Source organism: Pongo abelii, chromosome 1 (assembly GCF_028885655.2).
Source record: "Pongo abelii isolate AG06213 chromosome 1, NHGRI_mPonAbe1-v2.0_pri, whole genome shotgun sequence".
In the NCBI taxonomy this organism is placed as follows: Eukaryota; Metazoa; Chordata; class Mammalia; order Primates; family Hominidae; genus Pongo; species Pongo abelii.
This window is the reverse complement of record NC_071985.2, coordinates 138446935-138591113: the sequence shown is the minus strand read 5'-3', so window position 1 is coordinate 138591113 and position 144179 is coordinate 138446935. Positions and strand designations below refer to the sequence as shown.

Sequence of the window (144179 nt, the reverse complement as noted above, 5' to 3'; positions counted from 1 at the left end):
TGTGCTGACAAGGAATGTTCAGGGGACATGAGGATTCAAAGTTCTCAGCCCCCCCTCTTTTGCTCGAATGTCTCCACCATGTGTCTTAGGTTCCTACTCCTTTCCTATCGATGTTGTAACTTAGTACAAGAGTCCTAAAGTGTTGTGCATTTAATTGACACTGCAGCCCAGCCAAAATAGTTCAGTTGGGAGAGTGTTAGACTGAAGATCAAAAGGACCCTTCAACTCTGCAGCATCTCCAATCAGGCTCTGTGTTTAATTTTCAATCATGTCTATCTTGTATCTATAAAACCTAAGAGACTCTTTTAAAAATGCAATAGACACTTTCTGATTTCCCACCAATGCCCTGTGTCTGGCATTCAGTGCCTTACATTTGTCCTTTTCTCTAGATATGCTCTCCAGAGTTATGAGACATCCCAGGCCATGCAATCTTTATGCTTACTATTACCTTAGCCACTAAATGCCTTGGGTATCCTCCTGAACCTTGCTTTTCTTCTGCATTCCATTCCATAGTCTCATTAATGCTTGTCTCAATATTCCCCCTAGCAAGAGGGTTATCCACATGTTCTGTTTCCTAGAGCCATCCTACTCCTTTTTTAATTGCCTTATCAGTCAGGAGCCTGGCAGGAAAGAGAACCATGAAAGGGGGCAATTAATGAAGGTGCCGTTCACAGACATGTGACAAGATATAGGAAAACCAGAAGAGATGGTGGAGTTCCACAGGGCTAGCAACAGCAGGAGGCCATTATCATTTCTAAACTGGAAAGGTCAGGAGAGTGAGAGATGACTGAAACTGGTGAGAGCTGTAGTAGTAGAAGAGGACTTCCCAGCAGGAACCATGGCATTTGGCATAGGAATGCATAAATTATCACCAATTGAGGAGACAATCAGGGGAATAAGTCCATCGGCCTTTTTCTGCCCTCCAATTTTCCAGTCTCTTACCAGTGCTTCCCATTGGCCGAATTCAACTTTAGACTTGGTTAATGCTATTGATAAAGGTCATGATCTTGGGGCACAGTGCAGAGTGCCAAAGAGATGGCAAATGGATCTGAAAGAGCAAGTAAAAATAGTTGGTGCAAAAGCAATTGCTGTTTTTGCCATTAAAATTAATCCTGCAGGTGTGTGTGGATACCTGTAGTGGTTCCATTTCCATTTCCTCTATGAGACTACAGTGTGAGTGAGTGTGTGTGTGTGTGTGCGCGTGTGTGTGAGAGAGAGAGACAAAGAGATACACGGAGAGACAGACAGAGAGAGAGACACACACACACACACACACACACACAGAGACAGACAGAGAGAAACACTTTCATGTTTTTGTCTCCATGGCTATTTCCTTGTTTCCTCCAATCTTTAAACCTGGAAACCAGTCCTAGCAGCATTGAAAATGGATCTCAGGTTTTTGAAGCAAATGCTAAACTCTTTCACATTATTTCTGCCTATCCTTTCCTTCTTGGTTGTTGTGTCTGCTCAGCTTTAGACTCTGTACTGTGGTTAAGAACTCAAACAATAGATTCCAATAGAACTCCAGATTCCAATCCTGTTTCCTCAATTACTAGCTGGGTGAGCTTGGGCAAGTTCCTCAATGTCTCTTAGCTTCAGTTTCCCCAGTTATTAAAGGGGATAATAATAGTATCTATCTCATAGAGCTATTGTGAGAATAAAGTGAGATACACCACTATAAACAGAAGCTGTAATTGTTATTCATTTTTCCCCTTTCACCTCTTGGACCTGACAACAAAATCTCACTTACTGAACTTTAACATTCATCATTCACTAGGACTCAGACTGCAGTTACTCTCAGGAGCTTCCAGCAAACATTTCATCCCACCTCGTCTTCTAGGACCCCCCTGCAGGGGTCACCATCAAATCAGTGCCCGCCCAGGGATATAGGAAGCTCCTCTTCATCTCGTTTCCTCTTGTCTGCCTCTCATTCCACAAACTGTTCCTAATATGAATAGAAGTGTGTGTGTGCGCGCGTGCGTGTGTGTGTTTATAGAACAATTTTACGTAAATTCTTCTTAATTTTATAGTTACATAAATATAGCATTAAACATTTCTATCTCTGAAAAATACCTGAAATCATATTGAGTTTCTTTGTACTAATGTTAATTCTTTCCTGTGGGCCCATGGGCCCGGATGGGAATGAAATGGTTCCCTGGCCTGGAACCGCATGATCTCCGGAGGTTCATTTAAAGATATGAAAAGCAAGCTAAATGGCAAAGTAATTAGTTCTAGTCTCATGTGATTTGCAGGCTATTTTCCCAGGCTTTGCTGATAGGCCTGTGATGTTGTATTTCAAGAAAAAAAGTGTGTATTCACGTATATTTCTTTATATTTAAATTTTTTTAAGATTTGTCTATTTCTGCACCTTTGATTTCAGGATGCAAAAATAAAGCTCTTGATTAGACACTTTTTTTTATTGTGGCACTGAAGACATTCTATCATAATCTTTTTATAAATTTCTTATTTTGAAACAATTTTAACTATTAATATATAGACAAGTTGCAGATAGTACAGAGAATCCTTGTATACCTTTCATCCAGCTTCCCCTAATGTTACCATTGTATCTAAGTATGGCACATTTATCAAACCCAAGAAATCAACACTCGTACAGCACTACTAACTAACCACAGACTTCATTTCAATTTCCCCAGCTTTTCCACTTATGCTCTTTTTCTGCTCCTGGATCAAGTGGGATCCCACATTGCACTCAGCCACTGTGACTCCTCAGCCTCCTCCAATCTGTGACGGTTTCTCAGTCTTTCCTTGTTGTTCATGAACTTGACACTTTTGAAGAGTACTGGTCAAGTATTTTGTAGAATATCCCTCGATTTGAGTCTATCTGATGTTTCTTCATAATTAGACGGGAGTTATGGACTTTTTGGGAGAATGCCATGGAGATGAAGTGTTGGTCTCATTGCATCATGTCGAGGACACATGATATCAACACGTGCTCATCAATTTCTTCCTGGTGTTTTTAACCTGGATCACTTGGCTAAGGTGGTACGTGCCAGGTTTCTCTACTATAAAATTACTATTTTTTTCTTTCCATATTCTATTAATTAGAAACAAGTTACTAACTTCAATTAACACTCAAGGGCTAGGTAAATAAATTACACTGCTTGGAGGGAGGAATATCAAAGAATTTTTGGACAGATGTTAAAATCACCACAGCATTTAATATATGTTTCGGGGAAAATACTTTGAGGCTATGCTACCATTCTGTTTCTCTTTAAAATTTCACCCAGTAATTTTAGCATTCATCCCTGAGTCTTAACCACAATAATTATTACTGAGATGTTCAAATTTTTTTATTATTATTGCTCTCATTCCATCTACATTTATTCTTTGGAATGCTGGAATTTTTCTGTGAGAGTTTTTTCTTCGCCCCATTTATTTATTCAATCATAATTTTTATCAGTATAGACTAATGACTTTTTATTTTATTCTTTGGGTTATAATCCAATACTATCATTATTAATTTTGTTTCAGAATTGTTCCAGGTATGGCAAATGAAAGCTCTTTTTATTTCTATATCATCTATCAATCAATCAACATGAGTTCCTACTGCTATCTTTGACCCTATTCTAGCACCAGAGGGTTCATTCTAGCCATCCTTCTCCTGCTGATTTGTAACTTCTTTTTTCTGACAGTGGGAAACATGACTTCCGTTATCTACAATTTATTTACTTGTGTTCAACTCTAGTACACCTATAAAATAATATCAGAACCACTAACCTGTCAGAATTGCTAACGTCTATTCTTGTCTGAAACATAAGTAGAATACACTGATTTTATTCAGTTCTTTTTGACTGTAGTCTAACAGTTTTCAGTAAAAACACTGTTTTCCAAAATTACTTAGGTCAGCTCCACCCCCACCCGGTTTGGTATACAGTTGCATTTGTTTGTCATAGTCTGCATTCCATCTTGGGATTCCTGGTAGCCTGATATATTTTTTAAAACTTAGGTATAGGCCGGGCGCAGTGGCTCATGCCTGTAATCTCATCACTTTGGGAGGCCAAGGCGGGTAAATCATGAGGTCAGGAGTTCAAGCCCAGCCTGGCCAATATGGCAAAACCCTGTCTCTACTAAAAATGCAAAACAATTAGCTGGACATAGTGGCGGGCACCTGTTATTCTAGCTACTCTGGAGGCTGAGGCAGGAGAATCGCTTGAACCCAGGAGGCAGAGGTTGCAGTGAGCCGAGATCACGCCATTGCACTCCGGCCCAGCGACAGACAGACAGACTGAGACTCCGTCTCAAAAAAAAAAGCAAAAAAACACCTGGATATAGTAAATTTCACTCTTTAGTAGTATGTAGTTGTACTCTCAAAAAGAAAAACTTGGATATAGTACATTTCACTCTTCGGTAGTATGTAGTTGTACTCATATGTAGTAGCATGCAGTTCAGTGGGTTTTACAAAATGCAGAAAGTCATGTACTCACCACCATGGTATCATGCAGAACAGGTCTATCACCCTAAAACTCCCTTCTACAGCCCCTTGGAGTGAATTCCTTCACCCTGCCCAACACCTTACAATAACATTTTCAAGCCAGAAAAGAGATTAGCAGTCAACTTGTTCAAAAGTGTTATATTTTATAACTTTTTAGAATTTTTTAAATGTATAAAAGTAATGCACACACATTTTTGTTTAACAGTAGAGAACTGTGTAATCTGAAAAACAACTCTCCCTCAGTGGTGTTCGCATGTGTGAGTATGTAAGGGCGTTGTCTACTATATCCATTGGTAAGTCCTTGCCCGGCCCAGTCTTCAACCTCTAAATCTGGAAATCTCTCAGTAGCCAATGATTCCAATACCCGTTCCCAGAGGTAACCAGTATTGACCCTTTTATTTCACACATGAAAAAGTTGAGAGCCAAAGATTAAAATTACACAGTCATTTATGAGAAAGCTTGAGGTGGAACCCAGACTCATGACTCCAAGTCCATTGTTCTTTCTACTTCCTGGTGTTTTTGTTCAAGAGCATGTGCTCAGATCAATCTGCAACCCAAATATGGCTGGGTGTGGCATGGATAACTTGTAACAAACAAAACAAAACAAAAAACAAACACACATCACTTCTGACCTCAGATGCTGCAGTGCTGCAGTTAGAGGGGAAAGGCATTTGTGTATTTGGGGGAGGACTCCATCCAGTTAATATTTACTTTCTACGTTATGACATGGAGAGCTGTGAAATAAAACCTTCCCACTCTGGCTGCAGCAGCAATTTAGTAGGGGATTTGTAGAGAGGCTTGCAAACAGAAGTTCATAGCATCTGGAGGCTGAGGTGGTTGGATCACTTGAGCCCAGGAGTGGGAGGCTCCTGTGCCACTACACTCCAGCTTTGGCTACAGAGCAAGACCCTGTCTCAAAGATTTTCTTATGGAAGTTCTTGTTTTGCAAAGATTTGATCAGTTGTAAATAGAAGCACAACATCCTAGAACAATAAAAAAGTCATTGAGGCTGGGTGGCTCATGCCTGTAACCCCAGCACTTTGAGAGGACAAGGCAGGCAGATCACCTGAGGTTAGGAGTTCGAGACGAGCCTGGCCAAAATAGTGGAAACTCCATCTCTACTAAAAATACAAAAATGAGTCCAGCTTGGTGGCAGCTGCAACCTCAGCTACTCAGGAGGCTGAGGCAGGAGAATTGCTTGAACACAGGAGCGGAGGTTGCAGTGAGCCGAGATCGCGCCACTGCACTCCAACCTGGGCAACAGAGTGAGACTCTGTCTCAAAAAAAAAAAAAAAAAAAAAAGAAAGAAAGAAAAAGAAAAGTCATTGATAAAATATGTGTCTTTGAAATTGAACGTTGAGGAACTGAAGAAAATGAGAACCTCTGGAATTCATGTATTAGCTGTGATGACAGGAAGCACCCTCCTCTCTAGACCAGTGTGGCACTCTGAGGCAAAAGAGAGCAGGAGAACAGCAGTGCCAGCCTGACATAAGAGGTGGAGCTGCCATAGGATCGGGGGATGACACTATCCTTGTGCCTTCCGGCTGAAGGATTCACCAGCACCTAGAGAAAGAGGAGCTGCAGCTCACTGTCAAACTATAGTATGATAATAGCTGAGAATCCTTGAAATATGGCACTGTTATTTAAACTTACATTATTAGCACTGTGCGGTTTCATGTTGCTGAGCTGCTGTGGTTTGAATGTCCCTTCCAAAACTCATGTTGAAACTTAATTCCTAGTGTGGTAGTATTGAGAAGTAGAGCCTTTAAAGGTGATTGGATCGATCATGAGGGCACTGCTCTCTTGAATGACTAATCTGTTAATGGATTCATGGATTAATGTGTTAATCAGGGGAGGGGAACTGGTGGCTTTATAAGAAGAGGAAGAGAGACCTGAGCTAGCACGTGAGTATGCTCAGTCACCTTGCTATGTGGTACCTTGTGCTATCTTGGGACTCTTCAGATTCCCCACCAGCAAGGAAGCTCTCACCAGAGGTCTTCCTTTAACCTTAGAATTCCCAGCCTCCAGAATGTAAGAAATAAATTATGTTTCTTATAAATTACCCAATTTCAGGTATTCTGTTATAAGCAGCAGAAAACGGATTAAGGACATGAACTAATCATTTTATTGCTTGAGTAAAATGAATTCTTTCATATACTGTTTAAGAGAGATATCCAAGCCTGGTCGAACCTGCTAGCATGTATAGTCGTAGGCCTGGTGCCCAGCGTGGGCAGACCAGGACAACATTCCCAATATGGAATGGTGCCCAAACATGCCCCAATTCTACAGGAATGTGCCACTGTTTATAGGTATGAAACAAAATCTCCAACCAGCAAAATCTAGAAATCTTTCCAAGTATAACAACATAGGCATCTTTCTGAATTACATACTGGTTAGTTGTGTTTTGAAATTAACTGTAAATCCCACAGGGCATTCTTAACTATTCTGAAGATTGCTTGAGAGACATTTGAGATAAATTATTTTCCTTCCATTTTTCAGATACCTTAGGTCTTCTTAAGATAAGTTATTTTTTCTTTCATATTTTTAGATACTTCAGGTCCTTCTCAGGACATGAGGTTACAAGTAAATGGCCTTAACACTGGAACAAATTCCAGGGATGTTTAAGTAGATGCAACTCTATCAATCTGAATTTATCTTTAAGATCTTTCTTTTTAAAAAATGATTAGTTAGCTTGTTTGCTCATTCATTCATTCATTCATTCATTTCGTTGGGGTTATGATTTACATGCTATAAAAGGCACAGGTCTTAAGTATTCAGTTTGATGAGTTTTGACATTTGTAAATACCCATAAAACCACCACCCCAGAGAAAATACAGAACATTTTTGTCACCCAAGGAAGTTCCTTCATGCCATCTTCCAGTGGATTTTACCCCACTCCCACATGGACCCATTTTCTTTTATCATACATTGATTCTGCCTGTTCTTGCACTTTGTATTCATTGAATCAAGTAGTGTGTGTCTGCTTATCTGTCTCCTTTCACTCAGTTTTTGTGAGATTCATCCATGTTGCTGTACTTTTCAGCAGTTCTTCCTTTTTATTGAAGAGTAATGTTTCATTGTCTGGATATACCACAACCTATTTACCCATTCTTTTGTTGATGGACACTGAGTGTGTTTACAGTTTTAGGAGGTTATGAATAAGGCTGTTATGAGTGTTCTTTAATATGTCTTTAAATTTTCTATTTTCTAAAAAAATCTTTTTGTTTTGAAATAATTTCTAATTTATCAAAAGTTACAAAGCTTAAAATGGCACAAACACTCATGTGCCCTTTATTCAGATTTGCCAATTATGAATATTTAATCTTTGCTTTATCATTTATGTGTGTGCTCTTTTTATGTATGTGTGTGTTTTTCCTCAGGGCCATTTGAAGGCTCTTTACTCCTAGGAAGTTGAGTGTATATCCTTAGAATATGAATGTTCTCTAACATAATCACAGTATAGTTAGCAATTTCAGCAAATGTAACATTGATATAATACTCTAACCTACCAATAGTATTCCAGTTTTGTTGGTTATTGACCCAATAATGTCCTCAACAATGTCCTTTACTCCCTTCATGCTCTAATCTAAAACCCCGTTTAGGGTCAGCTATTACTTTTAATTGTCACTTCTTTAGCCTCCTTTAATCTGGAACATTTCCATATCCTTTCTTTGCCTTTTATGACATCGATTGTTATTATGAATATAGTACTTCCTCCCTTTTTAAACAGAATGATCCTCGTCTTAGGTTGTTCTGATGTTTCCTTGTGATGAGATTCATATTATGCATTCTAGGCTGGAATCTTGCATAGGAGATGTTGAGAGGCGTGAGATATCCATCTTTCCTACATTGGTGATGTTAATTTGGACTGACCAGTCAAGATTTTGTCCAATTTATTCATTGTAAAATGACCATGTTTTCTCCATTGTAACTAATAAGCAGTTATCTGTCAGCAGATCATTTAAGATTATGAAAATATCCTGTTCCTCATCAAAGTTTACTCCTAGCTTTAGCCCATTGATGAGTCTTGCCTGATTCAATTTCCACTATGATTGTCACAAAATAATAATTTTCCAGCTTGCACTCCTCCCTTACCAGTTGGCCTTCGCATTTACCTGTAATCAAGAGACCTCTTTTCTCCACTATTATTTATTTGTCTGTTTATTGTAGATATGAACTCATTAATTTCTATTTCTTCAATGGCTTATAATTTATTACTGGACTTATTTTGGTGTACAAATTATCTCAGGTTTGGTCAGGAGGAGCCTTTTCAAGATGACTCCTGTGTTCCTGTGACTTGCCCTCATGATTTTTTAATCATCTTTTTAATTTTCTGATACAACTAAATATTCATCTTATACCTACCCTGCTCCGTCCCTGGAATTAGCCATTTCTTTGAGGAGCCCTGGTTCCTTTTAGTGGTAAATGGTGTTAAAAGACCAAGATCTAGGTATGAGGTATGATCATTGCTACCAGACTTTGTTTCTTGGTCTTTTCAGTGGACAGAACAAAGAAATACGTAAATGTATATACACTAGTATACAAATGTACACCTGCAAGTACATATACATGCATACTTATCACATACACACACATACACATATCATGTACATATTTTACAAATTATACAATCACATCTGAGGTTTCCAGTTGCAATCCATCCCCCTCAGAATTCTTTTTGGTTTTCTCCTACTCCATACTTTTTTTGTCCCTTCTTCGTCAGTGATAACTCTAGGTCCCAACAACATCAATACATTTGCTCATTTGATCAATCCAAAATAAAATTCTAAAACAGTTTAAGAATTACTTTGCTCATAATACTAGAATAAACAAGTCTACTATAATGAGTTCAGGATTCATGTGTAATTCTTCCTTATCCACAACCCTGCACAAGACTGAGGATGTATAGTCAAATATTATGTTCATAAGCTACATGGATTCCTTCCTTCTTTCCTCTCTTCCATCTTTGGCTCTCTTCTTTTTTCTCTCCAGTGTGGTTATGGTATTAATTTGAAATAAAATCAGTTTCATTAGTTGTGGTTTGCTTTCAGTTTTTCATTTTTTTCTTCTTATTCTTATTCATTAAATTTCATTTCTGAATATGTAGAATGTAATCATGCTTCCAAGAGTCAAGCTTATGCAAAAAGATAGTCTCAGAGAAGTGTTACTCTTTTACATCCCTTCCATTCTATTTCCACAACCCCTTGTAGGTCACAAATTTCATTGTTGTCTGATTTTTCATCTAGTATTACTTTTCGCAAAGTTAAAGAAACATATGTATATATCTTTATTTTCCCTTCTTTCATACGCTAAAGTTAGCATCCTTCATAAGCTCTTTTGCTTTTTTAAAAAACTTAATTATACCTCCTGGAAATTATTTCATTTCAGTTCCTAGAAATCTTCCCTATTATGAGGCGGAGGTTGCAATGAGCTGATATTGCGCCACTGCACTGCAGCCTGGGCAACAGAGCGAGACCTGTCTCGAAAAAAAAAAAAATGAAAAAAAACTAAACAGAAAAGAAATCTTCCCTATTATTTTTTGTGTAGCTGCATAGAACTCATTGTGTGTATATACCAAAGATTAATTAGTGTCCTATACTTGAACAGTTGGTTTGTGTTCAATATTATGCTATTTCAAAATAATCTTGTGCATATTGCATTTTTGTATTTTTGGGTGTGTATCTACATCCTAGTATATGTAAATTCCAAAAGGTAACACTCTAGGGTAAATGCCTGTATAGTTTTATATTTGAATATGTGTTGCCAAATTCCCCTCAATTGCTTTTCATTCCTACCAGCAATGCATGAGGGTATTTATTTTCTCCATACCTTGCCACGCAGTAACATTATCAAGCTTTTTTTTGTTTTTTTTTGGGACGGAGTTTCGCATTTGTCACCCAGGCTGGAGTGCAATGGCCCCATCTTGGGGCTCATCACAACCTCCGCCTCCCAGGTTCAAGCAATTCTCCTGCCTCAGCCTCCCAAGTAGCTGGGATTACAGGCATGCACGCCGGGCTAATCTTGTATTTTTAGTACAGACAGGGTTTCTCTATATTGGTCAGGCTGGTCTTGAACTCCCCACCTCAGGTGATCCACCTGCCTCGGCCTCCCAAAGTACTGGGATAACAGGCATGAGACACCGTGCCCAGCCATTATCAAGCTTTTGAATTTTTTTTGCTAATATTGTGGGTAAGGAACTGACTTTAGTATAGTTTATCTTGCATTTCTTTATTAGGAGCGACGTTGAACATCTTCCAACGTGTTTAAAGACCAGCTTTTGTACCTCTTTTTGTAAATTGTCTGTTCTTGTTATTTGCCTATTTTTCTGTAGGGTTTTTGGTCTTTTTCCTTAAGTTTTATAAGTTCTTTATCAGTTAGGGATACTGATTTTTTATTTGCAATGTAGGCTGCAAATGTTTTCTTCTAGTTTGTTATTTGCCTTTTGACTTTGCTTATGGTTTTTGGCATGCCAAAGTTTAGAAATTTTTAATGATTATATTTATCAATTTTTTCTTTTAGTGCATTTGAATTTTTAGTAATAGAAAACCTTTTCTGATATCTAGATTACAGAGGTATTTACCCATGTTTTCTTGTTGTACTTGTGTAATTTTATTTTCCACATTTATATCTCTGATCCATGTGGAGTTTATTCCTGTGTATGGTCTGAGGAAGGAATTTAACTTTTTTTCGAATGGTTATCCAGCGATCTCAACACGATTTATTAAAAAAAAATTATATTTGCCTGAGTGAGAAGGGATATTACCTTTATCATATACTAAATTTTTATATGCACTTGTCTCCATTTCTGGACTTTCCATTCTGTCGATCTGTCTATTCATGTACTAGTACCACACTGTTTTAATGGTAGAGTCTTTATAGTATTTTGTTTTGTTTTGTTTTTTACAGTCCAGTGGGTTGTTGTTGTTGTTTTACACTTACTATGTCATGAATTCATAGGGAATAGGTTCCAGCAGCTCAGGTTCCTTTCCAGTTTTTCTCACAAAGTGTGCTTCTCTGGGTGGAACAGGCTGGCGCTTCAGTTGAATCCAGATACCTTTCTCTTTGGCTTCCTTCTTTTTCTGATCATTTTCCTTCTTGCGTTTCAGGAAGCTATCTCAGCTCTTAGAGTATGTAATGATGTAGTGTGCTCAGTATACACACTGATTCTCTTGATAAGAATCTTGTCCTTAAATTTTTGGTTTACAGCAATGTCAACAACATCCTGAGAACGTCGTAGACTTCCAGTTATGGCATGGTAACACTTGTGCCGTGTTCCTTTTCGAACAAGTGCCCCTTTCCTTGATGTTTATGACATCACTTTTCTGATAGATTTGCATGTATGTGGCCAAAGGAGCAATGCCATGTTTCCTAAAAAGCCTGGAGAACATGTATTGGGTGCCTCTCCTCTTTCCCTTTGTGTTCATCATCTTGGTGAATGACTGGAAGATGGTGGTTACAGCCAAAAGGCTATAGTATGTTTCACTATCTAGTGGGGCTATAACCTGCTTTTTCAGTTGCTCTTTGATGTTTATTTTCCCCTATAAACTTTAGGATGAACTTGTCTACCTTCATAAAAACAACAACAACAACAACAAAAAACCTCATAGGATTTTTTTTTTTTCTTAAAATTGCATTAAGCTTATAAATTAGCTTAGGGAGAACTGACATACTGATGATATTGAAACATCCTTTTGTTTTAGTTTTTGTTTTTGAGACGAAGTTTCACTCTTGTTGCCCAGGCTGGAGTGCAATAGCCCGATCTCGGCTCACCGCAACCTCCACCTCCCGGGTTCAAGGGATTCTCCGCCTCAGCCTCCCGATTAGCTGGAATTACAAGCATGCACCACCATGCCCGGCTAATTTTGTATTTTTAGTAGAGACGGGGTTTCTCCATATTGGTCAGGCTGGTCTCAAACTCCTGACCTCAGGTGATCCGCCCGCCTCGACCTCCCAAAGTGCTGGAATTACCAAGCACAAGGGGTGTCTTTCTATTTGCTCAAGTCTACTTCTCTGTGTTTCGGGAATGTTTTGTAATTTTCTTCATATAGATTTTGAACTTTTCTTGTAAGTTTATTCCTAAATATTTTATCTTTTTTGTTTCTATTATAAATGGGGCTTTCTCAACCATTATATCTTATAACTGGTTGTGATTTGTGTATGTGAATATTATCCAGCTCATCAGGAACATCAGGCTAGACTAAAAACTGAGGAACTCTGGATCCCGAGTTTGTTCTTGGTAGTTATTTTATAATCAGTTCATTCCTGCTCCTAAAGTGATGGTCAGCAAACTATAGCCTGTGGACCAAATCTGGCCTACCTTCTGTTTTTGTATGGCCTGCAAGCTAAGAATGGCTTTTACATTTTTAAATAGTCAATAAAGAAACAACAACAAACAAAAAATAATATTTCTTGACATGTGAAAACTACAGGGAATTCGAATTTCAGAGTCCATAAATAAAGTGTTATTGGAACACAGCAATGCCGATTCATTTATATTATTGTCTCTGGCTGTTTTCCTGATACAATGGCAGAGCCAAATAGTGGTGGCTGAGGTTCTCTGGCCCACGAAGCCTGAAATATTTATTACTTGGCCCTTTGCAGAAAAAACTTACAGATCTTTTCCTGAAGGAACTCATTCTCTAAGAGATGCAGAAGTTAAGTAAATAAACCAGTACAATACAGAGCTGTCATTTCTATTACACAGGAGCAAAGAAGATTTTATTTTGACTTGAGGGTAGAGAAAGATGGAGAAAACATAACCGAAAGCGTTGACTGAGCCAAGTCTTGAAAGACAGTATACACCAGGATCAGGTAGGAGATTAGGTTATTAGAATCAGAATGCAAGGCTGCTGCAATGGCTCATGCCTGTCATTCCAGCACTTTGGGAGGCCAAGGTGGGGGGATCACTTGAGGTCAGGAGTTCAAGACCAGCTTGACCAACATGGTGAAACCCCATCTCTACTAAAAAAAATCCAAAAAAAAAAAAAAAAAATTAGCTGGACGTAGTGGCGGGTGCCTGTAATCCCAGCTACTGGGGAGGCTGAGGCAGGAGAATTGCTTGAACTCGGGAGGCAGAGGTTGCAGTGAGCCGAGATTGCGCCACTGCACTCCAGCCTGGGCGACAGAGCAAGACTCCATCTCACAAAACAAACAAACAAAAAAATCAGAATGCAAAGAATGGGCAGAGGCTGCCACACGGAGACGATAAATCATCCATATGGCTGGATGAGCAGAAGAGCTAGGCTAGGACCACACTAAGAAAATCGTACTCCCATGCTAAGAAGTTTGGATTTTATTCTTAATGTGATGGAGAGTAGCTGAAGAATTTTAGATGAGAGACTGACATGATCATAATTGTGTATTATAAAAAGAGCTTTGATTGCAATGAAACACAAGGATGGAGGAACTTAAGTCTGGAGTCAGGCAGAGAACACAAGGCTTCCTCCTATGTTAAACTGCAATAAGACCCTGATAAAGTCGGCTACCACATTCATGTTGTTATACACTCCTATGCGCTTTCTTTTCCTTATACTAATCTACCCTTATCAATCTGTTCCTTTTTATAACTTTTAAGGCATTTTTGCCTATGGTCCTTTTTACACTGAATCGTATATCATCTGGGGGGTGGCAGGAGGGGAGGAAGTGGGGAAGGTTAATGGGTATAAAAAAATAGAAAGAATGAATAAGATCTAGTATTTGCTAGCACAACAGCGTGATTATAGTAAAAAATAATTTAATTGTACATCTGAAAATAACTAAAAGAGTACAATTGGATTGTTTGTAACACAAAGGATAAATGCTTGTGACGATGAATACCACATTTACCCTGAAGTGATTATTATTCATTACATGCTTGTACCAAAATATCTCATGTAACCCATAAATATATACACCTACTATATACCCACAAAAGTTAAAAATTAAAATAAAAATTCATCTTTTTTTTTTAACTGTTTTGTATTTCGGTCTTTTCTCCCTAATAAGATTAATCACTGATAGATCATTGATACATTTTATAACATAGGCAATTGAGACAATATAGTATGAATTAATTTAGACCCACATTGTATTATAACCCAATTTACATTTTTCTGATCCTGAAATTTATAATTACCATATGCAGTTATATCAGTGAAACTTTACTTATTACAACTTTAAAAAATTATACAAACAGAAATAATAAAGACTCCATTGGCTTTTCATAGCTTTTTATTTTAGAACTTTCTGGCATCATTGTGGTGTTTCTGACACATCAGATTTTAGCAATTTTCCACTCTGGTGGGTAGCACATAGTGGTACAGAATCCAGAATCAGATAGTGGCCAGTTGTCACATGAGGACAGTGGGGAGCAGCATCTCAGCCTGGGCATGGTATTATGCAAAGTTCTATTTCTGAGAAGGAGACTTGATAAGGCTCAGCAAAGTATCCAATCACAGCTGGGTTCAAGGCAACACTTTGGTCCTAAGATGGGAACGGTGCTACTGGAATTAATAACCAGTCAAACTAAGCTTTATCAAGCCCTAGGAGCTGTGTCTGGTTGATTGGATATACAGATGGACTCCATATACAGATGGATGGCTGGGCACTGAGTTGCTGAATAGGGCAAGACAGTATAGTGGCTACAATTTGCTTTGTAACTGCATAATTTTACAAATGAATGGAACTGAGCATGCAAGTGTGGCACACAGTGGACAAGAGAACCAAAATTAATATAAATATAAAAGTAAATGCATGTCATCAGAAACTTGCCTCCTTGCAATTCCCTAGCCTGGAGTTTTCACTCTGTTATAGATTCCCATAGTACTTTGATTGTATATCCAGTACAACTTTTATTACAGTGGCTCTTGTGGTTATTATTATTATGGTATGTAGATTATTCATTTCAAGTGGGTAGCACTGTTTTATTTACTTTTGAATTCCTTTTAGGTGGGCTCTCAATCCACAAGTAGCAGGATAATTTCTTGAAATAGCAGTTTTATATTTTCTGTCTAAAATTCTCCCCTTCTCTTTTCCCATTCAGAGAGAAAGTCCTGTGCTTCTTTTTGCCTTCACTGGGGTTGGTAGATAGCTTCCTGACTTTTGATCATCAAAGCTTAGACTGAAACTGAGGTTCAAGGAAACTAAAAAGATCCTGACAGAGGCTGGAGGAGAGAGGGGTTCTTTAGCTGAATGGTGCACAGGTCAGCTGAATGCCTAGGTCTGAAGATCTCAGCCTCACCCCAAAACTTCATACCCCTTTCATGTCATAGAAGGAACCGTGAAGGCTGGGGCAATGACAGTTCAGTCACAGCTAGTGCAGACAGATGATTAATAAATGGAATGGACTCCATAATGCCCTAGAGATGTATGAGACCCCAGAACTTTGACGTAATTCTTAAAGTGGAAAAGCCTGAGAAGATTGGGCTTTTAAATATGTTTTGTTTCATATTTAAATTTCATTTTCAAATGTAATTGGTTCAACAAATGATGCTGGGACAGTTGGATATCCACATGCCAAAGAGTGACATTGGGCACTCACCTCACACAATATGCAAAAATTGATACAAAAGGGATCAAAGACTTAAATGAAAGAGGTAAAACTACAAAACTCTAAGAAGAAAACCTAGGGGATACATCTTCATGATCCTGGATTTGGCAATAGATTCCCAGGTATGACACCAAAAGCATAAGAAACAAAATAAAAAAATAGATAAATTGGACTCTATCAAAATGTAAAACTTTTTTGTATTAAAGGACACTATTATGACAGCAAAAAGACAAACTACGGAATGGGAAAAAATACTTGCAAATTATATATATGGTAAGGGTTTAGTATCCAGAATATACAAAGAATTTTTACAACTCAACAACAAAGAAACAATCAACTCTATAAAAGGGCAAAAGAATTGAATAGACATTTCTCCAAAGATATACAAATGGCCAACAAGCACGTGAAAAAATGCTCAAAATCATTAGTCATTAGGGAAGTGAAAATCAAAACCACAGTGAGATACCACTTCACTTTACACCCATTAGGATGCCTATAATAATAGTAATAAACGAAACATAACAAGTGTTGGCAAGGATGTGGAGGTATTAGAACCTTTATTCATTGCTGGTGGAAGGTAAATTGGTTCAGCTGCTGTGGAAAAGTTTGGCAGTTCCTCAAAAAGTTAAACATAAAATTTTTAAAAGTTTAAACTAAAAAGTTAAACACAGAATTACCATATGACCTAGCAATTCTACTCCTAGTTATATACCCCTCCCAATACATGTACATTCATGTTCATTGTAGAATTATTCAAATAACCAAAAGGTAGAAACAACCCAAATGTGCATCAGCTGATGAATAGGTATAAAATGTGATGTTTCCATACAATGAAATTATTCATCCACACAAAGGAATGAAGTATAGTACTAATAAATGCTACAACATAGATTAACCTTGAAAACTTTATGCTAAGTGAAAGAAGCCAGACATAAAAGGGCACATATCGTATGATTCTACTTATATGAAATGTCCAGAATAGGCAAATTCATAGAGATGAAAGCTGATTGATGGTTGCCAGGGACTACGGGGAGAGGAAGAAGGGGAATGACTGCTTAATGGGTACAGAGTTTTCTTGTTCATGATGAAAGTGTTTTAAAACTAGGTAGAAGTGGGAGTTGCCCCACATTGTAAATGTACTGAATACTGCCAAACTGTTCACTTTAAAATAGCTCATTTTATGTCATGTGAACGTCACCTCATTAAAAAAATTTTTTTGATGTAATAGGTAATATATTCACATGGTTAAAAACTTAAAAGGTACAAATTTATTCAGTGAAGTTTTCCCACCCCTTACCCCTACTAAGTTACCCTTCTTGCAGTCAAGTAATATTATCAATGTCATGAGTATTTTTCCAAAGATATTTTGTGCATCTATAAGCAAATAAGTATATATTACTTTCCCCCACTAGCTCTGTTTACAAATGGTGATAAACTTTGCATATTCTTTCGCAACTGGCTTTTTTCTGCTTAATATTATATTTGAAAAATCATATCAGTTCATATAAAATTGCTTCATTCTTTTAATGAGTGTATAATATTCCATTATATTTGTTTATCCAGACCTCCACTGATGGACATTTAGAAAAGTTCCCAATTCTTTGCTCTTACAAAGATGCATTATACCTATGATATTTTACTTATGTGAGAATACATCTGCAGAGTCAATTCCCTGAAGTGGAATTTTGGGTCAAAAGGTACACGCATTTATAACTATTTTAAAGCTATTGCCCAGTTGTTCTTCTGGAGTTCATATTTATTTACCTGCCTCTCAGAACTAGTAATCAAAAATTACAGTGTTACCACACTTTGGGGTCTTTGCCAATCTGGCAGATAAAAATTGATTTTTAGTGTAGTTTTATTTTGTATCTCTATGATAACAGTAATCCTTTCATATGTTGAAGAGCCATTTTAATTTTTTTATTGTGTGAGCTATATCATATTATTTGCTCATTTTTTAAATTTAGCTTTTGGCCTTTTTCCTACTAATTTTAAGGTACTTTTAGAAAAAATTAAGCACTTACCTGTAAAAATAAGTGCAGTTTTCCCTTACAGTTTTCTTTCTACCCTGTTTATAGGTTGTTTTTAATCACACAAAAAAATGTTTAAGTTGTGAAATTTATTTATTCATTTTTTCTATGGCTTCTGGATTTTAATACCTAGAAAGGTCTTCCCCATGCCAAGATTATAAGATAAATATATCATAAAAAATTCTTCCATCTTTTCTTCTAATATTTTTATGGTATCTTTTTTTTCCCCTTTAAAAAATTCATTCTTTGAGCAATTTTGAATTTATCCTTTTTATTTTATTTGGAGTATGAGGTATGTATTCAATTTTTTTTTCAGATTATGTAGGATTAAAGAAAAATAAGATTTGGCCCTTTCCCTCATGATAGCTACTGCAATTTAAATAAATAAACACTACGGGAGCTCTGGCAGAAGCCTGAACAGGATGCAATGCGGACACAGTTGGGAGGAAAAGGGAGCACATTCCTCTTTGGGACCCTGATCTAGTAAGACAGGACTATCTGAGTCTATCAGTCAAAAAGGAAGAGGTTGAGATCTCAATCTCTTTCCTCCCAGGAGGCTCTCCTATGCAAACTTCCCCAATGCCAGTTTGGGCTAACTAGGGCTATTTGAAGAAACAGCCTTGTCAGGGTGTCCTTTCCTTGGTGCAGTTGGGTACCTATTCTCCTTCCATTTCTAATTGGTAAGAGGGGCTTTTCAAGTGACTCTTTTCTAAGCAAAGATGATTTGTTCTCAGTGACTTGAGGTATTTACCTTTCCAGAGAAATGATTGGCAGTTCTCTAAAAAAAATTTAAGATCTGCCTCCCCAGACACCATGGTACACATTAATAGAATTATATATGAAACAGTAGTAGTACAAAGAAGATAATAATTAACTTGGCAATGGGGTGAAGGGGTTAGGGGGGACTGGTCACAGAGGACTGTTCAGAGTAGGAGACCATGAATGCTTCCTTTTAAAGGATAAACTGAGTTGAATGTGAGGATGTTAGGGTAGGAAGGGATTCAGGTAGAAGGAATAGGATATTCAAGGGAAGACTACAGAAGTGAATAGCAGGCATCTATCTCCTGGGGTAGGGGTAGAATATATCTGTAGGAGGGGAGGAGTGCCAAGATAGGAGTTAGAGAGGTAGGCAGAGCTTATATTATCACTGGGTTTGTGTGAGATGCTAAGGCTACTGCAGTTTATCTTGGTGATGAGAAACTAGTAAGGAATTTGTTTGCATCTCATTACCTTTCCTCATGAGCATGTACCACTTCTGTGTCTCCGACCTTGGGTAAATAGTATCACCCTCTTAGACACGCAGCCAGGCAATATCAGAATCAATGTAAAAATTTTCTTCCTATGAATTAATTATTTCACCTATTCCCAGTTTATGTGAATCCACAAAATCCTTTTCTTCCTATTTGATCTGTGCTGCCCTGACTCACGTGGTCACTACCTTTTACCTAGACTATTTCATGTGTGCAAACTGGTCCCTCTGCTTGATGGTTCCTCCTTTAGCTCACTCTACACACTGCCACTAGCATGATCTTTCTTAAATAAATCCTGAGGTCACTACTCTCTCCCCAAACCTGCAATACACCTTTCTACATGCAGAATAAAAATCCTGCCTGGTTGGCTTGGTGTTTCAGACCCTCCACAAATTGACTTCAGTTAAACATTGCAAACTTTTCTCTCATTTCACATGCCTCCCTCAGCCTCCATCCACATCAGACTTAATCACCTTCCTCAATCTGCTTTGGTCTCTGCATCTTTGCTCCTGTTGTATCTTCTTCGGAATCCTCTTTTTTCCATCTGTTTTTCAAGGTTTAGTTCAAATCACAGTGGCCACATAATAAATTACCCCCAAATTTAGTGACTTAATACAATAACATTACCTTCCACAGTTTCTGCGAGTCAGGAATTTAGCAGCATCTTGGCTGAGCTGTCTGGTTTGAGATTACTCACGAGGTTGCAGTCACCTGAAGGCTTGACTGAGGATGGAGGATCTGCTTACAAGATGGCCCACTCCCATGGCTGGCAAGCTGGTCCGGCTCCTGGTGGGAGGCCTCAGTTCCTCTCCAGGGCACTTTGAGTGCTCTCTGTGGCAGCTGGCTTCCCCAAGAGCAAGCAATCCAAGACACCAAGGCAGAAGCCACAGTGCCTTTTATAATCTGGCCTTTGAAGTCACATAGCATCACCTTCATTATACTCTTTTGGTCACAAAACTCAGCTCTGATGTGAGGGAAATTCCACGAGGGCATAAATATTAGGACACCATGACCACCAGGGACAATCTTGGAGGCTGGCTAACACAACATTTCTTCCAGAGGCTTTCTAGATTCACTAACTTCCTATGCCCTGCCTACCTGTTCTCAATAGCTCAAATTCTTTAAAAATCAGAAGTCTTGGAGATCTCCCCCATAAAATCACATTTTCTGTTTTTCTTAATTATTTAATATTATGAAGTGTGAACTAGCAAAATTGCATTGTTAATTATCAAAGGACATAGTGCTGAGGAACTTTGTTCTCTAAAATCCTAGACTGTTAGAAAGTTTGTTGTTCTGAGATTCTGTCAGTGAGAACAGAACATCCCTTTCTTGCCTGGCAGATTTGAACTCTTTGAGTCACTTTGAGTTACAGAAGCAGTCTCCATTTCCAGTGCAGAAGTTCAGATAAGGGATTTTTAGACACAATACTCTACATTAATCTTAAATGTATGTTTCTAAGAACCAGAATCTTGAATCTGCTTCTCAGCCCAGGTTTGATATTACATACAGATCTGATTTGCTTTAGGCCTATCAAGTACCGCTTTATTTAGATTTTACCTAAACTCCTCTCTTTCTCTAAATACTATAATGACTCCTTATTTCTTCCTTTTTTTTTTGGAGACATGGCCACAATTCCTCTGCTGTATAGTGTCTTTTGCTGTAGCAAATTAATAAACTTAATGGGTTACAGATTTGATCCTGGTGATTTTTGTCAGATGGGCTTTATCAATAGCTAAAATTATTTGAGCTCGAATAACTAGTGTAATTTTTTAGAATCTCCCATGCTTCTTGAACAAGGGTAACTTTTAGAATGTTTTGTCAATGGATCATTTCTATCTTTCCTCTGAATGTTTTCAAATCTATTTTCTAGACTGTTTTTGACTAATCTTGTTTGTACTTCCTTCACTGTTACAAACTCTAAGATGATACCGTTACTTTCTTACAAGGTTCCCAACTCTTTTCTAGCACTTCGCAATTTATTACTGAATTAGTAATTTCCTCTTTTGTCCTCCTGAGTGACTCCTGTGGTCCTTTAGAATTTAGCTACAGAATCATCTTTGTCAAGCCTTGAGCCTTAATTGAAAGCTTTAGACAAAACTAAATATTTTCGTGTTTGTGTTCTCATAGCACCTTGTTCATATCTCTAATATAGTACTTACCACATTTATACTTGATTTTTTTTTACATGCTTTTCTTCTCTAACAGCCTCTGGAGAATATGATCTCCACGATGTGTTCATCCTTGTGTTATCTGTGCCAGGCATACCTAATTACGTAAATTATGTGAGGTCGTTGGGGCTCACAACACAATACTCCAAAATGAAGGTCTCAGTAGCAAAAGTTCTTCTCTGCCCTACTCTGGCCCTCCTGTCTCTCAGTCCCGTATTTCCGAGGCTAGCCATAGATATTAGGATTCCTATTCCTCAAGGCAAGATGTAGAAACCAGAACCTCTATCCCCTAAAGCCAGCCATAAAAGCCTAAACATAGTTTGCTAGTTTTCCCTCCACCTTTTTCTGTAAAATCTGGCCATAAAGAAATTATCTGACCTGCCTTGTTTGACTGTAGGCCGTAAGAGCTCCATTCCATTCCTGCCCTATACCCAGAAGGAAGGAATGGTGCTCAGAAGGCCAAGAGGAATCTAGACGGGCCTTGCTGGGTGTCCCCACTCAGTCTATTAGCATTGGATTATACCATTTTTGTCCAATCACATTTCTACATAGCTGTCCATACTTTGTTGAACCTAAACACAAAAATGGACAATTTTCCACGTATCTTTGGGTCTCCATTCTGAACGCTCCCATGTATACACATTAAATTTGTATGCCTTTTCTCCTATTAATTTTTTCTTCTATTAATCTGCCTCATGTCAGCGGTTTTCAGTTAACTTTCAGAGGGCCAAGACCCTTGGCCCCTCCAGGTAATGAAAATGTCCACATGACAAATAGTGAATTAGTAGGAGCTCCAGTTTTGCATAATTTAGAATTCACTGTTGAGCACCTCTATACGCATGCCATTATTGTACCTCGTCTTTGTGATCCTCATAACCTGTATTAGGCAACGGCTCATTTATATTGAGAAAACACCTAGGGCACAGCACCACTACTTTGTAGGCTACTTTAATATGTATGTGCATTATGCGAGGTTTTATGAGCTTATTTTCTGACACACTTGCTTTTCTCCAGTTTCCTCAGCTGAAAACAGCGATTCACTGTTACTGTATACATGCTAGGCTCAATGCTGGGGATAACAATTCCTGCAACATAGGGTCAGACAGGAGAAGAATGTTGTAATCTGCAAAGCCCTTCTGATTCTGGGAGTGAGGCCAGCATTAATACAACGCACGATTGTTACTTCTGAATGTCCCTTTGCAAAGAACAGTGTTTCTCAAACTTTTTTCTGACCAGATCTGCATAAATACATTTTACATCGCCGCTGGCGATACATACGTGCAAAACACTGAAATCGAAATTTCTCCAAACATCTCCTTTACTACGTGATGTGCTGTGAAACTTTTCTATTTCGTTCTATTCTCAATTTTATTAAAAACGGAGGGTGATAATCCCGATCTACCAAACCAATTTCACAATGCGCTAGAGATTATAACCCGCGGTTTGGAAAATACTGGCTTGGAAAAAGCTCTTTGATCTGTGTCATTCTCCTCACATCTCCCTACACCTCTGCGGAGTTCCGATTGTTTGGTTTCGTCCTAATAATCACTGTGCTGTGTTTTCCCTACACGCTCTGTGACGGGGCCGCCCGCCTCCTTCCTGGGCTCCTTTAAGAGGGTGGTAACGGTACATCACCGCGGGAGTGGAGAGGCAGGGCCCACTAGGTCCTCGCTGCAGGCCAGGCCCGCTCATCCAGTTATTGTGAAAGCCGGGGTGTGCGCGCGAAGGGTGGGAGGGTAGGGGTGAGGCAGGGGCAGCACTGACGCCTCGCAGGTCTGAGTAGCAACAGCTCCTCGGCGCCGCGTTTCCGGAGACCCTGAGGGAGTCCGCGCGTGCGCAGAGCGCGTCCCGGGAATTATTCCGCCCACGGAGGCTGCCGAGCGCGCTCCCGCCGAGCCAAAGTACAAAGTGGGCTCCAGAGCGCGGGCGGCGCGGCGGCGCGCGCCAGGGGGCGGTCCTGCGCGGCCGGCCCCGCCTTCTGCTCGCCTCCCAGTCTCCCCCGCGCTTCGTGCAGTAAGGTAGCTGCGGCCGCCGCGTCCCCTCGCCGGCTGGCTGGTACCGGCAGTGCCATGGCGGCCTTCAGCAAGTACTTGACGGCGCGAAATTCCTCGCTGGCTGGTGCCGCGTTCCTGCTGCTCTGCCTGCTCCACAAGCGGCGCCGCGCCCTCGGCCTGCAGGGGTAAGAAGGCCCGTAGCCGTGCAGCATTCCCGGGCCGGAGCGGGCGCTCCCCGCGCGCTCTCTCTCCCCACCCGGCCGACAGGTCTCTTTGCCCGACGGGGTCAGGCGGAGAGAGGGCCGACCGCGACTGCCGTGGGGCTTCAGTGTCAGGGTGTCCGCGAGTCCCCGCCGCGACGGCGTCGGTCCCAGCTGGCCTGTCCGGCGACCTCGCTCCTCCCCGGGAGCGCGAATTCTTCTTCTGCGCCCGCGGGCGAACCGGCGCCCAGCCAGCCCCCAGGCAGCGGCCTCCAGTTGGGGGTGGGAGGGGGACGCGGTGTGTCCCCCACCCCCTTCCCCACATCACCCCCTTCTGTGTCAACTTTCTGGGTGTGTTCTGGTTTTGCCATCTCATCTCCAGACAGACCGTGAAGGATTTGTTTTGGGGACGTGGATGTGTGATTGAGGATGGGGGTTGGATTCGCCAGGCTGGAGGCTGGTGTCTAAGTCACTTGGACGAGGTTTGGCTCGATTCCCGACTAACTGCTGTTGAAAGTCGCGAGGGTGGCTTCTCTGAAACTATTCCCGGTCCACTTGGCAGGATTGCCGTCTAAAGTGGTGAGCCCTTGGAGTCGGTGAACCCTTTGGTCGGTGAACGCCCTGGCATTTCATCCGGAAAGGCTGGGTCGGTTCTGTCGGACTTAGAGGGGAATATTTTCCTTCCTGGGCTCTGTAGGTGAAAGGTGAGAGTGTGCTTTAGGTGAGGATCAAGCTCCTTTTTAATGACACGCCACTGCTTCCACCGCGGGAGAATTTCAGTGCTTAGATTTAACTTTGGGAGGTTATCAGTTCAGAAAAAGGAAAAAAGAGAGAGCTGAATTACGGTTGCGACATACAGGTATGTATGTCACATACATGCAATTTTTATTTGCTGGACGAGTGAAAGAGAAAAGGCTGTTTCCCAAGCATTCTTGCCAGTCATTGAATATTTCGTATTAAATCTTGACATACTACTTTCATGAATTTTATTTCATTCATTCCTCTGAGCAGGTACTGTTGCCTCCCGTGTTTGATTTGCCTACAATATCTAGTAGTAAAATTTGGACTAAAACACAAATAGACTTCTAGTTTATAGTACCCATTCCATTAAGTTCTTTCTAGCCCCCTTCTGTTTTTATCTTACTGGAGTCTGAAGTGATGATCTTTCTTTTCCTTCCTAAATCCATTTAACAGAGTTGAAAATGATTTGCAGCATAGTCTGGGCAATACAGCATTTACTTATTTTTCTTCTATTCAGTTGCTTTTAAAAGGATTAATTTGGGAAAATATAGAGCAAGTTTTTCTGTTGGTTTGTATGAACTCCCAGTTGCAAATAGAAGTTACCTGTTACCTGGGAACATGCCAGTAGAAGGAAGATGTTAGGTCCTTTAACTTGAATTCTGTTTTTGCAAAGAAGTGTTTCAGGGCATAGAACAGGTGTTTTAATATGGAGGAGGGGACTCGAGGACAGCCCTACCAGTTCTGGATTACTTTTATGATTTTTTTTTTTTTAAAAACTTCTTTACTGAAGTATCACATATTTATATGTATATGTGATATAGTATCACATACATGCCACATACATATAGTACACATAGAGCTTGAAGAATTTTTACAAGTAGAACACACCCGTGTAATCAGCACCCAGATCAAGAAACAGAACATTATCAGCACCCTAGAAATTCTCCTCATGCCCCCATCCAGTCACAGTCCACCTAACTACTAAACCAGTTTATAAGACCATAGATTATTGGTAAAGGAAATTTTAAACAGAATCTAATGGGAAATAGTAGCGACAGAAGTAAAATAATATAATAGAATTTGTCTTATTAAATAATTTTAGCTGCTCGTTTGCTATTGTAAAATGCCTAAAAAAATTTTTTTTTGAGAGACGTTGTGAGCTTTTGTGGGGATTAAATTCTTTAGCAGGAGATGTACTGAACAAAAGATTATTATTAGTCTTTTGCATTGGGATGAGTGGGGAAAATCTCTATTTTACCCAGTATTTTGTTGGAGGAGATTGCAGATTCTGAGCAGATAATCGTGAAGTTTAAATTGTTGAGATGAAATGATTGAACTATTTTGAAACCATTAAAAATGGTATTGAGTGTATTTTTGTAGATATTGTACTTCCAGAAGCTTACAAATATCTTTTAGTCACCACCTTTGGTATCACAGTTTGAAGATTAGAAGATTCTAACTTTATATTTGACTGGCCTTTTGAATATCTTTGGTAAGAGAACTAATTAATTTTAATATCTGGTACTTAATTAAGGAAACTGGCTACTTGGCCTTCTTTTGTCTATGTTGTTAATAGTAGGTTGGTTTTAGAATATATATTCCCTTAGAATTGGATAGGTAATAGAGCTAGTAAAATCACTTTAAAAGTTACAGTGTAACATTATTCCAAACATTAGGAGAATGAGTAATTAAATGTTCTGGGTTATTTTTAATTTTTGTTAATGTAATATTTTTCACTCAGTTAAATCTCATATATATGTGTGTGTGTTTCTGACCTTTTATTGTGGAAAATTTCACACATATAAAAAGTAAATAGAATAATACAAGGATTGCCCAATACACTTTACCCAAGGAGTACCAACGACATTCTGTATTCTTGTTTCATCTATATCAACCTGCCTGTCACCCCTTATTTTTATAGGTTTTTTAGGTAAAATTTATATACATTGAAATGTACAAATCTTAGTTATACATTTTTTAAACAAATGGATACACTATGTAACACATCCCTATGACAAATTAGAACATTTCTATCTCACGAGAAAGTTCCTTTGTATTCATTCCTGATCAGCTTGTATTCACTCCTGATTCCAGCACTGCTAAGCTAACTTTTTCACCTTAGTTTGCCTAATCTTACATTTTATTTTATTATTTATGGGGAAAAGCAGAATCTTTTTACTCATGGATAAAGAGGGCTATTTAAAGGAAGTGTCTATTTCAGAATGTTATATTACTGTGCTGGGAGCTATAAGATTGTGTGTGTGTGTGTGTGTGTGTGTGTGTGTGTGTGTATTACAAAAATATATGACTTGTTTTCTCAGGGAGCTTACCTTCTTTTTAGGGAGAAGAAACTTAAACACTGATAGCAGAATGAAATGTACAGATAGACATGTCTTAGAAGTTCTGAGAAAGACAAGATTAATGTGTTTGGGAAGGGTTGGGGAAGGTTTCATGAAGGATGTGTGTTAAGCCTAGAAAGGGGGTAGGAGTGGATAACTGGAATAAAGTGACTGTTACAGCATCCTTTATCAGATTTTTGTTGCATTTATGATAGGAAGAAACTTTGTGGTGCCCTTTCAATCCATCTTCCACTGCCATCAGAGCTCTTTTTAAGAAGCTCAGATATGATTATAATATTCCTTCACTAAAATCATTAATCTACTCTAAAATACGAACTTTCTGTATTTATGGTGTGGTCCTTGCCTACTTTTCCCACTCATCTAGCCATAAGTGCTGGGATTACAGGCATGAGCCACCTTGCCCAGCTGATACTTCTTTTTCTTCAAGACTCAGTCAGCACTTCGTCTTAGGTGTTTTCTGTCTTTTTCTGATTTCCAAACTGATGTAAGTGTCCTCTGCTTTTAGGATACTGTAGGCCAGGGGTCCCCAACCCCCGGGCTGTGGACTGGTACAGTTTGGTGGCCTGTTAGGACCCAGCCACACAGCCTGTGCAAGCGAGCATTACCACCTGAGCTCCGCCTCCTGTCAGATCAGCAGGGGCATTAGATTCTCATAGGAGCGTGAACCTATTGTGAACTGCACATGTGAGGGATCTAGGTTGCACACTTCTTATGAGAATCTAATGCCTGATGATCTGAGGTGAAACAGTTTCATCCTGAAACCATCCCCCACCTCAACCCCAATTTGTGGAAAAATTGTGTTCCGCAAAACTGGTCCCTGGTGCCAGAAAGGTTGGAGACTACTGCTCTAGGCATCCCCTACTCTAGCACTTACCATTCTGTATTGTACTAGTTTGTTTTCTTGGCTTTTGCCTACATCAGATCCTGAGTTTCTTGAGGGCATGAACTGAGTCATCTTTAATTCCCTAGTTTGGCTATGTCATGGGTTAGACAGTGTTTATAGAGAGGATAAATGACATAGGATAGTTGAACTTTTAAGGGTAATTGACAGGCAGTTGGAGATGCCTAGTACAAACATGAATAGAAACATTCTTTTCGCAGAAGTAATAGTTGTGTACCTGAGCATATATAACCTGACCTGGGTAGTGGCAAATCAGTGGGCCAATTTTAGAAGGCAGGGAATGGTACCAGTCTATATAGCCATAGTATTTTATTATCTTTAAAAAACAGAACAGAACAAAGCAGTTTCTTTCGCTTCTTATCAATGCTTGTCAAACAAAGTTCGGATTTCTCATCTTGGATTTCAGAGCCTCCCTCAATGTGGTCTCACTTTACCTGGCTAATCTTATATGCCATTGCCTGCCAATGAGTACTCTGTTCCAAATAGGACGGTTTCTACACTGTTCTTTGAACTGGCCACACTCATTTTTGGCTTTGGAGCTTTATTCATGCTGTTACTCACACCTGGAATATCTTTCTATGATATCCCTGTTCTCCAACTCTTGTCATCCTTGAAGGGTTAGGTCAGGGTCACCCCATCCATGAAGTGTTATTTAACTACTCCAGATGATCCAAATAATGATCACCTCTTTTAAAATTTCTGAAGCATGCATTTAAATACCTTTATTGTTTTATCTATTCATTGCGTGACTGGGTATAATCTAGCTAGGTATACCAAAGTCCACCTGCTTATGGGGTGATTTTCCTGCTTTTAAAAGCCCCCATCTATAAATGGTGGGAACACAGTTTCCTCTCCTAAATATTTCTGAGGAATTTCAGGGAGCTTGTGTTTCTTTTAGTGACACCTTACTTCGCTTCCTTTGGAGCACTTTCTGCTCTATTTTAGAAGGTACTTACATCTTGTCTCTTGAGCCTGTCTCTTTGGTGTCTGCCTTGATTTCTCTAAAGAATCAATCACAAAGCAGGTATTTATAGTAGGGCTTTATTGAAATTTGGGAGGAGTGGTAGGGATTATATCCCAGCGTAGTGAACAGCTTAAAATGTTTTTATTTAGAAGTTTCTTGGGCATTCCCGCCGCTGGAAATTTCTTGACTTTTCTTTTTGTCCTGAGTCTCAGCTCTGTTGCCTGCTGCTGGGCCTTTCTTTACCCATTGGGTGTCCTTCTATCTCCAGCTTCTTACTCCCTGCACTACCTTACTGCTAACCCCTCTATGACTTTCCTGCAAACTTCAAAATTCAGCTTTCCTTCCTTAAATCTGCCCCATTCAAATCAAGCTCTAGAAGGGGCTGGCTTCACTTTTCTCAGTTTCACAGGTGCACTGGGTGTTTTGCAAAGTACAAGCATGAATCGTGTGAGGGGCTAGAGCGGCTTGAGACCCTTACAGTTACCCGTGAGTAGATGTTATATGGCCCTGTTTGGATCCTCAAAATAAAAAAGATGCTTAAGCAACCTTGGATGGAAAAAAAAGCATTGAAGAATTTGCCAGCCGAAGTAGCTGTGTACTGAACCCAACTGAGGCAGATCAGGCCTAGAGCAGTGTTCTGAGAACTGTGTAGCTATCTGTGGTCTGCTAGGGGGAACTGAGTACAGGTTGTTTAATTAATTGTATGTCCCAGTTACTGGCACATTCACATCCTTGGGTAGGCATTCTATTTCAAGGCTTTTGCTCTTGCTGTTTCCCCTGCCTGAAGTGCTCTTTCCTCAGATACTCACATTGCTTACTCTCCCCACTCTTTCAGTCTTTTTTCAGACACCCTTTTAGTGAGACCTTCTATTGCCATTTGATTTATTTTTATTTATTTATTTATTTATTTATTTATTTATTTATTTTGAGACGGGGTCTCACTCTCTCACCCATGCTGGAGTGTAATGGCACCGTCTTGGCTCATTGCAACCTTTGCCTCCCAGGCTCAAACAGTCCTCCTACCTAAGCCTCCCAAGTAGCTAGGACTACAGCCACACACCACCGCACCTGGCTAATATTTTTTGTAGAGACAAGGTCACATTATGTTGCCCAGGCTGGTCTCGAACTCCTGGGCTCAAGCGATTCTCCCACCTCAGCCTCCCAAAGTGCTGGGATTACAGGCAAGAGCCACTGTGCCTGGCCCCTGCCACTCAAATTAAAATAGCATCCTGTCTACCTTCCTGACTTTACTTTTCTCCTTAGCACTTATCACTATAAAATATGCTATATATTTTACATATTTATCTTGTCTGTTGTATATGTTTGCAGTATATACATACTGCTAGCATTTAAGTTCCACAAAGGCAAGAATTTTTGTCTATTTTATTCACAGTTATAGCCCCAGTGGCTAGAACTGTGGCTGGAATATATAGTAGACGCTCATATTTGTTTGACTCTACAACAACAAATGGGGGCTGTGGTTACTATTGTTTTAAATAACACATTCTTTTTGCTACAAATGTAAATGTTGTCTTTAGTATATTTATGAGCTCTTTAGGAGCTGGACCACTTATACCCCCTATATGTACAGGTAAAGCAAGTCTCAGAAACTTAAAAAAATGCTATCATTATCATCACCTGCTTTTGACGGTTAATAGAGTGTAAACATTAAAGACAATTTAAGAAAATTAAAAATCATCCATAATGTTATAACCATAATACAAATATTGTTTTATTTTTGTTTCCTTTTATTCTGTATTTATGTGTATTTTTACATAGTTATAACGTACATGTTTTGCTATTTTCATTTAAAGCATACCTCTTTCCTATATTTCCCTATACATGACCTTCATAACTATACTTTTAAAGAAATACATAAATATTCCTCTGTGTGGCAATATCTTAGTTCATTTTACTGTTAGCTATTGAGCATCTAGACTGTCTCTGGAATTTTTATGGATTATACTGGTGTATTTTTGCAAGTGAACATTTTCATCTCTGCTGAATAACTTCCTTGGAATAAATTGCCAGAAATAAGATTAATGAATGGAGGCTTATGAATTTCCTTAGTATTTGTGGAAACTGTGGGCATTCTTAAACTACACAGGTTGATGTATTACTTTTCATGAGTTGTGCCATTTTGCAGTACTATGAATGAATGCTAACTTAATTACCTACTCATCATTAGGGGATATTTAATTTTTTTTCTACTTTACAGATGCAAAATAGTCTTGAAAGATTGTTTTAATTTGCACGTATTTTATAATTTGCAAAAATGAACTTTTTTTGTGCAGCAACTTGATCTTTATTATGGAAGCAGTTTGGCATAGTGTTAAAGAATAGTCTTTAGAGTCAGATATAGGTTCAATTTTTCCTTTGGCCATTTGTCAGATCTGTGACCTTGGTCAATTTACTTAACCTCTCTGAACCTCAGTAGAACAGGGATAGTAGTATTTACTCACTCACTCAGCAGTTAAGTGAGGATTAATGGAGAAAACGTTTTAACCCAGTGCTCAGTAAATAAAAGGTAGCTCTCATTCCTATGCTTGCTAAAAGAAAACTAAAAGGACAACAAAACATACCATTGTTAGCTTCTTAAAAACTCCTGAGCCTTCCTGATTTCCTCAGATACACCCATGAAAATCTCCCGAAAGAAGCCATTTTCAATTGATAGAATAATTTACTTTCAGAGTTGGAAAGTATCTTTAGTTTTATGTGACATGGTTTTAGGTTTCTGTATTTTTTCAGTTGCTGCTTCCTGAATATGACAGTCTTTATTTCTCCACCTTTTAAAGAGGCAGTGCTAAATGGAATTCGGCATTCAAAGTGTCTTCTCACTGGCACACTAGAAGAGAACTGTGACCTGCCTTGTCCTAAGCTTTCATTAAAGATCCTAAGATGTTAAGCTTTCATTAAAATAGCATGAAGTTACATTCATTTTTATGACTCTCAAATATTTTTCACTTGTATTTAGCTTACACAATGGTTTTCCCTTCTTTCCCCCTCCTCACCTTGATGTGTTTGATTTTTTTTTTTTTTGAGATGGAGTCCTGCTGTGTCACCCAGGCTGGAGTGCAGTGGTGCAATTTTGGCTTACCGCAACCTCCGACTCCCGGGTTCAAGTGATTATCTTGCCTCACCCTCCCGAGTAGCTGGGATTACAGGCACCCGCCACCACACCCAGCTAATTTTTTTGTATTTTTAGTAGAAATGGGGTTTTGCCATGTTGGCCAGGCTGGTCTTGAACTCCTGACCTCAGGTGATCTGCCCACCTCGGCCTCCCAAAGTGCTGGGATTACAGGTGAGAGCTACCGCGCCCAGCCTGATTTTTTTTTTTCGACCTGGGTGCAGGTCTTTATACTTGTTTTTGGTTGGGCACATTACTTCTTCCCTCTGAAACTTTTTGATCTGCACAGTTAATTACTATTCCTTCTGTATGTTTTCCTAACAAACTTAAAAAAAAACTTAAAAAACTGATTGGACAGGACTGAGTATAGAACAGTATGTTTACACCACTATAATCTTTCTATTAATTGACACCCTTTGGTTATGGTATTGGCTCTCATTTTTAGCTTACATCTTTTCAAACATTTCCTTCTGGTAGTAGACCTGGCATTCTGACAATATCCATAACCTGATGCATACTGGGCCAGAGTCCTCTTTTGGGATGTTTCTGCTGGAGCTGGTGTGGGGAAGGGTCTTTCTTTCCTGTCATAGAGATGTGAAGATAGACCCTAGAACTGTATGTAGCCTTGGTCTCTTACATGGAAAGGGCAGAAACCCTAATTTTGTTGATCATCAAATGCTTTGTAGCATAGTGAACAAAATTTACAAAAATTTCGTGATCCCTTTCAAAGAAAAGAATGACCTTAGTCTGACATAGTTTTTTGGTGAATTCATATTTTCTCCTAAAAGTTACCACTTCCTTCTAAGTACCCATGCCATACTGCCCATTTAGATAAGTAAGTTGTAATTTTTTTCCCAGTATCAACATCACACTCATCCATGACCTGATGAATATCACCTTCTAATCTGTTTCAGTGTAATATGAACTTGAATTATGAAGGAGAAAGATAGGATCTTCCTACATTTTCTTTGGAATTATATCTGCTAAATTAAGTAAAATTTTATGGGAAATGGTATTTCACTATGTTGACCAGGCTAGTCTCGAATTTCTGGTCTCCAAGCGATCGCCCACCTTGCTCTCCCAAAAGTATCAGGGTTACAGACATGAGCCACTGTGCTCAACCCTATTAGTTCTTTTGGAAAGATTTTTATGTAACTGTTGTTTAAAATGGCATTTATATTATTTCTACATAAAATTAGGCATCAGGCCCTTGCTTAAAAACATGGCTTTCATCATAACATTCTTTTTAAGAGTAAGTCACTTTTGTTTTAGGCATCTCTGTCAAGAATATAGCCTTCTATAAACTTAAGGATAAAATTCTTTGGATAACTGCTATTTATGTAATACAGTGGAACTATTATAAATATTAAGATGGTTTGAAGCCTTCTTAGGTAAAATAGGAGTATGCTAAAAGGTGTTTTGTTTGTTTATTTTTTGTGGGTTTTTTTTGCCACAAGATTGAGAAATGGAAAAGTGTTTTTTTAAACACATCTTTCTTATCAGTTTGCTAGATTAGCAGGCCCGAGTGAATGCAGTTAAGTTAATAAAGTATAAAATTGAAAATAAAGCTCATCAAAGCATAATCAGCCAGTTTGATATCTGTAAATAGATGTAGCCATCTCACCACTATAATGGTACTATAATAATTGACATAAAAGTGGATTATATGATTTACTCTGTGCTTAAATTATTTTGACTTTAATATTTTATTAATACATTTATTGGCATTAAAAGCACTGTGTAGAATGAGGCAACTGCTCTAGGTAAATAATAATTTAGTCAGCATGTTATGTTTATAATGTATCATTGCATGTCACTATTTTAAAAATATTTATACAGCTTCTTAAATGTATGAAGTAAGCAATGTGAGACATAGTACGATATGGTTTGGCTGTGTTGTAGGAGGGACTGGTGGGAGGTAATTGAATCATGGGGGCAGGTCTTTCCCATGCTGTTCTCGTTATAGTGAATGGTTTTATAAAGAGGAGTTCTCCTGTACAAGCTCTTTTTTCCTGCCGCCATCCACATAAGATGTGACTTGCTCCTCTTTGCCTTCCACCAGCATTGTGAGGCCTCCTCAGCCATGTGGAACTGTGAGTCCAATTGAACCTCTTTTTTTGTAAATTGCCCAGTCTCAGGTATGTCTTTATCAGCAGCATGAAAATGGACTAATACAGAAAATTCGTACAAGTAGAGTGGGGCATTGCTGAAAAGATACCTGAAAATGTGGAAGTGACTTTGAAACTGGGTAACAGGCAGAGGTTGGAACAATTTGGATGGCTCAGAAGAAGATAGGAAAATGTGGGAAATTTGGAACTCCCTGAGACTTGCTGAGTGGCTTTGACAAAAATGCTGATAGTGATATGAGCAATAAGGTCCAGTCTGAGGTAGTCCCAGATGGAGATGAGGAACTTGTTGAGAACTGGAGCAAAGGTGACTCTTGTTATGTTTTAGCAAACAGACTGTCAGCATTTTGACCCTGCCTTAGAGATTTGTGGAACTTTGAACTTGAGAGAGATGATTTAGGGTGTTTGGCGGAAGAAATGTCTAAGCAGCAAAGCATTCAAGAGGTGGCTTGGGTGCTGTTAAAGGCATTCAGTTTTATAAGGGAAGCAGAGCATGTAAGTTCAGAAAATTTGCAGCCTGACATTACCATAGAAAAGAAAAACCCATTTTCTGAGGGGAAATGCAAGCCAGCTGCAGAAATTTGCATCAGTAACAAGGAGCCGAAAGTTAATCATCAAGACAATGGGGAAAATGTCTCCAGGGCATGTCAGAGACCTTTGTGGCAGCCCCTCCCATCACAGACCTGGAGGTTTAGGAGGAAAAATTGGTTTCATGGGTCAGTCCCAGGGTCCCTTTACTGTGTGCAGTCTAGGGACTTGGTGCCCTGCTTCCCAGCTGCTCCAGCTGTGACTAAAAGGGGCCAAGGTATATCTCAGGCTGTGACTTCAGAGGGTGTAAGCCCCAAGCCTTGGCAGCTTCTGTGTGGTGTTGAGCCTGCGAGTGCACAGAAGTCAGGAATTGGGGTTTGGGAACCTCTGCCTAGATTTCAGAGGATGTATGGAAGTGCCTGGATGCCCAAGCAGAAGTTTGCTACAGGGGTGGGGCCCGCATGGAGAACCTTTGCTAGGGCAGTGTGGAAGGGAAATGTGAGGTTGGAGCCCCCACGCAGAATCCCTGCTGGGGCACCACCTAGTGGAGCCATGAGAAGAGGGCCACTGTCCTTCAGACCCCAGAAGGGTAGATCCACCGGCAGCTTGCACTGTGCGCCTGGAAAAACTGCAAACATTCAATGCCAGCCCGTGAAAGCAGCCAGGAGGGAGGCTGTACCCTGCAAAGCCACAGGGGCAGAGCTGCCCAAGACCATGGGAACCCACCTCTTGCATCAGTGTGACCTGTATGTGAGACATGGAGTCAGAGGAGATAATTTTAGAGCTTTAAGATTTGATGGCCCTGCCAGATTCTGAACTTGTGTGGGGCCTGTAGCCCCTTTGTTTTGACCAATTTCTCCCATTTGGAATGGCTGTATTTACCCAGTGCCTGTACCCTCATTGTATCTAGGAAGTAACTAACTTGCTTTTGATTTTACAGGCTCGTGGGCAGGTCTCTGATGAGACTTTGGACTGTGGACTTTTGAGTTAATGCTGAAATGAATTAAGACCTTGGGGGACTGTTGGGAAGGCATGATTGGTTTTGAAATGTGAGGACATGAGATTTGGGAGGGACTGGGGCAGAATGATATGGTTTGGCTCTGTCCCCCAAAATCTCATCTTGCATTCCCAGTGTTGTAGGAGGGGCAGGTGGGAGGTAATTGAATCATGGGGGCAGGTCTTTCCTGTGCTGTTCTAGTGATAGTGAATAAGTCTCATGCGATCTGATGGTTTTATAAAGAGAAGTTCCCCTGCAAAAGCTGTTTTTGTCTGCCACCCTCCACGTAAGGTGTGACTTGCTCCTCCTTGCCTTGCACCATGATTGTGAGGCTTCCCCAGCCATGTGGAACTGTGAGTCCAATTAAACCTCTTTCTTTTTTAGATTGCCCAGTCTTAGGTATGTTTTTATCAGCAGTGTGAAAACAGACTAACATAGTGTCTCAGAGAATAAGGACAACAATTCTGTAAATTTTTGTTAATTTAGTGAGTAGGCCTACATGTAAAAAGCTGTTTTAAAATTAAATATGACTTTAATTTTAAAAATTAAACATTTTTGCATTATCAAAGTTAAATATACACCATGGAAATTTGAATAACTAGAAGAAAGAAGGGAGAAAACACCTTTTCTAACGTTTATCATTAGTATCATATTTTATTGATTCTAAGATGCACATTTTTTACATTTTAGCATCTCTGTTCACATTTTAACTTCTCTGAAATTTGGATGCAACTTACAATGATGGCATTTAGCTAAAATCATATTAGCATATTGGTGCATTTCCTTTTTACTACGCATACTTTTATCTTGCCTATAAAAATACGCATATCAGCTTGCATGAAAGCCAAACTTCTGACTGTAAATTCATTGTTGTTGCCATTCTTCAGTTTATCTTGGAGGTGTGGCTAAAAAAGATAAAAATGTGTGAAAAAGAAGAATTTGAGATAAAATCAGATTTTTTCCTCTTTCCAGAATGAGGGCTGGAGGAAGTGGCTTGGCCTGAGATAGGCAGGTAGAAATCAATGAACTACTCAAAAAAAAAAAGAACCCAAAGATCATGCCACCAAGTCAAAGTCGAGTGCTTGATGTACCAGATGCTGGGTTTTCAGATGTTAAGCTGAAAAGTAAATTAGACAAGAGTTTTGCTATTGAGAAACTCATAGACTATTGAAAGAGAGAATGTTGTATCTTGACATTTTATACCAAATTTCTAGTTCAAAAAAAACCAACAAACATTCCCTGATAATATTTTATTTAAAATATGGTTTATTGTTGCTTTTTGAGACAGGCTTACTCTGTGGCCCGGGCTGGAGTACATGGTGCCATCATGGCTCACTGCAACCTTGACTTCCTGGGCTCAAGTGATCCTCCCACCTCAGCCTCCTGAGTAGCTGGGACTATAGGTGTGCACCACCATGCCTGGCTAATTTTTAATTTTTTTGTAGAGATAGGGTCCCAAAGTGTTAGGACGATATAGGCATGAACCACCATGCCTGGACTAAAATATAGTTCTTTATTTACCTGTGAATACAGTTATGTTGCATCAGGAAATTAGGTTTAAGATGTTTTCAACTGTAGGACTCGTGACTTTTTACCTCATCAACAATGCTCAAGATATGTTGTTTAGTAAAGAGGTGGGGTGGAGGAAGCAAGCATAGGACAGAATAAATGAGGTGATCCCATTTCTTAAGTATCATATAATTTCTAATTTAACTGTTACTGGATGAATACATTTCTGTATGTATTTTATGACTGGTTCAAGAAAATATCTATTCTCTCTTCCCCCACTGGAGGAAACATGAATGTGAGAGGAAATAATAACATTTATCCAGTATGTTCTGTTGAGTGCTGTATGTCAATAGGCTAGGCTTTGAGATACCAAATTAAATAAATATTATTTCTAACTCCAGTCTTGTGGCACTATTACTACAAATGCATAGAAAATTTGTACAACTGAGTATGACTAGACCTGTGGTAGGAACACAGTTTAATTCTTCTGGTTGTTGCCTGGGAGGGTTTCACATTGGAGCTTGACCTTAAGAAATATATAGTGTTTTGCTAAGGGGTAAAAGGCATTCCAGGTAGGGAAAACAGCTTGCCCAAAGGCATGGAGTTAATGGAGTTATATTTGAGAAGGAACTGCAAGGAGACGAAGCTGGCGATATTACTATAAATAAAGTATTTATTGAACACTTAACCCTATTTTAGACATTGTTCTACATGTTTTACGTTTATTCCTAACAACAGTCTTTTGAAATAATTCTTTTTATTGTCTTCATTTTATAGGTGAGGAATAAGAAAAGTAAAAATGGTATCTAATTATGAGAGTCCTTAAGTTCAAGTTAACCATGTGGAAGGTAAAAGGCAGAATAAAACGTTTAAATGAAAGTCTTTCAAATGAATTCAGATTTCAAAGAACTCAGGAATCATTCAGGGGTTAAAAAAGGTTTTATATTAAATTACAAAGTGAAATTCATTATTAAAATTCTATTTGCTATATTAAGTCATGCATTGCTTAACAATGGAGATGTGTTCTGAGAAATGCGCTGTTAGGCAATTTTTTTTTTCTTTTTTTTTTTTTTGAGACGGAGGTTCACTCTGTTGCTCAGACTGGAGTGCAGTGGCACTATCTCGGCTCACTGCAACCTCTGCCTCCTGGGTTCAAGCAGTTCTCCTGCCTCAGCCTCCTGAGTAACTGGTATTACAGGCATGCACCACCACCACGCCCGGCTAATTTTTGTATTTTCAGTAGAGACAAGGTTTCAACCTGTTGGTCAGGCTGGTCTCGAATTCCTGACCTCGTGATCCACCCACCTCGGACTCCCAAAGTGCTGGAATTACAGGCATGAGCCACCATGCTGAGCCTTTTTTTTTTTTTTCAGACAGAGTTTCGCTCTTGTTGCCCAGTGTGGAATGCAGTGGCCCGATCTCGGCTCACTGCAACCTCTACCTCCCGAGTTCAAGCGATTCTCTTGCCTCAGCCTCCCGAGTAGCTGGGATTACAGGCATGTGCCACCATGAGCAGCTAATTTTGTATTTTTAGTACAGACGGGATTTCTCCATTTTGGTTAGGCTGGTCTGAAACTCCCGACCTCAGGTGATCTGCCTGCCTTGGCCTCCCAAAGTGCTGGGATTACAGGTGTAAGCCACCACGCCTGGCCCGGTTAGGCAATTTTATTGTTGTGTGAACATCATAGAGTGCACTTACACAAACGTAGATGCTATATACACACCCAAGCTGTATGGTATATGGTATAGTCTATTGCTCCTAGGCTACAAACCTGTACCTCATGTTACTGTACTGAATACTATAGGCAGTTGTAACACAATGCTCAATATTTTTTTTTTTTTTTGTCTAAACATGTCTTTTTTTTAGACAGTGTCTGGCTCTGTCGCCTAGGCTTTAGTGCAGCAGCATAGTCTTGGCTCACTGCAACCTCTGCCTCCCAGGCGCAAGTGCTTCTCCTGCCTCAGCCTCCCCTGTAGCTGAGACTACAGGCATGGGCCACTATGCCCTGCTAATTTTTTTTTTTTTTCCAGTTAGAACGGGGTTTTGCCATGTTGGCCAGGCTAGTCTCGAACTCCTGGCCTCAAGTGATCTGCCCACTTTGGCCTCCCAAAGTGCTGGGATTACGGGTATGAGCCACTGCTCCCAGCCTCTAAACATGTCTTAACATCGAAAAGGTACAGTAAAAATATGGCATAAAAGATCAAAAACGGTGTACCTGTATAAGGTGTAGTTACCATGAATGGAGCTTGCAGGACTGGAAGTTGCTATGGGTGAATCATTGAGTGAGTTATGAGTGAATGTGAAGGCCTAGCATATTATTGCACACGACTGTAGACTTTATAAACACTGTACACTTAGGCTACATGAAATTTATTTTAAAAAATTTTTTTTAGTTAAACAAAATCACTGTCTTCCACTTCTATATCTTGTCCCACTGGAAGGTCTTCAGAGACAGTAAAATGTGTGGAGCTGTCATTCATATGATAGCAGTACCTTCTTCTGGAATATTTTTTGAAGGATCTGCTTGAGGCTGTTTTACAGTTAACTTTTTTTTTTTATATAAGTAGGAGTACACTCTAAAATAACGATAAAAGTATAGTATAGTAAATACATAAACAAGTAACATAGTCATTTATTATTACTATCAAGCATTATGTACTGTACCTAACTGTTTTATGTGACTGACAGTGCAGCAGTAGTTTCATCACCACATACATGTGAGTAATGTGTTGTACTGCGGTATGATGTCAGCTACAGAGTCACTAGGTGATAGGAATTTTTCAGCTCCATTATAATCTTATGGGACCACTGTTGTGTATGCATTTTTCACTGAAATGTTATGCAGTGCATGACTGTAATACAATCATGGTGCAATACTCTAAGAGTTAAGGCACTTTTTATTGTAGATTACACCACAGACAGAAAACTGCATAAATACATAAATAATGCAATGACATCTTTTACAAAACAAAACACCCTTTTAACCACTACCCAGATCAAGAAATAAATCTTTGCCAGCCACTGCAGAAGCCTTCCACATGGCCCTTCCCAGTCACAGCCCCTTTCCTCTCACCTAAAAGTAATTGCTATCCTGACTTCTGTATAATCGCATCTTTGTGTTTCCTGTAATTTCATCACCCAAATGTGCATTCCTGAAAACTATAGTTTAGTTGTGTTAGTGGTTTTTTTTAAATCTAAGTCTCTTAACCTACATATCCCCCTGCCACCTTCCTGTTCCCTTTCTTTCTTACAGTTTATTCCCTGAAGCAGCCAGTTATTTTGACCTGTACAGATTCCATAGTCTAGATTATGCTGATTGCATAATTTTTCTTCATCCTTTGTATTTCCCATAAATTGGTAGTTGAATCTAAAACCTTGATCAAATTTAGGTTTTGCTTTGAGTTTTGTTTTTTTTCCACTTCCTAGGAGTTGGTGTGTTATATTCACCATCAGGAGATATATAAAGCCAGGCCTGGTGGTTCTCACCTGTAATCCCAGCACTTTGGGAGGCCCAGGCAGGAGGATAACTTGAGCCCAGGAGTTTGAGACCAGTCTGGGCAACGTAATGAGACCCTGTGTCTATAAAAAGTAAAAAACATTTGGCAGGTGTGGTGGTGCATGCCTGTAATTCCAGCTACTGAGGTGGGAGGTCACTTCAGCCTAGGAGATTGAGTCTGCATTGAACCGTGATGGTACCATGCACTCCAGCCTGGTCAACAGAGCAAGATTCTGTCTTGCAAAAAAGAGAGTTATAGTGTCTAGTTTTCTCTGTTTTTGTGATTTTAGCAGCCACTGATGCTTGACACCTAGATCAGTGAATTTATTAAAGCTTGCAATATGGTGATATTTGAATTCTGTTATTTCTTCACTTATAAGGTGGAATGCTTCCACAGAAAGAAACCTTTTCTTTTCTGCTATCTGGTTAGTAGTTGTACCTAGTGGTGCAGTTAAATTAGGAAAAGTTGGATATTTGCTTCTTTATTTGCCAGTTATCAAAATAATATGTTAATTTCCTGTTATTACCTAAAAGTGACCAGTGAGTTTTTCTTGTCATTATGAACCTTTTGATGTAATTATTTGTGCTTCAGTTTATTACAGCTGTTGTCCTTATTTTTGCTCAATTGTCCGATCTTGGACCAATGGGAGCCTCTTTAAGCTGGCTCCTTAGTGCTTTTGACATGGCTTTAGTGATCTTTGATAGCTTCCTTGCTGTCTGTAGTAATATGTTCCAGGCTCCTCTTAGACATTTCCTGACCCAGATCTAGAATCAGCCTTTTTTCCTAAGAAGAGGTTACTTCCTTTTATTGGGAAATGGTATTTCAAGATCACAATTGGAATTTAGGGATGCTCATTGCTACTAGGTTGGCCGTTGTTTCTAGGCTTTTCTTATGGACAGAGCCACGATATGCATACTGATACTTCCAATCTATATACAAGATTCCAAGATTTTTTAAATTATCATCTTCTATTTACATCTGTATCTCCTTGTATCCCATACTGGTAATCCTGATTCTCAAAGACACAGTTGATGGTCAAATTAGAGTATCATGGAAATATTCAGTTGCATTATACCACTTTACACACTCAGTGTTCTCCAAATAATAATACAAATATCTCTACTATTAATATGATTACTGAAAATAGTTAAATTTTTTTCACATAGGCTCTTTCCATTCTTCCTTATTTTTTGGTTGTACTGTATCTGTGTTGTCAGAGCATATTGATACAGGCATGCCTCATTTTATTGCACTTTACTTTTTTGTGCTTTGGAGGTAGTGTGTTTTTTACAAATTGAAAGTTTGTGGCAACCTTGCATCGAGCAAGTCTATTGAAGCCATTTTATCAACAGCATGTGCTCACTTCATATCTCTGTATCATATTATGGTAATTCTCATGATATTCCAAAGTTTTTCATTTATCATATCTGTTATGATGATCTGTGATTGGACATCTTTGTTGTTACTATTGTAATTGTTTTGGGGTGCCGTGAAATTCAAAAGCTAGGTTTCTTGTTCCAGTTAGCCAAGTTGTGAATGCAAAGGAAAAGTTCTTGAAGGAAAACTGCTCCTTCAGTAAACACAAGAATGATAAGAAACAGCCTTATTGCTGATAGGGAGAAAGTTTGAGTGGTCTGGATAGAAGATCAAACCAGCTGCAACATTCCCTTAAGCTCTAAAACCTAATCCAGAGCAAGATCCTAACTCTTCAGTTCTGTGAAGGCTGAGAGAGGTGAGGAAGCTGTAGAAGAAAAGTGTGAGATTAGCAGAGGTTGGTTCATGAGGTTTAAGGAAAGCAGTCATCTCTATAATATGAAATTGCAAGGTGAAACAGCAAGTACTGATGTGGAAGCTACAGCAAGTTATCCAGAAGATCTAGCTAAGATAATCGACAAAGGTGGACTATACTAAACTACAGGTTTTTAATGTAGACAAAACAGCTATCTATTGGAAGAAGATGCCACCTAGGACTTTCATAGCTAGAGAAGATAAATAAATGCCTTGCTTCAAAGAACAGTCTGACTCTTTTGTTAGGGGATAATGCAGCAAGCAATTTTAAGTTGAAGCCAGTACTCATTTACCATAGTGAAAATCCTAGGGCCCTTAAGAATTATGCTAAATTTACTCTGCCTATATGTAAATGGAACAATAAAACCTGGATAGCAGCACGTCTGTTTACAGCATCATTTATTGAATATTTTAATACCACTGTTGGGACCTACTGCACTGAAAAAAGATTCCTTTCAAAATGTTACTGCTCATTGTCAATGCACCTGGTCACCCAAGAGCTCTAGTGGAGATGTATGAGGAGATTAATATTGTTTTCATGACTGCTTATACAGCATCCTTCCTGCAGCCCATGGATTAAGGAGTAATTTTGACTTTCAAAGCCTATTATTTAACAAATACATTTTGGAAGGCTGTAGTTTCCATAGATAGTTATCCCTGTGATGGATCTGGGTTAAATAAATAGAAAACCTTCTGGAAAGGATTCAGTACTCTAGGTGCCATTAAGAACATTTGTGATTCATAGAAGAAGGTCAGAATATCCACATTAATGGGATTTTGGAAGAAGTTATTCCAACCCTCATGGATGACTTTGAGGGGTTCAGGATTTCAGTGGAGGAAGTAACTGATGGGATAGAAATAGCAAGAGAACTAGAGGTGGAATCTGAAGATATGACAGAATTGCTTCAATCTCATAATAAAACTTGAAAGGATGGCCGGTGCAGTGGCTCACGCCTGTAATCCCAGCACTTTGGGAGGCTGAGGCGGACAGATCACGAGGTCAGGAGATCGAGACTATCCTGGCCAACATGGTGAAACCCCATCTCTACTAAAATACAAAAAATTAGCCAGGTATGGTGGCACGCGCCTGTAGTCCCAGCTTCTCGGGAGGCTGAGATAGGGGAATCACTTGAACCTGGGAGGCAGAGGTTGCAGTGAGCCGAGATCACATCATTACACTCCAGCCTGGCAACAGAGCAAGACTCCATCACATACACACACACACACACACACACACAAAACTTGAAAGGATGAAGAGTTGCCTCTTATGCATGAGCAAAGAAAGTGATTTCTTCAGATGGAATCTACTCTTGGTGAAGATGATGTGAACATTGTTAAATGACAACAAAGGATTTACAATATTACATAAACTTGGTTGATGTGACAAGATTTGAGAGGATTGATTGACTCCAAGTTTGAAAGTTCTATTGTGTAAAATGCCATCAAACAGCATAGTATGGCACAGAGAACTCTTTTTGTGAAAGGAAGAGTTAATCACTATGGCAAACTTCAATGCTGTCTTATTTTAATACATTGCCACAGTCACCCCAGCCTTCAGCAACCACTGCCCTGTTCGTTCAGCAGCCATTAACATGGAGGCAAGACCCTCAACCAGCAAAAGGATGAACATTTTTTAGCAATAAAGTATTTTAAAAACCAAGGTATGTCCATTGATTTTTTTTTTTTAGACGTAATATCATTGGATACTTGATAGACTACACAGTATAGTGTAAACATAACTTTTATGTGCACTGTGAAACCAAAATGTTCACATGACCCACTTTATTGCCTGTTAGCTTTATTGCTGTGGTCTGGAACTGAATGCGAAGTGTCTTTGAGGGTACACTGCTATGTATTCTTTCCCTTTTAACTCTCATTTAGTCCTAGTTCTGCAAGTAAATCCATATTGAATGCTCACTACCTCTTTTTAGGTCACTGGCTTTATAGTCATTCTTCTTGTCCAGAGCTTGTTCTGTAGTAAATTTCTCAGGAAGAGCTCATGGAACAATAATCTCTGAATTGTTTCATGTTGCAAACAGTTTGTCTGTGACCTTTGTACTTGAAAATTTGGATGTAAAATCCTAGGTTCACATTTTCTCTTCTTGAATATCTTAAATATGTTACTCTATTGTTTTCTGACATTGAGGGTTGTTAACAAAGTCTGTGGCTAATCTCATTTGCTTTTCCCTTTTAAATGACTTGGTCTTTTGTGTATGCAAAGGATTTTTTTTTTTTTCCACATTAAAAAAAATTCTAGGCTGGGCGCAGTGGCTCATACCTATAATCCCAGCACTTTGGGAGGCTGAGGTGGGCAGATCACTTGAGGTCAGGAGTTTGAGACCAGCCTGGCCAACATGGTGAAACCCTGTCTCTACTAAAAATGCAAAAATTAGTCAGGTGTGGTGGCATGTGCATGTGGTCCCAGCTGCTCAGGAGGCTGACACAGGAGAACATGGGAGGTAGAGGTTGCAGTGAACTGATTGTGCTGCTGCACTCCAGCCTGGGCAACAGAGTGAGACTCTATCAAAAATAAAAAATACTCCATTTTGTTTGAATATATGAAATTGTATATTTGTATATAATTTGTATATTTACTTTCATGTTTTATCTGTTGTGTTTATTTGCCCTTGTACTTTTTATGGTATCATATTCAATTTTGAAATTATTTTTCTTTCTAAATTTCTAATTATTTTATCACTACATTTGTCAGTTTAAAAAATATTGTTTTATGCTGTGAGTTTATGTCTAGCATTGGCTTCTTGTACTTCTTTTAGAGACAAGCTCTCACTGTGTTCCCCAGGTTGGAATGCAGTGGCTATTCACAGGTGCAATCACAGCTTCCTGAAGCCTTGAACTCCTGGCCTCAAGTGATTCTGTAGCCTCAGCCTCCCAAGTAGCTGGGATTGCAGGCACACACCACTGTGCCTGGCAAGCATTGCTTCTTAATTTTTTCTGGATTATTTTGACATCATAGGTTATAGTTTTTATATCTTGTAGGAATGTGTTTCTCACATGCTTTCATTGTCTGTAGGGATGTTAATTTATTCTTGTATTTTTTCTTATAATATTGTAAAAGATTTAATTTTGATACTATTCCATTGTTTGCTTTTCTTTTTTTGTCTGAAATTAATTTTTTCCACTTTTAGAAGAGGAAGTTTGATATAGGATGACTTTTCTAATTTTTGCTCTACAGCACCTTCTTCTGTTGTTTTCATGTAGTGTTTGAAAATACTGTTTACTGTCTGAGATCTCTAGGCTGTTTTTTTCTTACCCTTTGTTCCTGTGGTCTCACATAGTATTCTGTTCCCTGCAGTTTCTCTTCGCAGGAGGCTCTGTTCTGAAAGGGAGCTTTAACTGGTTAGTTTTGAGTCTTCAAGGGTCCAGGCTGCTCCACGCCCAATAGACTTTACCTTGAACTCTTTGCACTTGCTTACAGTGCTGTTTACTGGACTGTGTGGAATGCCTCCCAGTTCAGCTGCTGCTCTCAAATTGGTCCTTTAAGTTTTCCAGTGAGTTCTTTTAGTGATGTAGGGATCTTCCCGAGGTGCATAAGATACCCTATTACTTCACTCTGCTACCTTTCGGGTTTTGTAGCTGTTGATAGGTTGTTACCTCCTATTCATATTTTGGGATTTGTAGAAATACTTTGTCATCTAGTTTTCTAGTTTTGTTGTATGTGTTGTCCATGGGTTTTGGGTTTTGCTATCCTAGTTGCTCAGTCAGGTTTTTTCTTGGGAGATGGAGGATGGGTTCAAGGAGCTTCAAAATAATCCCATTTATCTCAAATCACTAGAATAAAGATAGAATTTTTAGTAAATGCCAGTAGAATAATTGGTTAGCCATTGGAAATGCGATAAAATGAGATCTACATCTCATACCATATGTAAGGATAAATCCATTAAAGTATACAAGTGCCAGAGAAAAACATGGGTGGATTCCTCTATAACCTGGGTGTAGGGAAAGCTTTTGTAAGTGTGACTCAAAAATCCAGATGCAACAACAAAAAAATTGATATATTTGACTATATAAAATTAAAAAGCTTCTGTGTGGTAAAAACCCACCATAACAAAAGACAAATGACAAACTTATAGAACATATCTGTAATATATATCACAGATAAAGGGCTAATAAGTATATAATTGATTCTTAAACATGTGATTAACCTCACTTAAAATATGAGAAATGCAAATTTAATCTATACTAAGATACTGTTTCACATATTACTTTGGCAAAAACTTAAAAATGTAACAATATACTTTATTGGTGAGGCTGTGAAGAAACTGGAACTCTCTTACAATCCTGGTGGTAATGCAGAGGTACAGCCTTTGTGGAGTGGAATTTGATTATAGCTAACAAAGTTGCATATGCATTTATGTATTGACTCAGCAGTCCCACTGAGGATACAGCTCTGAAAGTGTGCAAATACAGATGTGTAGGGTTATTCATTGGGCATTTCTTGTTATTACAAACTATTGGAGACAACCTAAATGCCCATACATGCATAAGAGGTGGTTGAATAAACTATGGTACTTACACACAATGGAGTGTTATAGAGCTGTGAAGAAAAATGAAGATGCTTTCTATGGACTGATAGAAAGTGATTTCTAGGAAACATTAAGTGAAAAGTACAAAAGACTAGGTATGCTATCTTTTATGTAAGAAAGAAGGGAAAATCAAATAAATATGTTATTTGCTCATTTTGTACAAAAAGAAACAAGATGGATAAATAAGGAAATGATGAAACTGGTTACTTAGAGGGTATGAGTAAGAACAGGGTCAAAAGGAAGGGGTGGTTGAACAGGGTTAAGAGGATATTATTGGGATAATCAGAGAAATTGGAATAAGGTCTGATTAGTTTTAGTATTCTATCCATGTTAATTTCATGATTTTGATAATTGTACTATAGTTATATAAGAGAAAGTCTTTGTTTTTAGAATATAAACACTGAAATATTTAGAAGTAACTTAATCTCAGATGGCTTAGGAAAAAATGCATGTGTGTGTATATATAGAGAAGAATAAAGCAAATTTGTTAGAACATTAATTGGGAAATCTAGATGGAAGGCATAGAGAATTCAGTGTATTATTCTGGCAGATTTTCAGTACGTTTGCAATCATATCAGAATTAAAAGTTTATTTTAAAAATACTGTGCAATTGCTATAAGCCGTTTTCCCAGAATTCCGTCTGTAAGATGACTTATGTGGCTCTTCTGCCTTTTTTCTAAAGGACTTCCGTATTTTTATGGAACACTATTTTATAGTTGCTGTGGAGGAACCCAATTTTATGAGTGTAGTGAATCTTATAAACAAGTTATGAAATGTGCTTTAGTTATCAACTTTTGCATTGGTATTGTATATAATTTTTTAAATAGTCTTTACATTAAAAAATGGTTTAAATGTATTTAGGAGGTATAAGTGCAGATTTCTTACATGCATATATTACACAGCAGTGAAGTCTGGGCTTTTAGTGTACCCGTCACCTGAATAGTGAACGTTCTACCCAATAGGTAATTTTTTCAACCCTCACCCTGCCACCGTCCCACCTTTAGTAATCTGCAGTGTCTTATTCCACTCTGTATGTTTATATGTACACATCGTTAAGCTCCCACTTATAAGTGAGAACATTTGATAGTTGACTTTGTTTCGAAGTTATTTCATGGGATAATAGCCTCCAGTTCTGTCCATGTTGCTGTGAAAGACATGATTTCATTCTTTTTTATGGCTGAGGAGTAGTCCATGGTATATATGTACCACATTTTTCTTATCCAGTCCTCCATTGTTGGGCACTTAGATTGATTCCATATCTTTACTATTGTGAATAGTGCTGTGATAAACATACCAGTGCAGATATCTTTTTTGTATATATATTTTCTTTCCCTTTGGATATATACCCAATAGGGGGATTGCTGGATGGAATGGTAGTTCTGTTTTTAGTTCTTTGAGAAATCACCATACTGTTTTCCATAAAGATGGTAATAATTTATATTCTCACCACAGTGTGTAAGCATTCCTTTTTCTCCACATCCTCGCCAACATCTGTTGTTTTTTGACTTTTTAATAGCCATTTTGACTGGTATAAGATGGTATTTCCTTGTGGTTTTAGTTTGCATTTCTCTGATGATTAGTGATGTTGAGCATTTTTTCATGTTTTTGGCCCCTTTGTATGTCTTCTTTTGAAAAATGTCTGTTCATGTTTTTTGCCCACTTTTTAATAGGGTTACTTGTTTTTTTCTTGTTGAGCTGAGTTCCTTGTGTATTCTGGATATTAGCCCTTTATTGGATGCATAGTTTGCAAATATTTTTTGCCATTCTGTAGGTTGTCTGTTTACTCCATAGACTGTTTCTTTTGTTGTGTAGAAGCTTTTTAGTTTAAGTCTCATTTGTCTATTTTTGTTTTTGTTGTGCTTGGTTTTGGGACTTGGTCATAAATTCTTTGCCTAGGCCAATGTCTAGAAGAGCTTTCCTTTTGTTTTATAAACAAGTTATAAAATGTGCTTATCAGCTTCTGGGATTTGTGTAGTTTTAGGTCTTATGATAAGATCATTAATCCATCTTGAGTTAATTTTTGTATGTGGTGAGAGGTAGGGGTCCAGTTTCGTTCTACATATGGCTATCTAATTTTCCCAGCACTGTTTATTGAATGGGGTGTCCTTTCCCCAGTGCATATTTTTGTTGACTTTGTAGAAGATCCGTAGGTTGTAGGTGTGTGATGTTATTTCAGGGTTCTGTATTGTGTTTGTATAGAAATTTTAGAATTCGCGTGTTGGGATTTTGGTGGAGATTGCTTCTGATATATAGATCACTTTCTAATATTGGTTATATTGCCGTATTTTTTTGGATCAGTCTTGCCATGAGCTTATAAAATGTGTTAATTTTTCCAAAAATTAAACTTTTAGTGTAGTTTTCTCTGATGTCTTTTTTATTTCATTATTTTTTGCTTCTATCTGTGTTTTTATATTTTTTGGCTGGGCACAGTGGCTCACGCCTGTAATCCCAGCACTTTGGGATGTTGAGGCAGGCAGACCATGAGGTCAAGAGATCGAGACCATCCTGGCCAACATGGTGAAACCTCGTCTCTACTAAAAATACAAAAATTAGCTGGGCGTGGTGGCATGCGCCTGTAGTCCAAGCTACTTGGGAGGCTGAGGCAGGAGAATTGCTTGAACCTGGGAGGTGGAGGTTGCATTGAGCCAAGATTGTGCCACTGTACTCCAGCCTGGGCAGCAGAGTGAGACTCCATCTCAAAAAAAAAAAAAAAAAAAAAAAAAAAAAAGGAGTCCCACTGTGTTGTCCGGTCTGGTCTCAAACTCCTGGACTCAAGCAGTTCTTCTGCCTTGGCCTCCTAAAGTGCTGTGATTACAGGTGTGAGCCACTGCACCTGGCCATTTTTATTTATTTTAAATTATTGTAGGCACTGGACAACACGTTGAACCTTCTTTTTAAATATACGCATTTAAGGTTATAAAGTTCTTTGTGAACACTGCTTTAGTTGGAGCCTGCAGATTTTTTGTTATATAAACCTTTTCATTTTGTAAATCTGTTCTTATATATATTATTCATTTCAAAATATTTTCTGATTTCTTTGACCCATGACTTTTCACCACCCCAAAGTTCAGTGGTTTCAACGATTATCTTTTACCCTTAGTTCTGTGGGTGGCTGGGCAGTTCTTCTGCTGGTTTTGTCTAGGTTCACCTGTAAGACTGTTGATTTCTTTTTTCCATTATTTCATTTTTTGTTGGGAACAGGCTCCCAAAACTGGCCATAAACAAAATCTCTGCAGCACTGTGACATGTTTGTGATAGCCACGATGCCCATGCTGAAGGTTGCGGGTTTACCGGAATGAGGGCAAGGGACACCCGGCCCACCCAGGGCGGAAAACTGCTTAAGGCTTTCTTAAACCACAAACTATAGCATGAGCAATCTGTGCCTTAAGGACATGTTCCTGCTGCAGATAACTAGCCAGACCCATCCTCTTGTTTTGGCCCATCCCTTTATTTCCTGTAAGAAATGCTTTTAGTTAATCTCTAACCTATAGAAACAATGCTTATACTGGCTTGCTATCAATAAATATGTGGGTAAATCTCTGTTTGGGGCTCTCAGCTCTGAAGGCTGTGAGACCCCTGATTTCCGACTCCACACTCTATATTTCTGTGTATGTGTGTCTTTAATTCCTCTAGCGCCACTGGGTTAAGGTCTCCACGACTGAGCTGGTCTCGGCAAGTGGCGCCCATACATGGGGCTCGAACCCACGTTGAAGGGTCGCTGGAGTGACGGTTGGAGAACATGGAACTAAGCAGGAGGACACCCGGGTACTGTTAAGCAGTCCCCATGGTGGGTAAGAAGGGGAGCTTGGAAGCATCAGGATAACACTGGGACAAGTGTGGGCTCTGGTTCGTTCCACCTTGGAACCTTTTCACACTGATGTGGAAGGAGGGTATAACGAAGTAACAGAGCAGGTTTGTTTGCCACCTAAAGCAAAAACAGCAAAGGAAGAAGAGGTTCATCCCTACTCTCCTGCACCCCATCCTTATTTTGAAGAAAAGGAGTAGCCTGACTCTCCAGATCTTTCTTTTCCAGAGGACATTGGGCGAAAAGTAGTTGCCCCAGTGACTGTTCGAGCAGTGCCTCTTCAGTGCTGTAAAACAGGGACCAAAAGAACCGTACATGGATTTTATAGCTCGGTTACAGGAGTCTCTTAAAAAGGTGATTGCAGATTCAGCTGCTCAGGATATAGTGTTGCGGTTATTAGCTTTCAGCAATGCTAATCCCGAGTGCCAGGCTGCTCTGCGACCTATTAGAGGGAAAGTACATTTAGTTGATTATATCAAAGCCTGTGATGGTATTGGAGGTAATCTGCCTAAGGCTACTCTGCTAGCCCAAGCAATGGCAGGACTGAGAGTGGGTAAAGGAAATACTCCATTTCCTGGAGCTTGTTCTAACTGTGGGAAGCATGGTCATACTAAAAAAGAATGTAGAAAAAAATCAGTGAGTCAGGCTGCCAGATAGGGGAAAAAAGAAAACTGCTGAGCCTGAAATATGTCCAAAATGTGAAAAAGGAAAACATTGGGCTAATCGGTGTCACTCTAACTTTGATAAAGGTGGGAACCCAATTTCGGGCCCCATTCCAAATGGGGGCATTTCCGGCTCAGGCCATTCCCTCACCCCTGTGCAATGTCTGTCCCCTGCCACAGCTGGTAGTGCTGTGGTAGATTTATGCTGCACAAAAGCTGTGAGCCTTCTGCCTGGGGAACCCCTGCAAAAGGTCGCAATAGGAGTCTGTGGACCCTTGCCAGCGGGGACAATAGGATTACTTCTAGGAAGGTCTAATTTAAATTTAAAAGGAGTACAAATACATACAGGAGTCATTGATTCAGATTACAATGGAGAAATTCAAATTGTTATATCTACTTCTGTTCCTTGGAAAGCAGAGCCAGGAGAGCGCATAGCACAGCTCCTGATTGTGCTGTATGTGGAAATGGGGAAAAGTGAAATTAAGCAGGAGGATTTGGAAGCACAAATAGACAAGGCAAAGCAGCTTATTGGGTGAATCAAATTACTGATAAATGTCCTACCTGTGACATAACTATTCAGGGAAAGAAATTTAAGGGTTGGGTAGATACAGGAGCGGACATTTCAATCATTTCTCTACAGCACTGGCTGTCTGCGTGGCCAATTCAACCCGTTCAATTTAACACAGTTGGAGTTGGTAAAGCCCCTGAAGTGTATCAGAGTAGTTATATTTTGCGTTGTGAAGGGCCTGATGGACAACCTGGGACTATTCAACCAATTATAACTTCTGTACCTATAAATCTATGGGGAAGAGATTTATTACAATAATGGGGAGCAAAAGTTCTAATTCCAGAGCAATTAAACAACCCTCAAAGTCAACATATGATGCATGAAATTGGGTATCTCCCTGGTATGTGACTAGGAAAAAATTTGCAAGGTTCAAAGGAACTGCTTTAAGCGGAAAGACAAAGTTCCTGCCAAGGTTTAGGATATCATTTTTGATGGCAGCCATTGTTAAGCCTCCAGAACCTATACCTTTAAAATGGTGAACAGATAAGCCAATTTGGATAGAACAGTGGCCACTAAGTAAAGAGAAACTGGAGGCTTTAGAGGACTTCGTTAATAAACAATTAGAAGAAGGACACATAGCTCCAACATTTTCCCCTTGGAATTTGCCAGTTTTTGTAATTAAGAAAAAATCAGGTAAATGGAGAATGTTAACTGATTTAAGAGCCATTAATTCAGTTATACAACCTATGGGAACATGGGAGCATTGCAGCCAGGATTGCCTTCTCCTGCTATGATTAAAAAAAATTGGCTTTTAATAGTCATAGATTTAAAAGACTGTTTCTTTACTATCCCCTTAGCTGAGCAGGACTGTGAACGGTTTGCATTTACAATTCCTGCAGTAAACAACCTGCAGCCTGCTAAGCGTTTTCATTGGAAAGTGTTGCCACAGGGCATGTTAAACAGTCCAACAATTTGCCAGACTTATGTAGGGCAAGCAATTGAACCTACTGGTAAAAAATTTTCACAGTGTTACATTATTCATTATATGGACAGTATACTTTGTGCTGCCCCCTATTGAGAAACATTACCCCAATGTTGTGATCACTTGCAAAATTCAATTTCTGGTACTGGTTTAATTATAGCTCCTGACAAGATTCAGACTGCTACTTCTTACTCCTACTTGGGGACCTTAGTAAATGACATTAACATTGTGCCACAGAAAGTAGCCATATGTAGGGATCAATTTAAAACATTAAATGACTTTCAAAAATTACTAGGGGACATTAATTGGATACAACCTGCTCTAGGCATTCCTACCTATGCCATGAGTAATCTGTTTTCTATCCTTAGAGGAGATCCTAGTCTCACTAGCCCTTGGCAATTAACAAAAGAAGCTAAGGCAGAGCTTCAGCTAATCGAAAAGCAAGTCCATAAAGCTCAAATAAATAGAATAGATCCAGAGAAGACTCTAGATTTGCCAGTTTTTCCAACTCAGCATTCATCTACTGGTGTTATTGTCCGCGAGCAGGACTTAGTAGAGTGGCTTTTTCTTCCACATACTAATTCACGGACTCTAACTCCTTATTTGGATCAAATTGCTACTATGATAGGAAATGGGAGAACCCAGATTGTTAGATTACATGGATATGATCCTGGAAAAATTGTTGTCCCTCTCACGAAGGCACAAATACAGCAAGCTTTTATAAATAGTCTTACTTGGCAAACCCATTTAGCTCACTTTGTGAGTATTCTCGATAATCATTTTCCTAAAATGAAACTGTTTCAATTTTTGAAATGAACTAATTGGATCCTCCCTAGAATAACTAAATTTAAACCAATTGAAGGTGCTGAGAATGTTTTTACAGATGGGTCTAGTAATGGTAAAGCTTCTTATTTTGGATCAAAAGGTAAAGTTTTCCAGACGCCCTATACTTCAGCTCAAAAAGCGGAGCTTGTAGCTGTAATTGAGGTATTGACTGCTTTTAATATGCCTATTAATGTGATTTCTGATTCTTCATACGTGGTTCATTCCACACAATTAATTGAAAATGCTCAGTTATGATTTCTTCTGCCTGTGTTAAACGTCACCTTTTGCAGTGTTTTGCGGTGATGGGCATTCCAGCTTCTATTAAAACAGATAATGCCCCAGGCTGTACTAGCGAAGCTCTAGCTGCATTTTTCTCTATATGGAATATTAAACACAGTACTGGTATCCCATATAATTCTCAAGGACAAGCCATAGTGGAAAGTATGAATCTGTCCCTGAAACAGCAGTTGCAGAAGCAGAGGGGGATAAACAGGGACTACGGGACACCCCATATGCAATTGAATCTAGCGTTATTAACTTTAAATTTTTTTAGCATGCCTAAAGGCTAGATGCTATCAGCGGCTGAACAGCATCTACAGAAACCAGTTGCAAAGACAGAAGCAGAACAACTGGTTTGGTGGAGAGATCTGATAACAAAAAGTTGGGAAATAGGTAAAATAATAACTTGGGGTAGAGGTTATGCTTGTGTTTCTCCAGGACCGAATCAACAGCTGATTTGGATACCATTAAGACACCTGAAACCTTATTATGAGCCAGATGCCAAGGAAGAGATTCTGGGAGGATCCTGAGGACTCCCTAGTTGCAGCCATGTCGAGACTGACACTGAGGAGGACCCCAACTGTCACGAGCAATACCTGTCGAACACAGCCACTTACTTGGGGACAGATCAAGAAGCTGTCACAGATGGCGGAATAAAAACCTGAGGAAAGCAGGACAACCAGTCACAATGAGTAATTTGATGGTAGCTATGATAGCGGTGATTACCATTGCCGTGAGTATTCCTTCAACAGTGGCTGACACAGAGAACAATTATACTTATTGGGCATATTTATCAATCTTGGCTGGTAATGATGTCTGGATGTAATCACTCTATGACATAGTTACACATGCTTTCTGATCTCAATATTTACCGTAATGAATCTGCTCCTATAATTGAGGCATACCGCCCTCAAAAAGCTATTTGTAAACAAAATTGAACCTGGCCAGAGAAAATGAACGTACTTGTTTAGGAAGATTGCATTGCAGAACAGGCAGAGGTGCTGCACAGTGATTCCTATGGAATCATTATTGATTGGTCCCCTAAGGGGATGTTTAGCTTGAATTACATCTCTCAGTCTGCGTGCCACAGCCACACTATGTTCAGCTGGTCTAAACAAAATGGTCAGATGGTAGAAATGGTAAGAAGTATGGCAAGAGTTCCTATTATCTGGAAACATGGCGGTATGGTGGCACCTCAACCTCAAATGATATGGCCTGCTGTGGGAGCTAAACATAAGGATTTGTGGAAACTATTAATGGCTGTTAACAAGATCAAAATTTGGGAAAGAATAAAAAAGCATCTAGAAGGACACACTACAAACTTGTCTTTGGATATTGCAAAATTAAAAGAACAAATATTTAAAGCAACCCAGGCACACCTGACCTTAATGCCAGGAACTAGAGTGCTTGAAGGAGCTGCAGACAGATTAGCAGCTAGTAACCCATTAAAATGGATTAAAAACACTTAGAAGCTCTGTGATTTCACTGATGATTGTGCTTTTAATCTGTGTTGTTTGTCTTTGTATAGTCTGCAGATGCGGATTCCAACTCCTGTGAGAAGTAGCTAACCGTGACAAAGCTGCCTTTGCTTTTATTGCTTTGCAAAACAAATAAGGGGGACATGTTGGGAACAGGCCCCCAAACCTGGCCATAAACTGGCCCCAGAACTGGCCATAAACAAAATCTCTGCAGCACTGTGACATGTTCCTGATAGCCACGATGCCCATGCTGAAGGTTGTGGGTTTACCGGAATGAGGGCAAGGAACACCTGGCCCACCCAGGGCGGAAAACCGCTTAAGGCTTTCTTAAACCACAAACAATAGCATGAGCGATCTGTGTCTTAAGAACATGTTCCTGCTGCAGATAACTAGCCAGACCCATCCCTTTATTTCCCGTAAGAAATGCTTTTAGTTAATCTATAGAAACAATGCTTATCACTGGCTTGCTGTCAATAAATGTGTGGGTAAATCTCTGTTTGGGGCTCTCAGCTCTGAAGGCTGTGAGACCCCTGATTTCCCACTCCACACTCTATATTTCTCTGTGTGTGTGTCTTTAATTCCTCTAGTGCTGCTGGGTTAGGGTCTCCACGACTGAGCTAATCTCGGCAATTTTTACCCCTTCTAGTAGTTTAGAAGTTATTCTCTTTTCTTTTACAAGTTACCCTAGAACTTTTAACATGGGTTTCATTTTTTTCAAGTCTAAACATTAATCAGTAATACTTTATCATCCTCCCAGATAGTAAAAATACTTTAGAATACTACCTTCATTGACTTTTCTCCTAATTTATGAGCATTTGTTGTGGTGTAACTTTTTCTTAGCCATGTGAAATCTCTTAAACCTATTGATTGTATATTTAACTTCAATTGTATATTTTATTTTTAGAAATTTCATTTGGTTTTTTCAGATCAGTGTTACTTTTTGGTAGGTATCTTCTTGGTAGGTACCTACTTCTTGTTAGGTATCTTAAAAATTCTTTTGTGTGTATTTAAAAAAATACAGTTTACATTGTTTTATAGGATGACTCTGGAAATGCCAACTGAAATCTTGGGTTTGTTTTTGTTTTCTGTAATTTCTGCTGGTCCTTGGTTATGGAGTCTAATTTCCTTAGTGCTTGATTATTTTTTATTATGGTCTGGACATTTTATTTAAAATTACTTGTCAGAATAATTTTGAGGCTTATAATAAACATACTTCCCTTTTAAGAGCAAAGTTTGCTTCTTTACCCAGGAGCATTGTCAGTCAGGGAACAACTTAAACCAAGTTCCTTGAGAACACATTCTAAATTTTTTAGAACAGCATCTTAATAAACAAAAACAACACTCACGTTTCAGATTTTATATTTTTGTTTCCCAAAGGATTTATATCACTGTATTTCCAAATCATTGTCATGTTAATGTCTTTCAAATCAACATCTCTGCTCATGAACTTCAAATCTAAGCATTTTAAAAAATTGTGTTCTGAACATTTGTGTATACTTAGCTTACGGGATGTGAAATCAACATGTTTACAGTGAATCCAATTACTGTTTCTCTGAATGCTTATTTTACTGTTATTCTTTATTGTACTCAGTGAAATCACTGTCCTCCAGTCACCCACGGTGCAAACTGCGTTTGAGACTTGGAGAAAAATACTTTGCCATTTGAGATATCAGTTTGGAGTTGATAGCTGCTAATACTTCCTCTGTCTTAAATTTGTGGTCTTCTCTCCCTCTCATTTCCATATGCAGTTAGTTCCCAACTCTTATTTATTCCCTTACTTGTCATTTCGCAATTTTCATGCTTCTTTCTTCCACTCTCATACCCACTGTCTTTGTTCAGGCATTCATCATCTCTGATCTTGGGATAATCCTTGGGTGCCTAATACATTCTAATCACTGAGGGCAAAAGTTATCAGTAAATATTATTGTCCCCACTCTTATAATGAGGATACATCTTTCTTCAGTCACACAGCCAGTAAATGGTGTAATAATAATCACTAACATTTTTTGAATCTTTACTTTGTGCCAGGCTGTATTATAAGCACATTACATGGTTTAGGTAATGGTGTTATTATCTCCATTTTTCAAATGAGTGAACTAAGGGACAGAGAGATTACATAATTTGCCAAAAGTCACACAGCTAGCACATAGTCGAATTGGGATTCTAGTCCAGGAACTCTCTCTAGAGTCATACCAGGATTTGAACAGATTTAGTCTCTTTCTGAAACGTGTACGTTCTTTGTATATCATATTAGAAAAGACGGTTTTCCTTTCTTCTAATATATCCTGCTCTCTTAAGAAATCAGTTCTTTTGCTTATGGTGTTCCTTTATTGTAGAACATCATATCATTCTTTTAATCATCTCACCCTAAATCCTGTCTATTTTTTAAGTCTAAGTTTAGATTCCACATCATTTCTGGAGTAAAGTTTTCACTTTTTCTCCCCCTTGGGTTAACATTAGTTGCTCCTGCCTTTCATAGCACCTTGTTTAGACCGTAATACTTAACTTTGTCTGATATGATAGTTGCTTTTCTGTATTTTTCTCTAGGTGGATTGTAAAATCTTTGAGGGCAAGTACTTTACCTGTTAATCTTTATGTCCCTTATGATGTACCTGGAGAGCCTGTGGTCTGTAGTAGGGTATTGATAAGTTTGTAGAGTTTCCACTTTCATATTTTCATTTTGCAATTCTATTTCCTTAATTATTCTAAATTAGTGTTTCTTAAAGTAAAAGGCAATTTTTTTTACATTCGGCTAAAATCTTAAGTTAGTGTAAAGGCCCTGTATAATTTATTCCTGCCTACTTCTGCCCATTTCTAACCTTTCTTATCTTCACTCTATATTCTGCATATTTGTTGGCTTCCTATCTTCTGTTTCCCCTCTTTTCACTGTGATAGTGCTTCTTAGTCTGTAATTCTAGTAGATCAAAAATATCTATGTTTAACACATCACCCTATGACATGGCTTTAACTACTTTTGAGCATTTTCAGTACTGAATCAACATGTGGTGTTTTTTTAAACACTTAAGCTGTCAGTGAAAGTAATATGTGTCCAAGTAGGGGTCTTTTAGTGTGAAGTTGTGGTTATATTCAAAATTAGATAAAATAATCAAGTTATTTAGAAATGTTCTAGGTACTAGAAGGAATAGAGATATGACAATTACCTTTTCTTTTTTTTTTTAAAAAAAAAAAGAAGTGGATTCAAATGTAGCTGACCGTCTGCACATTTATTTTGAAATGGTACCTTAAAACAATTGTCTTACCCAGTGTGTGTTGTGAGGATATGTATCCTTGTACTCCTCAGATTACTTGTCATAGGCAGCTGCTCTCTGGTTAACTTGGTCCAGTTGGTTTACTGCCTTGGCTGTGGCAGGTTTCCCAGTTTCATATCTGATCACTTAGATCTTTCTGCTTTGTTGATAAAATCCAAAAGTCTTGGCCTGGCTCAACTAAAAATCTTCCTTTAAAAAATGTTTTTGAAAGTAAATTTACTAACATACTAAGCGAAACAAAGTTTAGAAGGTAAAACAAGATAGAAGTATCTACTGTGTATCAGACATAGTCTTAGCCTGAGTAGAGATGAACAAGACATGGCCCCTGCTGTCAAGAAGCTGATGAGGGGAGAGGTATGATGTACCGATTGCCTAGGGAACACAGAGGGTGTACCTAATATACACTGTGTGAGAGTAGAGAATGGACAGGAAGGTTTCTTAGACAGGGTCACCGTGTAATTTGTTATCCTAACTGGTACAGTTTTGAGACCGAAAGAGTGCAATTAATTATTATATCAGGACAACAGATGTAAACAAGGACCATTCTGGGCAAACTTAATTCAGATGGCCGCTCCATTCCAGGAAGATAAGTGCTGAATTTTAAAGACGAGTAGTAATCAAATAAGTTGATTGATGAAGAGTCCTTTAAAGCAAAAGAGATAGTATATGAGCAAATTGTGGGGTGAGAGAGAGTGCAGTATTAGGTTGAAGCATGTGCAGTTGCCATTTTATAAGTGAGAAATGGTCAAATAATTGCAGTTTCACATAGTTTAACCTGATAGATGAAGGTAACTTGAGCACAGAGTGTTTGTCCCTCGTGGCAGGAGATGAACCTGAAAAGAAGGCAGGAGCCAGATCATGAAGTTCTTTGAGTACCATTTTATGGAATTTGGATTTTTATTCTGAAAGTCATTTATGTGCATGTTTATTTTTAAATTTTAATGATAAGGTATTTATTTAATTTTTGAATAGGCAGTACATTCTCATGGTCTGAAATTTAAAAAAAATGTTGGTGTAAGTGGGAATAGTTTGTAGTTTTCTTTGTGGAATTTGATTTTGGTGTCAATGGTTTTTTTTTGGAGACAGAGCCTTGCTCTGTTGCCCAGGCTGGAGTGCAGTGGCACAATGTCAGCTCACTGCAACCTCCACCTCCCAGGTTCAAGTGATTCTCATGCCTCAGCCTCCCCAGTAGCTGGGACTATAGGCATGCACCACCACGCCCAGCTAATTTTTGTATTTTTAATAGAGACAGGGTTTCACTATGTTGGCCAGGCTGTTCTTGAACTCCTGGCCTCAAGTGATCCGCCCGCCTCTGCCTTCCGAAGCGCTGGGATCCACCCGTCTGGACTTCCAAAGTTCTCGGCCTTCCAAAGTGCAAGTGTGAGCCTGCCCAAGTTTGGGTGTCAGTGTTTTACTTGCAGCAAAAATAATGTGGAAGCTTCTTTTACCTGTGTCCTAAAACAGTTAAAGCATTGGAATTATCTGTTCACTGGGGGTTTTGTTAGAATTCCCTGGTAAATTGTTTGGTTTGGTTCTTTTTTGGGGAATGGAAGGGTAGGAGGTGGGCAGCTCTCAGACAATTTTATAATTTCAGTTTTTCAGTCTGTTTTTTCTTCTCTCTGCTAGGTTTGGAAAATTATATTTTTCTAGAAAATTACCCATTTCATTCAGGCTTTCAAATTTCTTTACATAGAGTTGAGATAAGAAGTCTTTTACCTTTTTTTTTTTTCAAATTTTATCTATTTTTGTGCTCTTTTTTTTTATTTTTTGTTTTTGTACTCCTTTTAAAATCAGATTGTCTCGTGATTTATTTTCCAAAGAATCAACTCTTGAATTTTAATGTGTTGGTATTTTCTTTTCTAATGTTTTCTAACTCATTAGATTCTGCTTGGGTGGTTTTAAATTTCTTCTGCTTTTTTTTGTTCTTTATAAACTTTTGGTTGGATGCTTATATTAGTTATCTTTTTTTTTTCATTTTTTATTGAAATAAGGTTCTGAGCATTGCTTTAGGTGAATTCCACAGGATGTATATTTTATATAGATGTATGTGGTCTATACATATATGTATGGGTGTGCATATGTGTATGTACTTGGGTATATTCAGTATGTATATACATATACACATATTTGATGTGGTTATGGAAATAAATTGAAAGAGGACAGAAACTAATGATAACGAACTCAGAAAACAAGTGAGAATGTTATAATAGTTCACATGAGAAATTTTGATGGCCTGAATTGAAATCATAGCAGTAGAAATGGAAAGAGCATAGAGAGAGATTGGAAATGAAGTGTATGAGAAAAGGAAAATAAATATCTTAGAATAATTCACAGCTTTGTGGTTTGAGTAGCTGGTAGATGAAGGTGTGATCACTGATTTAGGGCTTATGTTCAGTATGGAATAATGGAAGAATAGATTTGGGGTGGAAAGGTGAGTTCAGATATAGACATGTTTGCATTAAATCCAGGTACAGATACCTTATTTAAAATCAGATATTCAAGTCAGGGGCTCAGGAAAGAGGAGGAAGCTAGAGATTTTGAGGGAAGGGGTCAGAGAAAGGGTAGATAGTTGATTTTGTGGTTTGACTGAGGTGGTCTGGGATAGTATCTCTATGACCTAGAGATAGTAGGTCTAAAGATGCATCAGGGTCTAAATTCTTACAGAACTTTCTTTCTTTTTTTTTTTTAAGATGAAGTCTTGGTCTGTCACCCAAGCTGGAGTGCAGTGGTGCGATCTTGGCCCACTGCAACCTCTGCCTCCAGGGTTCAAGCCATTCTTCTGCCTCAGCCTCCCGAGTAGCTGGGATTACAGATGTACACCACCATGCCCAGCTAATTTTTATATTTTTAGTAGAGACAGCGTTTTGCCATGTTGGCCAGGCTGGTCTCAAACTCCTGACCTCAAGTGATCCACTAGCCTCGGCCTCCCAAGATGCTGGGATTACAGGCATGAGCCACCACACCTGGCCTAGAACTTTCTTTATAAAAGAACGAATTTTGTTTTCATTTTGATGATAAATTAAAAATAAATTAATATAAGCATATTCTGGGTTATCTGAATGACTACCATGCTATACAGATTTTAGTGCCAGTATTGTGTTTCAATGGTTGCTAAGTGATCATCTAGAGCCCACATGTATGATAAATCTGCTGTATTGGAACTTATATCAGGTTAATGTGTATTAATGTAAAGTCAAGAAAATCATCTTCAACTTCTGTACTCATACTGAATTGTTTTGCTATTAAAAATTTCTTTTTTAGTGATAACTACAGGTGAAAGGTATTTTCATAGAACTTCCTGAGAAACAAATCTCATAAAGAAGTTTTTAAGAAACTTATAAATGAATTTTTTTTTTTTTTTTTTGAGACCGAGTTTTGCTCTCATTGCCCAGGCTGGAGGGCGATGGCACGATCTTGGCTCACCACAACCTCCGCCTCCCGGGTTCAAGCGATTCTTCTGCCTCAGCCTCCCGAGTAGCTGGGATTACAGGCATGCACCATCACGCCCGGCTAATTTTGTATTTTTAGTAGAGACGGGGTTTCTCCATGTCGGTCAGGCTGGTCTCAAACTCCCGACCTCAGGTGATCCTCCCACCTTAGCCTCCCAAAGTGCTGGGATTATAGGTGTAAGCCACTGCACCTGGCAAGAAATTTTAATTGTCACAGACTGATTAAAGAAAATAGGACTTATATGTAGATTATGTGTTCAGGCCAATTGAAGCTTTATAAGATGTCATGGTTCCCTCTGAACAAGGTATTTCATGGAAACTTGGAGAGAGAAAAGTGATGAAGTGATGGGAGAGCTGACTGATCATGTGACTCACTGGTAGGTGTGTGTGTACATGTATATATGTATTTTTGTGAGCATCGTACTGCATGAATCTCCATTTATCTCTACATATCAATTTATAACATTAGTGGTAAGCAGTGTGGCATTTTTATTGAATATTAATTTTTTTATTTTTATGTTGATATACATATACATTGTGAAATGATTAGTATTGTCAAGCTATAGTCATCATTCTGTACATTAGATCTCCAGAACTTATTCATCTTGCGTGACTGAACTTTGTACCTTTTGACCAGCTTTTCCCCATTTCCCCCAACCCCTGAGCCCCTGACAACCACCATTCTATTCTCTGCTTCTATGAGTTTGACTTTTTTAGATTCCACATGTAAGTGAGATCGTGCAGAATTTGTCTTTTTGGGCCTGGCTTATTTCATTTAGTATAATGTCCCCCAGGTTCATCCATGTTGTTGCAAATGACAGAATTTTTTTTTTTTTTGGAGACGGAGTCTTGCTCTGTCGCCCAGGCTGGAGTGCAGTGGCATAATCTTGGCTCACTGCAACCTCTGCCTCCCAGGTTCAAGCCAATTCTTCTGCCTCAGCCTCCCAAGTAGCTGAGACTGCAGGTGCATGCCTCCACACTGGACTATTTTTTTGTATTTTAGTAGAGACAGGGTTTCACCATGTTGCCCAGGCTGGTCTTGAACTCCTGAGCTCAGGCAGTCCTCCCGCCTCGGGCTTCTGAAGTGCTAGGATTACAGGCCTGAGCTGCCACACTTAGCTCCTTTTTTTTTTTAAGCTGAATTTATTCCATTATATTTATATACCACATATTCTTTATCCATTCATCTCTCAATGGACACTCAGGTTGATTCCATATCTTTTACTGTTATGAATAATGATGCAGGGAACGTGAGAGTGCAGATACCTCTTTGAGATACTGATTTCATTTCCTTAGGATCTATACCCAGAAGTGGGATTGCTGGATCATATGGTAGTTATGTTTTAATTTTTTGAGGAACCTCCATACTGTTTTCCGTAATGGTTGTACTAATTTATATTCTTCTCAACCAACAATGTACAAGTGTTCTCTTTTCTCCACGTCCTTGCCAACAGTTATCTTTTATCTTTTTGATAGTAGTCATCCTAAGAAGTATGAGTGTTATCCCATTGTGGTTTTGATTTGCATTTTTCTGATGATTAGTGATGCTGAGCATTTTTTCACATACTAGCTGGCCATTTATATGTCTTTTGAGAAATGTCTATTTGGGTCCTTTGCTCGTTTTTTAAAATTGGATTGTTGTCTTGCTATTGAGTTGTTTGAGTTCCTTATATATTTTGGATACTAACCCCTAATCAGGTGTATGGTTGCAAATATTTTCTCCCATAGTTTATCTCTTCACTGCATTGTTTTGTCGTGCTAAAATGCATTTTGTATAACAGTTTTACAATTCATAAAAGATTTTAAACAGATAAATAATTGTATTTAAAATATCATATAATACAACTGAAATTAGAAATAATAATAACCTACGTGCTTTTTAAAATAAGCGCATCTATTGTAGTTAAGTTTGGCTTTCTAGTCTTGTTTGGTGGCCTGTTATCTTACTACTGAAGATGTGCATTCTGCAGATCATCGGAGTTCAAATAGATGTTGAACATAGAGGGTTGAATAATGTATGACCCCTGTAGTAGACTCAGATTCCCCTTTAAAGAAGGGTTTCCTGCCCAGCTGTGAGAAATGTGAGATCCTGACAGTCCCCTCTTTCCCTGCCCTTGTCCCCCCACCTTAGAGTCTGGCTCAGCTCTAGAGACACTCCCCTCTCCTCATGTCACAGACTTCCTGGGGCAGCATGCATTTGCAGACTGAGCAAGGCGGAGGTAAAAAAGGCCTGATCATTTCAGCCCGTCAGAGAGCACTCTGATGGACAGTGCTTGCTTTAGAACTTCCTATATGGTTAGCTGAAGTTATTTTGGGCTTGCATCAGTTTGAGTTCTGTCCAAACCTGGTTTATCTGCCTTCCATTCACAGGTGTTGATCCCTGATGAACATTTGTATCCCAGACACCATATTACCTCAGCTTCAGAGAAACCAGTCTGCAGTAGCTCCTGATAGCATGGAGCTAGTTTAATGGAAGGGAATATACATCCAACAAGAAATTTAAAACATGATCAATGTTATATAGAAGCATAGGGTGCCATGGTAGTGCGTTATGGAAAGGACCGATGCCCAGCTAATTATATTGTTTTGGGAGGTAGCCTAGACTAGTAGTCAGAATATGAACCTTGGGCATACTGCTTACTCTTTCCAGGCCACTTTCCTCATTTGTAATATGGGAATGACACATGTTCTGTCATCCTTTAGAAGACTAGCCTAGGATTGCTCACATGGTTGGGGAAAGATTCCCAGCAGTAAGAGGGTGCAATGCACATTTTCCAAGCCTCTGTTTGTGTCAGTTTGCTGATGTCCCATTGGCCAAAGCGGTTTACATGGCCAAGCTATGATTCAAGGATGAAGAAGTAGATTTGCATTTATGTTTGTATTTATACACACACATACACACACCTAAAAATTACCAAACAGAATGTCTGTTACATAATAGTGGTAGTTAAAATTTATTAAGCACTTTTTGTAAATAATGCTTAGTAAGAGTCAGCTGGACTATTATTATTTAATATGTTCTATCTCACTATGATATGAGAAAGAAGAAACGCTTTTAAATAATTTGGTATATTTGACATCTTAAAACCATCTTAATGGTAACACTTTTCACATAAAGTAAAGCTCTCTCTCTTTTTTTCCTCTGCAGTAAGAAAAGTGGAAAACCACCATTACAGAACAATGAGGTAAAATTTTAAATCATCTTCTTTTTGGGATTTCATGCATTTATTTCATTTATTTTGTCATATGATTCTGATTTAGGATTAAATTTTATGATTAGTAGGGAACTTAAAAATACTCCAGTCTTCTACACATTACAGGAATACTTTCTGAAATAGGACTCCTGACAGGAAAGTGTTACTCTAGGAGGCAGCCATAACTGCATTAGTTCTAGCCCATGATGATATTAGTTTCCCTGCTTCTTCTAGCTTCTTAGCAGTGACTCTGTTATATCTTTTGTATCGAGATATATCTTGTCCCCCCTCCCTTCCCCTCCCCCCTTCCCTTCCCTCCTCCACCTCCCCTGTCCTTTCCTCCCTTCCTATCCCCTCCCCTCCCCTCCCCTTCCCTCTTTTTTCTTTTCTTCTTTTCTTCAAAATTTTCTTTTTACCAACCAGGTCTCAATCTGTCATCCAGGCTGGAGTGCAGTGGCATGATCATAGCTCACTGTAACCTTGACCTCCTGAGCTCTAAGGATCCTCCTACCTCAGCCTCTGAAGTAGCTGGGACTATAGGTGTGAGCCACCTTGCCTGGCTCTGTTTTCTGTAGTAGACCCACATATATCTGAAGATAGTTGTATCTTATGAGTCTTTCTTTTCCTGTGCTAAACAATCTTGATTCCTTCTAATATGTCTCATGTGACATGGGTTCTGATCCTTTTTCAGTTCTGTATACATTCCTTTGGACCTATACTAGTGTCCTTAGGCATTGTGCTTAGAATGGAATGTAGTTGTCCAGTTATGGCCTGACTAGCATGGAATATATCAGCATGATTACATTTCTAGATATGAATACAATATTGCTAAAATTCATCCTAAAATTGCTTTTATTTCTTTAACCATAACTATTTTTTACATTAAGTGGAATTTATGGTAAATTATAAACTTCAGGTGTATTTTTGACCAACAACTCTACATCTCTACATGTTATATTCATGATAGATTTATTGAGATATAATTATATACCATAGAATTTATCCATTTAAGTGTATAAATGAGTAGTTAGTATAGTCACAGAGTTGTGTGGCTATCACCACTAACTAGTTTTAGGAAATTTTCATCTCTCCAAAAAAGTCCTGTACCCATTAGCAGTCATTCCTTATTACCCTCTTCCCCCAGTCCCTGGCAACCACAAATCTGTTTCTGTCCCTGTTGACTTACCTGTTCTGGACATTTCAAATAAATGAAATCATATAATATGTGGCTTTTTATGCCTAGCTTCTTTCACTTAGCACAATGTTTTCAAGGTTCATCATGTTGTTGTTGTATCAGTATTGCATTCCTTTTTATTGCTGAATAGCATTCTTTGTATGCATATACCACATTATGTTTATCAGTTCATCAGTTGGTGGACATTTAGGTTGTTTCTGTTTTTTGGCTATTATGAATAATAATAATGCTGCTGTGAAAATTTGTGCACAAGTTTTTATGTAGAGATATGTTTTTATTTCTCTTGGGTGTGTATCTAGGAGTGGAATTGCTGGGTCATATGTTAACTCAGTTGATTTGTTTTAGATAAACATTAATTTATTGCTGTAAATGTCAGCTTATTGGGTTTAACCTACTACCTATACCATTAGTCTAATTTTTAGTGCAATTCTCACATCTGGTATGTTAAGTAGGAGAATTATCTACAAATTTAATTTGCCTTTCCTTTCTTTCACAGAATTGCTGATAGTATTGACTATGTAAGGACCAAGGAGATTGCTCTGTGACATCTCTTAATCTTTGTTTCTGGTTATTCAGCTGTGACTACATCCAACTATAGCAAAATCTGGTTCTTATTTCTCCATTGAGACCACAATAATTTTATAAGAAACATCTAATTCCTTTATTAATTTATTAATTCACTTAGTAAGTCAGTCTTTCAGTAAATATTTGTTGAGCTCCTCATATATGCCTGGCATTATTCTTGGCTGTAAGTATATGACAGTTATAAAAATAAGTTTCCACCCTCATGTAGCTTACATTCTACATATCAGCTAGTATGCTAGTTATGGTATCCTTAACAAATAAGAAAATTAGAACAATTTAACATGACGTACTTTTAGTAAACTCATGCTGGCTTCTAGTGATTAGTGTCTCTTTGTCTTCCCCAACCCTCCCTGTCAGTGTCTGTTCTCTGAATATCCTGGTGATTGACATCAAGATTGTCGTTCTTTAGTTTCTGTAATATTTCCTTCCTAGTCTTTGAAAAATGTGATAAGATGTGCTTATGTCCACTTCTCTGGCATATCTCCAGCTCCACGATCTCTCATGTCTAAGTTCTATCTGAGTAATCAAACCTTAGTTATCTGAACTTAGTCATATCTCTTATTTGCATATCGGATATCTGCAAGTTCTAGGACAGCTAGATTCATTTTACTCATTTTTTTTCTTATTTTTCTGTACAATATTGTTTTAGCATATACTTATTTGCTGGTTGCATAGTGTGAGAAAGATAAATTTAGGTTATATTAAGTGATTGGCAATAAAAAGGACACAATATGCACACTGATGCCACATTTGTTAAATGTATAGGAAGTACACACGTGTGCTACAATGAAATCTAGTAGGATATGTAACAAAGACAGTAGGTTTAATTTTCTTATTTTTGCTTATCAGAATGTTCTATTTTTTTTTACAGTGAATATGTTACTTTTGAGGAAAGCAATTTAACCTATTTTTTTCATAGAAATTTTTTATATCCTTTGTGATGGGGATAGGGTGGGGAGAGGCAATTTTCATAAGACATGAATTTTAAGGAGGAAAAAAGGATTTAATTAGAAAGTTAGAGAACAATATAATGGAATTCAAAATGTATAAAGATAAGTACTGTGCTGGGTTCGGTATTTAGCATTCCCATGCATATTTTTGTATTTTGGCATGTGTGTGTATGTGTGTGTATCCATAAACAATATAGTTAGAATTACTTTACATATTTAAAAGTTTCATAAATTCATGTGTAAAATGAGTTGCATGTATCATTCTAATTTTTTCCAGCATACTATTTTTTAGGTCACTTCATGTTTAAAGCTGTAGACCTGCTGTTTCATATTCTGTTTCTGTGTATGTGAGCTGCTTTCTTTTTTACAGTTGTATAGAGTTTTCATTGAATAATTTTGCTATGATTTATGTAATATTGGTGTACATTAGGTTGTTTTTAATTTTATGGTATTATAAACAGAGTACGATGTTTATATTTGTGTGGCTAAGCATATGTGCAGGTATATTTGTAGGGTAAGTTCCTGAAAGTAAATTTACTGGGTTATTTTACATTTTACAGTCAGTGTACATTTTACATTTTGATAAATGATACATAATAGTTGTACCAGTTTTCACTTGTCCCTACAATGTATAGGAATACTTATACTCTGTCAGCACTACATGGCCTCTTATTTTACTGCTATTTCAAACATCTTTTTCAGTCAGTCTCACCTAAGGTGATTGACATATCAACAGGAACTTCTGATTGTACTTTGACCTTTGTTACCTTTTGAATTTTAGGTTTTCTTTTTTCCTTTGTTGCATTATTACTTTGACTTCTCAAATAGCTTTTAATGATTTGTTTGCTTTTTCTATAATGTTCATGTTAAACTTATATCACCATAGTGGTCTTTTTTTTGTATTTAAAAAAATTATTGGGAAGTTTAGAAGTGGGAAAAGTGGTCTTTTTTTGTATTTAAAAAAAATAATGGGAAAGTTTTGAAGTGGGAAAAGTTGATTGTGAATTTAAAATGAATTCTTAGGAAAGTCTAGTAATGTTATGTACTGCCTCTATAGTTACTCTTATTTAGATTGGTTTCAGGTAGAGTTTTGCTGTGATTAAGATTCCTGACATCTCTTTGAATTCAGCCCTTCTGAGCCAACCTCCCAGTCCAGGTGGTCCGTTGCAGAAAACAATGATAATTTGGAAGAATATAGTTAGTTCCCTTCATGGATTGAAACATAATGAAAATCCGTCAGGTTTCAGTCAGTTTAAGGATAGGGAAAGTGACAATAGGAACAGAAGAAAATGAGGAGGAATTTTATATCAGTTAGCAACTAATATTTTAAAGTGTTTCAACATTACTCTCTTGTAATTCTTTTTTTCTAACCTTCCTCATTGTTTGTCCTAGATCATTTCTTTAGAGTAGCTAGAAACAGGTGGTCCTCTGTTTAACTGAGATGTCCATTTCACCTCAGGATTGTGCCACTTAAAGTTCCAGCTAGGAATAGAGAAGGGTGTTGCCTACAGGTAAGGCAAGGTGAAGTGAGGAGGGAGTGGTGATGGTGATAGGAGGAAGAACAAGTAGTTTAACTTCTTTTTTTAAAAAGGTAGTTAATATGTATCACCTTCTCTTTACTCTTTTCTTCCTATGTTTTCTGGGTTTGGGGAAAATACAAACAGATTAGGTTGAATGTGTAAGGTTTAGCTTGAGGAGAATAGGCTAGTTCAACTAACTGGACTGTGAGTAGGGCTTTTTGTCTGTTTTGTTTGCTGTTGTGTCCTTATCATTTGGAATAGGGTTTGGATCAAGTAGTTGTTTGTTGAATGAATGAATGCAAGCATGTATGAATTAAGTAGACTGAGCCTGTAACTCAGTAGGATGAGGTTTGCAACTTTGTCTGAAAGACCTGAAATGCTGAGTCTCTGTTCCAGCAGTTGCAGGGTAGGTGGATTCTTTTCTAGTCCCTCCTATTGTCTTTCTAGTCTAACCCTATAAGCACAGTGCCTTCAGACTTCCTTTTGTGGCCTACAGTTCTGCACTGCACTCAGTGCTTATTTCTTAGGATTATGTCTATAAAGCCTTAGCACAGTGTCTGACATATAGTTGGTAGTCATTATTATTCTAATTTGGTACCCAAACAGTTCACTTAAGGCTCATCAAGTTAGATATTTATTTAATCAAAGCACATTTACATTATATCTAACTAATAGCATTACTCTACTAATACAAACAGGTATTTGTTTGTCAGGAGCACAGCAGTTAGCCAGGTAAGTGAGCTGTGATTATGGAGTTGGGGAAAGAGTTAGTCAGGGAATTGGGGTTTTTCTGGAGTGTCTCGCCTTTTCCAAGAAGTTTCCCCTGTCTGTTCTCCCAAACAGTCCAAGAGTAGTAAGTCTCGTCATGTGTTTCCTTATCTTTGCAAATGGTTTAGTACTTCCATTTTCATGGAGCTAGTGAAAATGAAAAAACTCTTGAGCTAGGTAAGATTATCTTCTTTTAAATCCCTCTACACTCACAGTAAGCTCTCAATCTTTACTGTGGCTTCAAGGCTCTGTCCTTTATAAGCCCTGCCTACCTTTTAAACTTCTCTCATTCTTGTTCCCTTTGCTACAGCAATACTGCCATCTTGCTGTGAAATGTGCACACCTATTTTATTTCCAACACTGTATTTTTGTGCTCGGTGTTCCTTGTGCTTCACTCCCTCCCCTCTGCTACCCACTTTAAATAATCACATGCCTTTTCTTTATTTATGTCTAAGCTTAAATGTCAAGAGACTTTTCAGACCATCCTGTGTGAACTTTTCTTTTTTTCTCCTCATGACCCTGCCTAGTCTATCTGTAATAATTTATATATTGATTTATTTTTTGTCTATGTTTCTCCCGCTAGAATGTGAGCTGCATAAGTGAAAGAACCTTGTCTGTCTTTGAATTTTATGAGGAAGAGAGAGTGAATTGACAAACTGTATATTGGAAATGTTAAATGGTAAATCTAGAAATCCAAAAGTTTCCTCTATTTAATATCAGGCAAAATTCTGTTCAGGATTTTTTTTTTTTTTTAAATATGGTGTTAATCAGGAAGTGGCTAATACAAAACTCAGTAATCCCTTGACCTTTTTTCAGCTGTCTCTCTGACCTCATCCTCTGTAATGGTACCTTCCTCACAGCTCCAGCCAGGTTGGCCATTTTGTTCTTCCTCAAGCACGTTGCAGGTGTTCACCTTGGTATTTTGCAGTTGCTATTTCTTCTGCTTGCAGTTTTCTTCACCCAGATAATTATGTGGTTCCAGAACTCACTTCCTTATTCAGTTTTTAGATAACATTATTTTCTCAAAAACATGTTTGAATATGAGGAGCAGTGTAAGTTTGCAAGTCTGTGTTTTGTAAATTCAGTTTTTATCTTGATAGCTGTTTATGTTGACTTAGATGAAACATGGTTCTTGAATTTTATGATATGTTTGTTATAGCTATCTTAAAAGGGCTTCTTTTTTTTAAGCAGAAAGAGGGGAAAAAGGAGCGAGCTGTGGTGGACAAGGTGTTTTTCTCAAGGCTCACACAGATTCTGAAAATCATGGTCCCTAGAACATTTTGTAAAGAGGTAAGTCTTATGAAATTATAATCTTAAGTATATTGGGCCGTTCTTTAATAAAATACCTGAGGCTGGGTAATTTATAAAGAAAAGAGATTTAATTGGCTCCTGGTTCTGCAGGCTGTACAAGCATGGCGCAGCATCTCCTGCACTTCCGGGGAGGCCTCAGGAGCTGGCAATCACAGCTGAAGGTGAAGGGGGAAGCCAGTGTCTCACGTGGCGAGAGAGGGAGCAAAGGGCCAAGGAGGTGTCACATACTTTTAAACAACCAGATACATGAGAACTTACTCACTATCTGGAGGACAGCACCATGCCATGAGGGATCTGCCTCCATGACCCAAACACCTCCCACGAGGTCCCACCTCCAACACTGGGGATTACATTTCAACGTGAGATTTAGGTGGAGACAGATACCCAAATTATATTATTAAGTGTTCAACTTTCAAGGTTACGTAAGATTAGAACAGTAAAATCATAACACTTTGGTTATACTGTAGGTCAAATGTTTTCTCTGTAGGTCAAGAAGACTACTAAATTTTTGTCTTTAAATCATCACCTGTCATACAAAAACCCTTGTTCAGTGCCAGTTTTTAAATAGTTTTGTCTTGTTTATGAAGTATTATTATTTCATTTTATTTTATGTGAAATACTAGGGTACTGCCATACAGCTACCCTAAATGGTGTTGCTTTGTTATAGTTAAATACTGTCGATAAACACTAGATTAAATTTCAAAAGACAAACCTTTTTATTACATTGAGATGTTAACAAGTCACATTAGTGTGGAATATATTTGATTAAATATTTTTAAGATATGCAAAATGATATCTGGATTCATCAGGTATTTCATTCAGAAAGTGAGCTGCTTATATGAATAGTTTTATAATTCGTTCCTTTGCTTTTTTATCAAGATTATCTTCATTATTTGATAAACATTTTTAGTGATTATTAAAATAATGCTGTATTCTCCATCTTCCTCAGCATTCTCTCATTCTGAGACTAGAAGTATCATTACCTTCAACTCTTCCTCTTCCCCTTGTCACCCTTTTTGGTCACTGGGATCTGCTAATTTTTCCTATACTTAACTGTTACAAAAGCGTTGCAGTTCCCAAAGACGACGTACATTCCTTCATCATGCTGGATTTGCTCTTTCCCTCACTTTGGCATCATGTCCTGATGATTCTGCCCTTGAGAAATTCTTTTTTAAAAAAAAGTAATAGCACTTGTTTTTTCCTTATTAGACAGAGGTAATGCATGTTCCTTGAAGAAAATTAGAAAATGCAGCTAGATTTATTTTTTGGCACCTGTCAGCCTCTTACTCATTTTGATATATAGTCATCTTGTGTGCAAGCATATATTTTAATTTAAAAATGGGATCACACACTTTTAAGATCTGCTCCTTCCCTTATATTATAAATGTTCTTTCTAAGTATTCTAAAGTTTCTCATAAATTATTCTCTACCTTTACATTCCTACTGTTCTCACTATATCTTACCTGGATTATTATATCTTAATTGGTCTTTTTGCTTCTTTTCCTTTTCCAATTTGTATTCTTGCTTAAAATCCTAATCAAAACATGTGACTTCGTTTTCCTTATAGGGTAAATCACAACCTGACTTTGGCCTTCCTTTTAATACCGTCTGCTTAGGAGATTATTGTTTTACAATCTGGCCCTATGTCCTCAGCCTTTCATTTGTTTACAACATCATGTCTGTGACATCCTGTACGTCCCCACAACAAAAACAAATATGTTTTTAAAAATTGCTTAATGTTTATCTTTTTTGTGAATATTTCTAATGACTCTTCAGGCATAACTGTCCTGCCTTTGAAGAATCCTTATTTAAAATACAAGCTTCTCTGGAAAGATGCATATATTACCTTCCAATCAGTTAACAGCTTAATGTCCATTTTAACTATTGCAGGGGTTCAATGAATGTAAAACAAATTTGAGACATTGGATGAGTCCCTGGGAATTAGTAAGGGAGGTAGAAGGGGCTAATTTGGCCAGCCTCCCACCCTCTGCAGGCCTTCTTCCCTTACTTTAGCTTCTATGTCACTGTCTTATTCTTCCAATTTAGAAAATTTAAGATCAGCTTTAAATGTGTGTACTTGGGGTTGGGGTGGCAGGATTCTCATCTCACAGAAAGATAACTGATTCCCAGCTAGTCACCCAGCATCTTGACTTTCCCTGCTTCGTAATCTGTCTTGCACAGCATTGCTTAAGTAATATTCTTTAAACATCACTTTTTAACATCACTTTTTGTTCTACTGAGAAGCTTGCAAGAATTTTATATGTGTAAACTCAGTACAGTACCATAGTTCATATGATTTTAATCCCTTTTTTCCCCCATTAAATCCTTCATCTTTTTTACCTTTAATCCTCATTCTCTTTTTTGTTTTACTATTTATCATATTTCTAATGCCATAACTGTCTTTTGCTACCCCAAACCTTCCCATCCCACAGCTTAGGACATGAAATGATACAAATATGTTTGCCTAAATTTGTATGCTACTTTTTATGTGTAACTCTTCCCTTCATAACTAAATTGAAAGCCCTATGAGGGCATGGACACTATTATAAATTTTTCTAACAAATTAAACCAAATTTATTCTACTTAGGCAAAATTTTAGGCTTCAGTTTTGGTTAGTTGTTTAACTGTATATGTGCAGTTACTGTCATTTTTCTTTGTTAAAGTTATATGTCAAAATATAAGAAAATCAACAATACACTGTAATCTAGATAATCTAAGTTATATTCCTAGCTTCTGTCCTTGACTAGGTATATGAAGGCAAGTCTTTTGACCTGCCTAGGATTCACTTTTGAATTCTGAATGAGAAAGATTAAATGAATCTGTGAGGCTTTTTTCATTTATATAATATTCTTGAGTTCCCTTTAAATATATTTAAAATTACTTATAGAAAAAATGTCAGCCAACTGTATTGAAACTTACATAAAGCTTTAGATTTGGAAACCAAAAATTGTTACCAAGGTAATATTTCTTTGAACTTTCTAAAATGCATTTATTTAATTTACTATACCTGGTTTATTTTAGACAGGTTACTTGGTGCTTATTGCTGTTATGCTGGTGTCTCGAACATATTGTGATGTTTGGATGATTCAAAATGGGACACTAATTGAAAGGTACTTTTTCAATCACCTTCCTCCTATATGTATGAAATGCTAATTTGTCTCATATTTATGCATTATCTTTATAAGCAACAAAGAGATTCTAAATTAGGTAAAAGATAACCCAAGTCAAATTATGTGTTTGTTCATTTACTTAAAAATTACTTAGTGTTTCCCATGTGCCAGGCAATGTGCTATACTGTGATGGGGTCTATATGCCAGCAACTAGGAGAAACTGTACCAAGCCTTGCTGAGCTGACAGTTTATCAAGAGTTAGAGACAGGTAGACAGAAAATTAAAATGCAGCATAATAAGTGCTGTATGGGAATTCTAAAAAGCCACCAAGTTGGATTTTTGAAATTAATGAGATAATTTGGAGGAAAATTTCAAAGCATTTCAAAGAATCACGTTGAGCATGTTTATTAGAAGGGAAAACAATTCTTAGACATTTCTTTCTGTATCTGGTGTTAGTGCTTTTTATATTTTTTCATTATAGTCTTTCTACATATTATTAATCACTGCAATTGCTAATTTTGAATGTAAAAATGTAAAAAATGTCAGTTGGGATATCTTGGGTTATAACAATTTGCCATTTATCTGTTAATAAAGAATTTATTTTTCATAATACCAATTTGAATGTCAGAGTAAACATTTTTGCTAGGAATTTTATTTCCTGATATGCAATATTTTGTCAGAAAATTCCTTAAAGTATTTAATCTAAAATAACTTTTTGAATGACAGTACTTAAAATTGTTAAATGCCCCAACATTTTGGAGTAAAGGTTTTTTTCTCTTAGATTATTGATCTGCTTCTTAAAGATTTGTAGGAAGAAGAAGAATGCTTTATGACCATGCTCTCTGACTCATTTCTCTAGGACAGTAAAAAATCTTGTATGTACAGGATTAAAGCGCTTGAAGTACATACTTCTGAATATGGGTAAATTATGTAGGCCCTCACATTCCACCCAAGTCTCCCTGAAACCTGTGGTCAGTCCTGTGCCTTTTAATTTTAATCAGAGTATTATATGAATGTAACTTTAAAAGTAATACATGAACATAGCTTAATGTCAAATGTCCTGCAGGACTTAATGACAAAACACATGAATTCCTTGGCTCCTCTCACTCACAACTGTCATTACGTGGAGCTGGTCTTTTTTTCTATTCTTTTTACTGTTTCATCTCTTATTTTGTGTCTGTGTTTCCATATTGCATACTTGTATTACTGTTCATAGATTTCTCAGTTTCAACAGTGTAAGTGTTCATTTCCTACTTTGGAAGGTGAGAATTAGCCCTTTTACACTCCCTCTGTGCTCATCTTCTCAATGTTTTATATGTATAATAAAAATTATGTAATTGTTGGTTAAATCACAATTTATTGTTTACATGATTTTGACTATTGCTTACAGCTGAGCCACATGGCATACTTTGGTAGTTGCTTTTCCATACAACTTTTTGTTTTTCCTGGTGTTTACAAATTGGCTGTTATTTGTGCACATTAGTTTCTTTGTTTTTTTTAAACCTACTTCCCCCTAATTCAGTTTGAGCTTTTTGACAATACTGCGAAATCTTCTCAGTATTGTAATATGGTCAGACACCAATTAATCTATCAACTTCATCTTTCTGTTTCCACCCCCGCCCTATAAGTTTTGTAGTTTCCAGTGTTCTTGCTTTTTTTTTTTTTTTTTTGAGATGGAGTCTTGCTCTGTTGTCCAGGCTGGAGTGCAGCGGCGCGATCTCAGCTCACTGCAACCTCTGCCTCCTGGCTTCATGCGATTCTCCTGCCTCAGCCTCCTGAATAGCTGGGACTACAGGTGCCCACCACCACGCCTGGCTAATTTTTTGTATTTTTAGTAGAGACAGGGTTTCACAGTGTTAGCCTGGATGGTCTCGATCTCCTGACCTTGTGGTCCGCCCGCCTCGGCCTCCCAAAGTGCCAGGTCTTCTTGCTTTAATCAGGATTGGTTGCATTTTAGGCCCACCAAATAGCAATCATGTTTGAACTTGCTTTTATCATTATTTTGGGAATTTCTTTCATCTTTGTATCCTGAATTAAATAACCTGTTTCTGGATTTTTTGTTTTTGTCTTCCTCAGTTTACTTTCTCGTTTTGGCAGATGCACTCTTTTTCTGAGTAAGGATGAAGGGAGATAAATTTTTGAGACCTTGTAGATCTGAAAATGTCTTTCTTCTAGTCTCATACTTGATAGATAATTTAGCTATGTTTGTGCATTCCAAGTTGGAATTCACTTTTCTTCAGAATTTTGAGAACATCACTCTGTTCTGGGTCTCAACCTTGGCTGCAGAATGATTGGAATCATCTGGAGAATTTTAAGAACTATGAATGTCTGGGCCCCACCACTAGAGATTCTGATTCAATTAATCAAACCTTTTTGAAGCATCTAGTGGATTCTGTTGCGCAGCTCCAGGGTGGGTGTTGAGGCCTCTTGCCATTACGATTGCTCAGTTATAGCTGGAGATTTGTTCCTCCCTCAATCTCCCCCTCAATCTTTTTAAAAAAATTGTTGATGATGTGTTACTGGATGTTTGAAAATTTCACTGAACATTGGTATGAATTTTTTTTTTTGTTCATTGTGCTGGGCACTAGGTGAACTCTTTTTCCATCTAGAAACTTATTCTTCATTTGAGAAATTTTCTTGTGTTTAAAAAGAAATTATTCCTCTCCATTTTTTCTGGAATTCTTATTAGCTGAGTGTTGGAGCCTCTGGACTGATGATCTGATTATCTTATAATTTCTCTTCTATTTTTGTCTCTGCCATTTTATTTTATTTTCTAGGAAATTTCTTTATTATCCAGTGAATTTTTATTTGTTATAATTTTATTTCCAAGAGTTGTCTTTTATATGGATGTTCATTTTTATAGCAATCATTCTTTTAAGTATGCAATATTTTTTCACCTCTGAAGCTATGTAAGTTTTTAATGTGTTTTTAGCTCCCTGCATTTTTTGTTTGTTATTCTGTTGTCATTCGCATTAGAGGCTTTCCTCAAGCATTCTGTGACTCTTGGCTGTGAATTCATATTTAAAAGTAAGTGCCGTAAACACTTACTAGAAGCTGGAGTTGAGAGCTTGTTAATTGGTCTCCCTTGAAGGGTGTTTGTAGGGGGACCCTAATCATGTGCACGTGTGTGTAGTACTCAGTTTTAAAATTTAATTATGAAATTTAAAAAAATTGTTTTTCATTTTTTTGTATGAGTTTCTGAACCATTTTTTTAAACCATTATTTTGGTATACTTTACACTTACAGAAAAGTTGTAAAAATAGAATAAAGGGCTGGGTGTGGTGGCTCATGCCTGTAATCCCAACACTTTGGGAAGCTGAGTCAAGAGGATCACTTGAGGCCAAGAGTTCAAGACCAGCCTGGGCAACACAGTGAGACTTCGTCTTTACAAAATATAAAAAAGTTAGCTGGCTGTGGTGGCACATGCCTACAGTCCCAATTACACAGGAGGCTGAGCAGAAGGATCACTTAAGCTTAGGGATATCCTGTCTCAAAAAAAAAAAAAAAAAAAGATTAGCATAAGGAACTTCTTTATATTCTTAACCCACATTCACCAATTGTAAAACACTCATTTTAAAGTTGTTAACTTTCTCCTAAATAGTTTTGAGCCTCTGCTGTGTATGAAATTCTTTAATATTTGGACCTTATCTCAAAAAAAGTTTTAAAATACTGTACATTCATACAGGATAATTTTATTTGAAAAGTTAACATATATCTCCATCTCAGTATTTAAGCTACAGTGCAAATTGATTTATTTATTTTCTCTTTTTGCCTTTTCTAAAGTAAGTCCAGATTCATGTATTTCTGCTAAAGAGAGCCTCAAAGAGACTTATTATAGTCCTTAATGTACTTCATTTTAATATCCTTTTCATATTTTAAGCTTATTTGTTGATGGTGACTAATGACTTTGGAGTATGGGCAAATCTATCTTAATAGGAAAGACACCCTCTTTAAGGTAGAAACTATACTAATTCCATGACATGGAGGAAAATTCTTCATACCTTGTTGCTGCTTTATCTAATCATAAAAACATATTTTATTTTCACCCATTTGGCTACAAGCAGAATTTAAAAATTACCAAACTCTCTTTTATAAAGATTCTTAAACATTTGGAAGTTGTAGTGATTAGGGCTATTGTAAAATTGTTTTTTGTTAATTATGTTTTTTTGCAGTGGAATAATAAGCAGAAATAAGGCTTTATTCAAGAAACCATTTTTTAAATTTATAGCTGCTACTCCAATGGTAAACCATTGCTGAATGATGGCATGTTCTTGTGTGTTTCACAGCTTGGGCAGCACTAAAGCACTTTGGTTTTAAGTAAGGTTTGGTTCAAACAATTTTAACATATATTCTCTGAACCTTTTGTACTGTCTTGATTGCTTAATGTCTCTAATATTCTTATTGCTATAAACAACATTTTTGTGTGGTTGTATTTAACTTTCTTGTAGTTAGCCTTTTTTTTTTTTTTTTAACTGTTTTACTTTTTAGGGGCTGTAGAAACATTGGAGTATTAATTTCTTTTAATCAGTCTAAAGGAACATTTCCCAAAGTATGTTCTGTGGAATCTTGGCTATGATAGAGGAAATGCTTCATGCTACAAACCCCTCTCAGAGAGTTAAAATGCACATACTATACATTAAAAGCTTTGAGAAGGTCTTTGGTAAAGACATTTGTTAGCTCTGTTTAACCTAGGGTTTCCCAAATTTATCTATCTGCTCCCTCACAGAAAGGAAATTATTTCTCTAGTCATATACTAGTAATTTTTGTGAGTGCGTGGGCAGCTAGGTTTAAACCACTTAGTCCAGTGTTTCTCAAATGTTTTATATAAATATATCTTATGAAATTTGGGAGAAATGCATGGTATGTGAATTATATTTCAATAAAGCTCTTAGCAAAAAAAAAAAAAAAAAAAAAAAGTAGACCTTTGAAAAACAGAGTGAATGAACCCAAAGAAAAAAAAAAAAAGAAATTTGGGAACATTATTAAGTATTACTTGAAGTAAGAGTTCTGTGATCAAATACATAATATCTTTGTATTAGGTCATAGACATATCTTACTCAAAGATCCTTTACTTATATAATAATGCTTTGTTCAAATTTTTAATAAAGTTTTAGAACCCTTTTCAAAAATTTTTAATGTATATTTTAAAAGCAGAAAAATACGTAAAACAGATTAACAACAGGCAAAAGAGGAGCTAGTCTAGCTGAAGTGTGTTGAGGAACATGAAGCTTCTATAGATCCATTCTGGGCTCTGATCTATACATTAGTCCCAGTGTTGGCAAACTAGGACCCACAGGTCAAATCTCACTACCTGCCATCTATTTTGGTAAAGTTTTATTAGAATACAGCCACACTTCTTCTTGGCTGCTTTTGTTTTACAGTGGCAGAATTGAGTAGTTGCAGCAGAGCCCTTAGGGTGCACAAAGCCTAAAATATTTACTTTTGACCCTTTGCTGATCCCCATTAGTCTGTCTCCCTGCCACTAGTTCACACAAATGAGAATCAGATTGTTAAAATATTTTAAAACAAACAAATGGTACTTTGTTTATTCATAATAACCCATTCCTGGGGCTATAAAGTTGTTAATTGTTATGCTAGCTAAATTTCTTTTGTAGCCACTTAAGCCTTTTTTTAAAGCAGCCATTTTTACTAAGAAATAATTAGTTATCATTCTGTTTAATTTTGCCATTTGCAGAATGAGTTTCCAGCAAGTTCAAAATGATGACATTTTAAAGTTGCAAACATGTTTTTGCAAAAAAGTGGTTTTTAGCATCTTTTTTATTGGTTGTTTTGATTTAATAGAAGTTTCCAAGAGTAATTTTAGAGCTTTACAGAAGTTTTCCTAGTGTTAGATTTTGCTTCTTTTGCAACTAATGCATTGCATGTGGTGGTTTGCAGTGGTATCATTGGTCGTAGCAGGAAAGATTTCAAGAGATACTTATTCAACTTCATCGCTGCCATGCCTCTTGTAAGTTTAATTCATTAAAAATCTTTTTAACACAGGGGAAATTTGCATCTTATTAAAATCTTTAAGGGTTTTACTTATTAAATTCTTTAAAGACTTATGATACTAAGTTCCTATTTTCAGTTTAGTTTTGTAATTTATAATATAATTTTCAATGTAAACATACTAGATGAAAAAGGGATTATGTTTGGTTTAATTTCATTTATAATGTGTATTTATATTCATATACATATGTATGTGGGTGAGGGGTTTTTTGGCATTTTTTTTTAACCTTCAGTCCAGGTTTTCTTCAGTGTTTAGCATCATCAATGACCATTAGATAGCAGTAGCACCCTTCTCCTAGTTCTAACAACCAGAAATGATTCCAGTCATTGCAAAATGGGTGTGGGCAGGGGGCAACTTGGGGAGTTGGGGGGATTTAGAGGAGGGAATGCAAATCATCCTGGTTACTTTAGGCCATAAACTATTACAGTAACTTGAACTACTAATTTACTTTAAGTTAAATTGGAATTTATGGTCTGAATTTTTTACAGATAAATTATTTAGTCTAAAATATAAGTGCTTTTCTTAGTTTGGTTCTCATTTTAATTTTCTTGGCGCTATAAGAATTTAATATTCTAAATTTGTGGGTAAAAATGAGAAGCTTGGTTGTAAAATCCAGTTACGTTGAAATTGCCAGAAATTCTTGTTTAATAAAGCTGGAAGTTGGGGCTACATAGCTTTTAGACTTTTTAAAATAAACAATTGGAATAAGCAACATAGAAATCAAAGATTAAGATTCAGCAAAGACCACTTGAGAAAATTTGTAATGTAACGATGGAAAATGTTAGTAAAGATGGCTCTAGAAATAATCTGGAAAATAGCATTAGTTGGTGTAAAACCTGTAGTGTTTTTTTTTTAACAAATGCAAATATAGTGTATATAGAATTCTGTTGTCTGGGGTTGTAGTGCTGATAGTAGGAAACAGAAAATATAAATGTCTGAACACCTAAAAGCAAGTCTTTACATTGGCTAGAAAGGGGATATATTTGACTTTTTGCCCATTTACCAAAAAAAGGGCAAGATATGTCACATAATTAGTGATATTAACATATTCCGTGTAAAGTTTAACATAGAATAATTCAAACCAGGTACATTTGGTTTAGCTAAATGCAGTAAAGTAAAACAGAACTGAATTATATAAATTTGGACTAAATTATAAAAATTATAGGATTTGGGACACAGGAAATAATAGAGAAATAAATTATAGTTTAGTAAGCAGAAATGAAAAGCAAAACCAATAATATTTGTTTGTTTGTTTTAGATCTCTCTGGTTAATAACTTCTTGAAGTATGGGTTAAATGAGCTTAAACTGTGCTTCCGAGTAAGGCTCACTAAATACCTCTATGAAGAGTATCTTCAGTAAGTGATAACCTATTTTTATATTAAAAATATTTAAATAGAAGAGTATTTATGAAGCTGATCAATATAGCAGTTTTTCTTATTTATTGTATGTTTTCTAAGAAAACCGCTATTAGGTACAGAAGGATGTTGGGAACAACCTTTCAGTTATTTGGAATCTAGTCCTGGCTCTTCCATTAATTGACAAGTCATCATTTTCTGGACTTGTGTCCTCCTCTCTAAAATCAGTTAGGGCAATCAATAGGATCTCTTCTGGCTCCAAACTTTTTTGTTTCTATGTATTTGAGCTAGGTGGTGTAACATGATTTTTTTGTTGTTGTTTTATCTTTAAAGTCACTTGTTTTAAAATCACTTTTCTTCTTGCTATTTTAGAGCTTTCACATATTATAAAATGGGAAATCTGGACAACAGAATAGCTAATCCAGACCAGCTGCTTACACAAGATGTAGAAAAATTTTGTAACAGTGTAGTCGATCTGTATTCAAATCTTAGTAAGGTAAGTTTCTCTCCTTTTTAAAAGATTATTTGTTTAATTTGTTTAATTTTGAATCTAAGCAAATTTATATAGAATTGATTTTATGGACAGAACAGCAGCATGTAAATATTTAATGCTTTTATAAGAAAATTAGAGTTGTTGTAATAGTTTCAATTATTTTAATTTTTTCTATTATTTTTGTGAGGTACTTTGGCAAAGAACTGATAATTTAGTGTCTTATAAGGATTTTCTAAGAATTTTGCAGGTTGATTGCATTAAAACAACAGAAATTTGAATTCTCATCTTTTGACCTGTGTGCATCCGGCCATTGTTAGAGATTGACTGTCAATTTATGTTTCTAACTCCACACTTATAACACTAGACTAGGACTTCCTTTCTGCCCATTTCTCTGCTTCAGTATCTTTAATTCTAATAGATCATTAGTAAGTAGTAGTCAAAAAATTTCACAAGATGCAAGTATATTTCAGTTTTCTAATTACTGTTTTTCCCATTCTCCTCAGAATATTGCCAAAGCTCCTGACTGTGATAGGCCTTAAGTCAGTTTTCCTTCTTCTCACTGATTTCTCCAGTTCTTATCTTAGTCATGTTATCTCTCCACCCTTACAGCTTTTGCTGTAGTCTTCTTATTAAACCCTCTTCTTTGCCATTACCTCTTGCATTGAATATGATATGTAGTAAGCACCTATAAAATAGTCTGCCCAGCATCCCCTCCCCTCTTCATCTGAGATGCTTCATTTCCCACTCTAACTCATGTGACTTCCCTTGGTGTTGGGTAGGAGCTTGTCTCATACTGGACCAATGATAGTATCTTTGCCTCTGGTCACAGTTGACCTAGATATACAGTTTTGAGACAAAAGAAAACCAAAACTATAAAAAGGACTGGGTCACATTGTAAGAATAGGAATGTTCTTGCTTCAACCAGGTGGATGGAGGGAAGGCAATTCTTAGAGATATATATCCACAAGAGCTGCTCTCCTCATGCTCAGGCCCAATGCTTTTCACTTCCAGCCCAACTTTGTTATTTATTTAGCTCTCCAGAAACCTTTGCTAACTGATCGCAAACTCAGGAACTCTGACAACTACAAATAGTTCAGTAATTAAGCTTTCTTTTCTGTTCCCAGTACCACATCTGAAAGTTTGTTTTCTCACTCTCTTTCTCTCTCTCTCTCTGTGTGTGTGTGTGTATGTGTGTGTATGCATGCATGCATGGTGGGAATGGGGGTGTATATATACAACTTTCCATGTAGTTTTATAGACATTATTATGTATTCTTTAAATCTTGGCACTTGAGCAAGTCTCAGGTTTTGTCACATCTGGAATACAGAAGAATATTAAGTACTTGTAGTGGGGCTGTGCACCAGTGTGTAAGTTAGATGTTTTAAACATCTAATTGACCTCCAACTTAAATTATGAGTCATTATTTTTGTCATAAGTTTGAACAGTTCTTGAATTTTATAAGTATCTCTAGCTTCTTGATAATTTATAAGGCAAAAAAAAAAAAAAAAAAAAGGAAAAGGAAAGGTAGATGTTGAAATAAGCCAGTTAACAAACCAAGCCATCTATCCTAGTAATAATGTGGATTAGAAAGTGCTGGCTGTTGGCCGGGCATAGTGGCTTATCCCTGTAATCACAATACTTTGGGAGGCCAAGGTGGGCAGATCGCTTGAGCTCAGGAATTTAAGACTATCGTGGGCAACATGGTGAAACCCCATCTACAAAAAATACAAAAATTACCCAGGCATGGTAATGTGCACCTGTACTCCCAGCTACTCCAGAGGCTGCAGTGAGCCAAGATCTCCAGCCTGGGTGACAGAGCCAGACCCTGTCTCAAAAAAAAAAAAGTGGAGGAGCGAGCAGTGGCTGTTGACTTAAAGTGAATGAACACAATTTGGGTTTCTTGAAAAACATTTCAAACTAATGCAACTGATGGTGCATTAGTTGAGTTGTCTCTGTATGTGAAGAGCAGTACATTAATGTATTATTTTGGTTCTAGAGACTTGGGTTTTATATCACAAAATTAGATTCAGTGGCTTACTTGATTATTTTGCCATAGAAGTGATAAAGTAATGGAGTCAAACAATATTGGAGCAGGAAAAGCTCCTCACTTTACAGGTGAAGATATGTAGAAACAAACTGGTAGCAGATTTGGGGTTACATCTCAGGTCATTTTATTCAGTGTCTTTACATTATATTGACACATTACTGAGTTACTAGTGGTTAATTATCACAGTAGAGGTATCTTAGTTGATGCAAAGTGATAAATGTTTTTCCTACTTGATGGTCAGTAGACATTGTGTAAGCTGTTCCCATTTTAAGTTTCTTGAGAGGAAAACTGTTATCTTTCATGTATTCTTTGATCTACTTACTATCACAGTACATTATACATAGTGGGACCTCTACATGTTGATAATTATATATTAAATGTTTAATGACATTTTGTAGTTAACATGTTGTATTAGCTATCATTCTAGTGCTTTAGTTTTAATTCTGTGTATTCTAATATTTATTTTACAGCCATTTTTAGACATAGTTTTGTATATCTTTAAGTTGACGAGTGCAATTGGAGCTCAGGTGAGTCTGCTTTTATTTCACCTTTTAAATTGATATAATATAATATTTGAAATACATATTGTGAATAGCTTGATGGCCTGTAAGAATTTTTGTAGATCTCAAAGAATGTATTTTCACATGATTTACCTAACAAAGTCTGGTTATAAAATAATACTTCACTCGAGATTTTAGAAGTACTAATTTTTCTTTTTAATTTTCCTTAAATTAGGTACTTGGAAAAATTTTGTGGCATTAAAAACCAGACAAATGTACTGGCCAGGCGTGGTGGCTCACTCCTGTAATCCCAGCACTTTGGGAGGCTGAGATGGGAGGATCGCTTGAATCCAGGAGTTCGAGACAAGCCTGGACAAAAAGCGAGACCTGCTTCTTTAAAAAATAATAATAAAACAAGTATTTAAACCATGAATATACTTGTACTTATTGTTTCAAAGTAATGTCTAAAAAGAGATATGGAGACATCCAGTTTAATATGAAATTCTAATGTTAAAATAATGATACATTTAGAGTGGGTGTAACAGTTCCAAGAATATTTTATAATGTAAATGGTTGGCTATCCCATGAGCCTTATTATCCAAGTCTCTGATATTTGTGATGGCAAGAATCACTTTTAAGTGTTCTTTGAGTTATCTTATTGAAATGTAACTTTAGTCATTTAATATATAATGTTATTGTTACATATTTATAACACAGCCATATAATAGTATGGTTGTTTTACATATGTATGTGGGTGTATATGCATTTCAGTTGATTAATAAATTATTTCCATACTGGTTTTTGTTGCTTTCCAAAACACTGGGAAAGCAGGGTTTTGGTTTTGCTTTGTTTTGTTTTTCGAATTTTTCTGTTTATTTTCCTAATTCTTTGCTGTCTTGTGATCCAGGTTTTATCATTCTTGTATTTTGTTTTACTATAAGCAAGTGAATAGGCCAAATCCTTCTTGTCTCCTTGCAGTCATATTTTTATGGTACTTAACTACATTTTTGTGATACTTAAATATGTCTCCATGTCTACTTGTTATCTGATTCTGCTGAAGGCAGAAACTGTTTTAGTTATCTTTTTGGTCCACGTTTGTAGTAGTTGTTGAAATGCATTGAATTGATCAGATTTACTTTTTTTTTTTAAATCTTGAATACTTACTAGCACATATATTGTGCTGGATAGTAGGAATAAAAAGTAAGACACAGTTCCTGCTGAAGAGGAATTACAATGTGGTAAAACAGGTAGATAGTCAAACAATTATGATGCAGCATGATAAAGTTTAGTAATAGAAGTTTCAATAAAGTATTTAGTGCCAGGAAGAACTGGAGGTGATATCTGAGCTGCTTTGGGGAGGTAAATAGACATCCATTAGATTATGTCAGGCTTGCCAAACATAAGAACAACCTCACTGAATGGAAACTGTTCAGGAAACATTTATTTTAGTATGGCAGAGTATAGGGTATATAGGGGAATGAGGGAAGTGCCTATGATGAACTTGGAAAGGTATGCTTGAAGCATACCTTTCTTTTTCTCTTGGGATGGTCAATGGGTGATGAGGTCACCTACAAAGTTATTAATACATAGTACAGCAGCTGGAAGCAAGATGTACACGCAGGGAAAGACAGAGCTCGTTCAGGGGGAGCTGAACTTGAGGCATCTGCACAGTATTAAGGTAAAGATGTGTAGTACTTATTTCTTGGGTTCATAAGAGTGATAGGACTAGAGGTATAAATTTGAGATGAGAAGATAACTAAGGAACGAGTTTGAGGGAATATTAACATTAAAAGAGAAGGCAAGAAAAAGAGGTCTAAGAATTATTGTGGAATCTTAAGAGATTATCAAGAAGAGTTCCAACAGGAGAGTATTAGATAACATAGAAAAAGTGAGAACTGCAATTAGGAGTTTTTAGGTGAGCAAAATGTAGGAGAGCGAGGGATAAGCTACAGTGGTAAGAGGAAAAGCCCATGAGTAGTAAAAGTGTAGAGGCTACTGTGTACTTTTTCAGAAAAAAAACAAAGGGAAAAAATTACCCAGTAGGGCAATTTCTTTCAGTCATTGAGGTTAATTATAAAAATTGTACATGTTTGTATCTAAGTGAATTTATTATTATATCCCAGAACTTTGTGTATCTTTCTCTCCCAATAATAATAGGGCCCAGCAAGCATGATGGCCTACTTGGTTGTTTCTGGGCTATTCCTAACTCGACTTAGAAGACCCATTGGTAAGATGACAATAACTGAGCAAAAGTATGAAGGAGAATATAGATATGTTAATTCTCGGCTCATCACAAACAGGTAAAGACAAATGCATTAAAGCCTTGCTAAAAATTAATTTCTATGGATATTGATGTCACTTAAATTGACTCCAAAAAGTCTAGTGACACCGTTACTGTAATAATGTGCATATTGTGTTGAAGATATACATTATGAAAGAGACTAGTTTTATAAAGTAGTAATCATGAATATTTTGAACTCTTTTTCTTACTAACCATGTAGTATTCCTGATCCACCTGTTCATACCTTCTGTTGATGAATTTTCTGTTAATTTTACTTTAGACATAATCAGTTTACAATTCAGATTTCAACTTATAATACCTGTTCCAAGAAAATTTTGTCTCAATTTTTCCACAAATATTTTTATTTTGACTGTTCATAATGCTCAATGATTCACTGTCACTGCATGTGCCTCTACCTATTTTCTAGAGTTTTTTAAATGTAAGATAGGAAGAAAAAGTGTGGACTTTGGAGCCAGCCACACTAGCTTCAAAATCTACCTCTTCCACTTAGCAGTTGCATGTATTTGATTTTAGCGAATTATTCATAGTTTCACTTTTGTTTATAATAGGTAGGTAATATAGGGTTGCAATGAGGATTAAATTTGATAATATATATAAAGCTTCCAGCTCAGTTTTTTATATGGAGCAAGTGCTCAATAAATGTTCTGATATATTGATCTGTTAATGTTAAGTCATTTTGAGGGTTCTAATATGTATTTAATATTCTACTCTATAGGCATTTACAAATGACAGTTCCCTCTTCCTTTATTTCCTTGGATTGCTAAAATAGTACAAGTTTTAAATAGGGTTTTTTGCTCTAGGGAGGCAGCGGAATAGAGTTAAGAGGTGATTTGCCAAGTAAATGAAAGATGCCTTTTAGTGAAAGAAACAGAAAGCATGACTCATGGCTCCAGTAATAAGAACACTCACTGCTTCACATGAGAACCCTTAAGACAGGGCAGTTCCAGGTATGGCATTATCAGGGCTCTGGCTCTCTGGTGTTCTCTTGGCTCTGCCCTGCTTTGTATGCTGCCCCATTCCTCGGGCTAATTCTTCTTGTGACCACAAGATGGCGATAGCAGTTACAGATTTCACTAGCTCCTCTCCCCTGCAGAAAGCTCCAGAAACAAAAAGGGGCCATCTCGCCTGGTGTGTCTTTATGAGAGCAAAGAAACCTTTCCTAAGAGTCCCACAGCTGACTTTCCCTCATATCTTACTGGCTGGAATTGTTACTTGACCATGCCTAAAGCAATCACAGCAAAGTGATTGGCTTAGACCAGTTGGGACCCTATAAATGGGGTTGAAGCATTCCTAAAGCATTAGGGTACATGGAAAATAATAGATAACTTTACGAAAGCTGGGATTATTTTAGGAAGAAGAACTATGAAGAGAATAGATGTTGGATGGGCAGCCATCAGTATTCCAGGATGTTTTATCCTTTCAGATTTTTCATTAAGGCTAAAATGACTCAGTTCAGGAAGAGAATCCTCACCTCATCTTCTTCCATAGGCTTAGGTGTGGAGAGGAGATAGAAGGAAGTTTTTTAAAAAAGTAATTAGAGGTACAGAATTGTAGGCTTCTTATACTCTGAGTCTCTGTGTCATTGTGTCAAGGAAACCATGAAACACTTGACAAATGTGTCATATCTTATGGGAAGTTAATTTTACTTGAAGAGGTTGAGGTAGGTGGTACCTTGTTTTTATGAAAAACACAGGTCCATTTCAAAATAGAAATATAAAACATAAATTGTTTAGGGGAAAAAAGAGACTTTAAAGGAATATTTCAACCTTGCCTTCTAGACTTCTCTATAAATATTTTCCTCTGCCATAAGAGGTACTTTGCTGGGAAAGCTTACATCATTCCTGTGTAATAGAAAGACTATAAATGTTAGGGTCAGATAGGAGTTATGATTTCAGCTCCCTGACCTGCTGGCTCTGCAACCTTTACAAATTTACTTAACTACACTGAACTTTTCTTCATCTATAAAATACCCTTTTTTTCTAGTTGTGATCCCTGTGGCCCTTGTGGACCCATGCACATCTGCTCAGGAAACGTGGAATTGTTGTGAGGATATGATGGGGTTCCAGGGTTTCCTCCTGGGAGCTGGCACTTTGAAGCCGGCGGGACTTAGCCTGCTTTTCTGTCTTTAAAAGGCTGTATGTCAAGTCATCACTATCCATCTTTTTCTAGCTGTTGCTTTTTCATCTCCTTCTTGTTTGGGCCTATACTTTAACTTGAAGTCTGCAATGTTGGTCCCAGCCCTGCCTTTCTGTACATCACAGCAACTTCTTTCTCTAATTTTGAATTTCTGAGAATTCGTGCAGTATGTCTTTTGCAGCCAGGATATCTATGCCACAGGTTGCAGTCCAGCCTATGATTCAGTCAGGGGTGTATTCCTGTGCTGCGATCAGCTGAGTTAGGAGCAGAATCTCAGGTATAGACTGTGGCTTGAGATGTACCAGATAAGCTCTTAGTCACAAAATGTCCATGTAAATACAAACATTCAGCCATCATATACTGTATTTCAATTATTTTTCAAGCATAGGTAACATTAAAATTAATTGCTAAATTATTTTCTTTAATAGTGAAGAAATTGCCTTTTACAATGGGAATAAAAGAGAAAAGCAGACAGTCCACTCAGTCTTCCGAAAACTGGTAAGATAATACACTTGAAGTTCATGTGTTTATGGAAAGGGTTTTTTTTGCTTGTTTGTTTTGCCTATGGCTGACACACATACACACACACACAAACACACACATATGTATATATATCTTAAAGATATTTTGAAAAATAGCTATAAAGGATTTTATACTGCATTTTTAATAAAAAATATGAGATTAAAAACTATCATATCAATATATTCAAGTGCCCATTTATAAAATTGCATAGATTTATTAAAATAATATTAAGTGTACCATCTGACATTTGACAAACCTGACAAAAACAAGAAATGAGGAAAGGATTCCCTGTTTAATAAATGGTGCTGGGAAAACTGGCTAGCCATATGTAGAAAGCTGAAACTGGATCCCTTCCTTACACCTTATACAAAAATTAATTCAAGATGGATTAAAGACTTAAATGTCAGACCTAAAACCATAAAAACCCTAGAAGAAAACCTAGGCATTACCATTCAGGACATAGGCATGGGCAAGGACTTCACGTCTAAAACACTGAAAGCAACGGCAACAAAAGCCAAAATTGAGAAATGGCATCTAATTAAACTAAAGAGCTTCTGCACAGCAAAAGAAACTACCATCAGAGTGAACAGGCAACCTACAGAATGGGAGAAATTTTTTGCAATCTACCCATCTGACAAAGGGCTAATATCCAAAATCTACAAAGAACTTAAACAAATTTACAAGAAAAAACAACCCCATCAAAAAGTGGGCAAAGGATATGAACAGACACTTCTGAAAAGAAGACATTTATGCAGCCAACAGATACGTGAAAAAATGCTCATCATCACTGGCCATCAGAGAAATGCAAATCAAAAGCACAGTGAGATACCATCTCACACCAGTTAGAATGGCCATCATTGAAAAGTCAGGAAACAACATGCTGGAGAGGATGTAGAGAAATAGGAACACTTTTACACTGTTGGTGGGACTGTAAACTAGTTCAACCATTGTGGAAGACAGTGTGGTGATTCCTCAGGGATCTAGAACTAGAAATACCATTTGACCCAGCCATCCCATTACTGGGTATATACCCAAAAGATTGTAAATCATGCTGCTATAAAGACACATGCACATGTATATTTATTGCGGCACTATTCACAATAGCAAAAACTTGGAACCAACCCGAATGTCCATCAGTGATAGACTGGATAAAGAAAATGTGGCACATATACACCATGGAATACTATGCAGCCATAAAAAATGATGAGTTCATGTCCTTTGTAGGGACATGGATGAAGCTGGAAACCATCATTCTAAGCAAACTATTGCAAGGACAGAAAACCAAACATTGCATTATCTCACTCATAGGTGGGAATTGAACGATGAGAACACCTGGACACAGGGTGGGGAACACCACACACCGGGGCCTGTTGTGGGGTGGGGGCCTGGGGGAGGGATAGCATTAGGAGATATACCTAATGTAAATGACGAGTTAATGAGTGCAGCACACCAACATGGCAAATGCATACATATGTAACAAACCTTCACGTTGTGCACATGTATGTACCCTAGAACTTAAAGTATAATAAAAAAAAAGAAAAAAAATAATATTAAGTGTATTTTTACAGAGGTTGCTTAGGAGCCTTATTTAGTGATTCCCACAGAAAGAATTTGTTACTGAAGCATTCATAAAAATACAATAAAGATTATTATGTAAAGCAGGAGTCAGCAAACTTTTTCCATAAAGGGCAAGATAGTATGTATATATTTTAGGCTTTTCATACCACACAGTGTCTTGCAACTGTTCGGCTCCGCTACTCAAGAGTAGCTATATATAATACATGAATGAGTGGGTGTGGCTATGTTCTAATAAAACTTTACTTAAAAAAACAAGTAGCAGGCTAGATTTGGACTATGGGTCAGAGTTTACTGTTTTTTTGTTTTAAAGAATATAAGCATTGTTTCTTGTGAAAGCTTTACTTCAGTTTTTATTTAATTGCCACTTGGAAAATTTGAATTCAAGTACTTTTATTCCATTATTTATTTAAAAGATATTGAATGCCATCTAGTTGCCTGTGCTCACTCCAGGTGCTAAGGATGATGGTGGTGGACATGATGGATAAAATCTTGCCTTTAAGGAGCTTACATTTTAGTGGAAGTCTGAAGTTTGTGAAATTAAATGTATATTTTAGATGAGTTAAAGAGGTTAAAGAAATTGTCATTTTAAATTATTTCAGAAATTGGATTTTTGCCTCGTCAGTATTTAACATGGCAGAACTTTTAGAGTACTCACTGGTAGAATGCATTTAAGGTAATTTTTCAGGGGCCTGCAGTTCACCAGCTTGCTCTCCACACGGCTTGCTTATTCTCATGCTTTAGATTTTCAGCCCAAATGTTAACACCTTATTGAAGCTTTGCCTTCTCTGATCAGCCTATTTGAAATGGCCTCCAACAGTTACTTCCTGTTTTAAACATCATCTTTCCTTAAAAGTATATATATATTTGCAGTCAACTCTCTGCATCTGTGGGTTCCAAATCCCTGGATTCAACCACACACAGATTGAAAATATTCAGAAAAAGAAATTGTGTCTGTACTTATGTACACATATTTTTTTCTTGTCATTATTCTCTGAACAATACAGACATTAGTATAATAGCTATTTACATTGTGCTAAGTTTTATAAGTAATTTAGAGATGACTTAAAGTGTTTGGGATGAGCCAGTTGCGGTGGCTCACCCCTGTAATCCCAGCACTTTGGGAGGCTGAGGTGGGCAGATCGCTTGAGGTCAGGAGTTCGAGACTAGCCTGACCAACATGGCAAAACCCCATCTCTACTACAAATACAAAAATTAGCTGGGTGTCGTGGCGGGCGCCTATAATCCCAGCTACTCGGGAGGCTGAGGCAGGAGAATCACTTGAACCCAGGAGGCGGAGGTTGCATTGAGCCAAGATGGCACCACTGCGTTCCAACCTTGGCGACAGAGTGAGACTCTGTCTCAGAAAGTAAATAAAGTGTATGGGATGTCGTGCTCAGGTATATGCAAATACTATGCCATTTTTCATCAGGGACTTGAGCGTCCATGGATTTTGGTATCCAGAAGGTCCTAGAACCAATCCTATCCCCTTTGGATACCAAGGGATGACTGTATTACAGTCTCTAATTATCTTGTTTACTAGTTATCCTCTTTCATTAGAATGTAAACTCCATAAATTCAGGGACCTTCTCTGTTCTATTCATTGTATCTCCAGCTTGAGCACAGTGTCTGACACATGGTAGTCATTGAATAAATGTTCCAGACATTGTCTAGTTGCAGAAGATACCAAGTTGTTAACAAGCTACCCTGTACTCAGGAAGCCACATTTTAGTAGAGGAGACAATAAATAAACAACTAGATGTTCTGTATAATTTCAGGTAGTAATGAATTTGGTGGCCAAAAATGAAGCAGGATAAAGGGATAGATACGAAGGGGGCTATTGCCCAGCTACTTTAGCTGGAATGGCCAAGATCTTTCTTGAGGAGGTGACATTTAGTCAGAAATCCACATGAAAGTGAAGGAGTCACAATATATAAATACCTTAGAAGAATGTATTCCTGGCAGTGAGAAGAGCAAGAGGAAATCCTTAAGAAGGTACATGTTTGAGAAACCATTATTTCTGGAGCTTGGTGAGGAGGAGCAAAGTAGAAGCATATGACCTTAAAAATAGAGCTTAGTGCCAGATCATGCAGGACCTTGAATAATCTGGTAGATGGACAGTTTGAGAACACTACAACTCCAGAATAAAAAAGCAGTTTTAGACTTGTAGTTTTAAGACAATGCATGCTCATGTCAAAGCTAAAACTGAGGCCGTGTGGCACTGATTTATATTAGCGCTCAGTTCAGGTTGGGTGTAATACAATTCTTAGATAAAGCACAGACCATGTGTCTCCACTGAAAGCAAAGCATTGAATGCCAATCTGGACAGCTAGTGTTTCACTCAAACTAGTTAATCTCTGTTCTTTTTGCTTTCATTGTTGTTCTCTTTTGGGATATATGTATCCGAAAACATGGTGTCTACAATAGCACTGTGCTATTGCATGCAAGAGAAACAGCGTTGTTAAAATTGTTTATGTAATTTCCATGCTGTTTGCATAAAAATGGTTTCATGAAGTGTTTGTTTGGCACCCACTCTGTGATGAGCATTGTCCTCGGTGGTGTGATGTACAATATAAACAGAAATCACGGGCACTCAGTAAATATTTGTTGAGTAAATGAACTATACAGTTTGTTTTATCCTTATAGTAGATTAAGTTTTTTATACATAGAAAAAGATTTTTTTTGTTTTTGTTTTCTGCCAGGTGGAACACCTACATAATTTCATTTTGTTTCGGTTTTCAATGGGCTTCATTGATAGCATTATTGCCAAATGTAAGTATATTTTGAAAGAGATGAGATTTGTGGAAAAGGTGAAATACTGTTACTGTTTTAAATCTTAACTGTTTGGTTTCAGACCTTGCCACTGTTGTTGGTTACCTAGTTGTCAGTCGCCCTTTCTTAGATTTGTCTCATCCTCGACATCTCAAGAGTACACATTCGGAACTTCTAGAGGTAAACTGATGATAATACAATGAAAATGTAACAGTAAAAATAAAGCCAAATTTTTAGTCATAGAACTATAAGTAAAAACTAATATTTATTTCTATTTAAGGATTACTACCAAAGTGGAAGAATGCTTTTGCGAATGTCTCAAGCTCTGGGTCGAATAGTTTTGGCTGGGCGTGAAATGACTAGATTGGCCGGGTAAGATTAGTAATAATGAGCAGTTGCAGAAAATAATTTTTAAAAATATATTATCCTTAATGATTTTATCAGTTGAGGTTAAGATAAGGGGGCAACATTTCTTACCCCAGGAAGGTGGTTTTGATAGAAAATTAAGGAAGATTTTTCTGATGGTGAACTTTTCATGTTTCTTGAAGACAGCTGGTTTGCGCATTGCAGTAGATTAGAGGCTGTCAAGTTGTTTGCTCCATGGACACTGGTATTTGCTAAGTTGGGAAATGTTGAATCATGGCAGTCTTAATTCACAGAAAACTAAGTTGATGAATAGAATTTTCTCATTTAAATTTTCTTGTCCTCTACCATACCTTTTTTTCTTGGATCTTAGATACCGGCAACCTAGCAAAACAGATGAATAGAAATGAAGTTGACTTTAATGGGAAAAAAAATGAGACATTATCTTGTATCTGTAGGTGTGCTTCTGAATGTAGTCATATTATCTAGTAGTAAAATTATCTTTAGACCATAGAATGAAATTAAATATTAACATTTCAGTATTTCAATCTCCAATATAAAGGGCATGGTATGGTGTAAAAAACACCATAAATTTTAGGTCACCTGAAGAAGTTTGATGACTTAATATCTTTCCTAGGCCTGTGATCCATCTTCATATTTCTCTTTTTCCTCCTTCTTAGCTCCTGTGGCAGTTACGGTCTTCATGCAATGTAGAAGTTGTTAACTACTATGAGTAGAGTCTCTTTCATGAGAATACTAGCATTCTTCCTACTTGTTAAGTTTTCTTATGGCTTTACAGTTCATGGCATATAAGGTGCTTCTGTTCCTTTAGGGTGTTTCCTTTCTCTCTTTCTCTCTCTCTCTCTCTCTTTCTGTGTGGGTGTGTGTGTCTTTCTCTTTCATTCCCTCCCTCCCTCTCCCTGCCCCCCTTCTTTCTCTTTTTTCCACTTTGTTGAGGTATGATTGACATGTAAGAAACTGTTCGCATTTAGTGTATACAATTTGATGAATATGGGGATAAGTTATACACCTGTGAAACCATCAAGACCATAAACATTCATCACCTCCCAAAGTTTGCTTTAGGAGGTTTCTGCTTTTTATTCAGAGAAAAATCCTGTTTTCTTCTTTGATGCAGAATACTTTCTCTTTGGCGATCATGGTCATTTTTGTTATCTCCAACCTCTTGTCGTTAGTTTTGATTTTTCTCTATTGCCACAGTGATTTCTATCTAATAATAAGAACTCTTCATCTTTCCCCTCTTCAGAGTAAGAAAGAGGGAATCTTTCAGATTCTTCTGTTTGCAGGAAGGCAGCATGCATTCAGCATACATTTAATAAATGCCTTCCTTGGATAGAAAGACCAGCTTTATACACGGCTTTATAGGTCACTTCAGCAAGAGATCAGAGTCCATACTTCTTGGGTCTAAGGAATATACTAGTAGTGGTTCTTTTGTAGTATCCAAGAGAAACCTCCTGAAAATTCTCAGCAAATAACTGCCTTGACTTGGCTATTAATGAAGTATCTGTTGAGTTGGGGATCCTATGGAAACCTCTTCCTTCATCCCTGTATTCCTGCTCTCCTACTGAAACATAATAAAGCACACATGTTATCATTAATACTTTATGTTGATGAGACTGTTAGGTTACTTCATTTATACTAAATCATAATTTTAGGAACTTAAGTTTGTATAAAATAAAAGGTATGACAATAGTCTGGAGTTTTGATTATGGTTTCCTTTTCTAAAATTTTAGTTTTACTGCTCGGATTACAGAATTAATGCAAGTACTGAAGGATTTAAATCATGGCAAATATGAGCGCACAATGGTCTCACAACAGGAAAAGGGTAAATATGAGTGTCACAGTTTAAGGTCACAATTTTAAGTGTTTGCTAACATAATATGATGCTTTAATACCTATTTTCCATTTAAGGTATTGAAGGAGTACAAGTCATTCCCTTGATACCTGGTGCTGGAGAAATCATTATTGCAGATAACATTATAAAGTACGTACAGAAAAAGGTCCTTTAGCACCATAAATGTTTGTTAAACTTCATAGTAGTCTTTCTTTTTCAGCTTACAATTGCTTAGTGTTTAAAATTATTTCTTTTTTAAAAAACAGCTTAGAGGTATCATGTGACCTAAAAAATACCTAAATATTAATATTGAAAGTATACAACTTGACGCTTTGATATCTGTATATGTTGTGAAATGATTACGTTTTGGCTAATTAATTTACCTATCGCCTCTACATAGTTACCATTTTTGTGTGTGTTTAGTGAGAATTTAATTTAGATGTATCTTAGCAAATTTCAGGTATAAAATGTAGTATTTTCTACTATTGTCCTAGTACAGTGGATCTACAGAATTTATTCTTCTGGCATCACTGAAATGTTGTGCCATTTGACCAATATTACCCCCGTTTCCTCTCTCCCTAACCCCCTGGCAACCACCATCCTACTCTCTGCTTCTATGAGTTTGACTATTTTAGATTCCACATACAAGTAAGATCACATAGTGTTTCTCTTTTTGTGTCTTGCTTATTTTGCTTAGCATAATGTCCTCCAGATCCATCTATGTTGAAAATGGCCCAGTTTCCTTCTTTTTTAAAGGTGGGGTAATATTCTATTGTGTGTATTTTGTGTGTGTGTGAATATATACACACTGTACACACTATATTTTCTTTATCCTCTCATCAGTTGAAGGACATTTAGGTAGTTTCCATATGTGGACTATTGTAAATAATGCTGGAGTGAACATGGGAGGAAGATTCTCTTTGAGATACTGATTTTATTTCCTTTGGAAATGTTCCCAGAAGTGGGATTGCTAGATCATACGGTAGTCCTAATTTTAATTTTTTGAGGAACATCCATACTGTTTTCCATAATAGCTGTACTATTTGTAGTCCCACCAACAATGTACAAGGTTTCCTTTCTCCACATCTTTGCCAACACTTACCATTTGTCTCTTTGATAATAGTCATCCTAACAGGTGAGAGGTGACGTCTCATTGTGGTTTTGATTTGCATTTTCCTGATGACTGAGATGTTGAGCACCTTTTCGTATACCTGTTGGCCATCTGAATTTCTTCTTTTAGGAAGTGTTTAAGCTCTTTGCCCATTTTTTAATCAGGTTATTTGTATTTTTGGTATTGAGTTGTATTAGTTCCTTATATACTTTAAAGTAATTCTCTTTTTTTAAATTTCCTCTATAGGTTTGATCATGTTCCTTTAGCAACGCCAAATGGAGATGTTTTGATCCGAGACCTTAATTTTGAAGTAAGTTTTTAAGTGATCATATAAAAGCTTAAATCATCTTCAAAATGTGAACTGAAAAAAGATTACCTGAATATTTAAAGTAACTTTAAGGCTCAACTTAGTCTCTGAATCCACAGAATTGCTTTAAAAAGTAAGTCTTTGAAACGCTTAGAAATCTATTTTTCTTAATTGACAGGACTTCAAAATTTCAAATACTACTACCAAAAAACTTTTTGCAAATGAAGTTTATGTCAAGAAAGTCATAGAAAATATAGTAAATTGGAGTCTCCAGTGTAAAATGAGTATTTAAACACACATATAATTTTAGTCTCTTTACATTAAAAAGAAACTTATGGTGTGGCTGGTATTGTTGTGACTGTACAGGATGATTTGTACCTATAAAAACAAAATACAGACTGTTTTATTACTGATGAAAACGGGAAGAGCCGCACAGTAGCGCTACAAATAGACACTTACCTAAAACAAGTAAAATCCCATGCCAAGTGAAAACTGATGTTGATTCAATATACTCTGCTAATGAAATGGGATATGGGACCAAATTAAAAAGAAAAGACAAAAGATGAATGTTTTTGTATGATTTGTAAGACTCGCAGATTTAAGGGTTACTATTTAGGTTTTCTCTATGTTGTGGCTTTATGAATGGTTCAGATCCAGAAATCTTCATAATTAGTAACAAATTCCTATCACATAGGCCATGTTCCCCATTCTAGACACCATTTCTCTGGAACAACACTTTCCCGTAGAACTTTCTGCAATGATGGAAATGCTCTATACTTTCACTGTCCAGTAAAATAACCATGTGTAGATACTGAGCATGTGAAATGTGACTAGTACAGCTGCAAAACTGAATTTAAAATTTAATTTAATTAATATGATTTAAAATTAAACAGCCACATGGGAGTAGTGGCTATGGTATTGGACAGCACAGCTCTAGAATTCCTCTCCACATGCTAATGTGCATGGCCATCTGTAGTTTGTGTTTTATGTGGGGATTTTTTTCCTACTGCTTTCTTTGAAGGAATATTGTCTGATAGTTTATAAAATAAAGAATATAATTATTGGACTTGTTTTTAATTTGTTACAGTCTTAAGTAAGTCTTCAGTTTTCTGCTCTTAGTAATTTATATTAAGCACATGTCTACTTTCTTCTCAATGAATTATAAAAATGAAAATTGTTAGTTATGCAAAGTACTTTGAACTTATTCAACAATGAGTATTCTATCATTATCATATTTATTCCAAAGCCAGGAAATACAAGATGAAGTACAGAAAATGTAAATGTAGTTGGTAAATATTGACTGGCTCCACATATCACAGAAGTGTTTTCTCACATAGCTCCAGGTACTTCAGTCACTTGAATGTTCCTTTGGCAAAGTAGGTAGCCAGGCTTGATTTCCAGTCGCCCCTTTATTGCCACTGTCCAAGGATAAAAAGGACGTGAGGCTTCGTTGAAGAATGCCTCTTGTCCCTTTCTCCTACTTACCCTCACTTCTGTCTTTATGCAGAAATAAAATATACCAATAATATAGAGGCACACATGACTGAAGCACAATGAGAAAGGGGGTTGGGATACTCAGAATAGATGGATCATGATTATGGTCCATAATAATATTTTGTCTTGATGTTACCACACTAAAGCTGTCACTTTCTTTTTTAGTTCAAAGCCTTTTCTTTTAAAGCCCTTATGTTTGTATTTAATAGACTTCTGTCATTTCTACAATTTCACTTTTATAGTCTTAAAAATGTCCTAGAAGAAAACCTAGGCATTACCATTCAGGACATAGACATGGGCAAGGACTTCATGTCTAAAACACCAAAAGCAATGGCAACAAAAGCCAAAATTGACAAATGGGATCTAATTAAACTAAAGAGCTTCTGCACAGCAAAAGAAACTACCATCAGAGTGAACAGGCAACCTACAAAATGGGAGAAAATTTTCGCAACCTACTCATCTGACAAAAGGCTAATATCCAGAATCTACAATGAACTCCAACAAATTTACAAGAAAAAACCAAAGAACCCCATCAATAAGTGGGCGAAGGACATGAACAGACACTTCTCAAAAGAAGACATTTATGCAGCCAAAAGACACATGAAAAAATGCTCACCATCACTGGCCATCAGAGAAATGCAAATCAAAACCACAATGAGATACCATCTCACACCAGTTAGAATGGCAATCATTAAAAAGTCAGGAAACAACAGGTGCTGGAGAGGATGTAGAGAAATAGGAACACTTTTACACTGTTGGTGGGACTGTAAACTAGTTCAACCCTTGTGGAAGTCAGTATGGCGATTCCTCAGGGATCTAGAACTAGAAATACCATTTGACCCAGCCATCCCATTACTGGGTATATACCCAAAGGACTATAAATCATGCTGCTATAAAGACACATGCACACGTATGTTTATTGCGGCACTATTCACAATAGCAAAGGCTTGGAACCAACCCAAATGTCCAACAATGATAGACTGGATAAAGAAAATGTGGCACATATACACCATGGAATACTATGCAGCCGTAAAAAACGATGAGTTCATGTCCTTTGTAGGGACATGGATGAAATTGGAAATCATCATTCTCAGTAAACTATCGGAAGGACAAAAAACCAAACACCGCATGTTCTCCCTCATAGGTGGGAATTGAACAATGAGAACACATGGACACAGGAAGGGGAACATCACACTCTGGGGACTGTTGTGGGGTGGGAGGAGGGGGGAGGGATAGCATTAGGAGATATACCTAATGCTAAATGACGAGTTAATGGGTGCAGCACACCAGCATGGCATATGTATACATATGTAACTAACCTGCACATTGTGCACATGTACCCTAAAACTTAAAGTATAATAAAAAAAAGAACAATAACTACTCTGTATTAAAATACATCAAAATGTTTAAATTAATGGGTTTATTATGATACTCATTATTTTGAAAAGTGGCAAATAAAAGGAAAAAAATTTTTTAAAAAAGTCCTTAATTCTTTCTCTTTTTTGGGTTTCATTTGGAAAGTCTTGGGTCCCCACTTATGTCCTTGCTTGTTGGAGTGTTTTACTTCGTAACCATGTTCCTTACTTCCTGGTGTCTATCCTGTGATTCTTGTTTTCTCCTCCCCTGAGAACTGTTTCTCTGACTTCTTTTTGGTTCACTGTTATGAATTCTTATCTCTTTCTGACTTAAAGTATTCTAAAGTAGACTTGGGTTTCTCACATTCATTATGTCTTTTTATTGTTTTTCTTAACATAGCCTTTCTATAGTCAACAAATGTTCTTCAGTTCTTTGCAGCCTCTAATTATTTTCTACTCATCTGGCTTACTTGAAAATAAAGATTTCTTTCTCTTGGAAAGAGGCATAATAAAACTGAGACTTGGCCCCTCAAATAAATCTTTCCTACTTTATGATTCATTTGCCTTTTGGGTTACATTTGTAACCAAATAATAAAAACTGCTTTGGAATAAGAGATTTTATACCATTTTCCATTATAAACTCCCCAGTACAGACATATTTATCCGTCTAGATATTATTCTGGGAAGTATGTAGACTGGGGAGATCCTAAGAGGTAATAGCTTGCAGGTTACCATGTGGGGATTAAAATAGTACTTTGTCCAAGGTGGGCGGATTGCTTGAGCTCAGGAGTTTGAGGCCAGCCTGGGCAACATGACAAAACCCCGTCTCTGTGAAAAATACAAAAAAATTAGCTGGGTGTGGTGGTGCCCACCTTTGGTCCTGGTTACGCAGGCTGCTGAGGTGGGAGGATCGCTTGTGCCAGTGAGGCAGAGGTTGCAGTGAGCGGAGATCGCACCACTATACTCCAGTCTGGGCTACAGAGTGAGATCCTGTCTCCAAAAACAAGTACTTTGTAACTTACTAAGATTTTTACCTTTTCAGTAAGGTATACTTATAGTGTTTAAAGAAACTAATCAATCTTCATAAACACCATACTTTTATATAATTTTTCTTTTACTTAAATTTATGTGTAGAATTTTTGATTTGTTATGATAAATTTATAGAAAGTGGGATTTATCAAGGAGTATTATTTGGGGGGTATATTTTTATTGGTAAGAATATGGTGGTTCAAAGCGTTGGTTGATCCGGTAAAGCATTCTGAGATCCCCAATAATACAGTGCTGTTAAGAACTTAATTTTCAGTAAATGTTACTCTTGGCTTTTAGTCTTAATTTAACCCCACAAAAATACGTACTTAATAAATTTTTAATACAGAAAAATTATCACTGACTTATCATGGCTGACGTCATAATTGGAGGTTTTGTTCAACACCGCCAAATGCCATGGAGTAAAGAAAAGTGAATGCTGAGTAGGTTAGCCAGGCTTGATTTAGAGCATAAAAGGATAACTCAGGATTTCAGTAAGTCTGGTTATTATTTATATACATCATTACAAATCTGTTTTTGGGGTTTCCTGGCATACTGCAACAAATAATGTGGAAGGGTATTATTGGAGGCAGGAATATTGATGCCATTGTAAACCACAAAGAGCAGTTAGGAGGGGAGAATTTATATATGGCCAACATTACTCAAATAAAACATAGTAGCAGGGAACCATTTAATTACCAGCTCACTGAACTTTAGGACCTTCTAAGGGCATCGCTGTTACAGTAGAGTATGATTATTTTATATGATAACCTTGCTTTATGAGGAACATTCAGTATATTCAATTTTATATGATAAGGAAATTGTGTTATTTAAAAAGAAGTCTATCAAAATGATTATTTAATTATCAGAAAAAAGTTTATTCATTTGAACAACTCTTTTACAATTATGTGTGTAAATTGTTATTTTCTTTTAGATCAACTATGTGTTAGGCTGCTTCATTCTTTTTTCTTTAAGAAGTTTTTAAAATGTAAAAATAAACATAAAATTTGGCTTTTTAACCATTTCTAAGTGTATAATTTAGTGGCATTAAGTACATTTACAGTGTTATGCAGCCACCACCACTATCCATTTCCAGAACTTTTCCATCATCCCAAATAGAAACTCTGTACTCATTAAACAATAACTCTCCTTCCTTCCTCTCCCTTGCCCCTGGTAACCTCTCATTCTTTCTGTCTATGAATTTGACTGCTCTAGGAACCACATATAAGTGAAGTCATACAGCATTTGTCCTTTTGTGGCTGGTTTATTTCACTTAGCATAATGTTTTCAAGGTTCATCTATATTGTAGCATGTGTCAGAGTTTCATTCATTTTAAAGGTTGAATGCCATTTCATTGTGTGTGTGTGTGTGTGTATCACATTTTGTTTATCCATTCATCCTCTTGGGTCGCTTCCTTGCTTCCACCTTTTGGCTATTGTGAACAGTGCTGATGGCTCTCCATTTTGTCACAGTAAAAGCCAAAGTTCTTTCAATGCCTGCCACTACCCTACCCCTACCTGATACCTCTCTGATCTCATTTCCTACTATTCTTTCCTGTTCATTCTTCAGTAAAATCAGCCTTGTTTCTGTTTTTTATTTTTTATTTATTTTTTGAATAGGATAGCTATATTCCTGCTTCAGTGCCTTTGTACCAGCAAATTTTTTTTTTTTTTTTTTTGAGACGGAGCCTTGCTCTGTTGCCCAGGCTGGAGTGCAGTGGCGCGATCTTGGCTCACTGCAACCTCTGCCTCCCGGGTTCAAGCAATTCTCATGCCTCAGCCTCCTGAGTAGCTGGGATTACAGGTGCCCGCCACTGCATCCAGCCAATTTTTGTATTTTTAGTAGAGACAGGGTTTTACCATGTTGGCCAGGCTGTACCAGCTTTTTATGGGTGGTAAAGGTGGGGGCTAGAACAGTCTTCTTTTAGTTAAATCCTAATTCACCCCTTCTTTCAAAGTTTTACTCAGTTGTCATATTCAATAAAGTCTACTCTGACCACCTTAAAAATGCAGCTTTCCTCACCCGCTCCCAAGTTCTCTTTATCTGTTTTTTCCTCCAAAGTACTTATTTTCTAATATACTATTTAACTTATATGTTATGTATATTCTTTATTGTATGTCTCTTACCACTAGAATGTAAACCAGTAAGGGTAGAGGTTTTTGGTTTTTTGTTTTTGTTGTCTCTTTAATTCATTAATGTGGCCTACTTGCCTAGAACAGAGCCTGACAGAGAGCATTCAATAAATATTCATTGAATTAAATAATAGGAACAGAAGGCTCACCAGCTTAACAAATTTGTTAAAGGCAGGTTACCAGCTAGGGTAACTCATATCTCTCTGATATTTTCTTTCCTATTGTGTTGCATTGGTGTTTAATGTTGTAAGCTAGAATTATAACTAAGATTTTCTATTCTTTACAGAGTTGATCAGATACTTATAAGATCATAAGCCTAGAACTTAACCACTCTTTACATTTTCTCATTTATCTTTATGTTGTTGCAGAATAATTTAGTGACACTTGTATATATTTATAGTGCACATATATTTTGATAAAACACTTATAATTTCTAAGAATGGAATCTACAGAAACATTGCTTACTATTGCATAAGTTGCTGACTTATACACTCATTTTATTATTATATTATCTAGAGGAGCAAAACAAAATGCAGATGACCTAAATATTTAACTAAAGGGGAGTGTTTAAATAAGTTATAGTATATCCTTACTATGGAAGATGCTTGAGGCATTAAAGGAAAGGAATGGGGGAATCTGAATATACTGACCTGGAAGAATATCTGTGATATATTGTTAAATAATAAAAGCAAGTTGTAGAACAGTCTATAGAGTACATTTTCATTTTTTTAAAAGAGACTGTGTATACACATGTATTTATTGTTTTCAAGAATTCTCAGTTTGTTAAACTTTAGCTCTCTTTATCTTAAGTTGATGATATCAATCAGTCAGTAAATTTATTTATTTATACATACATGTATATAGATGGGGTCTTGTTCTGTCAGCCTAGGTGACATCATAGCTCACTGCATCCTTAAACTGCTGGACTCAAGTAATCCTCCCACCTCAGCCTCCTGAGTAGCTGGGACTACAGGTGTGCACCACCACACCTGCCTAATTTTTTATTTTTATTTTTTGTAGAGATGAGGGTCTTGTTTTATTTCCCAGGTTAGTCTCAAACTCCCAGTTTCAAGCGATCCTCCTGCCTTAGCCTCCCAAAATGCTGAGATTATAGGTGTGAGCCACTGTACCCAGCAATAATAATTTTTTAAGTGAAAAAAAAGTAATGGTAAAAATTGGAAGTAAACAAAGTAAAAGGTCCCTTCACAATACCTCTTCACTGCTTTATCTAATGCTACATTTACTGACGAACAGAAGGCTTATAATTAGCCAGGAGCTATTAATATTTGAGTCTAAGGAAATGTTGATTAAGTATATGTTAATTTGATTTAATTACTTCACAGACTGATTTTTTTTTTTTTCAGGTTCGATCTGGGGCTAACGTTCTAATTTGTGGTCCAAATGGCTGCGGAAAGAGTTCACTTTTCCGTGTTCTTGGTGAAGTAAGTACAAGTTGGCCTCAAAATTTTGCAGTCTTATTTTGCCATGCTGTCTACCACTTTGTAAATTTTACAATTGTTCTTCTCCCTTCTCTCTCTTTTTAATAGTTATGGCCTCTTTTTGGAGGACGTCTAACTAAACCCGAAAGAGGAAAATTATTTTATGTTCCTCAGGTAAGACCTAGCTTGAGTTATCTTTGATCTAAAGATCTTTTTGTTTATTTGTTTTTTCATTTTGCTTCTAATGACTTTTGCTCTACTACTGTCAGAGACCTTACATGACCCTTGGAACACTTCGAGATCAAGTGATATATCCAGACGGACGAGAAGATCAGAAAAGGAAGGGAATTTCTGACCTAGTAAGGGAATGTTTATATCCTAGGTCCACTGAAAATACTCCATTTCAGATTGTTTATTTTAATCAATTAAGTATTTTAAATGCCAGGTAGTTTATCTTAAGCTGTAAAGCCTTCCAAAGCCGTAAATTGTGATTTTCTAAGCTGAGGTAAGATGATAATCGCCTGGCTTAAAAAGAGTTTAATCTTAACCTTTACACCATTGTTTGTTTTCTCATTGCCATCGTCCTTTTATTATGTACAATAGTGTTATTCTCTTTAAGCTACTAGACATATTTTGTCAAGTTTGGTGTAGATAGGAGCTGAAAGGTTCAGGGCTACCTTGTGCCACATTCTTTTCTGAAATGTATCTTTTAAGTGGTACAGACAATAGAATTATAGTGATTCCAGTTTAAAAAATAAACCACTATTAAGAATGTTGGCTTATATTAAGTTTAATTTCATCTTTAATCATTTTGCTGAAAGGTACTGAAGGAATACTTAGACAATGTCCAGTTGGGTCATATCCTTGAACGTGAAGGAGGCTGGGACAGTGTTCAGGATTGGATGGACGTACTCAGTGGTGGAGAAAAGCAAAGAATGGCAGTAAGTATACTGTGAAGAAATTGCACAAGAATGCAACTGGTTCCAGCATTTTAATTAATCAGGACACAAAGTTTCATCTTATTTTTTTTTATTCAGCAGCTGTTTCAGTATGGATTAGTTTAAATTACCATAAAAGTGTTTGAAAATCTTTAACTTGCATGTAAATTTGGAATTCTGAAAAATTCATAAATACCCTGCCAGTACCTGTGAAAGGAAAAACTGCAGATCCGACTATATACCAATAATCCATTTTTCTAAAAGTTCAGAGAAACTCTGTAGCTCATTATTCCTGGGATATAAGGTAATCCTAGCTGGGTTTTGAAATTTCTTCTCATGTCTCTTCCCTATAGACATCTCTTTTGTATCACTCAGGCTATTCTTTCTGAAATAGCTGAAGGTATTAGAAACGATCCATTCAAATTTTATCTTTATTCTGTTCTTGCCCTTTTCCTCCACTATTATATGTATGTTTTTGTTTCAAGGTTCAGTATCTACTACTTAAAGTTACTTAGAATTTTTAAGTTTTCCTAATATAAACAAGCATTTGAAAGAAACTACTTTAATTTTTATGATGACTAAACTTGTCCCAAACCAAAAATATGCATTAAACACTACCTAGTAAGAATGAGACCAGCCTGGGCAACATAGCAAGACCCTTTCTCTACAAAAAAAATTTAAAAATTATCTGGGCGTAGTGGCACATGCCTATAGTCCTAGCTACTGGGAGGCAGAAAGATTGCTTGAGCCCAGGAGTTTGAGGCTGCAGTGGGCTGTGATCACACACCGTGGCACTCCAGGCTGGGCGATAGAGGGAGATCATTTCTCTAAAAATAAATAAATAAATAAAAATTTAAAAAGAACGGTAGTTTGGGTACCTTGTCAAGAGGGGCAACTTCATAAAGAGTCATTTTTTAACTATATATTTCATAGTTTGAATAGATCCATGCAAGAGATTCTCCTCTCCCCCTGCAGAGTATTAGCCTCATGGAGATTAGAGAAAACTGTAGCTAAGGAAAGAAAGCAAAAGAAATTGGCTTATGGCAGAATTTCTAACCCATTATATTCAGGTTATGTTCCACCTTTTTGTTACCTCCGAGTCCCTGATTTTGCAGGTTGTTTTTCCCAAAATCATACCCACTCTACATGAGGTTAATATTAACCTAATAGTGTGACTTGCCTGGCTAGTGCTATAATGTGAGATGAATCTAGTGTGAAGAGTAAGTCATAAATGAGAGAGAGAATAGCTATATTCAAAATGGAAATTAGGCTGAAGGAGTGAAAATTTGAAATGATTAGGCATTTCTAGAGTCAATTTAGAAGCTGACTATAGAAATAACTGCAAATAAAGAACTGCAAAATAACTTTAAATTTCTGTACTATGTCTTCAGAGAAAATGGAAGGATATGGTTCAGAAATGGACACGATGGAAACTCAGAGAATGAATAATGAATGTACTTAAACCAAGGAACAGTGTGTGTGTGGTATAAAAGTACAGAAGGGATAATTTTTATTTGAAGATTAGGAATTCAAAGGCATGCCCAGAGCAGTGGGGGGCTGAGGCGGGAGAATCACTTCAACCCGGGAGGCATAGGTTGCAGTGAGCCAAGATCATGCCATTACACTCTAGCCAGGGCAACAGAACAAGACTCCATCTCAAAAGAAAAAAAAAAAAAAAAAAACATGATCCATAATAGAGGCGTAGAGGCGTTTGGGAAATGGGGAAAGCTCACCTGTGATACCACTGCATATATAACTGGAGCATGGCCAAGCCATTGGCAGGGTGTGTTCTGTGTAAGCCATTGTCTAGAGAATTGAATGTGATGTGTAAAAGAGAGCCTGTTGTTTTGTTTCAGAGGGCGGAAAGGAGAACGCTAACGCTACAAATACTAACATTGGTGAAGTTAGGTAAAGATTGTATATGTGTATTCATTTTACTGTCCTTTCAGTTTTTTGGTAGGATTGAAAATTACCAAAGTAGAAAGTTGGGGGGAAAGTAGGTATTAGAATTTTTAGGAAGAACAGACCTAAAAGGCCTAGCCACTTAGAACAGTGAGTCAGCCAGGGTTGCTCCAGCTAATGTCACAATTTGGGATATCTTGTGTTTCTGACCAAAAGTTATCTTTTCCACTCCATTTTTCTTGCTCTTCCTATTTAGTAATAACTTTTCTTATTTTGAATTATGAAAAAGTATATATGATGGAAAAGTGGAATATTTATTTAAGCATAAATTGGGCCAAACCCCTTTACCAGAGATACCACTGTTATAAAATTTTTAGTGTTTTTTTAATCCATTTTTGTAAATCTTTTTTTTTTTTACCTTAAATTAGCAACTATGCCCCTTTCTCAAATTCCCTGAGATCTCTAGAATATTAATCCTTCCCTTTCCTTACAATTGATCAGTCCTTTTCTGTCTCTGCCTCCTTTCCTGTCCAGTACAGACTTCATAATCCAGGATGTGGCCCATAGGAGATAAGATATATTTCTTAAGGAATGAACAGTTCATCCCTTCTCCTTAACTTCCTTTCCCACTTTTTGTGTCATCCTATTACCTAAATCCCAACCCAGTTATTTGCCTTGGCAGTTATTTGCCTTGGCACTTCTCTAACCACTCTTCTGAGCACAGCTAAAAAACATCAGATGGGCTCACAGCATGGCTTAGCAATCATTTTACTTATTTTTATCCTTCTCTCATTTTTCATGACAATCATTTTAAAACTACCAATTTTGGGTTTTCTACCCCATTACTTAACCCACCGCACTTCGCAGAATAACTCGCCTTCTACTTCTCAAAGAAAGATAGGCTTTTATTTCAGTTAAATTACAGCTAATTTTTATTGAGTGCTGAATAGATGACAGACAGTATGTCAGGCACCTTACACAGGTGACTCATTTCATCCTCACAACAGTCCTGTGAGGTAAGAACTGGGAATGCCCCCCCACTTTTTTTTTTGAGACAGAGTCTCATTCTGTCACCCAGGCTGGAGTGCAGTGGCACAATCTCAGCTCACCGTAATCTCTGCCTCCCAGGTTCAAGAGATTTTCCTGCCTCAGCCTCCCAAGTAGCTGGGATTACAGGCATGCACCACCATGTCTGGCTAATTTTTGTATTTTTTTTTAGTAGAGATGGGGTTTCACCACGTTGGCCAGGCTGGTCTCGAGCTCCTGACCTCAAGTGATCCACCTGTCTTGACCTCCCTATGTGCTGGGATTTCATGCGTGAGCCACCGCGCCCCATTTTACAGAGGAAATTGAACTTTTGTGCAGTTCAGTAGCTGGCCAAGCAAAGACAGCTAGTAAATGTTAAAGCTGGTGGTGGGGGCTTTGTCAGGCTTAGGCAAGCAGTATGGCTGCAGTGTGCATATGCTTATTCACTTTACAACAAGCTTGTCCAACCTGCGGCTCACGGACACATGCAGCCCAGGACAGCTTTGAATGCAACCTAACACAAATTCATAAACTTTCTTAAAATCTTATGAGATTTTTTGTGTGTGTGATTTTTTTTAAGCTCGTCAGCTATCGTTAGTGTTAGTGTATTTTATGTGTGGCCCAAGACAATTCTTCTTCCAGTGTGGCCCAGGGAAACCAAAAAATTGGACACTCCTGCTTTACAACTTTCTTGTATTGTGGCATTAAGTAGCTGACAGCATAGTGGGAGCGAGAGAGACACATGATGAGAAAATGTCCATGTCATGTAGTAAGTGTGGTGATGAAGGTATGCAGAGAGTCCTTTGGGAGCAGAGAGGAGAGGCATTGGTGGAATGCCCTCAGATAACCATTCCTGTTAATTAACTGTGTGCTGCTCTGTCCTGACCTCCCTACTTCCGCTGTCTTGGAGGATATGTCATCCTTCTTGAGAAAGGCAAATACCTCCATCTATGTTTATGGAGCGTCTGTCTTCTGACTTTATCACACCCTTTTCCTTCAGTTATGTCCCCTCCTGCAACCCCCACCTACATTTAACCTCTTCTAGTCCTTCTCTTGCGGAAAGACATTTTTCAGGTCTCTTTGATCTAAAAGGCAAACTCTGCCTTAGCCAAAGCTTCTCTGTGATCTGTAACTTTCATTTTCTGCACAGTTGAACTTCTTCATAGTCTATACTTGCTGCCTCCCCTTCCTCACCTCATGCAAACAGGTGGAAAGCTGTTTTAGTCATTCATTTATTAGATAGTTGAATGCTACCCATATATAAGTGTCGAGTACATGGTAGTGATTAAAATAGTCTCTGCTTTTCTGAATTTTTTTTTTTTTTTTTTTTTAAAGCAGAGTCTCACTGTTTCACCTAGGCTGGAGTGCAGTGGCGCAGTCTTGGCTCACTGCAACCTTCACCTGTCAGGTACAAGTGATTCTTTTTTTTTTTTTTTTTTTGAGACAAAGTCTCACTCTGTTGCCCAAGCTGGAGTGCAGTGGTACGATCTTGGCTTACTATAACCTCCACCTCCTGGGTTCAAGCGATTCTCCTGCCTCAGCCTCCCAAGTAGCTGGGACTACAGGCACGCACCACCATGCCCAGCTAATTTTTGTATTTTTATTAGAGACAGGGTTTCACTATGTTAGCCAGGCTTGTCTTGAACTCCTAACCTTGTGATCTGCCTGCCTCGGCCTCCCAAAGTGCCGGGATTACAGGCGTGAGCTGCCGCGCCCAGCCAGGTACAAGCGATTCTTGTTCCTCAACCTCCCAGGTAGCTGGGACTACAGGTGTGCACCACCATGACTGGCTAATTTTTGTATTTTTAGTAGATACGAGGTTTCACCATGTTGGCCAGGCTAGTCTCGAACTCCTAGCCTCAAGTGATCTGCCCTCCTCAGCCCCACAAAGTGCTGGGATTATATATGAAGTGCTTCAGAGGTGTTACAGAAAGGACCCACTTGGATTGTGGCTAGGGATGAGGGTAGGTTTGCCTGAGATGACATTATAAGCAGAAATCTGAAAGCTCTAAGGAACAGAATAAGGCATTTGAGACATAAGAAAAGAATGATGTGTGTTTAAGGCTCTAAGGCGTAAAGCACCTTGTTCCTAGCAGTTGAGAGGAGGCGGTGTTGGCTAGAATGTTGAGGTTAGAGCGTGAGTGGAAATAAGATTGTGCAGGTCTTGTAGACCGTGGTAAGGAGTTTGAATTTTAAGTGAAATGGGAAGTTGTTGAAGGGTTTTAAGCCAGAGAGTGAAGTTCCCTGATTGACATGTGTGAAAGATGTTCTCTGGTTACATGGAGAGTGGACTGGAGAGGAGCAGCAGAAGTGGTAGGAGGCAACTTGTAGTCTATCCAGACAGGAGATGAGTGTGCTCTGGGCTAAGGGCATGTTTGTGGAGATGAGGAAAAGTGAGTGAACTTGAAACTTCACATTTCTTACTTGAATGGACTTTTTAGTTCATTTTAAAAATAGCTGTGGGAGAGTGAAAGGGAAGAGGAAAAGGGAAGGACCAGACCAGGGAGGACTCCTGGCTTTCCAGCTGGAACAACTGTTTGATAGTTTCATTTGCTGAAGTATTCAAGATTAGGGAAGGGAATGGATTTTAGAGGGAAAATCTAGAAATTACATTTGAGTTTTAGACTTTTAACGTTTGAGAGTCCTGTGAGATACCCACGTAGAAACTCAAAGAGGAATTTTTATGTTTAATTTTTTAAATGTTTTAAATTTAAAATGTTTGTTTTTTGAGATAGCGTCTTGCTGTTTCAGCCAGGCTGGAGTGCAGTGGCCTGATCATAGCTCACTACAGCCTTGACCTACTGGGCTCAAGCCCTCCTGTCTTAGCCTCCTGAGTAGTTGGAACCACAGGTGAACACCACCATGCTTGGCTAATTTTTTTTTTTTTTTTTTTAAGAGATGTGGTTTCCCTGTGTTGCCTGGGCTGGTTTCAAACTCCTGATCTCTAGCAATGGCTCCTGCGACAGCCTCACAAAGTGCTGGGATTTACAGGCGTGAGCCACTGTGCCTGGCTGAAATTTTTATATATCTGGAAATTTGAGAAGTATGAGTGAGAGATGCATATTGCAAGTTTATAAAATGTAAATAGTATTTGAAATCAGAAGATTGGATGAGATCACTGACAGAATACAGGAAAAAGAGGAGGAGACCTAGAAATTAGCCCTAAGGAGCTCCTGTATTTAATGGTCGAGTGAAGGAGAAAGTGCTAGAAAAGAAACTGAGAAAGGATCCTCAGAAGTAGGAGGAAACTTAGGTGCATGGTTTCACTATCACTTTCTCAAGAAGGTTGGAGTGGTCTTCTAAGGAGAATGTTGCAGAGAAGATAAATTAAGGATAGAAGAGTGCCCCATTGGTCTTAAACATGGAGATCTTGTCAGGGGGCAGATGACAAAAACTGGAATATCTGTTAGACAAAAGGTCAGAATAAACAATCCCCAGAAAATACATGGGAACATAAATGTAGGAAAATGTTCATCATTCCTGATAGTCAAAGAAATGTATGCTATAATTTTGATGTTAATTTTCATTTATAAAATTAGCAAAGGCTTAAAAAAATGAGCACAACCAGAACTGACAATGGGGATATAAAACAGGTACAATAAAAATTATTGGTGAGAATATTAATTGGTACCATTACTTAAGCAACAAAATATTTAAAATAGAGACCTTTTTGCGTCGGAGTCATCTAGTCTGAATTCTGAGATTTGGTTAAAATATGTACTCTGTAATCTTATTTGTTTAGTGAGCTTTCTTTAATGCTATTTTGAAACTTCCTCTCTCATCAGTCTTAAGCTTTGTGTTTTACTCTGAGCAATTAGTATTTCCCATGAAGTACGTTTTTGCCTTTGTTCAGGATGACAGCAAAAACAGTTATGTTTATATTGTTTCTATTTCTGAGAAGTAGATTTTTTGAATTAGAATAATTTTTATACTTTTGATTTACAAGACTACAAGTGCATATTTAACATAAGTTTGTTTCGGCTTACTAATTTTAGGTCTGCCTGTGTTTTACACAAAAATTTTTTTTTATGCTTCAGATGGCAAGATTATTTTATCATAAACCCCAGTTTGCCATTTTGGATGAATGCACAAGTGCAGTTAGTGTCGATGTGGAAGGCTACATTTATAGTCATTGTCGAAAGGTAAGTGTGCAGGTGCTCAGTTTGAGGAGCCACGGCCTCCTTCCTAGTGTAAACTATGTCCAAATCTGTCCAAAGAGAAGATTCCAGGTCACTAAGTAACAAAATTTCTACCAAAAGATTTCTTGTTTTAATAAAGATTTAAAACATATGAATAAAAGAAAAAGAATTATAAATACAGTTCTGTATATAATTCTCTTTATATATGGGAAATAGATTTTAATATTTAATGTTTAATATGTTGTTTTATATAAATGAGATATAAAAGATATCTCATATATAAAAGAGATATAAAAGATATCTCATATATAAGAGATATAAAAGATATTTATATATAAATGAGATATAAAAGATATCTCATTTATATAAAACAACATATTTAAATCTATTTCACTTTACCTCATTACTTATACTCAGAGTTAATAAACTGACCTTTTCTTAATTTTTCCATTAACTTTATCTAAACATTAGAGTTTTTTTATGAATAAAACTCAACAATAATTATTTGGCAATTTTTAATTTATCCGTTTTATTTTCTAGCCTGAGCAATATTTTACCAAAGCTGCTTTTAGTAGCTAAGTCTGAGGCTATCTTTATTGGTTCCATTCTTTAAGTAAATTATTCAATAGTATCAGTTTTCTTTCTTTGAGAAATTGTTACCAACATCTATACTATGGTTAAATTTTGGAACAAATGTAGTATATCCTAGCTGTTTTATAGTTTCTATATAAGTAAATGAGGTAGATGAGGATTTTTAACATTTTGTATGTGTTCTTTGGGAGTTCTCAATAAATAAAAAAGGTCATATTGAGTATATATATTATGAATTCCTACTATTCAAAGTGTGGTCATGATCAGCAGCAGCAGTGTCACCTAGGGGTTTGTTAGAAATGCAGAATTTCAAGCCCTGCTAAATCAGAATCTGCATTTTAACAAAATTCTAAGATGATTCAAATGCACATTAAAGTTTGAGAAGCACTGGTGTGATAAAAGAATTTGCTATTCTTTGTAGAAAGATTTTAACTACTGATTTTATCTTGTTAATGATTTATTTTCTATTCTTGAATTTGCCTTGGTAATATATAATTATACATTTGTTCATGTTGGTTTTCAAATATATAGGTATTAGAGATGTTTATGGTATTCTCATATACATAAAACCATGTAGTCTGCAGTTGATTCAATGACATAGGAGCTCTTCGCTGGTAATTTTGACCACGTGATTTCCTCTTATGCTCTAGCTATAGGCTTGAAGTCCCCACATAAGACTGCATAAATTCTATAAAACATCAGTTCCATTTAAAAGAAAATTCATATGGGGCCTCATTGATAATTTAAATTACTGTGATACCACTTAAACATGTATAAACATGATGAGGTGTGAATTCCTTAAGCCTAGAGCTCTTTTACAGCTACAAAACTAATATAAACTTACACATTAAATACATTAAATACAGACAAAACTTAAATACAATTTCAAATTTGCAACATTAAAGAGACCTATGATACCGTTTAGATGAAACTAAACCAGTGGTTTGGGATTTAATTAAGAAAGATAGAGGTTCAAATTTCATTATTTTGCATTTTGCTTTTTATTTTGACTTATATACTTCATATATTTTTTATATCCTCGTGTAAAGAATTTGTGCGTTAAGTAGATGTCTGATCCAATTATTGTAGAATCATGAACAGAGAAATAATATCTTAAATGAGCTCTGAAAAATCAGAAAAGTGTGGTATGGTTGAAATATATGTTTTATTCATACTGATAATACGCTTATTTTATTATGCAATTCCTAACCAATTTAAGAACCTTTTTACAGTGCAGCCAAACTTATTACACGTTAGAAGTTTTATGTTACATCACTTTGGCAATCAGAGGTGTAAATACAAACTTAGGAACTTCAATCTCATGGTAAAAATGATCCAGAATATACTTGTAATGATCTTTTAAAAATTATTATCAAAATGAAAATAAAATTAAGAAACCATGGTGGAAATTTCCCAGATGCCCTAAGCATGCATTTGCCAGCCTTGAGTGATCCACTTGGAGGAACAGTGACCCAGAGTGGGATTTCTCAGTCTTGGCACTATTGACTTTTTGACTGGTAATTCCTAGTTGGGCAGGGCTGAGGGTTGCCGTGCACTGGAGGATGTTTAGAAAGCATCCCTGGTCTCTGCCCATTAGATGCCAGTAGTGCTTTCAGTTGTGAAAATAAAAATGCCTCCAGTCATTGCCAAATGTCCCCCTGAGGGACAAATATCACCAACCTCTCCACCTTGGTTGAGAACCACTGATCTAGAGCAACTACAGCTGTTATCTATTAATGTTTTTTTTTTTTTTTTTTTTGAAAATCTGAAGTACAGATCTATAAATACGTATTCACAATCTGAAATCCAGAAAGTGCTTAAATTTAAAACATTTTTCATAATTTTGTAGCAAGCTCACTGGGTAAAACTTCGCCTAAGCTAACAAAAGATATTTAAACTCTATTTGTCTCAATATCAGTGTCCATGTGTGTTGCTACAGAAACATTTATGTGTTTAATTATAAAATTCTGCTCTGGAGGTGTTAAATAATACATTTTCAAAATCTGAATTCCAAGACACATTCCAAAACAATAGTTTATGGTAGGGGATTATGACCCTGTATTTGAGAAGCAAGTTGACTGTCAACAATGCTATACTGATTTAATTTTTCCTGATTTTGACCCTTGGCTATTTTTATCCTTCTCATATTCCTCTTATATATTTTTCACAATAAAATAGGAGACATGATAGAAGATACGTTTTTTGCCCAAAAGAAAATAATACACTTAAAAGATGCCAGTACCTGGTAGTTTTTATTATGTGGTTGATGGCCAGTACTTTCCATTGCTATAAACATTTTGCATCCAGTTGTAAATTTTTTCTCATTGACATTGCTTTTTAACTTTAGTCACTGAAGACAGTCCTCTTAACAGCTTAAAGTATATGGACTAGTTTAATTTGTGACTCTGTTACTGATTAAACCTAAATCATTTTCTTTGTATTAGGTCGGCATCACTCTCTTCACTGTGTCTCATAGGAAATCTCTTTGGAAACATCATGAGGTTTGTATTTCTTTCATTGAATGGTACAGTGAAATTTTATTTTCTTTAAAATATGAATTCAGGTTAATATGGTTTTAGATTTTATGGTTTGTATTCCCTTAAACATATGTCTTAAGGATAAAAGGTGGTTTTGTTTTATAAAATAGGATTTTCTTAAATATTATAGTTGTCAGTTTTGAAAGCAATGGTGTAACAGTTTTTCTCCAGTTCTATAAGCGACTCTTATCTGTTAATAGTAATGACTAAACTTTGCATAGTCTTATCACAAATATGGTGAAGTAAACTTTTCTTATCCAGCAGTGACAGAGGAGAAAAAGTCTTAAGAAGAATTAGATGGCAAAAAATTTAGGGGCATTTTTAATAGAGGTCAGGACTACAAGGGGGAAGATTGAATAACATCAGCTATGTTTATCAATGTACTGCAGTAAGTAGGATTCATTAGGTAGTCACTATAATTTACAAAGATATTCAAATGAGGCTTACATTGGTGCACGAGTATTATTCTGATGCTTCAGTAGTGCCATTCTCACTATTGTCAGTTCTTTTCAACTCTTAATGTGAAATGCTCAAAACCTGAAAGTAAACCCAGTTTAATTCTCTTTATTTTCTTTCCTCCTCCCTCCCTCCCTTCCTTTCTTCCTTCCTTTCTTTTCTTCTTTCCTTTCTGTCTTTCTCCCTTCTCTCTTTCCTTTCTTCTCTTCTTTCCTTCCTTTTTCCTTGTTTTCCTTCCTAAATGATATAGAAATTTTAGGTAAAAGCAAGGGTTTGAGAAAAATTGGAATAATGGTAAAGGTATCTTGTTCCACAAAATACATACCTGATTAAGGACCTTTTTTTGCCAGATACTGAGCTGAGTGTCATGAGGGATGCAAATTAATTACAGTTTTTACCTTCAAGAACTTTAGGATGTAGATGATAGTCTACAAGTGATAAAATGAAGAGCATAGGATTTGAAGTCAGAGAGCCTGGGTTCAGGCACCAATGTTTCTAGCCTCAGTTGCTTCCTTTGTATAATGAAGTTATTGAGCCTTACCTGCCTATCTCTTAGATTACCATGAAAATTAGACAGGTAGCCTATATGAAAGTGCTTAATAAAATTCAGTGAAATTCTGTATAACTGTGTGACTTTTGAAGATAGCTTTTATTATTTTATGGCATATTATAACTTGTCAATTTTTCGTGAACTGAACAGGAAATTGAATAACTAGAAATCAAAGCCATTTAAAATATAGCCAAGGCTTTGTGTTTTCTCGGAAGTTCATAAGTATTATAGCCATAGGACATTGAGAGGAATTGAGAGCATTTGGGTTTCACCCTTCCTCTTCTTTTGGAGGTATAGACAAGTAGCAAAATAATCATCAGGCCAGTGATCATGTGAAGGAGGGGAACACAACTAGAATGTGAGGGGCCAGGATGGCTAAGAAATAGTAATACAGAAAATGGAAACTCAGAAAGCTTTCTGAAAATAAGCCACTAAATAAAAACAGAAGGCTTTGTAACTGCTGTTGTGTCTTCAGAGGTTAGGATATATAAGCAGTTTTTATAGCTCTTTTTCCCCTCTACTAAATTAAGAACAAATAAAAAGCCTTAAGCTGGAGATTTCAAGCTGATTAGGAAATCAGGCTACAGGAAACAATACTGACTGACCTGTGGAACAGTCTTGCATTTAGCACAGTTTAACCTACTGGTAGCTGAGATCCTTGGTCATGGAGTTACGGAGGCATTCTAATTTGTGGGATGCTTATAGATTTAGCTCCCTTAAAATAATGAGGAAGTCTATATTTTACTTTTCATAAAGGACAGTACTATATTCACTCTTAGTTACTGACTTTTTTTTCCCTCTTCTTTCCCATAGTACTACCTGCATATGGATGGCAGAGGCAACTATGAATTCAAACAGATAACAGAAGATACAGTTGAGTTTGGCTCTTAGAGAAATCTGGAGAACTATACCTGCTTCAGTGAAATAATTACAGAATATACTTAGAAAGGCAAAGTACATTGTAAAATAAAGTTGAGCTTAGTTTTTTTAAAAAAAAAAAAAACAAAGCAACAAATTAGCTAGATATAGAATAATGGAGAACAAGTTGTTAAAACATTTAATATTATATAGGATATTGCTAATTGTGTATATGTTGGTTTAATTAATAATATGTACTAAGAATGTCCTTATTCTTGTGGTTAAAAACCTGCCTAAATTAAATTGGGCTTCAATCACTGTAACCTGATTCATCCTGGGATGTAAACCATTCGAAGTCAGCTAATTGGACTTTTATGGCTCTGTCTTTTCCTTCAATGAAGAACCCTATTTAAAACTGGGTCATCATTTGTCCTGTTCTAGCAAGATAGTCTTCAGTTTCATTTTCCTGTGCCCTATGGTAGTTGGAAACAAATCATAATGTATTATTTAAATGTATAACATCATTGCATAACAGCGTTTATTATACAGTGGCAGATTTCTTTAGCTGCCACAGTAATACTCATTCCTTGTGTGTGTCTTGGAGTGCATTTGACTCCAGGAAAAGCCATTTTGATTTTCCTTAACTAAATGATAAATGTACCCCTCTCAGTCTGCAGTATTGAGTTGTTTAAAGTATATGTGCAGTCTTGCTTACAGGGAGGGGTTACGACGTATCACACCTAATCTTCCCAATGTTTGGGATATTAAAACACAAAGTCCTTAACATGCCAGGCTCAAGGTCTTATGAGAGTTTTAGATTTTTTAGAGAATTAGACAAATTTGTGTGTGTTAGAAGCCCATTCATTAGAAGTGTGGTGGTTATTTGGTATTAAACTCCAAATGAGCCATAGGAAGGCACTACATGAAATAATGCACTGAGTATGCAATGCTATCACTGTCTATGACTGTGATTTTATGTTTAAAAAGTATGTTCTAAAATTATTATATATACATGGGTGAATTATGTTTCCGAGGCACTGTTTTATCTCTGTGAATCTTGAATAACTTTTTTATATTTGGGTTATTATGTCGAACAATCCTAAGAGAAGATTATTTCAGTTCATCAAACCATCATTAATGACTTTATGTATTATTTGCACAGGGAGAATTGAAACTGAGTATAATCAATAAGCTAGATATGAAATCAGTTTCTCAAACTGAGCTTCAGAAAGGGGCATTTTATACTCTTGTTTCTGCATAACTGGTTTTGTTTTTTTGCAGAATTAACTATAACAATCACTGGCTACCGAAGTAAACTGATGTACTGAATTCCATAATACATAACATTCAATTTTTACCACTTCTGTTTAGTGAACTTGTATACTTATTTTCTGTTCAGATTAAAAAAAAAGAAAAACTCAGATATCCTATACAACCTTTGCTTGTTCTTTTTATTCTGGTATCTAAATACTAAGAAGTTCATTTATAATTCAGCCTTGACTTGAAAACATACATAGTTTAGTCTTGACTTGAAAAACACAAAAATAAATTCAGAAAATGCTTTTAGCACAGTGTCTCTTTTTTAAAGTTTTGCCAAGTGTGGTTTTTAATTGAATGAATTTCTCTTTTAGAAAAGTTCAGTAATATCTGTGTACCTGACAAATGCTACCAGCCAGGAGACCTTAAAAGATACTATTCATCTTGGAAAAGATTTTAAGGCATGGGAAAGTTTCAGATTTTCGGATTTCTAGGTTACCTTAAACCTACCCATAGAAGTATTCTCCTAGCTGCCTTATAATTGCTTTTGTTATGATTCTTGCCATCAAAACGACAACAACAATTTGGGCTTTTTTTCTTAATTATTTTCTTTTTTATGTAACAAATATTACAGTGCCTCACCATTTGAGGCACAGAAGAAGATCCTTCTGGAGAATCACATTAACATAATAGTGGTTCTTAGAAGACCCACAATAAAGAAATCCATTGGTTAAAAAACATGATTGACCACGGAACATCTTTTTCTACATAATTCCTATTAACACCTTCCAGAAACTGCACTGGGAAATGGTAGTTTAATCCAAAGAATAAACCAAAGAATAAGAACTTTCATCCATGAGCACCACGCTGCATGCCAAGACATATCACCGTGTTCTCATAGTAAGTTTTTACTTTTTATGTAATGAGAAAATAAGTATGAAACAGCGATGGTAGTTTGTTTTGCATTAATAGAATAAAATATATCTAGCATTTGTCTCTTTCCCCCCTTTCTGAATGATTAACATTTGGCTTAAAACCGGTGATACGATAGCATCTGGCATTACCTTATGTAAAGTTTTAACTTTTAAACTTGGTGTTTAAAATCATAATTTGTGCTGAGAAGCAGAATGAATTTTCTTCTAACAGATGGACTTTGACATTGTTAGCTGCAGGAAGCTGTCTTTTTTTTTAAACCTACATTAGTGATTTTTCCTTTGTGAAGAATTGGAATGTTCTGACCATTTCCATATACATAACATATGCATGTCACTTTAAGAAAGTGCCAAAAAAACTGAAAAGCAATCCCCTCCAAACCTTAGTAGCAACGATTTTAAACTCTTCTAGTTGGTGTAATTGCATTTCATTTTTTTAAACAATATGCCTTTATAGCTATTTCTTGATTTATCAATTTTAGACATTCCCTACCACCTTTGTTTCTGCCACATCCCCTCATGTAGTTAAATCATTTTTTAAATTTGTAAACATTTTATTGTAGTATATGTACAAAAACATTGATAAATTTATAAGAAAGCATACACACTCATAACCACACCCAAACACCAAATGAAATAGAACATTGTTACAGCACTAAAGGCTCCTTCTTGTTCTCTTCCAATTATTAGCGCCTGACTTCTGTCACATAAATTGGTTTTGCCTGTTTTTGGACTTTATATATATTAGATACCCTTCTGTGTATGGCTTCTTTCCCTCAGTATTGTAAGGCTGATTGATCCATGGTAAGTGTGACAATAGTTCCTTCACTTTCATTGCTGTATAATGGTTAATTGCAGACCATCCCTGACTTAACAGAGGGTTCACCTTACAAGTTTTCAGCTTTATGATGGGTTTACCTGGATGTTAAATGCATTTTTTGACTTAACGTATTTTTGACTTACTGTGAGTTTATTGCGATGCAGCTCCATTGTAAGACCAGCAGCATCTCTATATGAATAGGCTATGTATTCCTCTTTCCATTGATGGGCATTGGGTTGTTTTCTCTTTGGAGCTGTTAGGAACACTTCACAGAAATACTCTTATGCATGTCTTTGGGTGCACATGTGTGTGCATTTCTGGAATGGAATGTGTTCAAAGCTTTGGCACTGCCAAAGTTGTTCAGTTTTTACACTGCCACCATAAGTGTGTAAGAATTCTGGTCTTCTTAGTCCTTGCAAAGATTTGGTATTTCCAGTGTTCTTTTTTTGATTTTTATTTTTAGTTAATGTATCTTCAGCCATCATTGTGGTTTCATTTTGCATTTCCCTGATGACTAATGAGGTTGAACTCATTTAATGTTTATTGGCTATCTAGATGTCCTCTTTTTTGTGGTGCCTATTTAGTCTCTGGGCCCTCTTTTAAATGATGTTCTATTCCAGATATTCTATATTCTGGATATGAATCTTTTATTAGATAACGATTCTAATGTCAGACAAATTAGACTCTAAGACAGTGAGCATTTCTGGAAATAAAGAGGGACATTTCGTAATGATAAAGGTCAGTCAAACAGTATAACATTTCTTAATTTGTATTTACCTAATAGCATAGGCTTAAACATAGAAACTGACAATAATAAGGGAAAATAGACAACCCCAATTTTTAGAGTGTTACTTATAGACCATTCCTGACTTAACAAGGGTTCAGCTTACAAGTTTAATTCCATGATGTTTAATTTCTTTGAAATTTCTGTTAACTCAGGTAAAGCTCCTTTTGCTAGTTCTTAGAGTGGAATAGCAAGCTCTGGGATCTGGATTCGAAGATGCTTTTCAAAAGTAGCAGTTATTCTAAATAAAAATAGTTATAGGCAATACTTTGAAAGCTATCTCTCTTTTTTAAAAAGATAATTGGTAAAACTCTAATTAGCCAGTCAATTTACCAAGTGACTGGAATGCTTGAGGCAATACAAAACTCCAAATTTTGTCAAACACACATTTATTTTTGGCATTATCTATGACCAAGATAATGTTTTAATGATGCTGGCATGCCCTCTTCCTGGAACACTTTGTAACTTTCCCCCGCTCTGCCTCGTTAACTCTATGTCCTTCAGCTGAGACTGTAGGTAACCCTTCCAGGTCCAAGTTAGGTGGCTCCATGTAAGTTCCCCAAAACACCCTACTTTCCTTATCATAACATTTATGTTCTATTGTAATTGATATTTCACTCTGCAAATACATAAGCTCCACAAAAGTTGGGATTATATGTTTCATATTTTAATCAAATCTATAGTGTCAGGCATGTAGTAGGTGCTTAGTATTAGAATAAATTACTGAACAAACGAGTGAATTCAAATGCGTAAGTATGGTTCTTGCCAAGGAAATGACAATCCAGAAAAGGGGCTACAATGGGTGGACAACCGTTTTTGTACAGTAGTAAGAGTTAGAGTGTAGTAAGGAAGTGGGAAGAATGCAGTGGGAATCCAGGAGAGGAAAGCTCCTCGGTGAGATCCAGGAAACATTACAGTCTTGCTGAGTTGGTAGAAGCAAGGAGCATGATCAATGTAAGCAAGGCAAGAAAGCTTTTGGTCTTTACGAAGCTGTGGATTAAGACAGAGGTCCTCAAATTATTGTCTTTGAAAAACGTGTAGTATTTTTAATATGATCACTACTCTGCCTTATGGCTTGTATTCATAACTTGCTGATATTTAAGTTTTAATACATGGCGTCTTATCAAGACTGTGCAGTCCTATCCATTGGTGGGGTGTCTGTCTCCCTTTTCCATCCCACCTCCTCTACCCTGTTTGTGAAGGAAGGCATAGAGAGCAGTTTCTCAGACTTCAGTGTGCATACAAACTACCTGGAAAATGCAGATTATCATTCATTAGGTCTGGGATTGGGCCCAAGAATCTCGATTTTTAACTAGCTTTCAAGTGATGCTAAAGTTGTTGTCCCAGACCACAGTTGAAGTAGCAGGATCTGGGGTGGGAGCTCTGGCTATGGACTAGAGAGGCCATCACAGGTAGAGTTGCAGAAATCTGCAGAATATTCTCTGGGTTCATTTATTCAGGCTTCCCTTTCATGTTCCTTCATGCTTAATCACCTACAGATATTTTGGATTTTATTTACAGTTCCTTTAGTTCTTTTATAATCCAGTCTGTGAACATTTCAGTCAAGTTATCTATCCTTCTCAGGAACTCAAGATGGCGCCACAATCTTAGTTGTAAAGGATGCTTCCCGTCCCAGATGATGTTAATATATGCAAGGGAAAAAGCATTTCCTGCCCCTGTGAGTGTCTGTTACATCTCTTATTCTCCGGCCTGAAATATGCTTGGAGAAGACAAATTGCTTTGCAAATGGAGCATAGTTTTTTGGTTGGTTTTTGAAAATCAGGCTGGGTAAAGATTGTCATGTCAAATTTTTTCTTACAACTCCTTTAGATCCCTATTTTTAAGGTTTATTAAATTGTATATATTCAAGATGAATTTCAGCTTCTCGGTTTCAAAATTCCTGAATTTTTAATTTTCATTTCACCCAGAAATACAGTGATTTTAAAGTATTATTGATGCTTTAATAATGTATAATCATAGGATTTAAGTGAAAAGGGGCTAAAGATCTTAGACCAATGAGCTCACCTGAAAAAATAGGTTTCCCATTTTTGCTTAAGCTGTCTTGAGTTTCTGTTCCTTGCAACCGGAAAAATCCTAACAGACTCATATATAACAAACTTTATAGGGAGTGTGCAGTCTACAGATGGAGAATCTTGTCTATGCTCTATGTATTCTTAATTTGTTTTGGCTTCAGAGCAGGTTGCATTCTGATTTCTCCAAGGCCTGGGAAGCGCCATTTGGGTCTGTGACTATTTCCAGCCTCTCTGCAGTAAATAGTAAACACGTTTTGCTGATCCCGGTCATTAATAGATCAAGCCAGTGGTTCTCAAACTTTAGTGGGCATTAGAATCACTTGAAGGGCTTCTTGTTAAAACATAGATTGCTAATTTGGTAAGTCGGCAGTCAAGGTCAAGAATTTGCATTGCTACCACGTTCTCAGGTGACACAAATGCTGCTGGTCTTGGGACTATACTTTGGGAACCATCGGATTAAACTAACAGTGGAATAAAGCAATGGTTTCGATGCATTCAAGAAAATGAACAAAATTTCTTCAGAGAATCAGATATGCACACAAGATTTAATCTTTGCCACCATGCAGATAGCTTTTCTTTAAAAAGAAATAGTCTGGCTTAAAAAAAGAATATTAAAAATAAATGTGGACAATTGGGCCCCCAGGCATGGAGCAAAGTGTAGCAGGATAAGGGAGATGTCAGAAAGGCACAGGGGTCTGCTATAGAATGGCAGACGAGCATGTGTCTGGATTTAGGAGAAAAAAAGGCTCCTCCACCTTCCCACCAAATCCCCTCACAACAGCTGATGAGTAAAATTCTACCTTTACTCTCATTTTTTTTTTTCATTTTAAGAGTATGACTCTTGGTAAAATATTATGAATCATTGACACTTTAATGTGAATGATTTTTAAATCCTTTCATTAGTTGGAATGGTGAAATGGTGTCCTTTGAAATATCCATCTATGGCTGGGCGTAGTGGCTCACGCCCATAATCCCAACACTTTCGGAGGCCGAGGGGGGCGGATCATTTGAGGTCAGGTGTTCAAGACCGGCCTGGCCAACATGGTGAAACCCCATTTTTTTTTTTTTTTACAAAAAAGCCGAGCGCGGTGGCACATGCCTGTATTCCCAGCTACTCGGGAGGCTGAGGCAGGAGAATCGCTTGAACCTGGGAGGCGGAGGTTGCAGTGAGCCAAGATCCCTCCACCGCACTCCAGTCTCGGCAACAAAGTGGGACTCCGTCTCAAAAAAAAAAAAAAAGAATTATCCATCTGTGTTTTTACCCAGGTCTGTGTTTTGATCCTTGACCCTTTTCCCCATTTAGTTAGCTCAGTAGTTCTGTGATCACTGTCTCTGGAAGGGATATGGCAGCTGAAAGCAGAGAAAAGTGGATTCTCCTCTGGTTCAGGACAGTGTGAATAGCAGGACTAGTTCATAGACCACAGATTTAAAAGAGAACATGGCAACAAGTAGGACAGAGGCTTCCCTACCCCAGCCTGCCACTCTCAGACTTGAAAAGGACTTTCCAAGCTGGAGGGAGAGGTTAGAGGGGAAGTTGAGGGATCTAGAGGGCAGTTACAGTGGTGGCGGGATGTGCACTTGAACACAACTCCAGTGGAAAGGTAGGTAACCCAGAGGGAATCACCAAATTGCTTTGGATGGTTTCTATCATCTGGTGGAAAGGAAGCCTAAATAAAAAAATCACATGTTAGAAAAATGAAAAATACTACTATTGTGTCTGTGGACTCTGTTCTTCTATTTGTACCACTATGGGGCCTCGTGTATGGGAAGTCATGAAGTCTCGTGGCTCTGGAGTAGGAAGTTGCACTAAACAGTGAAGGGCTGGACAAGAGGCTCCTGGTGCATGCACTGGCCAGCGCTGAACAGCCTTTTGGTCCTCATCCATTGAGTGCTCTTCTCTGGAAGCCGGCGGGTCTGTAGAAGGAAGGATCATTCCTTCCTTCACATCCACCTCTTTGAAGCCTTTGTGGATCCCCACAGAATATGGTCATTTCCTTCTTGGACTCTGAGAGAGAGCTGGTGAAGGAGAGCTGGTGGAAGATTGCTCTAGATCCAGTGTGGGGCCTGGGGTCCCTAATGGTCAGCAGAATGAGAAATGAGTTAGAAATAGAGTCACAGACTCAGGGATATCCAGGGCAAGCTAGAATCTGGGAGCATCCCTACATTTGTCTCTCGCCACCTCTAACCATGATGACCAAATGGCTGCCACTTCACTTCTCCTGTCCAAATCTTGTGAAGATATCTCTTTCGGTTAACTATAATCTAGAACCGTACAGGGACCATAACTCTGGGAAACATAGTTCCAGATTAGCCAAATTGACACATTATAAAATTGCTCATAGAACCCTATGAGCATAGAGTTGACAGCAATACCCATTAAAACATTATTTATTACTTGTAAAAGGGTTACTTAGATGTTGCGAGGAAAATAGACTGTAGGGGAGCAACTGTGGGAACAGGAGGCTAGCCAGGAGGCTATTGCAGTCTTCCAGTGAGAGAGGAGATTGGCTTGAAGTAGAGGGAGAGCAGAGGAGGTGACCCTTGGAATTGGGGTGTATTTTAAAGGTAGAGATAGTAGGCTTTGCTGATGATTGAATGTGGCATGGGAGAAGAAAGATAAGTCAATGATAACACCAAGAAGTTTTGGCCTGAGCCAATGGTGGCTGTTTCTTAAAATGGGAAAGACTAGGGGAGAAACAGGTTTTGGGTTTGGGAGAAATTAAAGATTCTCTTTGCATGTGTTGAGATTAAGATGCCTGTTAGCTATCCAAGGAGAGAGTTTGTGTAAGTATTTGGATCAACAGTGCAGCTCTGGAGTTCAGAAAAGAGGTTGGGGGCTGTGACATGTATTTGGGAGTCATCAGCATCTAGATATTATGGGCCTCTGGCATGATAGAGCTCGATAATAGAGCCATGGACTTGAATATATTACCTAGAGAGTGATTATTGGTAGAGAATGGGAGAACTAATGAGAACTAATTATCTTAGTTCAAGCACTAAGTTAATCCAATATTTAGAAGTTGGAAAGAAGATGATGTCCAAGAGGGAATAGGAAGTTAAGGAGAAAATCCAGATGAGGGATTCCAGGGATCACAGGAAATTTGTTTTTTATAAGGTAGAAAATAATACAGGGTGTTTATCTTCTGCTAGGAATGATCAAATAATATAGGAGAGATTTATATGGCTGGAATGAAGGGATAATTTTAGGGGGCAGTGTCATTACGTAATTGAAAAGGCATGAAAATGAAATGTTATCTTACACTATAAGTTCACACTCTAGGCACCTTCTCTTTGTGTTTATATTTGATGGCCAGTGCTTATACAGCATGATAGGGTGCTTTTGACTGCAAGGAACAGAAAACTTCACTCAGCTCACTTAAACAATTAGTCAGATAATGTCCAGTGAAAAGTCCATGGGTTGGGACTTTGAGCAAGGCTTGCTCTAGCAGCTTGGTGCTGTCACCAAAGACTTCACTTCTTTTTTCTTTTTTTTTTTTGAGCAGTCATCTATAACATATCTCAAAGAGTGATTACAAACACATGTGAAACAAATGTGAAATTCAAAGGTCTTGCCAAAGGAATGAAAAGCAAAGACTTCACTTTTTACAATTGCTCTGCACTGCTCTCCAATATGTCAGCTCCATGTAAAGCTGGCTCCCTTTGTGGTCTCAAGACTGCTGCCAGCAGCTCTTGTGGCTACATCTCTTCATTATGTTCATCAAGAAAGAGCATCCTGCCATTCCCAGAAAAAGCCTTGATATACACTCCTCTTAGGCTTGGTTAGGTCACATGCCTACCTCTAAACCAATTTTTGCAGCCATGAAGAAGGAATGTGCTGACTGGCAAAGCTGGAATCACCTAGATCACAGTCAAAAAGCAAGGGCTGTGGGAAAGGAGAGCATAAGCATTCATTCTAAGTATCTGAACAAAAGTCGGAGGATGTCATAACAGTAATAAACCTTCCAAGCAACTATTGGAGGAAAATCACACAATTAAGTATACATGTCCTAGAACAGGTAAAAAGAGCATTTGGGGATGAGTTTATTCACCATTTGATGAATAGAGATAATTGTTTAAGGGGCAGTTCCTTAGATTATAAGCCATCAGCTGAAACTAAGCTAAAATGTCTTTGGATTTCATGAGTATTAGTTTCTTATATGTAAGCCAAATTCAGTTAATAATTTAAGATTGGAAAAATATCTTTAGAACGCATGAAAGGGCTGGGCACGGTGGCTCACGCCTATAATCTCAGCACTTTGGGAGGCTGAGGTGGGTGAATCACTTGAAGTCAGGAGTTTGAGACCAGCCTGGCCAACATGGCAAAACCCTATCTCTACTAAAAATACAAAAATTAGCCAGGCATGGTGGCTCACACCTGTAATCCCAGCTACTCAGAAGGCTGAGGCACAAGAATCGCTTGAACCTGGGAGGCAGAGGTTGCAGTGAGCCGAGATCTCACCACTGCACTCCAGCCTGGTGACAAAGTCAGACTCTGTCTCACAAAACAAAACAAAACAACAAAAACAAAGAATGCATGATAGTTTGGTTAACTAACAATTAGCTCTATGGGGTACATTACTGGCCAAGTAATGGAGTATAATTTGGTCCACTGGAGGGCAACAGTTTCTGGATTGCAGCCAACAGTCTTTGGTGTGGTTTCTGCCCCAGTGTCAATCACAGTGCTGATTTTTAGTATCGGCTGTTAGGTCTCAGCAATTCAGAGGGATGTGGCAAAGTAGGGAGTGGTTAACATTTGCTGTGTGGAAGCTTTCTGATTATTGCAGTTCAGCCTCATTCCAGTCTATAATGAATCCCTTCCTTGTGATCAGCCAGATTCCTCTTTAGTACCCAGACCTGTTTTCAATCTGCCAGTATTTTCCTTAGTGGAATAATTCAAATTCCTTAGATAATGAGGCCAAGAAATTACATAATGCTATAATTAATCCTGGCAGGGAAATATCTGGATAGGCACCTTCTGCTGTAGCTTGTTCTGCCTCCTCCTGTAATGCACTAAGCTCTTTGTCCCAGGTAGCCCCATGTGAGCAGGAATTTGAGATAATGGTTGCAGCACCTTCTTTGAGGACGTGCCCCCATGCCAGTTTCTTTTTTGTTGACTCTGCTGCAAATACATCCCTTTTCTCTGGTATAACAAAACACTACAACAGTGCAAGATTCAGCCTCTCCAGCCTCTGTGTTGATGGCAAAAAAAAAAAGTAATAATAAACAAAATCAACCAAATAAACCAACCACAATTTCTCCAAAATGGCTATCATTTTTATGAGGACATCAAAGGTTTGTTTCAGGCATTCTTCCTTAGGATGTGGTGTTACATAAAACAGTTCATGTTTGGAATTTTATTGACAATGTTCAATTTCTTTGGTGCAAAGGAACAAAATGGACTTAAAATTTATTAACAGCTAGATAGTGAGCTGAGGCTGCTCATCTGAATGCTTGCTCAATTTCTTTGTGGAACCACTTCTGAGTAGGTGTGCCATCTGGATGTTTTTCCTAGATTATAACAGTGCCCCCTTCCACAGTGGGAAGCAAAAGCAGTTTTGTGGCCCAGTAGGTGCCAAGAACCTTTTTCATCTCTAGTTAGAATCCTCTTTCACTACAGTTGAGAGAATAAGGGTGTTTTGCATTTGAATGGAGAACTACATTCTAGAGATAATAAAGCCAACTCAACTCAGCCATGACTGACTGAGTCCACTGTGCAGTCACCCTCAAGAGCTGTAAACCATGAGCTAGGCCCAGTCCCTGCCCTCCAAGAGCTCTCAATCTAGCTTGCTTTTAATGGACTAGAGATCTCATTCCACTTATATCTCTCCCTATCCTATATTGTCCTTTTACCTAATTTTCTTTCAATACAATCATCCCAAGAATGTTTCTTTTTTTCTCATCTCCAATTAGTCAAACTACTGCCAATGGGAAGAAATCTCTCCAAGTCCGCAGTAGAGAGCATTATCTTTTCCCCTCCCTGTAAGACGACATCCCTGCCCCCTGTCATGTGCCTTGCGGTGACTCCAGTAGACAAGGTATTATCAGGCTTGGTCACTTGTTTGGGACAGTAGCATGTGAACAGAAGTGACAATGGGCACGTACAGAGCAGAAGTGTAGGAGATGGGCTTAAGGCTTGAAGCTGTGATTGCCGGTTTCCACCAGTTTTTTGTTTTTCCCTCTGCCCTGATCTAATTAGGGGCTTCTCCACTGGTTTGCATCCTAGAATGAGAAGACATTGAGAAGAGATGCAGTCAGCCTACAGTCACCAAAATGTATTATAAGTGAAAAAGATACGTTGTTGTAAGCCACTGACAAATTTTACAGTCATTTACTGTAGTAGAGGTAATACAAACACCAAACCATACATAAATAATGAATGGAAGATAGAATAAGTACAACAGTAACAATTCCCAGTCACCTTTATTTATATAAAAGTATATTAAATAAATTATCTCAATATATACAAATAGAACAATATTACCTACATAAATAGAAAATCCCCATATAGAAAACCTTTTAAAAAAATTATATATACAATGTCAACCATAGAAGCTTTAAGTACCTTAAATCATAAAGTCTGTAGTTTGTATAGTAGTCTTATAAAAATATAGTTAGCTCTCAAATGTTTAATGCCACTTAAGTCAGTTAAAGTGCAGATTGTAAAGCATATTAGGAAGGTGCCCAGAATACCAATGTCTCCCGCACTTAACACATTAATACAAAGTTTGCCAATTGTTTTGAATTTCCAAATGTATTCCTGAAAAAAAAAGAACCTAAACACTATATTATAGACATATGTTAGAAAAGTCCTAGAAATTCACCCAATTTCCATTTTACTTTCCTACATGGATTGAAATCAGCCTCTCAAAAGATTTTCGGCTGGGCATGGTGGTTCATGCCCGTAATACTAGCACTTTGGGAGGCCAAGGCAGGTGGATCACCAGAGGTCAGGAATTCAAGACCAGCCTGGCCAAGATGGTGAAACCCCATCTCTACTAAAAATACAAAAATTAGCTGGGTGTAGTAGTGCGCGCCTGTAATCCCAGCTACTTGGGAGGCTGAGGCAGAGAATGGCTTGAACCCGAGAGGCGGAGGATGCAGTGAGCCCAGGTCGCGGCCACTGCACTCCAGCCTGGGCAACAGAGCAAGATTCTGTCTCAAAAAAAAAAACAGAAAAAAAAAAGCTTTTCAAAAGTCCACCCAGGATTTTTTAAGACATTTTCCCATTTGTTTTTGCTTGGATGACCTGGTTACTCCTTGAGTGCGAAATATATAATCTAAAGCATGTTATGTGCAAAAGGTGCCATAGTGTTAAAAATTAAAACTTGGAATTGGTTGTAGTACCATTCGTTACATTTCAAAGTGACTAATGCTGATGTCAAAACCAGAAAGCTAATGGTAATAACAGGTCATATCAAGAACTTTTTTGAACTCCAGGGTCTTCATGCTCCGAAATACTCATTTGTGTTTCCATGTATTCTATCCTCTTAAAAGTTCTCGGTCACAGTGCAGTAGCTCCAACAGTGCTTCCTTTATGCGACATTCAACGGGGAGTTCTCCTTCCAGCTCTGCCCCACTCCTGCCTTTCTACACTTGTGTAGAGATATAGCCAGGATGATGACAAGGATGATGACCGCAAATACCACAGCTCCAATGATGTAGAATATTTCTGAAAAATAAAGGGCACCTAGTCAACTCGGAGAGCTCAAATCCCATTTATCAGTGGGCAAAATTGAGGGCATAACCCCAAATTACACCATCCTATTTTTGTGCAATTTGAAATTTCTTTCTTCCACTCTTTCCACCACACTTAGATTAGGAAAGAATTTGTCAAACCCTGAACGTTTCAGAGTAATTGACAATGGCTAAACACATTTAATGGGCATTTAATAAACTGAATAATGCACAGTCCAGAAAAGATATGTAGCTGGAGGTAAGAACAACGGCTGGAAAGAAGTGCCTAAAAATGATGCTGAGATTGATGGCAATGATTATAGCAGAAGGTGAACCCTAAGTGCAAAGTGGGAGATCCAAAGTGCTACCAGGATTCGGGTGAAGAAGAGATAGTAACTAGTTGGTGTAGTAGGAAGGCTTTCTGGTGGAAGTGGCATTTGAAATGCCTCTCCAAGATAGAGAAGGGCTAGGGAAGCAGAGAAGTGTGTGTGCACAAAAGGAGAGGCAGTGGAATTAGAGCTAGGCTTTAGGATGATGACTGAAGGCTGTGGGTAGGATGGCTCAGAGGGGTGCAGGACCAGAGGTAAAGAGAAACCTCTCCTGTCAGTGGCAATAAACAGGAGAGAACAGTTTATTTAAAGTGTTTTAAAATGTTCAAATATCATCTTCACATGGAGCTAAGCCATCATTTCTTTTTTTTGTTCTTTCTTTTTTTTTTTTGAGATGGAGTCTCACTCTGTCACCCAGGCTGGAGTACAGTGGTGCAATCTCAGCTCACTTCAGCCTCCGCCTCCCAGGTTCAAGCAATTCTCCTGCCTCAACCTCCCGAGTAGCTGGGACTACAGACATGTGCAACCACACCCAGCTACTTTTTGTATTTTTAGTAGAGATGGGGTTTTACCATGTTGGCCAGGCTGTCCCTAACTCCTGACCTCAAGTGATTTGCCTGCCTGGGCCTCCCAAAGTGCTGGGACTACAGGTGTGAGCCACCACACCCAGCGTAAGCCATCGTTTATATCCCCTGACTCTTTTCTTCACTGAAAGTACTCAGAATACTTTCCCTGTAAGGCGTGGAGTGAGACACACAGGCTTGCAGCTTCCTGCAAGAGTCTGAAGGCCCACAGCACTTCCGGTTAGGGACCGTTCCTCGTACAATGTGCCTGAGCTCCCAACATATGCACATGCATGTACACACACGTGTCAGCCATATGCACACATGCATGCATGTGGGTATATTTGATATATTCAATCTCTTCCCTTGATGGGTTAGACTCTATAGCCTCTGTGGCGACAGCCCACAGTGGGTACTCACGAATGTCTACTGTGTCCTGCTGCAGCTGGTCCAGAAGCCACCCCCAGAATTAGAATTTAAGCATGAAAAAATGCCCAGGGAAATCTGTGACTTGATGCTAAATCCTAAACATAGTTTGTGTATCCAGTGCCCAGCAGAGGGCTTAGCACACGGTAGGTGCTCAAGAAAACACTTACTAATACAAGGGCATAATCAACACAGAAACATTTCTGAATGTCCAAAATCTTAAGAGTACCAAAAGCAAAATCAAAACCAAAACAAACAAACAACAACAAAAAAACCTCTAGGCAGTTTGTTTTCCTGAATATTTAACCAAAGAAGTATATCCCAGCCCTGAGGGTGGAGCTACTCCTCCAGAAGGCACCCATACCCCCAGGCAAATGGCTGGCAGAGCCACTCACCTCTGAATTCCCCTTTCTTGTGGCCCATACACTCCACGGGGCTGTCTGTACTCTTCCGGTTAGCTGTTCGGGAGGGAATCACTGCTTGAACACTGAAACAGTAGTTTTCTCCTTTATCCACATCAATCAAAAACTCATTAGTGTTTGTTTTGGCTGTTTTCTGTAAAAAGATAGAGTTCTTAATTCATCTGGGCTCAGAGTCAAATTTTTCCCCTTTATTAAGTCACTGTGGAAGTAAAAACCTAGGTTCTAAGCAAAGCCTACACGAACATAGCTGACACGTGAAGGATTAGAAGTGACTTCGCTAATCAGTTTCCCTTGATCACTGCTAAAAATGCCTTTTCCAAGACTGAGAAGATCCAATTTAGGCATATTGAACCCTATTGAGCCCCTTTAGAAGATATCTGCAGTAAAAGAAAAAGGAAGGGAGTATTATGCATTGAACCAAAACAAATTTTGTGCCTGGGATCCTCAATAGAGGGAGAAATGTGAGCGTGGCAGGACCTTTAGAGATGACCTGATCCAGCCGGTTGGCTGAGGAACCTGGGTCTCCGAGGGGGCCCTGCCCAGAGTCACAAGGTAGTGCAGAGTCACAGGTAGGACCAGGCCTATTGTCCACCCCTCCCCACAGTGGGCGCTCCCCCTTTCTACTCCACCACCTTCTCAACAACCCTGTTCTGCTATTTTTGAATTGGGGAAGAAATAGGCTGTAAAACCCAAGTATTCACAATTTAAAACAGGTCATAAAAACAAATGAAAAAATGCTCACCTTTCCCGAACTTGAAGATTTCCAATAATAAAGTGTATAAATTAAGTCCTTGCCAAAAACATCCCGGAGGCTTAGGAAAGTGTTGTTCCTTCTGACTAAAGTCCGTTCATCTTGTACGGTCACATTCACTTTTGTTCCCACTTGTTCAAAACTCTGAATTGTTGGCTGTCCGAGGTTTGCTGAAACAAAGGAAATGAGCTTGGTTGGAACCAAAGAATTCTGTACAAAGTCAAATCCTGTTTCATTATCACAATTGACAACTTAATTATCTCTCATATAAAACATGTGCACAGAACCAGCTCCCTGAGAGAAGCAGGCGTGGCGGCCTGGAGCTGAATCCTAAGACGTTCTGTGGCAGTGCTGGCCCAAGGGGAAGACAATGGAGCCTCAGATGTCATTTTAAGTTTTCTAGTAGTCACATTAGAAAAAGTAAAAAGGAACACGTGAAATTAATTTTAATAATATATTTTATTTAACCAAAGACAGTTGACCCCTGAACAACATGGGTTGGAACTCTGTGGATCCACTTGTATGCAAATTTTTTTCAATAAAAGTTACACCAAGTGTGCCTGCCTCCTCCTACTTCCTCCATCTCTTCTCCTGCCATGGCCCCTGCTCTTCCTCCTCCTCCTCCTCCTCAGCCTACTCAACATGAAGATAAGGAGGATGAACACCTTCATGATGATCCACTTCCACTTACTCAATAGTAAATATATTTTCTCTTCCTTATAATTCTTTCCTTCCTTCCTTTCTTCCTTCCTTCCTTCCTTCCTCTCTCTCTCTCTTTCTTTCTTCCTTTTTCTTTCTTTTTTAGACAGAGTCTCGCTCTGCCACCCAGGCCAGAGTGCAGTGGCGCAATCTCAGTTCACTGCAACCTCCTCCACCTGGGTTGAAGTGATTCTCCTGCCTCAGCCTCCCGAGTAGCTGGGATTACAGGCACCCACAACCACGCCCGGCTAATTTTTGTATTTTTAGTAGAGATGGGGTTTCACCATGTTGGCCTGGCTGGTCTTGAACTCCTGACCTCAAGTGATCCACCCGCCTTAGCATCCCAAAGTGCTGAGATTACAGGTGTGAGCCACCATGCCCAGCCTCTTTTCCTTATAATTTTCTTAATAACATTTTCTTTCCTCTAGCTTACTTTATTGTAAGAATACAGTATATAATACACGCAACATACAAAATGTGTGTTAATTGACTGTCTATCTTATTGGTAAGCCTCCAGTCAACAGTCAACTAATAGGTAGGCTATTAGTAGTTAAGTTTTTGGGGAGTCAAGTTATACTCGGATTTTCAACTGCACAGGGAGTCAGTGCCTCTCAGCCATGCATTGCTTGAGTCAACTGCATATATCTGGAATATAATCATTTTAACATGTAATCAATATGAAAAAGTTTTGAGATATTCTACACTTCTTAAATTCCAATGTATACTTTATACTTACAGCATTAGCCATATTTCAAGTGGTCAACAGCCACATGTGGCTAGTGGCTACTATATTGAACAGGGCGGTAGCATAAACTACGATATTTTAGGTTCAAAAATATGTAGGGCTGTGAGAAAGCCCAGGAAATGTCCTTGGTACCTCGAGAAGCCGGATTTAACCACTGGGTCTCTGCAATGGCTCAATTATCTCATGTGCTTTGGTTAAATGACAGGAAAACAAACATCAATTCACAGACCAAATATTGTGTGCACATGCAAAACAAACACATAAAATATTTTCTATCTTGCACCAACAAAGGATTTGAAGTAGCTTACAAAAAAACTCAAGAACTATTAATATAAAAGAGAATCATGAGGATGCCATTAATTAGGGGGGAAATGAATGTCAACCACGCCACAGTCACCAGAGGGGCTGCTGACGCTGCTACATTCTTGCCTGGTGCCACAAAAGACACAAGCAGAAGCACCTGGGGATCTGGAGGGTCTTGCAAATGGGGGCTCTGGGAAGGCAGCCACATTTGCCTGGGGTCAGACCCCCTATTTCAACCCTCAAAGTAGATACCAGAGGAGGATGGTTGGTTGGTTGTCCGTCCACCCCTTCTCCTCACCATTACTACCTTGAGAAACTGTTCTCTCTCGCTGGGCCTAACACTCACACAACATCTTCATTCTAACCAGCTGGCCTTACAAGAGAAGCTAATTTCACTCTACTCAATGTGCTATATGCATTTATCCAAAATGCCTAGCTCAGAGCCACAGTTGCGGCAAAAGAATTTAAATCTCCTACTTGACAGGAATTCTCTTCATTCTTTTACTGGCTCCTAGAGCCAGCTTACAGGGGCAAAGGCTGAGGAGGAAAGTATTCCACCTTCCAAAACCAGAACGAGGGTGACAGGCAGATGGCTGGGCAGGTGCTGGCACATCATGGAACTCAAATCATGGCCAACTGATTAGAAAAGGTCAGCATAATTAGGCTAATTATGGGCTCAGAGGGAAACCATAGACTTTCCTCATCAATTTATGACCATTTGGGAAAAATCCTCAACTGGGATTTTTGGTCTGATAATGCGAAAGAAAAATCAGGATACATGATCTATATATAGGGAAAAGCTAAAATCCTGGCCTTGGTGGATTTCCTATCCCTACCCCCTTCCTTGGCCCGCCCTCTCCCAACACACAGTCAGCTGGTTACTGAGGACAGTAACAGGGTCTGGGGAGAGACTGGGGGAGAAAGTTACTTGATGACACTGTCATCAGCTCCAAAGTTCACATTCTGTGAACCTCCTACCACATCTGGAATGTGTGAAGAGCTGGAATGTGTGAAGAGGGCTGTGATACATACCAGTTTCTGAGAAAAAAAGAATAAATATTTTTAATTTAGTAGTCACTAAAGGCACAAGATCACAAGAATGTTCAGATGTTTCCAACAAGAATGAACGGTATTACATCCCAAGCCACTTACTCTCCAGGTAAGGTGTGAACTCTGGGGAGTTCTCATACAGAGGCTCCCCAGCAGAACCGGTGCTCCCCACATTCCCTGCCGGGTAGGAGAAGACCCGTGCCAAGTACGTCTGCTTCACATCCTTCACAATCTCGTCGGTGAGGTCACACTCTGTGTCTGCTGTGTAAAAGCATTTGCTTTTCCAATCTCCTGTCTTAGTGCTAAAGAAAGAAAAGAAGGAAGAAAAATAAATGGAATGTTACAATTTGCACCCAACAAGATAGACTGCTTCCTGGCTGTGGTGTTCTGTGCTAACATCAGGAGCCCTACAATCAACCCTAATGATGCAGTTACTGTGCTGAGCACTTTGCTTTTTTAAAAAAAATTGTTTTGTAGAGATGGGGTCTTGCTATGTTGCCCAGGCTTATCCTTCTGCTTCAGCCTACCAAAGTGCTGAATGTACAGGTGTGAGCCATCATACCTAGCAACACTGAGCACTTGGGATGCACGTTTGAGTCCTCATAGCAACCCAGGGGATGGCTCTGTAATTTGCCTTGTTTTTACAAATAAGGCAAGTGAGACGAAGTGAGACTGGGTGACTAGCTCAAAATCACACAGCTGGACTTTGAACCAGACAGCTATTTGACTCTTGGATCTGTACTCTTAACCATTTTGTTAAATATGTTTCTTAGAATGTAGATGCTCTGTCATGCTAACAGGAGAGAAAGAGCAGATTTCCATCAAAATGAGGCAACTGAGACAAAGTGAGGTTGTTTACTACAGTCTACTTATTATAGTTGTTTGTTATATAATGTTCTATATTCTATGTAGAATAGAGTCTATATAGCGAGTCTATGTAATAACATGTTATACACATATTCTCTCATGAGCACTATTAACGCTATTATTAATCATTCATTGACTCCACTATATGTCAGGTGTTCTACTGGACCCTTTACTCGTGTTACTTCATTTGATATAATCCTTCCAAGAAGGTGTTGGATCTTTCTTATCCATGAGGACATTGAAGCTCACAGGCACTAAGCAACTTGCAGAAGGTCACATACCTAACGAGTGGCAGAGCTGGGTCTGTTTGCCCCATTATACTACATGCCTCCCTTGCTTTTGCAAGATGTGAATCCATCCCAACAAAGATTATAGAATAACAGTACAGGTAGTACCTGTCTAATAAAGTCTGAGACTAAAAAGCTAAAGACAGATCGTTCTTTTGTGAGACGTCATTGAAGGGGAAATGATTTAAAGGACTTCTACTGACAATGAAATTCTTCTAAATGACCAAAATAATAAATAGGTGAAGTGTCACTGCAACTTGATTCACACACTTCTGTCCCATGGAAAGTGACAGTTATGCTGCTCTTCCCTTTGGTATTATTGACTGCCAGAGCCAGACCCATCGTTCAAGGCCAGGTCCCAACTCCACCTGCTCCAGGAATCTCCAGATCTCCCTGCTGAGCATTTACATCTCCCTCCCCTGTCCCCCAGCATGAGTTCCTCCATGATGCTGTTAATATGAACACAGTCTGCCTGGTATGAGGGGTGCGTGCCCTTGTGCACCCCCATTAAGCAGCAGGGCTATAGGGTCTTGCTGACTATTAGATGGTTTGCATTTACAGGTTGAATTAATACATAATCTCGGGGAAAATGAGGCACCATGTGGATTCCATTGTCTAAATTCACACATAAAAGCCATAAATACATTTTCTTTCAAAATCTGAACTAAGTAACCAGGCCAAAAGGATTTGGGTAAACACATTCTTTATCCTAAAGTGCACAAAGATTGATATTGAAATATTTTGGTTTCTATTTAATTTTATGTGATAAAAGTAGAGAGGCTATTTTGTTCCAGAATGACCAAAATGTGTTTTATCATTTCCATTTCAAAAAGCAAATGAGACTATGCTGTTTCCTTTTTATCACTATAGCAAATAGTCGTTCAGATAACAGGAGAAAGTCTCCTAGGGCTTTCTATGTACAATAGAGATACAGTATTTGGTTCCTCCCAGCTCACAGCAGGGACCACATACTCTATAGCAAAATTTAGCACAAGGATTTATACAGTGCCATGGTAAGTAGTAAAACTGTATAAACAGGTAATGAAGGGACAATTCTGTAGAAAATCCCTCTGAATGCCATTAATAGCATTAACACTTTAAAAGCCTCCAAGGTTCTTCCAGGCATTGCAAAACCCTCTGATTTGGAATTTTGAGTTAACTAAAAAATTCAGTCACTAATTTGCTTGCAGGTTGTTTTCCAGAAGCTTTGTAAATTCAGCTCTAGAATTCAGAACATTTCCATGGAATGAATATCACCGGTGATGGTTTGTGCTAAGGCTTAAGCCAATAACATTTCCCAACCACCACTGAAAACTGTTAGCAAAGGTGAAAAATGCAGTTGGAGCTCCAAGTAGGGGCTTCTGCACAGCAGTAGTGTCCTGCGGCTGGAGCCAGGCTGCAGCAGTGAGAGCAGTGGGGAGGGAAGAGGGGCAGCTGCTTCAGAGGCTAACTGTAGGGAGGGAAAACAGGCAGGGAGGAAGGCCAACTGAGGAGGTGCAGTGGGCAAGACTTTCCTTCTTCCTCCCACTTTGGGGCCTCCTGTCAGACTGTGGCAGAGCCACCTGGGGGGTGGTGGTATGTGGATACTGGGTAGACTTTGGTTCCAGACCTGACATGGGCTCTCACCATCAGTGTAGTCATGAATAAATCCCTCAATTCTCAGAGCAACAGTTTCCTCAACTGTAAAATGACTGCTCTGGTCCTTTTTAACCAGGAATCTCATTTATTCCTGGGGTGGGCAGGAGAAGAGTGCACACCTCAGGCAGAGGCTGACGGAAAAGCTCCCAGGCCCTCCGGCACAGCAGCAAGAGATTGTCCAGTCCACAGGACCACCCTGAGTCGGCTGGCATCCCCCAAGTTGTAGCCCTGCGCTCTGATGTTTGCAGATCAGGAGCTGTGCTCATTTGAATAACAGCGGCCTTATAAAGTTCAAGAACTTACAGTTAACAAAGGCTTATGTTTAAAAAACAGATGAATCATAAATACATTCCCATGTATCCCTCAAATATTAGATTGAATATATTTAGGAGGTAAACATTCCTCCCAAAATATAATTTTTACCATATAGAAGTAAAGTGTTTACTAAGGTAAACTTCAGGCCTGTATCAGAGAAATTACTTACTAATTCTCAATTGGTAAAATCTGAATTGACAAGTTTGACCAGAACTGTAATCATTATTTCAGGTTATGAAATTCCTTCATCTTTCTCTCCCCGCAACCCCATACATATCCACACATGCATGCACGTATGCATGCAAGTTCTCCTTGCTGGTTTGGCAACTGCTGTCATGAAGTTCATTTTGAAAAACAAGAACATTCACTTCAAAGATGCATCGTTATCTAGAAGTTGCATTCCTAATGCTGTAAAAGGCCTGGCACAAGCTAAAACAAAACAGAACGGCAAAATACCTTTCATTTTAGCTGGTGCTACTTTTGTACCTTTATGTAATTAGCATTAAAATAATTTCCACAGCAGCTATTCTCTATTTCATAAGATCTCTACCAAGCCTCTTAGAACATTTCAAAAACCAAAAACTTGCCAAGAATATGATGAAAACCATCAAGGAAGACATAACCCTTAGATTGAATATGCTGAATTATCGCCTCCTGGGGACAGCTGCCAGTCAGAGTCGAGGCACCAAGAAGCAGAGCCACCCCAGACCCAGAGGGTGCAGACAGCAGAGTATTTCTGCTCTGCCAGGCTCAGTGAGTCACACATTTGGCCTCCTCCACTAAGATCATGTATTCTACCAAATTTCGATTCATGGAGTCCAAAGATGAATGAATCAAACACTGCTTAAGGGCAATGTATACATTGGGATTCCTCCCCACCTCTTCCCTAAGGTGTTAGACATTGTTCACAGTCTAGACAGCAATAGAAAAAGACATCAATGTTTAGATGAGATTAATAATCTATCATGACCCAAAGCACACTTCAGTGCCTATTCAAGATGGTTCACCTCTCCACAGTTTATACTCCACTTAGGAACTCTCCCATCATTTCCAAAAACAATTAAAACAATTAAAATGTTCTATCAGTTTAAGGTCTGGAAATGTTGCAGGCCTAACAGAGTATGACATCGGCCAGCGGATTGCCAAGAATCCCTTCTTCTTTGTCAATAATTTCATCCAGTAATCAGCTTTAAAGACATTCGTGTTCAGCATAGGAGAGTAGAAACATCAAAGACCTTAATTTTCTTTTTCTGTACCCAGCTTACCTTATTTGAACAGTGTAGACTTGATTGAGGGGTTTGGGTTCCCACTCCAAAATTGTCTTGAAATTAGTTGATTTCCAAGTTAAATTATATGCTGCCACAGTATTTGTAGTGCCTTTAAACAACAGAGAAACAGCTATTATTACATGCACTTCAGAGCACTCGAATGTATTGATGTATAAAACACCTTCCCACCTGACATCACCATAAACCTCACTTTTTATTTTTCAACCACAAAAGCTTCATTAGTGAATTATCAAGAGAAAAAGAATCTTCAAATTTTTTCTAGACCTAGAATTTCTTCATGACAAGATTCACTTTGTAATCCCAGGACACCGGCAAGGATCTTGACATTTTCGTTTGAAATTATTCATGGGCAAAGCCTTGTTATAACTTGACCGGGAAGAGCCCAGAGCCATCAGTGTGCCAGTCCAGGACTCAGCTCAGGAAGAGTCAGGTTCAGCCCGCCAGGAAGGGTTTTCAGTAAGTTATGGAAAAAAGGCAAATCCCACACGTGTGACAAGAGTTAGGACTGCACACAAATGAAAAAAGCCAAACTTCACTTTTTCCACTTTTATCTGAAATGTCTCTACACTGAAACTTCCACAGAGACCCACGTGGACGTGTGGCCTGTCACACCGTCGGCTGTATTGGATCAGGATAATTTATTATGAAGGTCTGCTTTGCCAGTACGCAGCAGGTCCCAGTCTCTACGCCGTCCCGAACACCGCGTAGAAATACGGGGCACGCACAACGTTGTACCTGCTCCAATCTAAGCAGCAATCCAGCCCTTTTGGACTGCCTCTACCCAAACCTAGAACAAAGATGGCCAGAAAAAGACCAGGGACGCTCTTTATTAAGGGAAGATGCACATATAATGAAAGATAATATCCAAACCTCTGCACGCCAACACGTGCAGGCGCAGGTCCAAGTCCTATTATATTGAAGGTCACAACTCACTGGGAAGCCCTTTCCCCAGAGTTAAAGCGGGAGCCAAAAGTCCGCTTATGCAACAACAGTCCAATTACTCGGACACCCCGAGCAAAACTCTCCAGCGGAAGGGGCAGCGGGGTCTGGGGCGCCAACTCCCTCCCTGCAACTCCCGCCGGCGCCCGAGGGACTCGGTTCATTCAAGCCCGGCTGGGTGGGCGCAGCCGAGTCCCGTAGGCTCGGGGGACAACATGGGCGCCCCGGGGAACCAGGGCGAGCCCGCTGCCAGCCAGGACTGTCCCCTCCCTCCTGCATGTGGCGCGCCCCGGGCTTCCAGGGGCTGGTGCCACTCACCTGAAGCGCCGGCCACCTGGGCGAAGACCCAGCCGAGCAGGAGCGTCCAAGCGACGGCGGTCTCGGGGCGCGGGACGCGGGGCCAGGCAGGGGTCTCCATGTCTACGAGTTGGGGGCGAGATCAAGCGGGTTCCGTGGCGCCCGGGGGGCTGGGGAGGTTGGGCTGCAGGGGCCCGTGGCCGGCCAGAGGGAGTGCGAGGGGGTGCGGGGAGCCCGGAGTCTTGGGGAGCCGGTGCCCCGCGCGCTATAAAGGGCCCGCGGCGCGCTCTCCCGCGCCTCTGCCCGCCCCCGGCGCCCGCCCACGCCGCTCCTCCCGACTCCCCGCCCCCGGCCCGGGTCACTTGCCGTCGCGGTGGGCGGCCCCCGGCGAGTCCACACCCCTGCCCCGCCTCCTCCCGGTAGGAAACTCCGGGACCCTGCAAGGGGTGACTCACCCCAGTGATTCAACCGCGCCGCCGAGCGCGGAGCTGCCCTGGAGGACGCAGGCGGGTCTACTTGCGGCGGGCGCCCGGGTCCCCCAAGGCCCCCGGATTCACCCAGGCCCGTGACTCCGACGTGCAGCTTAGGTGGGCTGCAGGTCTATGGCAGGAAAGGGAGGGCGCCTTGGAAGAATTCTTCCCTTCCATGTGATGATAAAGTGGGAGAGGCGGCATTTATAACATTTAATAGAAAGCACGGGCTCTGGGCTCCCCTCGGCCAGCGGAGGGCATTTCCCAGATGCTTTGCCCACCTGGGGCAGAAGCTCGGGACCTGCAGCGAAGTAAACGTGTGGCGGTGAGCAGGGCCCTCTCCCAGCCACGGTGGCTTCTTCTATCCCACGAAGGTCAAGAATACGTGGCCTGCCCACCTCGCGGGGCCCTTAGCGGGTCGCACAGGAGAAAGGCGGTGCGAATGCCGGTGTCAGCCACGGTGTGACCGGCTCGGCTCACAGGTCTGAGGGTCAGTTGGCTCAGGCACCGCCCGGTACGACCAGAGATAGTGACTGAGGAAGAGCAGCCTCACATCTGGCAGTTTGCCTCTGGGAGAATTCCAGCGTGACATCTGCAGCTCTGTGGTTCCAGAGAGGATGGTTCTCACATTGAAGAAGACATCCGTGGGACTGAGTTCCACCGAAATGCAGAGGAACCAAAAATGAAAATGAAAAATGTAACCAGACTTGTGTGCCACTAGTTTTAAGCTTTGGTTTTTCTAAATTATTTTCTGGCTTCTCCTTCTGGGCTTTGCTGTAAACTTGCCAGGCATGAGAACAACTCTTAATCTATTGAGTGGCATTTTAAGCCATCCTGTCAAAGGATCTCCTGTCATTTTTATTATTATTACTCTATATTGCCTGCAAGACACGACTGGAGAATTC

General features: G+C 38.1%; 2 protein-coding genes across 7 annotated transcripts; one reads left to right on the top strand and one right to left on the bottom strand.

Annotated features, from left to right (window-relative positions):
• The first annotated feature begins 23185 nt into the window (after window positions 1-23185).
• On the top strand, window positions 23186-119950 carry ABCD3 (ATP binding cassette subfamily D member 3). Of its 6 annotated transcripts, none has more exons than XM_024245735.3 (24): window positions 23318-23607; window positions 62268-62339; window positions 65111-65147; window positions 71366-71464; window positions 74507-74595; window positions 80494-80563; window positions 81864-81961; window positions 82334-82457; window positions 84972-85028; window positions 87159-87301; window positions 89868-89937; window positions 94239-94308; window positions 94391-94488; window positions 94589-94680; window positions 96423-96514; window positions 96601-96673; window positions 97881-97944; window positions 105313-105390; window positions 105496-105561; window positions 105657-105746; window positions 106209-106328; window positions 113291-113395; window positions 116428-116484; window positions 118340-119950. In XM_024245735.3, the coding sequence occupies exons 1-24, from the start codon at window positions 23498-23500 to the stop codon at window positions 118415-118417; spliced, it is 2052 nt and encodes a 683-aa protein (XP_024101503.1). In that variant the 5' UTR covers window positions 23318-23497; the 3' UTR covers window positions 118418-119950.
• Window positions 119951-130613: 10663 nt separating this feature from the next.
• Window positions 130614-143045, bottom strand: F3 (coagulation factor III, tissue factor). Its single transcript, NM_001132691.1, is given in 6 exon segments — window positions 130614-131879; window positions 133598-133757; window positions 134367-134545; window positions 137275-137474; window positions 141545-141656; window positions 142826-143045. Coding segments are annotated over 6 exon segments (888 nt in total). The 5' UTR covers window positions 142926-143045; the 3' UTR covers window positions 130614-131742.
• Window positions 143046-144179: the final 1134 nt, after the last annotated feature.

Coding starts and splice junctions, on each gene's coding strand:
- ABCD3 (XM_024245706.3), top strand. CDS start 23,498: ATGGCGGCCTTCAGCAAGTACTTGACGGCGCGAAATTCCTCGCTGGCT. Junction 62,340..65,110: donor ACTGATCATGTGACTCACTG/GTAGGTGTGTGT, acceptor TTTCCTCTGCAG/TAAGAAAAGTGGAAAACCAC. Junction 81,962..82,333: donor CTCTATGAAGAGTATCTTCA/GTAAGTGATAAC, acceptor TTGCTATTTTAG/AGCTTTCACATATTATAAAA.